The sequence below is a fragment of the Rhinolophus sinicus genome, chromosome 3, assembly GCF_057876585.1.
Source record: "Rhinolophus sinicus isolate RSI-liver-muscle chromosome 3, RSI-T2T, whole genome shotgun sequence".
Taxonomy (NCBI): Eukaryota; Metazoa; Chordata; class Mammalia; order Chiroptera; family Rhinolophidae; genus Rhinolophus; species Rhinolophus sinicus.
In genome coordinates, this window is record NC_142503.1 from 89,159,744 (window position 1) to 89,271,692 (window position 111,949).

Below are 111,949 nucleotides of genomic sequence, written 5' to 3' on the forward strand. Positions count from 1 at the left end.
TCTTTCTACCCCAGACTAAATGAACAAGATTTCTCTGTTCATCTCCATAAACTGGTGGATGATTTCCCCCCAAGATCTTTCCTCTACCAAGAGTGTAGCTCTTTGCTGGTCCTGGCCTTATCTAGGTGCTTCCGTCAGTTCCTCACCTTGCAGCCTCAACATTTGTTGCCTACACTCTGGTGACAGCTACAAACCTAAGCTCCTTCCACCTTGGTTTTCACCTTCTTTGTATTTCTTCCTGACTGCTCAGATAAGAATTTAAATGTTGTTACATTTTCCCATTAGGATGACTATTATTTTTTTTAAAAAAAATCATAAAGTAACAAGTGTTTGTGAGGATGGGGAGAAATTGGAGCCCCTGTCTGTTGCTGGTAGAAATATAAAATGGTGCAGCTAATATGGAAAGTATAGCAGTTCCTCAAAAAATCAAACATAAAACTACCATATGACTCAGCAATTCCACTTCTGAATATATGCCCAAAAGAAATGAAAGCAGGGACTTGATCAGGTGTTTGTACACCAATGTTCACAGCAGCCTTATTCACAATAGCCAAAAGGTGGAAGCAATCCAAGTGTCAATGTAAGGGCAAGAGAATAAATAAGATGTGCTATATATACACAGTGGAATACTATTAAGCCTTTTAAAAGGAAGAACATTCTAACACATACTACAACATGCATGAACTTTAAAAGCATTATGCTAAGTGAAATAAGCCAGTCACAAAAGAATAAATATTGAATGATTCTACTTGTATGTGCTACCTGGACTAGTCAAATTCATAGAACGTAGAATGGTGGTTGCCAAGGGGCTGGGAAAAGGGAAGAATGGGGACTTGTTGTTTAATGGGTACAGAGTTTCAGTTTTGGAAGATGCAGAAGTTCTGGCGATGGTGGTGATGGTTTAGCGACAATGTGAGTTAATTAATGCCACTGAACCGCACAGTAGTTAAATGGTTACAATAATAAATTTTGTGTATATAGTACTACAATAAAAAATGTTAATTTGTCACATTCTACCCAGTATTTCTACAGTTTCTATATCAGAAAGGTTGTAGGTAATTTGAATGACAATTTTTCCCCAGTCATTTCCGCAGTAATTATGTTACTCTTAGGGACTTTAAGCTTTTACTCTACTCCAACATATTGCTGAGACAAATAAGCAACAGAGCAGACAAAGTCAAACCCCAGACTTAATTATTAAATAGACAATTCTTGTTTTCTTTCATTTTATTTGATTGTTAGGATGGTTGTATCATATGAATGTAACAGGATCCCACATATGAAAAGCAAAGTATAACCTGACCTCACAAGAAATGGAACTTGTATCAGTGCAGTGATACCATCTCTCACTCACAGCTTCTCTTCTTCTTTCTCTTCTTCTAGCTTTTCTGTTCTTTCTCACAGTTATCCCATAACCTTCACTTTCTCGTGGTATCCAATTCAAAGCATTTATCTCATGGTATCCAATTCAATCCATTTAAATTGACCAGGTCCTCTTTACCTCATGAAAATTCTTGAAGTATTTTAACATCTGCCCTTCCTCATTACTGCTGCAGGCTCTTGGCTTCCTGATTCCAAATTTCTGATAGGAGTCTGATTTGATGATGATTTTGAGTTTAATAGTCTGAGCCAGATATGTTCATTCACTGATAAAATGCATGAGGAGTAAGGACCACTTCTGGCATGGCCATGTGAAGAGCTCCCTGGCCCCACTCCCCAGCAAAACTGGTGAAAATTATTTTTTGAAATTCCAACCATTTAAAGTTTCTGGAAATAGTTCTAAGGGCATACAGTAAGTAAAGAAATATTTATTCAAGAAAGTCTACTAATCTTTGGTAATAACAATGAAAATATGTGGCATTTGAACCACAATCTGCTCCCTCCATCCCAGCTCAGCGTGATGTAAACTGGACTCCAGATGGGTACAGCCAAGAACACAGGGCTTTCTCTTCTCCCAGCTCCTGTCAGAGGCTACAATGTCTTCCCAGAAGGAGCAGGATGTCAGCACTTCTCATTCTACTCCCAATTACATCTTGCAGAGGCTAAGTTACGGGCAAGTGCAGTTGAGAACTGGGGGCTGTCTTCTTCCGTCTAGCCTCCACTTATGGGACAGGAGCGCTACTTTGGATGCCGTGAATACTAGAGCCCTATTACCCTTGCCCTGCTCATAAGGCAGTGGTCCCACGTCACAATTGGCAGCTGAGACCTGAGCCTACTGTTCTGAACTCCTACCTCCCTACCATATGCTCCAGGTCCTAAAGCAGGGGTGTCACTCTCAGAGAAAAGTGGATCACTTTCCCACTCTGAGTTTCAAAGGCAATCTGAGATTTTGCCTATGGATAAAAGTAGGTCATAAAACAGAACAATTGAAGTACTTCCTAAAGGAACTGACTTCATTTGCAACAAAGTGTGGGGAAGTTCAAACCTAAGGGTACTCTCAAAAGTAATGGACTATTAAATTGTTTTGTACACCTGAAACTAATAATAATAATAGCAATAATAATAATAATAATATAACAGAGGTTGTGGTGAAAAACAATTAAGAGGAGACTTATACATTCATTAGAGAGATAAGCTAAACTATCAGCCAGCTAGTTTATCAGAGAAAAACAGTGAAATTGACAATTAGAAAGAGCCCTCCTAGGATCAAAACAAATATGAAACATTAACCTCAAAAACTATCCCTAACAAAGCATCCTGAATTTAATTAGATCAGTCTGTGGAGCACTTTATGCCCCAGAACATTATTGAAAACAATAATGCAGTCAGCTGGCGATTAGGTTGGCTTAACAGCTGGTTGTGGTCAGGGAGGAGATAGTCAAAGACAGACCTGCCAAAACCACTATCATCCCAGAGTGACTGTGCATCTCAAGGCTGCTCCTTTTAGGAGCAACATTAGAGGTTTCACACTGTGGAGAGAAAATAGACTTCACTAAACTAATCCAACCTATCACTAAACAAATAAACTAGCAAAACACAGTAGCAAACCCTAGAGTGGAGAGCTGGAGAACCAGTACCTAGATTTATTATAATATATTGCCTAAAACGTTCCATTTCCAACAAAAAATTGTGAGACATACAAAGAAAGGAAAACCTAAACATGGGGGAGCAAAGTAGGCACAGAAACTGCCTGTGAGAACAACCAGATGTCAGATTTAATAAGTAAAGACCTTAAAGTAGCCATTATAAATATATTCAAAGAACAACAACAAAAAAAAGATATCATGCTTAAAGGACTAAAGGAAGATAGGTTGACAGTGTTTCATCAAATAGAGAATATCAATAAAAAGACTGAAATTATGTTTTTTAAATGGAAATTCTAGTTTTTACTGAAAAGTACAATAACTGAAATGAAAAAATTCACTAGAGGGGGCTCATACTAGATTTGAACTGGCAGAATAAAGAATGAGTGAACTTGAATATAAATCATTAGACATTCTGCAGCCTGAATAACAGAGAGAAAAAATGGATAAAAATGAACAGAATGTCAGACAAATGTGGGACATCACAAAATGTACCAATATATGCAAAATGGGAGTACCAGAAGGAGAGGACAGAAAAGAGCAGAAGAAATAATGATCAAAACTCCTCAGATTCAATGAAAAACAGTAATCTACACATCCAAGAAGATCAATGAACTCTAATCACCTGGTCAAAGAGTGGGGGTCACATGAATACAGATCAAGGCCACTGCTCTCCAGCAGAGCAACTGTAGAAGAGAATGTCAAAGAGGCAAATAATTAATGTCATTAATAGAATTACTAAATAATCAACTGTTCATTTTTGTTAGATAATTCACATCAGCAAGGATTTCCATTAATGAGAATCCAGAGGTCCTGCAAAACCCTAAAGTAACTTCATAATCAAAGAAAGATTAAAAATAATCAGTGATTATTTAATGATTAAATATAATGTAATTTGTTTTAATTGCATCTTACTATCATAGATATCAACTTTATTGACTTAAATATTTGATAAGTGTAGAATATTAACTCATGTTATTTAATAGAGAACAGTTTTTAAACTAATCCTTCTACTCCTCTGGGAGAGAGTGAATCTTATGCTTAGGTAATGTTTTCATGGATCTTGAAGGCCCTCTTTCCCCAAATTTCCTTCTCCTAAGACTTATTCCTTCTAGTAAACCCCTCCTCAGATGCAGATTGAAAAAGGGTACCATTTAAAGCTGGATCAATCTTTTACATGAATTTGAATGAGCTAATGTTGTACTATTTTAAAACAAGGCAGAGAGACCACCAGAAAAACACAAGATACCTGAGAGTCACTAAGATTGAAAGTGCCTGGGGGTATGAGACTCAACTTTGACTATTTTTGGATCTTATTTATATGCTGCTAATGTAAGGGATTTTGCAAAGCGAATTACTTTTCCTTTTTGGTGAAATAATTCAAATTTGCTAAACTCATTTGTCTCTGCTTTAGTCTACAAATCTTTTGTAGACTACAAATCTTTTGAATGAATGCAATTTGAGGTAATGACAGAAAAAAAACATTTTTAAAAAATGGTGTTCAGTAGTGAGCCATATACGTGGAAGCTATGTCATAATGATAGAATATGTTCCAGTTCTGAGGCTTTTTGGTGTAGAAGAAAACAATAGGAGAGATGAATATTTACAGAGCGAACTAAGTGCTTAAATTCTGATGAGTTAAATCATCCACATTCTCTTGTGGATTATAAAATTGAGAAGGAAAGAATGCCAGATTATGGAGACCTGTACATTTTATAAACAAGTCTGACCTGTACATTTTATAAACAAGTCTGTAAGTCATGTGGCTTCAAGAATGATCTGGTGTGAGGCAGGCTATGAGATTTCATCCACTGCCTTGTCTTAATATAGTGCTGTGGCATCAGCAGCTTCACTTCTCTAAGTTAATCTCAGTGACCCTGGCTTCTGGAGTGAAAAAGTGTGGTTAAAGAAGAAATGCATGTTATCTTTCAGTAATTCATGAAGTCTGTTAGAAAATATATTTTCATCATAATAAAATAATAATACTGTGTTAGGGGTTTTTTTTAAACACTTTGATTTTGTTTGTTTTAATTTTTTTTAAAGATTTTATTGGGGAAGGGGAACAGGACTTTATTGGGGAACAGTGTGTACTTCCAGGATTTTTTCCAAGTTAAGTTGTTGTCCTTTCAATGGTAGTTGTGGAGGGCGGAATTCAGCTCCAGGTCCAGTTGCCTTTGTTAGTTGCAAGGGGCACAGCCCACCATCCCTTGCAGGAGTCAAACCAGCAACCTTATGGTTGAGAGCCCACTGGCCTATGTGGGAATCGAACCAGCAGCCTTAGGCATTAGGAGCACGGAGCTCCAACCACCTGACCCACCTGGCCAGCCCCAGGTTTAAATTTTCTATTGGCTAAAAGACCAGAGAGAAGGGGCATGCAACAGACTTGTGGTGGTAGAAAGGGTAAGGAAGGCTAATTACTAAGCTCAGCCTTGAAGGAAAACTAGAAGACAAGAAGTAGTTAGGGTAGATGGGGGAGAAGAGTCCAAACAAAAGAAGCAGATGCACAAAGTCCATGGGTAAAAGTGAGCATGACGTATGCTGGGCCCTGCCAGGATTTCAGCTTTGTTGAAGACAGTCGTGAAGAGGAGAAGGGAAAGGTCTATTAAGAGATGTGGCTAGAGGTGTCAGACAGAGGTTCTCCTATCATCTAGTGAGAGCTGACAGTGGCTCAAGTAAAGTAGAGCTAATGAGAATGATGAGAAGTGGAGGAATTCTAGAAATACTAACATGTGATAAGGACAGCAGAGCATAGCATCTTTATTAGATACAGAAGAAAAGATTGGACTTGAGCATTTTTATCCTGGTATTTGATTTAAGTAATAGGGAGCTGATATTACCATTTCCTGAGGTGGTGCTACAAATGGAGGAGTACGTTTGGTATGTGTGGTGCAGGGTGGATGATGGGTGGAGGCAGAGACCAATATACTGACAATTCTACAAATGTCAGTTTCATCTTTACAAAGCATAAACTTTGTGGATTATTTTCCCTTTCCTGTTCTCTTATGTACAGAATGGAACTCTTATCTCTAAATTTTAATTGAAAATATTGGTAAGAGAACATGAGAAACGCGTTTGCTGCTAGAAAGACAACCATTCCAGTTGATCAGGGAGTGTGCCTAGCAATTCAGGCCAAAACCAGGCTCTTCATCTGAACTGTTCAGATCATCAAAGATAAAATAGTGGGAAACATTTTTCTGTTGTCTGTGGGGTAATTTCCTCAAATTCTCCCTTTGTTTGATGTATGTAGTCACAGTGAAGCTTAAATGATTTTACTGGAGGGAAGGGGGAGAATGGATGTTTAAAATCAATCTCCTTTAACTTTAAATAAATAGAATTTGTTTTCCATAGTGACTATAGATAGAACATGTTTTAGATCTTCAGTCACGTCCAGGAACATCTAAGAACACTGACTAGGATCCAGAAAAAAATTTTTTTTTACATATCCTTGATGGTAAGTTAATTTGATCTTCATAAGAACTGTCTTGGCTGTTGTCAGAGTATGAGTTAAAATGTCTGAAGCTTGAGAGGAAACAGATCATCTTGGGAAATCACTTCAGATGACAAGGGAACTGTAACTTTAGCATTCAAACCACATCAATCATGGGGGTGGAGAACGACTACTAAGCACCATATGAAAATAGTTGGGTAGTTTCCAAAGGCAGGGAGAAAATCTATAGTAAGCATTGTAATGTTTAGTTTTAGGGGCGTGGGTCTTTCTTTTAAAACAGTTGAATAGCTTTAAACAGATACATTTCCTTGTATGTTGTACTGGCTGATTTCTTTTTTTAAAAAAATACCAGCTAAGAACAGTACCACTGAGAAAAAACCTTGGTTGTCTTTGATTGCTAGAAGACACATACACTGTTTGAATAAGAGATGTGTAATATTTCTTGCTCCAAAAATTATCATCTGGCAGTCTATTTTTATAAATGAAACTCCACTTTTAGAGAATTTTTTCTTAGAAGGGATAATTTGTAATATTTACAGGTCATTTTATAATATACCTCACACGCAATGGCAGGGGGAAGAAAGTGAAGGAAGCTCAAGACAAGAGAGATGGAGGAGGTAAAACTGGATATCTAGCGAACGACAGGATATCCTGATATGTCATGAGGAAAAGAACGAGAGTAGGGACAATGGTGTTTGAAAAGGAGAGTGGAAGAATATAGTAAAAAAAAATTAAAAGTTAGCAGACTTCACAGTTTTCGTGGCTGGGTCTGGAGTCAACAGGTAATAAAAGAAGAAAAGGGAGTTGAGTTATCAGTGCATTACTGATTTTCCAGTATACGAGCATACATGCACTTCCAACATATACATACATTTCCATATACATATATCTTTTATACAAAAAAGCTTGCAAATCTCTACAAATGTCAGTGAGAAAATAGTGTGTGGAGATCAGCAACTACTGATATAACCGTCTTTTTTGTATGCGGTGGCCAATGTGTTTGCCTGGTAAAGTTGTATTATTATTGTGGGCCCTTGAGCACAGGTCCTGACAGCAGCTCTGTCTGTTTGTTCTGAGAGCTTGAGATAACCGAGTCTGCTGTGTGGAGCCAGGGAGCAGGGAGCAGGTAATGCAAAAAGAAAGTGTTAATGGCACCATAATATTAAGTTATGGTCTATTTGATGCAAATTTATATAATACATTCATTTAATAAATATTTATTGCAGTAGGCATAGTATTTGGGCAAAATACATATGGAGCAAATATAGACATGGCCTTGACCTTGCAGAACTTCAAACATTAATAATAATCAAAAAACCTTAGAAGGAAGTGGCATTTAATTACAAGCCAAGCATAAAAAAAGCTCTTGATAAACAAATTCAAGCAATTTTCCATTGTAGTACCAGACATTCTATCTTTTCTGACTAAACAAATTCTCATATCTTTCTTTGGCAAGTCATAATTAAAAGCGTGTGACTAAACATGGTTGCTACCTATCAGGATTTCTTATATTTATAATATCCATGGCCTTATCATTCTCATCTATTTGTGTCAACTATTGTATGTGGTTTTTTTCCCTTGCTATCCATTGTCTGAGGAAATTATGTTCTTTTTTATGATGAGAAATATTGATGTTTAAAAATTGAGAAGAAATTATACATCGACATGATAGATATGTTGAAAATTTCTAACTAATAAAGAAAGAGTAGGATCATTCCCATTCACTGTTACTTGAACTATCTTCGAATTCCCATGACATTTGGCTAGGAACACTTTGGGATTACAGCAGCCTCTTATATTCCATTGAAGTGAGTGTGGAAGGGTAGTTTCTTTACATTTTTTTCCCACTACAGGTAAAAAATAATGAAGTTCTTCAAATCCCCCCCAAAAAATTTGAGAAGAAATGATCATATTTTTGTCAAAGAGACATTAGAATTACAATATGAAAGACTAGACTTTGCAGCAAAAGTCAGAGATGAATAGAACAACAGGAAAATGTTTCCATTTGTGAGAAAAAACCTAGGAGGCCATCTTTGAATACTAGTAGTGAGGAGTTTGGGTGAGGAAGCTTACTTCACTTATATCACAAAAAGAGTATAAATGTTTAATGTATTAAAACAGTAAAATTGATTATGATTACATGTGTAAAGAGAGATAGATAAGTGAAAAATATTTATAGAAAAATAGCAATGAGTCAAACAAATGTTATAGAATACCACACCCCTAGGCTTAATCCACTGTACTACAGCATGGAGGGGATGCAAGGGAAGAAAGCAGAGGTCAATAAGAAAGCATAGCGTTTAAAGACGTCATGATTTAGAGGGCGAAACGGGCATGCAGTTGTCTGCTATGCAAAGCAAATGTGATCTGCTGCAGTAGATGACAAGTAAAGCTCTTCAGGAAGAGAAAAGTTGTTGAGGTTAATTGTGGCTTAGAGAATGTGGGAGGAGACAACATTTGAACTAGACGTTGAAAAATGGGGAAGATCGCAGGTTGCTTTGGAAATGAAGAGTTCAAGATGTCCAAAAAGAGCGTTAGTGATGTCTAAGACATTAAAGATGGGGAAAAAACATATTCTGGAAATACAAAGTAGTAGAAATAGAAAATGAAGGAGAGTGTCAGACTGGAAAACAGTATAAGGAAATTGATTTTTCTACCTTGTGAAAAAAGAAAAATAATCTGATAATGATGGCATGAGGCTGTAATGTGAGCAAAGTAAATAAGTGACTAGAAACAATAATTCATCTTAGAAGTAAAGTGACCACATAAGTTATCCTCTAAACTGGGACACTTGAGAGTAAACCATGGGCACTAAAATCATTAAAATTTAGCTTTTAGAAATATTTATCGGCCATTAAATTGGTTTTATTTTTTTGATGGACTGATAAAATTGTTCTATTTAAAATTCATTTTCTTTTTTAATTAATGTTTATTGGAGGGGCAGTGGTTAGTAAAGTTACATAGGTTTCAAGTGAACAATTCTGTAATTAAAATTCATTTTCAAAAATAGAATATACCAATATACATTAAAGGAAAAATACTGATTAGCTGAAAATTAAAAATAACAAGCTAAATACTTGCTTTTGTTTTATATACATATATATTCACATATTTTAATCAGTTTCATAGCTATTTCTGCTTTTAATACATCATCATTAATATTTTCTAGAGAATATATTTTCAGTGTAATGTTATTATTTTTAATTTTTCATTAAACTGCCTGAAATCTTCTTGAAAGTTGTCTTTTATGATACTGAATTTGAAACAGACTTGCCTGTAGATTGTGATAGTTTTTCTTGATTAAATGTTCTCACTCACTATACATGCTGATGTGCTTAATAAGCTCAGAACAAGTTCTGCTAAATAAAAGACTTCCTCAATTTTAAATATTTTATTAAACTATGAAATTTTTAGCTTACTATTTCAGGGTTATTTATTTTTATTTTTTCGGTTTTTTTGGGGGGTTTTTGCCTCTGTTCAGTAAACTATCTTTGACAAATATTACTCCAAGACAAAATTTATCAAAAAATCCTCCTGTGTATGATTCTTTTCAATGTTTTGCCAAGCTTAAATGTTAGAAAACTGTAAGCCTGCTCAATTTCATTCCATCCCAGTATGGAATTTAATTTATTAAAAATAAGAGCTCTTAAAATTAAATATTCTTCCTGCAAGTTGAGATGTTTCAAATTTCAACTGTAGAACATCAAACTTAAATCTTATACAGTACATCCTTTGATTTCATATTATCTAATTTGTTCAGTTCCTCTTTAGCTTTTGTAAGGGTTATTTGATTGTCTTCTGTTTTGCAAGCAGTGCTCTCCGTTGGTACAATATGCAAATGCTTCAAAGATTTTTAATGCTCAATTTGTGAACACTTTGAAAGAAAATTCTTCTAAACTTTAAGGGACTAATTTAAAAAAAAGTTCAATGCCCTTGTAGAGCACAGGTTGATTTACAAGGTACTTCTTCAAAGACTTAAATACTAATCTTCAATTAATATTCAATTAGTAAAGGGCCTGCAGTTATGCTGAAGTGGTTTTTAAAATATTAAAAATTAGCTTTATCACAAAAATTTTAGACCACTTATTTAACTATGCATATGTAATGATATTTATAAATCATAAATTTGGACAGTTAACATATTCTGTTTCAATTAATGGAATCTTGAAGCTTGTTTGAACTCAGTTATGAATTATATGTTCACCACCACCAATTCCAAGTGGAATTTTTTAGGACTGTTGTTCTTAATCATAAAACTTTGTTTATTCTAAACTTGTCTCCATATTTTTACCACAAAATAAATCATTTTATCTCCAGTGTTGAACTTTTAAACAAATTTTACAAACTGTCAGCAGTTTGATTTTTGCAAAATGAACTAAACATTTCTCTTTGATTCCAAAAATTGGGTGAAAAACATTTGAGTGATTTTTGATATTAACTTAACTGATTTTCTGTTGGAACAACCTGGAGACATTGGTGAACAAACAGCATTAATTGACTGTTTGCCAAGTTTTCTTTTGCTAATAGAGGACGCATTAACAGCCACTGCTTCACTTTCATATGTGAACAAGAAATCTTGAAATTAAAAATGAACACATTTAATTTAGAAAATCAGTCCTTTGATGTAAATGAATGTCATGCTCCACAGTTTGATATGCAAACACATTTTCTGCAATGGCAGATACTAAATTATTTTCTTGAAGCACAGTCTTCCTAAAATAATTAATTTTGAGGTAGATGTTGATCTTCTTTAGCAAATTTGTGTCTTCTGGTTTTCATGAGTTAGTGATATAGTACAGATATCATGGTGGATGAGGAATGAAGAGCATTTTGTGCAAATCACTTTTTATCATTTTCTTTCTTGAGAATTGAAAATTCAGTATTTTATTTTCCTTAAACATACACTTTTATTTTTAGCTCATTGTTTCTGAATATTTGTTACAAATTTTTAAAATTTGAGAAACAATAAATTTACATGGTACAGTAATGATGATTTCACTACATCAAGAGTAAGACTATTCTCTATTCACTCAATAATAGGACAGCTCAGTTCTGTTTCTTATACTTAACCTGTAATTTCCCATGTTTCCCCCTAAAGCCCCTCACCCCCATCTATTATGAACAGTCTTTCATGCAGGATGGTGGCCTGGTAGATTTGTCTATCTGGGAGACCAAGGCAGGACCAAGGCACCACTGGCTGGTTTGCTAAGTGGCCAGCTAGAGCAGTAGTGTAGACTGTTCTCCCTCCAGCATTACCAGAGACCAGAAAGAAATGGCTGTCTCTTGTAGCTTATGTCCCAGGAACATGACCTTATCAGGAAGCACCCTACATATTGACCTTGAAAGAGAAATGTTAGTTTTCTTCAGTCTGAGGAAAGTAGAAAAGAGTTATGTTGGTTGTCGTTCAGTTTTAATTAGGTTTCAGGTCGAAACTAATTATTCCCCATAATTCTCACACTCTCCTAGATGAGACTATGACAGAAACTACCCAAACTGTCTTGGCTTATTTTAACACAATTATTAATAATACTTTGTGAAAAATAAAAAATCCGTAACAAATATAAATCATGACAGAATGCCTGGACAACTGACAGAAACTGGAATTGTCCTGGGCAAACCAGCATGTAGAATGTTCTTGTTATTAATTGCTATGTATGAAACTACCCCCAAAAGTAGTAGCTTATAACAACACTTGTATTATAGCTCATGATTTTGTGAGTCAGGAATTCAGTCAGAGTTGAACTGGATGATTTTGCTATTCCATGAGACATCCACTGGGGCACTTGGTGGTATTCAGCTGACAGCTGGTCTGGTTTGGAACGGTTCTAAGATGGATTCCTTCACATGCCTGTTGCCTTAGCAGAGACAGCTGGAAGAATAGGTTGTCACTCTTTCTCCCTTTCCACTGTAATCTCAGGGTTTTTCCATGTGTTCTGCCCCTCAGCATTCAGACTTCTTACAATGCAGCCTTGGAATCCTAGAAGCCAATGGGAAAGTTGTCAATCCTTTTTAGGCTAGACTTGGAACTACTGTAGTGTCATTTCTGCAATACTCCATCGGTCACAGCAGTCAAAGCCTAGCCTGGATTCAAAGGGAAGGGGTATCATGCCCAGTTTCAATGGAAGAAGTGTCAAAGAACTTATGGCTATCTTTAATAAGCCATATATGGTCACAGTAGGCTCAGGGTAACATTGGAATATATGTTCACAGCCGTTCATTTGCTGCTAAAGTAAATAGTATCATCTGTTTTTCCTTATTCAGAGCTGGTAACACCAATATATATAGTCAGTATCATCACAATACTCATCTCTTGTCTATCAGTCAGACAAATAACCATTAACACCATCTATGCATAAGACACTGGCATTCTGCTAATTTCTATGGAGTAAAAATATAAATAAAAACAGCAACCCTTTAAGAGCCAAGAATCTATTGATAAGATAGATAGTCATGCTCAAACAAGAACCAAAAAGAAAGGAAAGTATTTTCATAGAGAAGTTGACCCCCCCACACACCCTTCCGACAGTGCCCATTAAAGAGTATGTACAGTCACGCTTATGATCAAAACAAAACTTTATTAAAATAATTTAATCTTAATACATAAGTGTCAAACCCATTTAACATTTTATTTCCTGCATTCTTAGTATTCGAAGACATTCAACTGTTTTAATATGATTTAATAATTAATGACACACATTAGGATGAGTTAATGTCCTCATTTAAAAACATTTTATTTATCCTTAAAATTAAAACCTTTTATAATGTTAGAGGGGAAAAATATGTACTTGTAAAATGTGGCATTAATATAGGTGGACCTACAGATTTGAAAGAACAAATGTATTGTCTTAAGAGTTAGAGCTATTTGTGTGCCAGACACATGAAGTCCTAGAGACTGCTCACACACACACACACAGCAAATTGTATGTGTTTCCATGGTGACTTTGACTTATGATTATCCCTATGTGAAAAAAATGACAGACCTCAAAAATAAGTGGTGGCAAAAGCCAATGTTCTCTGCATTGAGAAACAACTGGTCTAACTCTATGTAGCTAATAGCTTCAGAGAAAGAGATGCACCCTCTACAAATAAGTGTTACCTTTAAACCTGTAAGGAATTAATAGATTTTTTTTTTTCTTAAGAAATGCAGCAAAAATTGGAAAGCAGTGTAGGATGAGACTATAAGGAAAAAGAAGAGAGACCCAACCAAGTGTTATACTTCAGGAGACTAAAAGTTAAAAGCTAGGATCTCAAATGTTAGCAAAAGGTGAACCAGCAATTCATTCTGGAATTCCTAATAATAATAATAATAGCATCAGAAATCCCCTCCTGATAAATTCTCAAAGGTCACTCATGCTGATTAACTTGAACAAGAGCAAGTGAATGTGATATAATGTGGTTGTCATTCCACACTTTTATTATGTTTATCATTTGCTTGATTTGAAGCAGATTACAGCAGAACATCAGTTAACAGAGATTGCAGAAATAGCTCTGTGGTTTTTTTCCGTTTTGAGTGTTGAAATATTCCCAGCCAGAGCTACAGAGTTTATCTCACTACTCTACTTGGAATGCAGAGGAAGACATAGACTAGAGATAATGTGTATGCTTATCAGTCACTACAAATGGGTTTGTTTTATAAATCCATCTGATTTATTTGGAATATTTGGTGTTCCTGGCTGGTAGTTACTGTTATCGTTATTATTAGATCTGACAGTTTTTTTCTTTATTAAAAATTTTTGTTACAAAAATAATAAATTTTCTTTTAGAAAAAAATCACTAAAAAGAGAGTAAAAGTTATCTACAATCTAGAGATAATTCTGTATCATTTTGTGGCTTTTGTTCAGTGTTTTAAAAATCCGCTTATATATATGTAGGATCATGTGTATTGTGTATAACTGTGTATTACATCTACATGGATAACGGGGGTTCAAATTCAGCATTAAATATACTTTATTTCAGACCCTTTGGGGTTCAGAAGACTGTAAATCACATAGGTCTTACCGGAGATGGGGTGGACACTGAAAGGTGCCTTACGTTCAGTTCCTTGAAAAAGCACTCAGAAATGAAATGATGTATGCAGGAGTCTAATTAGGGTGCTTGACAGGTTTCTCCTCTTCTTTCACCTGAAAGGAAGTAGGGAATCCAGGACTGAGCAGACAGGGATGATGCAACAGAAGGCTCAGCCAACCCAGGGTGAGTTTCGAGTGTGCAAGGTCCTTCAGAGTCATCCCGCAGCGGGGCAGGCTTCCAGTAGTAATAATTTGTCTTTAATTTGGAGACAATGTCTGGGCACACCCCATACTATTGAGCTTCTAAAATCTTAACTGATGTGATGTGCTCCTGAACTTTTGTAGGGTATATTTTCTACTTTATAGTGTGTCTAGAGTCCTCCAACATACAGCTACTTCTTGAAGTCGATTTTTTTTTTTTTTTTAATTAATATGTAGGACACTAGCTGTCTTTTACAAAGTTTCCTGGAAGAAGTCTCTCAGCACCTCTGTTTCCTCCTCATGGGTTGGAACTTAGAGAGTCATATCTAGAAGGCTGAGAAATGCAGTTTTCAGTCTGGGCAACCAAGGGTGCAGGTTAAAATTGAGGTTTGAGTTAGGAACAAGGGACAAGGTAGAGGATAGATACAGGAGGACCGCTAGCTGCTCTGCTGTTAGCATCGAATATATCTAAACATGGAACCAAGGTTAAACAAGTGTGGGAGTTATGCTGTGGAACCAAACGTAAATGCCATACATCTTGACAATATAAAAGCATATCTGTAGCGGAGGTGAGATAGGTCTGTGAGACCCACCCAGCCACCATCCCTTGTAAGATAAAAGTGATGGATCTGGGCTGGGTGCGAGCAGGGCCACAGCACACAGGCAAAGGTCAAACCTGTGACCCAGTATTACAGCAGAGTGACCTGTCACACACTTTTGCTCTCAAGGCAGATGAGGTCACAGTAACATATCATTGGTGATGTCTCATGTTCTTGAATTTTCCAGGTGACAGGGAGTTATTTTTTATGACACATTAATTCACCTCCTCGGGAAGCTCCCCCGTCGGGAAGCTCCCCCCTCCCCAGGAATCTTGTTCATCTGAGCACAGAGCTCATAAATACCCAGGCCGTCGTCAGTCTGTTCAAGTCCCTTACAGCTAAAAAATACCAAATTCATGGACGTGGGGAAAAATAAATATTATTCTTTTGTATATAATCTAGCATATGCAAAAAAGCAATTCATCAAAGATTGAAAGACCCGATCTGCTTCAGTGCAGAAAGGGGTTGTTTGGGGGAATTACAGAATAATGAAATTAATCTAAAAATGATGTATTGGGTATTGGGAAGAAACTTTATGTATGGTGAAATAATTTTACAATGCAATTCATTGTTTTTAGTCAAACTACTCAAGTCTCAGTTTTTACAAGTTTCACTTTGTAGTTGTTTTATTCAATGTCAACTTAATTCAAAAGTATTTCATCTCAAAGATCAGTTATAAAGCATGCTTTTGTTTCCCAGGAGACACATTTGGTCAACTAGGAGAACCTGTAGTAACATAGGTATAGTAAATGTAGTAATTTAATAAGATTTTTCTGTTGTGCCACAAGATGGCAGCACATGCAAGGGTGCCTATTTGCAGTAGTATTTGTGATTGTGTATAATTAATGTTTCCTTTGGTTTGGGGACATGTAAAGGATGACTCACAGGCTGACATACAGTTTCTAGACTGTAACCAGTTTACTTTATTGTTTGTTTTATTGTTGTTCATGTTCTTAAGTTCAAGAGCAACATATATTTTTCACCCCGTGGTTCTTTTATATATGAAGCTACCTGATGAAAAATCTATTTACATTTAGGCCAGTGGGAGGAAACATGTCTTATTTGGTCTGTCTTCTGATTTCCAGTCTTCGGGGGGAAATCATCTCAAATTGCTGTTCCTTCTGAAAAATTGTTCCCCCAAATTCTACATGGCTCCCTCTCATTCCATAGGTCATTGCTCAACTCACTTCAGTGACAATTTCCATGACTACCCCATAAAAAATAATAACACAGTTCGGTATCCCCTGCTGCCCCTTGGTATTCCTTTCTCCCCTTATACTAATTTATTGTTAAAATCTACGTTTATCATCAACCAGTCTACCATGCATCTGCTTGTTTATTCATTTGTGTTCTCCCCTAATGACATGTAAGCTCCTCAACAGATAGAATCTTGTCAGTTTTGTTCATTGTTGTATCCCCAGCCTCTAGAACAGTTCCCGCATATTGTGGGTGTTTAATAAACATGTGATGAACATATTATCACAGAGGCTGGAACAAATAATCTTAGCAAGATGGTAGATGGATTTAAACAGGGCAAGCGTTGCAAATGAAAGTGTCCTAATCTAATACTAAAAAAGTTGTTCTCATTCCTGCTCTGTCTAACTGGTGAGGGACCTTGTGCTGTTATTCAAACTTTGTGGGTCTCAGGTTTCTATTTAGTCAATATGGAGTAAAAATAAAACCATTTTAACCCATATCCTAACATAGGTGTAAAAGGTCATACCATGCTAATGACTCCCAGATGTATCTCTCTAGTCAGGACTTCCTGCCTCCACTGCAGACCTCATTGCCTACTCAATATCTCTATTTCAGGGTCTCACAGGCTTCTCAAACTTAATATGCCTGAAACTGAACTCCTCGCAATTCTGTCTTTTTGGTGAGTCAGGTCAAAAACCTTGGGTTTGTGCTTACCTCCTTCTTTCTCATACGTCCTAACCTCTAATTCATCAGAATACACTGTCAATTCCATTGTCGTTATATATTCAAACCCCGGCCACTTTTCTCCATCTTCACTATGTCAGCCGGATCCAAGATATTCTCATTCCTAGAGTGCTATCAAAATCTTGATGGAGGTACTGAAGATGTGTCTTGACCATATATCCAAGTCAGTTCCTGCTGGTATACATTGCCTGACATTGTAACAGATGAGAAATCAGTTGCTATTATATATTGTGTATTTCTTGGACTTATGTAACCAAGAGACCTGACATCCCTTTTGATTTTGCTAGATCAGTATACTTGAACTTGCTCTCTCAACATTCATTCATTCAGCATACAAAAAGGGTCTGATATAAGCAAAACACTTTGCTCGCTGAAAAACAGTTAAGGTTCATATACAGCAGGAACTATTATTTAAATACCTAATTACAGAAACCTGATTAAAGTTTCAAATAATTAACAAGATACATACATATATAATTAGATGCTAAAATAAGCAGATGAGAAAATAAGTACTACAAGAATTCAGATACAAGAGTGCTAAAGATATTGAGACATTTTTTAAAGAAATTGGGTTCGACCTACACAGTTGACAATTTGAGAAGGGCAAGTGGCATTTCCAACTTGAAGTTGGAAATGGGCAGTTTAGGGCAAAGAGCAGTATTACGAATTCATGGAAGACATGGTTGAATAGCTAGAGGGAGAGGTGTAGGTTAGAGAGTACTAGGAAGGGAAATTTGAGAGCTATCTTACAAGGTATGAGAATGACTAAGCATTTTTGAGAAAAAGAATGATCTGGAATTGATGTTTTAAAAACATAATATGACTGCAGAATTAGGAATAGATTGGAGCAGAGAGATGTTATATAGATATAGATATAGACATAGATATATAGATATATATAGATATGTATGTATGTATACACACACACATTTCCAAAAAAGGGATTGTTGCTAAAATCATCAAATGCCCTGTCTGACTCAACCAACCAAACCTCTACAACAAGGACTATGCATGTTTTGGCTGTGTCTCTGTCCAAGCAGACACAAGTGTTTCCTAGAGCTACATGAGATGTCTGTAGCACAGGTATTTTTTTTTTTTAAGTGTAGATTCTGACCATCCTCTGACTCTTGGGTTGATACAATAGCCGATTCTGTCTACTGCTTACCTTGATTATTAAAGAAAAAAATTTTAAAAAGGACTTATCTCTGTTCATTAACTTAATTTATTAAAAGAGCTCATAGTGATATACGTCCAATGAAATTGCTCATTTTTAATAATATTTTCTACAATCCTTAGATTCACGATTGCCTAGTATAAAATGTATTCATTAAACCAGATTATTTGTATAACTTGAGATTCATGATTCAATTAAAAATTATAGTTCTTGGTAAGAAATAAAAAAGAAAAGGATGTGAGGTACAGCAATGCTGATTAGAAAAACTGCCAGACAGCCGTTAAAATCATAGTGATTCTTGAGATTCTCAGACTTATTCTTATGTGCTTTGAAAAATATGATAACAATTATAACTAGACCTGGTCAGAAATTATATTCTTGTAGGTTTCCTTTGTTAAAGGAAAAATGAATTTCCAAATAACAGAGTGGTACAAGGATACTATCTGGATTAAATCCTTTTGTTCTTAGAGATTCTTTCAAACACTTGAAAGTTGGTGTTGAGAGACAGGTCTGGAGCCTGCCTGCCCATATGAGGTGCAGGAGTAATGGAGAGTATCTCTCAGAAGACCACTGAGACTGAATTATTAGACGTTCTTTAGAAAACAGGACATTATGATGTTAAAGCATCCTGGGTTCCATGTCTGCCTTTTAAAACCCTTGACTTAACCCAGTTCAGCTGTGGGCTCAAACAGACTCAAGAACAACTATATTGGGTTGCATGATGAGTAAGATAACTTTATAAACACATCATTGTATTGGATTGGTGCAAAAGTAATTATGGTTTAAAAGTGTAAAAATAATTGCAAAAACCGCAATTACTTTTGCACCAACCTAATACATGCAGAAAGACTGACAATCATAGGCTATGCTTTCAAAGTTGGTTTAATGGATATGGAAATATGAGGAACAGGAGAAGCACTGAAATTACTGGTATTAATAATTTATACTGACAATTCTGATTTACCTCATTTCTTTGGATAATTTAACCTGTTTGAGAAAGCTCTTTTTCCTAAAAGTGCACAGAAATGTTTCCCCTGGCCAGACTTAAACATGGTAGCTGAAATATAGCACTTCTTATATTCTGCAATTACAGGGTTAATGGAAATGTCTACAGTTTTTTTTCTAAGTACTTACTGGTCTAAAATTAGACCTCTTCTTTTTTTTTTTTTAACATAAGGCTTTTTGTATTTTGGCAAAGAGCAAACACGACTGCTGCCTGATTCCCCAATAGGGTGCCTCTATGACACTGCCAGTGACACCCAGCATCTCTGCTTGCATGAGGCTGCCGTCAACATCCTTGTGTGTGTCTGTTCATAACTCTGAGTGGATTGGGGGGAGGAAGGTGGGGGACTATGATCCTTGCCTACCCCACCAACCCCAACAGCCTGGCAGAATATTTCAGTCATGGGGCAAGCAATTTTCCCTAGGCAGTGTGGTGAAAAGCAAGAGCAGAATTTATAGCTTTCCTCCAAACTATCCTTTCGTTTCAGCCTCCAGCCACTCCTGCCCCCATAACAGCACTGCCTCACTCACTCCTCAAACCAACTCATGGCAGTCTTCAGTCTCCCCAGGTAGACTCTTGTTTCTGTAGTTTCTCTAGGCTCCATTTAGAGGAGGGTAATCAGGAGCCATTTACTAAAAACCAAATATAATTCTCTGGAAGTGGCATCCCTTTCTTACCATAACTCAACTTAGGAAGAAACTCAGCATATTCATAAAGTCTTGTCCCATCTTGCTCTTGAGATGGATAAGAACCACCATTACCCTTTCTATCTGCCCTTTGGATTCTAAGATCAATGGATGATAATTATCATTGTTGCTTGACACTTAACATGGTTTAAAATTTATTTCTTTAAACTTCATGCCATAGGAATTTCATAGTTTATCACTTTTACAACCAGATAAAGTAAAAATAACAATCATCTGAGCGTGGCATGGGGGTAACAAGCATTCTGGAAACAAGGGAAAGAATAATAGAAAATCTTAAGGTCCTCTTACCATATGATTCTATCATTCATGATAAAATTCTCTAGGGAAAACAGATGAACTTGGGGCACTGTCATAGTTTGGACTGTTATGACAAAAAAACCATAGACTGGGTAAACTTAAACAATAATTACTTATTTCTCATAAATGTTCCAGTTCTGGAGGCTGGAAGTCCAAGATCAGAGTGCCAGCAGTGCTGGATCCTTGGTAAAGGTCCACTTCCTGGTTTACAGGCAGCCACCTTCTAATCGTATACTTTCATGGCAGGGAGAGAGAGAGGAAGCAAGTCCTCCCATGCCTCTTTTTATAAGGGCACTGATTTCATTAACAAGGGCACCAACCTCATGATCTCATCACCTCCCAAAGGCCCCTCTTCCTAACACCGTCACATTGGGGTTAGGAGTTCATCTTATGATTTGGGGGGAGATACATTCAGTCCATAACAGGCATTTAGGGATATGTGCCAAACATTACAGAGTCTTAATAATTTGTTTAGTGGAAGCTACGTCATGAATATATTGATTATGAATATACATATATGTATACTACATGTGTATACACATAATCATGTGTGTACATATAATCATGTGCACATGTATATATCATACATGTGTGTACACAATCATATGTGTGTGCATATATGTATATATGTATAGAGCTATCTGTCTATCCATCTGTCTAGTTAGGAAAGTATATTTTATGGTTATGGAAAATTTCCTAGGGCTGCCATAATATTACCAAAAACTTGGTAGCTTAAAACTATAGAAATTTATTCTCTCACAGTTTTGGTGATGAGTCCCAGTCAAGGTTGGCAGGAGCTGACTCGCTACCGAGACTCCAGGGAGAATCTGTTCTATGCTTTTCCAGCTCCTGGTTAATGGTCACATCACTCCAGTCTCTGCCACTGTCTTCACGTGGCCTTCTCCTCTGCATGTCTTCTTTTCTGTGTGTCTCTTATAAAGACACTTGTCATTGGATTTAGGGTCTACCCAGATAATCCAGGATGATCGCTTCATCTCAAGATCCTTAATTTAGTTACATTGAAAGCCCCCTTTCCCCAAAAACACAACATTCACAGGTTCCAAGGACTAGGGCATGGAGACAACTTTTGGGGGCCACTGTTCAACCCACTTCAGAAAGGAAGATATTTTACTTTTAGTTTTGCTTTGTTTTTGCTTGCCTGTCATTAATCTCTTTACTATATTTTTTAGCTTTGTGTGATTGCCACAATAATACTGTAGTATTATGTCTTTCATCTCAGGCAGTCAACAATGGGGTACTGGAAAGAAAGCCATCTTATACTCAATTTGGTATAAATATACCATCTATGACCATCTCCAAATTGTTCATTCTTTTTTACATCAATATGAAGAAGGTGATAGAACTGTCAAACTAAATGAAGTAAAAACACCATTTGGTTCAATCGTGGTTATTTCACAAATACCGTAGGAAGTGTGAATCAAACTTGTATACTTCCAGAGGCAGGACTTAGCCTGCCTGTTTACACAAACGCATGGTGACATTTCCCTCAGAGAAGACACTATGATGTCCCACAGCCCCAGTGGTATTTGTGTAGATGAAGACAGAGATATATTTTCCTCCTTGGATCTCTAAATCTCAACGTTTTAACTGAACTAAATGTTCAAGAAGTTCCTTCCAAGTCTCAGGCCTTACTCCAGTTCCCAGTGCCAGGCCTACTTAGTGATCTCACTTTTCTTCTAAAAATGTAACATTTTTATGTGGCATGTACTCAAACGATGTTTTAGGAAAACAAAGAGTGGAAAAGAAATAATGAGGCCAAATACTAGATGCACGGTTCGTTTTTAGGGCTTCGTAAAAACTGTAAAATATGTTTCCATTTCAATCATTAGGTTATAAATGAAACTCACAGTATTGTGCTCACTTTCTTTACTGGCTTCCAGGTTCTTAAAATTAGAGGTACAATGATCCTGTTGCAGAAAATGGGTCTTCGTTTCTCAGAGTGAATTTGTACTTGGCCTGTGTGGGGCTATGATAAACAGAATACTCAGTTTCTTATTCATTGCTTTCCTGTGGTAACTTTGTCCCTTGGTGATAATGGAGCACAATTTGAGGATTGTCTCACACATTGTGACTTTTTATGTCCCAGAGTTCCTCTCAGATTTTGAAATGAGTATCTTAGAGGTAAGGTCAAAGGGCCTCAAGATAGACTGTGCCACTCTTCACTACTTCTTGGTGAAGTAATAATTGGTGGATAATTGACCAAATTTCCTCCTTACAATTAGTAAGGAAGCTGTATGAGTGATAATATGATATATTCAATGCATCCATTTGTAAAAAGCTTTTATTTAGAACAATTGTACAAACATCTAGTTGGTTGGTGAAAATGGAGGAATATAACACAATTCTAATTTTATGTCACACCAATTTTTTTAAAATGCCAGTTGTATAACAATGTGACTGTAGTGTTTCTTAGCTCCAAATGTACATGCCATGTGCTAGATGGAGCCCTTCACTCTCAGTGCCCCAGAAAATGGTATTTCTTTCTCTAGGTTGGTTTCCTAATTTGAGTTTTCATTTTAACCTTTAGAATTGTTCTCATATTTTGCTTGTCCTTCTCCTGCTTTTGCCTTTTCCCTGGCTTGTGATGGTTATTTGTCTTCCCATAATTAGATTTTGGTTCATAGTATAAATGAAAATATTTATGAGGTTTTAAAAAAGGTCAATTTTAAAATTTGCACAGCAAAAAAGTTATTGTGGGAAATGGCATTGAATGAATAAATGAATTTTACATTTGCTAGCATATATAATTAGGAATTGTTTGGGGTGTGTAGAAATAGGCACTAGTCAGAAAGGGCAATTAGGCACCTATAAGATATATTCATGTCCAACCTAAATAAAAAAGCACTAAATATCATTCATAAGGAAAATCTGAAATATTTTTTCTCACAGAAAAAGGATCATCTACTTTATTTAATCTATAAATGCCTAGCCAGTTCTGAAATATGAATAGAATGTTTCTCTTAAATCTTGAGCTAAATTTCTATTTGTCTTATAGCAAAACCAAGGCTATTTGATGAAGTAAATTGAAAAGTGTTGTGGACATACAGATATTAATTAATATTTAGGTGAGTCCCATTAATTTTTAGGTGATGCTCCATAAAAACAAAGACCAGGACGGCTTGACTTCATTTGAGCAATGTTTGAAACACCATGCATATTTCTGTTCTTAATGATTTTTGAATCACGTTAGCAGTATATTTTGGCCATTATACGATCTTCTTACTTACTAATACCCTATTTTTATGCCAAACTATAACCAAAAATTAACTTGCTTATAATTTATCTCAGCTCCATATCTCTTCCATGATGAACTTGCTCATTTCAAGAGACAAAATTCTAGAATCTCATTCTCCATCTCTACCAACGTTTAAGAAAAGTAAAAGAAAACCGTTTCTGGGCTAACCTAGGTCATGCTTAAATACAAATGAATATGTCACTCTCGTTAATCACATCAACAAAGCACTCACTGGCAATTCTTACGGATGATCCATAAAGCAGAGGTATTTCCATTTTTATGGGCACCTAAAATATGGTAAAGCCATAAACCACTGATGGGACTCATGAGGGAAATTGTGAGACCTGTGATGCGTAGAGCATTATCACATCTGAATCTGTAACTTGGTAGTTCGAGATAAAATGAAAATCTGTCCTAGGCAATGGATCATCTTATACTACAAATAATTTAGTTAAATGTCTAAAATTCTAAAAGCATATATCAAATTGAACACAGTTTTATGACTCTGGTAACACAGAAATTCATGAATCATTCAAGTCCATTTAGCAGAAAAAACTGGAGAAAAGTATTTGTCTTTCACATCTTAATGTGCACTCTTAGACTTTTAACTTAAAATAGTAAACTTATAATGGCAATGGTTTGGGGAGTACAGGCTATTCCCACATCCACTTAGATTGCAATTATATTCCTGTATTTATTTCCAGTTTTCTAAGTTGTGCTATCCAGAAGCATGTCAGTTAATTAGTTGTACAGTGTGCCATGTGCCAGCAGAGAAACAGTGCACTGTAATAAAACTACCAGTACTTTGGGAGTCAGTCTGGACTTGGGTCCATATCCAGGCCTGGTCACTTTCTATTTCTATAAACTTGGGCAAATTATTTAATTACTCTGAAAAACACCTATCTTGCATAAATAATGTAAGGGTGAGCTGAGGTAATGTACGAGGGTGCCAAAAAAATGTATACACATTTTAAGAAAGAAAAAGACTGTATTAATATTATACTGATGGTAACCACTTTGAGCACCTCTTGTAATTGCAGAAGTCAAGCGTGACTTGTATTCATCTTGTTATAGTTTATATTGAGTATTACAATTTTAACACAGTTTTTTTTTCCTTTCTTAAAATGTGTATACATTTTTTTGGCACCCTCTGTATATATTAAGTGCAGTCATTGCACCCAGCTTCCTTTGATTCTTGTTTTGCCTGTGTCTGATCCTCCAGCCTTTCTGGCAATATCCTTTATGTTTAAATCTGCATAGTGTAGGTTAGTTTCTCTTGTTTGCAATATATATTATATATGTGGTTAAAGAGAAAATGATTCAGTGTCAAAGCCCTAGCACGCTGCCTGCAATTTGGTAGGTAACAACCTTTACTGGTCAGAAGCAGAAATTTGGATAGAGCAGTTTCTTTTCTGTCACCATCAAAGTTTCTCAAAGCAGACTGTTAACGTTTTGAGCCAGATAATTCTTCGTTGTGGGAGATTGTCCTGTGCACTGTAGAATGTTTAGCATCATGCCTGACCTCTCTGTTAGACGCTGGTAGTGTGTCTTCCCTCAACTTCCCTTACCCCTCTCTGCCACTTGGAGCCTTGCTTGTAACAATCAAGAGTGTTGTGCAGACATTGCCCAATATGCCGTAGGGCAAAATCTCCCTGGTTTAGAACCACTGGTCTACATGAAGAGCAGGGTCCATTCCCCAGTAACCTGGACCCAACCCTGGGACCCTGTCCTTCAAATTCACCCTTGGCTGGTCACTAATTAATGCAGAATTCCCCCAATATATAGAAACATGGTCACTGCGTTTTTGGTAGTCATTCCAGACCTTACTGGAAGAAAACTTCTCAATCACACAAGTTGTTCCTAAATTAGCATAAAATGTCAGGAACATAGAGAAATGAGATGAGATATAGTATTGAATTACTTAGTGCTCAGCAAATTCCATATGAATTTGAAAAGAAATGACTACTTCAGATTATTCAATTATTCAGAAATATAAATAATTCATATTTAACAATTATCCTTGTTTAATGCAGAAAATCTCAAGACATTATTCCATTTGTAAAATTCAGAAATAATCAACATGAAGTGAAATATGTACTGGGGTAGCAAAGTATTCTGCCTTTTGCTAATAATTCTATTCTGTGGTCTTTATTAGACACTGTGTGGGAGAAATTAAAAAACCTGCTGTTCTATGACATACCTGCTTTCACAAATGGTTGCTTTGATTTTAATATCTTTGTTTTTGAGGAAATAAAACTTTTTAAATTACTATAAACAAACTGCTGACAGCTTTAAGCAATAAAATCTATTAAGCCTGTAAAATGAAAGTGTCTGACGAGACATTTCTTCAAAGAAGATATACAAATTCCAATAGGCACAAGCTCAATAACATTACTCATCATGAAAATACAAATCAAAACCACAAGGAGATACCACTTTACACCTATTATAATTAAAGAGACAGATAATAACAGTTGTTAGTGCGGATGTGGAGAAATTGGAGTTCTCATATACTGATTGTGGGAATGTGAAATTTGGAAAATACTTTGGGAAACAGTCTGGAATTTCCTCACAATTACCATATGATCCAGAAATTCCATTCCTAGGTATATCCCCAACAGAAATGAAAACATTTGTCCACACAAAAACATGTACGTGAATGTCCATAGCAGCAGCATCTGTAATAGCCAAAAAGTGGAAACAGCCCAAATAGTCATCAACTAACAAAACGCAGTATATCTATATTATGGGATACTATTCAGCAATAAAAGAAGTGAAGTACTCATACTTTTAATAACATGAACCTTGAAAACATTATGTTTAATGAAAGAAGCCAGCCAGATGTAAATGACCACATGTCGTATAACTGCATTTATCTGAAGGGTTGTGTTGGTATGTTTGGTTTGGTGGTAGTGGGGGTGTTGTGGTCAGAGCTGGAATGTCCCATCTGAGGAGAGATTTCCCTGACCACCAATCTAAAATAACTACCCAGTCCCTCTCTGAATATTACTAATTTTAATAGTCTGCATAAAACCAATCAAAGTCTGATATTTTTCCTTATTCATTTATATTTTATCATCCTAACACTGAAATGTAGTCCTGCAAGCATAGACCTGGTCTTGTTATTCATGGCTGCATATCTAGGACCAGGAATGGTGCTGAGCACAGAGTTAGCCACTTAATAAATATATGTTGTTTATACAAAACATTTTAGCATAAGGCTATGGGAGAATCAAAGATAAAAATATTAAACTAACAGTGACAATTTCTTGGAAGTCAGTACTTTAATCTTCACATAAGCCCTGGGAGGGCAATAGTATTATTTCCACTTTTAGAGAAGTTAATAGTTCACTTGAGATTTCAGTCTGTTCTGGAGCAGGATTACAGCTGATGTTTTTCATACTATAAATGCCATGTTTTTAAGGATTACACAGTACTATAGCTGACATCCAAGCAAGTGCCACTGAGATTTAGGGGTGTCAGGGAATGATTCAAGAAGGATGGATATTTATAACTGGGTTTTAAATGAGAGGAAGCTTCTTCTTCAGGTGGTGGGATTATATACCAACCATAAGCATGGAGAGAGTAGAGCACAGAACTTGTAGAAAGCAATGAGGGGTTCACTTTGCCAGGAGTCCAGAATGCACTATATTCCAAGAAGGAGTTTGGAGAGTGAGGTAAATATTGTGATTAATTTGCTCTTTTTTTTTTCAGAAGTATTAGGGTAGGCCTTCATAGAGTATGTGTTTCACTTCTCTCCCCACACTCTAGCTAACTAAAGATCTTCCTCAATTCCTAAAAATATTTTAGAATCTCTATAGGCTGTGTTCAATAATTCCATTACAGTTCTCTTTTTTCTTTTTTTGAGATTAAGAAATAAATCCAATTCATGTAACGCAGTGAAACTGTACAGATTTTCTTAAATGTACATAACATAAATAAACGTCCAGTTGGCTCCTATAGCTATTGGAAATGGATTGCAAAATAAAGGACATACACAACCCACACAAGTGACACACCTGGAGCACCCAGCTCTGGTGACCAGGGAGACTGCACCACTTGTCCCCAAAGACACCTACTACATAAGGCCACCCAGCCAAGACTGGGAGATTTAACATATCTACCTAATATGTAGAAACAAACACAGGGATGCAGCCAAAATGGGGAGACAAAGAAAAGTGTCTCAAATGAAAGAACAGAACAAAGCTCCAGAAAAAGAACTAAACAAAATGGAGACAAGCAATCTACCAGATACAGAGTGAGTTCGAAATACGGGTTATCAGGGCACTCAATGACCTCAGTGAGAACTTCAACAAAGAGCTGGGAAACAAAAATGGACATAGAAAACAAAAAAAGAACCAGTCAGAAATGAAGAATACAATAATTGAAATGAAGAATGCATTAGAGGGAATCAACAGTAAATGAGATGAAGCAGAGGAAGCTGATTCCAAATCAGCGGTTTGGAATATAAGATAGAAGAAAACACCCAATTACAAAATCAAAACAAAAAAGGAATCCATAAAAAATGTGGATAGTGTAAGGGGCCTCTGGGAAAACCTCAAGAGTACCAACATCTGCATCATAGAGGTGCCAGAAGGAGAAGAGAGAGGGCAAGGAATTGAAAACCTATTTGAAGAAATAATGATAGGAGACTTCCCGAACCTGGCAAAGGAAATAGACATGCAAGCTCAGGAAGCACAGAGAATCCCAAACAAGATGAACCCAAAGAGGCTGACACCAAGATACATCATAATTAAAATGGGAAAAGTTAAAAGCAGAGAATCTTAAAAGCAACAAGAGAAAAGCAGTTAGTTACCTACAACGGAGCTCATAGACTGTCAGCTGATTTCTCAACAGAAGTTTTGCAGGCCAGAAGGGAGTGGCACAAAATATTCAAAGTGATGAAAAGCAAGGACCTACAACTAACATTACTCTATCCAGCATTCTAAACTGTCATTTAGAATCAAAGATCAGATAAAGAGCTTCCCAGACAGGAAAGCCTAAAGGAGTTCATCACCACCAAACCCATATTACAAGGAATGTTAGAGGGACTTCTTTAAGACGAAAGAAAGAAGAGATAAAAAATATTAATAGTAAAGTGGCAATAACTGCATATCTATCAACAATTACTTCAAATGTTCCAATCAAAAGACATAAGGTGGCTAAATGGGTAAGAAAACAAGAGCCTTACATGCGCTGCCCAAAAGAGTCTCACTCCAGATCTAAAGGTATACACAGACTGAAAGTAAAGGGATGGAAAAAGATATTTCATGAAAATGGAAACAAACAAACAAAAGAGCTGGGATACCAATACTTATAACAGACAAAATAGACTTTAAAACAAAGGCTATAACAAGAGACAAAGAAGGATCCAGTAATCCTACTTCTGGGTATTTATCTGAAGAAACCCGAAACACTACTTTGAAAGGACATGTGCACCCATATGTTCATTGTAGCATTATTTACAATAGCTGAGCTATGGAGGCAACATAGGTGTCCATCAGTGAATGAATGGATAAAGAAGAGGGGATACATATACACAGTGAATATTACTCAGCCATAAAACAACAATCCCATCTGCCATCTCCAATAACATGGATGGACCTAGAGGGTATTGTGCTGAGTGGAGTAAGTCGGACAGAGAAAGACAAATGCCATATGATTTCACTTATATGTAGAATCTAAAGAACAATACAAACAAACAAAATAAAAACAAACTCACAGACACAGAGAACATTTTGAGGGTTGCCAGATGAGAGGGTGGTTGGGGGTTAGGGGAGCGGTGAAGAAGGGGAAGAGATTAAGAAATAATCTACAAATTGGTAGTTACAAAATAGTCATGAAGGTGTAAAGTACAACATAAGGAATATAGTCAGTAATAATGTAATAACTGTTTATGATGTCAGATGGGTACTAGACTTATTGGGGTGATCACTTCATCAGTTATATAAATGTCTAAACAATATAGTGTACACGAGAAACTAATATAATATTGTATGTCAACTGTAATTGAAAATTAAAAAAAACATTTAGGAGACATAGCAAAAAAAAGTCATTCAGTGGATTTGGTCTAGAATTAGGATTAGATTATAGTATAGATCAGAGTAATTTGTAATATATCACTCAAATTGTCTGGTATAGATATCATCTATAATGGCTTTAAAACAAATACTTTGGGTTCTGTGCTATGATTGAAAAAAAGAAAGCTAGGAGTTGGGGTATCTGATGAAAACATAGGATGAACTTCCTGCCTCCAGATTTATTTTACATAAGAACAAAATAAACTAATTTATGTAAGCCCCTATTATTTAGATATAGTCTTGTCTGTACAGCTGAAGCAGATCCTAAAACTACCAGCGCTAGAGAGTTTCACTCAAGGGAGGCAGAAGGAAATAGCAAAGGAAATAGCTCCTGTAGCAAAGGAACTAGCACTCTACTGGACTGCTTTCTAATTTTATTTCCATTCTCATTTGATAATTTCTACAAAGTTTTGGTAATATTTCTTGTGGTCTTCATTTCTTCCAACAATACTTCAACATCAGCAGAGGTAGTTTAGCGTTGTGGACTCTTGAGTCAAACTACATGGCTAGGATCGCAGCTTGGCCTCTCATGAGCTGTGTGACTTTGAGCAATTATTTAATCACTCTGTTTCCTCATTTGCAAAGTATAAACAGTGATGAACTGCAGTTTGTAGGTTTTTTGCGATTATTAATTAGGAAACACGTAACGGTAAATGTTGGAGAGAAACACCCCTCTCCCACTCAAGAATGACTTGTTGAGCGTCAGTTGTATATTGAGCTCTGTATTCAACCTGGGAGCACAGAGTTAATTAAGTCTCATTCCTTACTCCCTAGAAGTTGACAGTCTAATGCCCTGTGAGAGAAAATGTGTCTGCATTCTTGGAGGTGATTCTCTATATAGTTCCATGTCCTGTTAACCACATCACAACATGCAAGTCTGAGTTACAGAACAATGCTTAATCAGCAGATAAATTATGCAATTCAGTGCATCCTCCAGTCCCAGGAAGGGATGTCCTTGGCATGGTACACAGAAAGATCAACGTGAGTATCATGAGATTTTTTTAACCCCACCAAAAGGGAAAACAGACTGGCTCTCAATACCTTCAAGTTGAGGATAATTCAGTTTTAGGGAGACCTGACAAAGTATGACAACATGAAAAATGTCTAATATTACTGAAATTTGTGCAAATGCCAAATTAAACTTTATAAGCTTTAAAAAAATATATACTATGAAAGAACTGACAAAGCCATTTCTACATGGCTTCTACCGCCTGTTCATATGTTTATACTGAGAGATGCTTCCACTATTGCCAACATGACAGCCCCCACCCCTACTTAGAACTACTAGAGAAAGTTACTAAAGCTTGGAAAGTTGTATCAGTTCTTTAGAAATTGAACATATTTTCAATAGAAATAATGTTATACATGTAGCCTCCATAACTTAAGGTGTGTCTAAATATAGCAGTAACAACACTGCAGACTCTAGCAAGGTACTCCTCGCTCTCTCAGGGGAAGTTCATAATGGATTCCAACTTTGGATGTCAGGAGCCATGTTCCAGTGTTGTCGACCTTTCTGACACTCTCTCCTCAATCACTGGGAATCATTACTGGGACCTGATAAAGAGTTCCAGCCATCTGGGGCTCTGGTAAAGGATAATAGGAAGAGAGCAAGAAGTCCTGGGAGGTCCTTGGTTTTGCACCAGCTCCTGATTACATTTCTTATAGGGCCCTGAGAGTCATTCACGTCCCGTTACCCTGACCTGTCCCTTCTGCCTACAGTTTGTATCCTTTTCTAGACCACTGACATGACAAACTAAAGTTATTCTCTAGTCCCCAAGTTCCTGAGTGAAAGTGTACAGTCTTTTGGAGCAGTGGTTTTCAAAATTTTTAAACTATGACCCACAATGATAAAAGTGTTTAAGTCATAATTAAATAAATGCATACTTACATATATACATAACTGAAACAAAGATTTATGGAACAAAACATCACATTATGTGATATGCACATTGATAATTGTTATTCATTCTATTCTATTAAAAAATGTTAGTTACAACTCACTAAATTGATTTCACATCTGATTTACAGGTTACATCCCACAGTTTAAAGAACTCTTATTTGAAGGTTTAAAAAAATTAATAATAAAAGTAAAACAAATACAGCTTGAAACTAACAAATAAGGGAAAAATCACAAAATTCCAAGTCTTCTCAAAAATGTCACTCTACTGGAACTTTAGTTTTCTTTGTCTGTTTAGATGTTGAAGCTCCTTCCTATGTTTGCAAAATTCTCCACCTCATGATACTTGGGGCGGCAGGGCTCATCTCCTACTCCAAAATCTCCACTCTCTGAACACCCGCTTTCTCCAGCCCGTAGGAGTGAGGGATGAGTACAACTTTCCAGGCCCTGGGCATGGAACAAGAATTCATCTGGCAGCATAAATTACTATTGGCCACAGTCATCATGGCGGACCAGTGTACACTGTTTTGTGCCAAATGGACCTGGGTGCCAGATGCTGCACCCAATCGCCATGTCTGTGTCCACTTGGGGTTTGGTGGTGTGGTTTAGTCACAGTCATTGTACCCAGACTCCTTTGATTCTTGTTTTGTCCAGCCTTTCTGGCAATTCCCTTTTTGTTTAAATCTGCATCGTGTAAGTTACTGTCTCTTGTTTGCAATCAGTTGCAATCAATTTCCCTAAGGTTTAATTAAACATTACGGATTTTATATCTGCTTTATGCCAAAGAAGACTGTCTTGGCAATTCCTTGCAAAATCTGCTTCAGAAGTCCAGTGAAGGGAAGGATGGGTAACTCTGAGAGGTGAAGGTTTGATTGAGAGGTAGAGAATGTGGCTTGCTGGTGAGACAGTAAATAGAGGAAGAACCCATTTGGGGCTTTTTCCATTTTACTTTCTCAACTAGCTTCCCCATTATTTCCTTTCTTACAGTCTAAAACTCTGAAGTGGGGGGTTAGACACCAAAAGACCAAGATTCTGTGGGGAGAAAAGTAAGCTAGTCATCAGTAATGAAAGGGAAGGGAGCCCTGGTTGCAGCATTAGGGACTAAATAGCAAGGCATTATGGTCACTCCCTGAGATAGGCTTTCATGTGTAAGAGTCCAGTCCAGAGTATATATGAGTGGAGAACTACATGTGACACTAAAATACATCTATTACCCATGAGCAGTCATCTGAATATTATTATTATTATTATTATTATTATTATTATTATTATTATTTTGGTCAATAGATTGTGAGATCCAGTTTACTTTTTCCCAGTCAAGGGCTAGATGACCAGTATAAATTCTCCTGGTCGGTCCATCCAGATGGTACTTCAGTTTATGTACAGTTTCTAGACAATAGGATTGGAACAAGGAATACCCAAGTACAAAGACGTGGGTTTGTTGGAACAAACACGCATTAAATTCCATTGTTGCTTTCCTCTTTGGAACATTATGTTTTGATATTTCAACCATCCTCATTGCACAAGAAATTCAGACTAAATGTTTTGTGTATGAATCTAGTGCAGATATGTTGAAAACTTGAATTCACACCCAAAATGTCACCAGCCTACCAAATCTGCACTGGATTAACACCCATATGTAAATGTGACGACTCCTTATGCCTGCTTCTAGGAAACACAATGTATGGAGTGACAAGGAGGGATTTTCAAGTGAAGATACTTTGGGGGTGATGGATATGTTTATTATCTTGATTGTGGCAATGATTTCATCAGTATATACATATGTCAAACATCAAATCATACACTTTTAATATGTACAGTTATTATTTTATGTATATAATAATAATCCTCAATAACGTTTCAAAAACAAGACATTCACGAAAACTCATTCATATAAAGAACACTTAAATTTGACTAATAACGATATCTTATTATTAGATACTAGAAAGTAAAAGAATATGCATACATGCATACACACATATATACATGAGCTAATTCTGAGTTATTTTCCTTGTTGTGAAGCTAAAACAAACAAAAAGAACCCATATACTACTTTGAATGCCTCAGTAATAGGTGCTTCTGTATATTCGTGTTGGTGAACCTCTATTTTTAGTCCAGTGAACAAACATCGTGGTTTTTTTTCAAAACCAAGGCTACACAGAAGCCAAATATTTCATGAAAGCACATCAGAAAACAATCTACTAGCTTTGCTAAAAAAAGAAGAGTTGCTCAAGCACTGGATCGTAAATGGGGTGGGTAGCCTTAGCCTGGTGCTTTAAATAAATCATAATTCCTAGCAATAAAATATAAAGAAGTAATTTGTATATTCTCATACTTTTAGAATATCTTCTCTTGTCTGTTGAACCCATCTTATAACCCTTAAGTGAATTTTCAAATAATTAAAAGGCTTTGAGGGAAAAAAAAGTTCTCATTAAGATTTGTCACTCCCTCATTTTAGCTCCATAATAAATCTTTAGTAGTTTGTAGGTTTACTCCACCCTTCTCCTAATCCAGTGTGAGGAAATATACCAAGCATTGTGCTTGGGAAGAAGAATGTTGGCCTATTCAGAAAGTTTCCATTTTGCTAAATGAGGTCCCTGCCTTCTCCTACATCTCCTGTTCCACCATCTACATTTGCCCCTGCGTTGACCTTCCTGTTTTATATTCAAAGAAGGAATGGGAGTGATCTAGGCCCACCTCAAGTATACTGTAATTCCTTGGCTCCATTTAATCCGCAGAACACCAAGGGGCCCAACCTGTCCTCTTTTAGCAAAAAAGCAACAACTGAAAGATCGATGAGTAATCTTGCCTGATACTTGAAGGACCCTCAGCCCACGTGGAAGAGAAATATCACTGCTGGGATTGAAACTTTATAGATTGAAACTTCATAGACTGAAATCTCTCTGTTTGCAGCTTGATGTCACCCTGCTCCTGAAGTTGGGTCTGCCCCTTCTTGTCTCTAGGGGCAACACTGATTGTTTTACACACTTTCCCGTATTTGTCTGATGGCTTCTGGAAGCTACAAGGGCAAGCCTGAAGCATTAGTACCAATAGAGTGAGATGCTAAAGAAACAAACAACAACAAAATACCCTAAAATGTTAAAGAAATTCTTAATAGTCCAGCAAATTATCTTTTAAATGAATTAAATTCTGGTGAATTTGTCACTCTTCAAATTGATCATTGGTACATTGATAATGTAAGGATCACTCAAGCATGGGAGTCAGTGGGGGTTGGCCAGCTGCAGAAGTTGAAAGACAGGGATATGCCAACCTGCCAGTGTTAGAGCCTCAGCACTTCTAGTGGAGAAGCCCAAGAATGAATCCCAGCAGTGATATTTCTTGTACACGTGAGCTGAGGGTCCTTCAAGTATCAGGCAACATTACTTGTCGATTTTCTCGTAGGTGCTTTTTGCTAAGACAGCAGGCTGGGCCCCTTGGTGTTCTGTTGACTAAACAGAGCCAAGAAACTACAGTATGCTTGAGATGGGCCTACATCCCTCCCATTCCTCCTGATTCTACAAATGACCATTGTGGTTACATGGCTACAGGATTATCACGCCATCTATCCCAATCCCTACTCTTGGTACTGAGCCTGGTGAAGAGAGAGGTGCAACCAGGCAGATCCTATGCGCTGATATAATAATAGGAGGGAATGGTGGAAGCCAGGGTTCAAGTCTTAAAAGAAGGAAAAAGAAACTTCAGGCCGAGGTTTTCCTGGGGTATTAGCTTGTAACTTCTAACCTGGGGTATTACCTTGGAAACTCTAGCCTGAACATCAGCCAAGGAACCTCTTGTTTTCGAAAGTCCAAGGAGAATGATTATGGAGAGATGAGAGCTATAGCATATGCCTACCAAGGCTCCCTAATATGTACGGAACTAGAGAACGGAGGCCTTATTGGCTATGGTTTTCTATCTCTGGTTTACCTACTTTGAACCCTTTTATTTGTCATGCAGCTTCTCTGAATCCAAGCCTGCTATAGGAATAGCCACAGTGACAGTGGGAGGGATAAAAGCTGTTATAATGAAGGATGTGTACTAATTAAATGCCTGGAGAGAAATAAAGTATGCCAGTTTTGTCCCAAAGAAGTGGTGATACACTAGGTGATGCAGCACTGGAGGTGCACTCACCTTACAGTTTTCCCTGCATTTGTTATCGCCATGGAAATGGGTACCTGGCATTTTTTTAAAGGGCCCACCAAGAGAATATTAATTAGAATGTTTTAGTCTTATATCATGTGATCTTGGAAGCCAGAAGACATAAAGACTGAATGTGGAGATCTGAAGATGATTCATATAAAAAAGCTGAATTGGGCAACCTTTGCTAATAAGGGTGTGAAGACCAATATGCAGGTCCACTGAGACCAGACCCCAGAGCGCCTGAGCATCAAGAGCAGGTACAGAAAACTCTTTAGGGCGGCCCGTTTGCTCAGTGGTTAGAGCGCAGTGCTCATAACACCAAGGTCGCCAGTTTGATTCCCACATGGGCCAGTGAGCTGTGCACTCACAACTAGATTGAAAACTACTTGACATGGGCTGATGGGTCCTGGAAAAACACAGTGTTCCCCAATATTCCCCAATAAAAAAAATAATAATAATAGAGTAAAAATGAATAAAGATTTATTTTTTTTAAAAAAAGAAAACTTTGGATCATCTGGCGGATGAACATATTCTGTACAGTGTGGATCATTTATGTCAGGTGGGCATCAGCAGATGACCCAAAGCCCAGATTCTGTGTGTTTTATATTGCTGGTGGTCCGCCAGTATTGTGCCAGGGCACAGGTAGAGTGCCAGACATAAGCTTGTCTGGTGAGAGATGACTTAATTAATTAATTTAAATTCCTTTCAGGACCTTATCACATATCGTCCTGAGTGGCATGAGGTACTCCTGTGCCTACACTTTGACCAATTGTGTGCCCAAATGACAGCAGCCAGATCTAACCGTGTTTCTACCCTCCCTTAGGTAAGTCCTCTACCCCAAGGCTCTTGTAGCATGTGGTTGCTGGAAGTTGTGTCCCAAATACTCTGATCTTCAAAGAAGGGTGTCAGTCCCCATGTTTGTTCTGGTTCTCAGTTTGCTGGAACAGAGCCACCAACATTGAGAAAGGGGAAGTTATCATAAACAGAAGTATCTGTAAAAAGAAAGCTGTTTTTAAAAACCATGAATATATATATAAAATGTCTTCTCGGCAGGATCCTGATTGGCATAAATTTCTGGGCATAGTTTGTAGTCTGTGGCATAAATGATAGTTAAATATTTAATTTGTTTGAGAATTATTCCCCAAACTATTATTACAGGATCACTTATTTGGTGCCATAAACTTTTTATATTTTAAGAAGCGTTTGATGTGTCGAAGACATATAGTAATGTTAACACCTCCCAACCCTCTAACAGCAGTTCTCATCTTTAATGTTGAAGTTTGCTTCACGAGTCCTTGTGAGGAATGATATTCTGGACAATAACTGTTCATTAATACAGACAGATTGTAGGAAGAATAAGCTTCCCATCAAAAACCAAGCTCTGATCAGACACTAAAACAGTGATTAAAACCTGAGCAGAACCCTGTTCCTGGACAGAACTGTAAAGTAGGTGAGTCTTGCATTCAGCATTCTCACTCTGATTTTTAGAGCCATCCATCTCCCTCATGTATCCTGTCCACTCCTATCTGCAGTCTAGGTACTCAGAGAGTCTTGGTCCATTGCAAGCACCCACTATTGTGTTTTGATACCAACACAGCAACATTTGGGTCCTTTCTGAACCTTTTCCTTCTCACCCAAACCTCCCATAATCCAAAATGTGACTGGGGTCGAATTTCATTAGAATTTTTCTGGACCCAAGTAATTTGCACAAAGTCAGAATTCTGGAGTTGCAGTGGTAAAATCCTATGGGTGTAAGATTAGTGTCCATCATATGACGCTATTTGTTCAGTCTTTAATCTACTCACTAAACAATTCATCTTCAACAGAACTGAGGATGCAGAGGGGACTGGGAGAGGGTTCAAGAGGAAACTCAAATCAGAAATGGGAAAAGCGTAGAGGAGAGCATATTTAGATTGAAAATAAAAATTTTCTTTTTGCATTGATTTGCATTGTAACAATATTTATTTTCAAATGACATTAAATAAAAACATAACATTTCTATATTTCCTAAAGGGAAACCTGGGAAATATTGCGTTGTCCCTGATCAAAAGTAATGTTAACAAATGTCTACACTATTTGTATACGTTTATTCTGTTCATTTTAGTTAAATGATAAATTTACTCACAACTAGCTTATTGTCTTTCCCACCATTTGGCAATAATTAAAAATTACAATTAATAATTATCTATTTTACTCACCTGTCTTTGACACTATTTGAAAATGAATACAAAATTTCTGGAAAAAATAGGAACAGACACATGGCCTGATGTAGGCATGCACACAATGCATATAATTCCAAGATTTTCATCAACTCCTTCTTTCATTATGAGATTTCAGGCATGAAATTGGTCTTGGCCAATATAAATTTTGGCAACATATGCTGGTAGTACTCCTGGTAAGTAAAAGTGTCTCACATTTATGGTGCCAAAAATATTCTTGACTCATATCAGTAGTTGCTGAAAATTTATTTCCATGCCTTGGAATGGTGTTAGCAGATCCGTGATAAGAAAAATAAGTGTAACACAATGAGTTTTTCATAAAGTTAATTTTATTATTTTGAAATTTGGTCCTTTATTATAATGGTATTCCCTCCCTTCTTTTTAATGTTGAAATAAATCCTCCTTTTATGAAACAATGGTGACAGTAGATGGTAATAATTGTAATGTGCCCTTAAGGTTTCTAATTTAACAAAATAAAAGGATGGGAATCTTGTTTCTTTACTCATTTTCTTCCACTAGAGGAGGACAGATTTTACTTGTATTGGAAATCCAAAAGTCTGAGACCAACTGCTCCAGTTTCTATTTTCTGCTTCAAATATTGTTTTCTAGGAGGTGACTGAATCAGACTAGAGCTAGGAATGAAAAGGAGAGAATTTCAAACATACTTTTCATGTTGTAAACTGATACCCCCAGTTGTAAACTACTTGATACTAATACTTTTTCTTTTAACTGAAAAGATGTTTCTGAATTGAAAAGACCAGGGCTTCTGAGTAAATTCAGAAAGTGTTTCCTTCATCAACACAAAAGCGTTTTAAGAGCCTTTCTTACTTCTGGGCTCTTCACTGTGACTTTAAGTAATCATTTTCAGATTAATAAACCAGAGTCTGTCTTTGGGGTTATCAGTTTTTTCTGTATTAGGAAATCGGAGGTTAGCTAGACCTCAGCTGCGGAATATAAGACAGAAGAAGCAGAAGCCAGATAAAGTGAGGCTTTGTAATCATTTCAATACGTATAATTAAGCATTTATGCATACTTCTTAAAAGCAGAGAGCTGGAACGATAGTGTCTGCGGTGGTGGTGGGGGAATGTGTAATTAAATACCCCTCAGTTTTTTATCTTCAATAAAATTTTGTCTTTGTATAAAACGTTATTGTTATTCTTTGCAATTACCTATTTCCTCTCCACTCTCTCCCCCTTTTAGAATCCTTAGTTTGAAGTCTGGATAATTTTTTAAATAATATAACTAAAAACAATGTTTTGTTATTTTTAAGTACAGAGAATAGTCACTATTTTATACTTCTTTAAAAATATGATGTAGAGATGGAAAAGCTCCCAAATCAATCAATATTTTTGGACATTTTGTGAAAAACACTGTCTAGGCACTCTGGAATTCCAATATAAATGTCAATACCAATGTATTAATATGTTTTCAAAAATACTTTTTGTAGAACAAATCAATTTTGTGGTGTTTTATGAACAAAGAATTCAAATATATTCCTTGGCTGTCCAATTCCTCTCTCTCTCTCTCTCTCTCTCTCTCTCTCTCTCTCTCTCTCTCTCTCTCTCTCTCCCTCCCTCCCTCCCTCCCTCTCTCTCTTTCTCTCTTTTTGTTTTCTGTAATCGTTTAGTTCCCTTAATTCTTTATCGGTTTAATAAATGAAAAACCCTGACCCACTTCCAGCAGCCTGGTCCCCTCGACTTCATGCTATGCTTTCGGGCGTACGTGGCTTTCTGCCATGGGACTGTCCGCTTCTCCTCCAGAGGCCCTTGTCTCGGCTGTTGTCTCAGCACACCAGCCGAGCGGGGGTGGCGGGACGAGAGCCAAGGGAGGAGCCCGCGGGTGTGGGGGGCGAGCTGTTCCAGCGACCCAGCAGTCGGAGCTGCGGTTGGCCCGGGGCCTGGAGGCCGGAGGTAGGCGAACGACACCCCCGCTGCAGTTCGAAGGAGACCAGCCCCAAGGGTACGCGGAGGGGAGCTGGGGCCAGGATAGGAGGCAGCTCTATCCAGCGGGCTCAGTGGTCACCTGGGAGCGCTTCGCCGGGACAGGTGTGTCCGAGGGGAGCGCGGAGCGCAGCGAGGGCGGCGCTGCCGGTCGGAGATCCCACTGGCCTTGGGGACACACCGGGCGGAGGCGTGGCCCCGAGACCCTCCAGAGTCTAGCGAATCAAGACCGAAAGCCTCTGATTTCTCAGCCGCCGCCATCCCAGCTTTTCTTGGCTCCAATTCAGCCTCCAAGTCGCAGCGGCCGGAAAGACTACCCCGAGAAGGAGAGCATCTGCCCCAGGACCTACCTCTGCTGAGGGGCTTGGGCTCGTTTAGGGCCGCAGAGGCGCGGGGCACTGACCCAGCCCGCCCGCGGAAAGAGCTGGAAACTGCGGGAGATCCCGCCGTCGGGGCTCCCGAGGCGAGGGCGCCGCAGCTCCCTGCGTTGGTTTCGCGCCAGAACCGCACGCTATCTACTTAGCCGCCAGGTGTACAAAGCCTTATCCCCAGCATCCCTTCCTCTGAGCAACCTCTTGTTTGAAAACTTCTGATTCTGTTTCGCAAGATCCCCTTCTCTCCCGGGAAAGGCTAGTGAACTGCAGGTGCCAGCCCTGGGCTCTGAGGACCTGCGGAGACCTGCGCCTAGAGGACACTGACGGGGCTGGGATCAGAGCTGCCTCCTGGCCCGGGGGCCCCCATGTACCTATCATGGCTAACAGGACTAGGGGCTGGAATGGTCTTACTGCACTTCCTGCAGAAACTCCTGTTCCCTTACTTCTGGGACGACTTCTGGTACCTTGTGAAGGTGGTAAACTGTGGCATTCGGATGAAGCTGTACAGTCGGAAAGGGAAGCTGGTCACTGTCCTGGATAAATTCCTGAGCCACGCCAAGAAGCAGCCCCAGAAACCTTTCATCATCTACGAGGGAGATATCTACACCTATGAAGACGTGGACAAAAGAAGTAGCAGAGTGGCCCATGTCTTCCTGAACCATTCCGAGCTGAAAAGGGGGGATACCGTGGCTCTGCTGATGAGCAATGAGCCCGACTTCGTCCACGTGTGGTTCGGCCTGGCCAAGCTGGGCTGTGTGGTGGCCTTCCTCAACTCCAACATCCGCTCCAACTCGCTCCTGCATTGCATCCGCAGCTGTGAACCTAGGGCTCTGGTCGTGGGCGCAGGTAGAGTATGGAGTCTGGGCAGCTTCTGCAGAATGTCAGCCCTGCCGGTTCCCCACCTCCTTTTTTTGTTAGAACAGTGCACAACTAATACTTTGGGCCTGTGATAAAGGGTGCATGTTGCAAAATAATTTTACAAATTCTATAATTTTACAGTTCTGTGACTGGTGTTTTAATAACCCCTTTCCAATCACTCTGATGTAGATTAATAAATATCAAGACAGCTTCAGAAAATTTTTATGAACTCTCTGCTTCTAACTATTTTGGGAAGGGGCAATTTCACTGCTATGGACAGCTTCATTGAGTGCAAGAACAGAGAGGTAAAACTGTCAGTGCTAAGTTTTATCAGATCTGACAAAATTATTTGATGAGTAGGAAAGTTATCTTGATTTCATTGCAGAATATCGACCTGCTTCTAATAGTAACACTATCAGGGTTGACTCCATTTACAGAACAAATACAGAGGGTGCCAAAATAAAATGTATACACATCTTAAGAAAAGAAAATATATACTGATAACAAAAGATGAATACAAGTCATGTGTATACACTTTTTTTAATACCCCCGGTGTGTTTCATCTCAAGTACATGAATTCCTATCTACATGTCTGCTCTTATTTTGTACCTCCTGCAAGCTAGGATTTGCCTAGCAAGGTTGGGCTCCCACATACCAGCCAGTGGGCGGGTTCTTGGCAGATTCTATAGGCTTCTTTCTCTCTCTTCCCCTGCGGGATCTGTCCACCATTTCTTTCCTTCAGTAAGTTCTAACCTTCTGCCCCCAACCCCCACCCTTGGAGTTAGATTTTGGATACACATATTGACACTGAACTATGAAGAAAAGTCTTTTAGTTAGAGGCCTAATTAACAAAGTACTTAGGAAGATGGGTTGCAATTACAAAGCAAAATTGAAGTATGAAAAATGATAGTTATTCTCGGAACTATAGCCATAAGTAGGATAAGTGAATCACACAGAATTTGGATAACATGGTGAAGCAACGTTTACCACTTGTGCAGGGACAAGTGATCATGTGACCACAGTTCATCTCTGGATATACTCTGACATTTTATTCCACTTCCCATATTATTGCTCATTCTAATTTAGATTACAGGTTTGGGAGCAAATCTAAAACTCAAATTGTGCTAAAAATGGATAAAGCCATCAATTTCCTTTAGAAAAGCAAACTGAGAGGGCCATGGTATCCCTGAAAAGATTTCTGTGGCCAAGATGTTGAGGCCAACCTGAGAACCATCCATAGCCAGTCTCCTGAGGCTCTCTTAACATGCACAGGATGGTTACCTCTCAAAATAGAGTATTCAAAGTTTGCTGTTGACTGAGTTGTTGCTTAATTAGGACCAATTAATTTCGTAGATTTACTTGTGCCTGCTTTCCCATCGCTTGCCGATAACTAATTTCATTGTTTCCTTGTTTTTAACAATAACAGTCATTTTTTTATATATAAAAGCCAAAACAATGTAGTCAATTTGCTCAGTAAGTAGATAGCTGGAGAAATCAACCTTCAGTCTTACTAACAGTTCTTTTTAGCATACCTCCAAAGTATAGAAATTACATGTTTTTCAAAGATGGGACAATTCTATTTTGTTTAATTACTAGCTTTTTTAAAAATAAGATATAGCTTACATCAAAGTCACTTTTCTGTATTTGAGCCTCTTACCCTGAAATACTTATACTGTATTCTTGGTATCTTGAGTCTAATCAGTGAACAATATATACATATAGTTTTTACAACTTTAAATTTCATTGAATGTTTCTGATGGAGGTGTACAGTTAAATCATATCCCCAGGGTGAGTACATTGAGATGGCAAGACGAGTCAAGTGGTTTAGACAGAGATAAGCCTGACAGACCTGGATTTCATTTATAGTCTGCCATTTCTCAACTGTGTGGTGGAAGATAAGATCAGTTGCCCTGGGCTCACTTTACTTCATTGTAAAATGGTGATAATACCATCTACTTCACAGTGTTAACTCTGAAAATGAAATGGCATAGCTTTAGTACAGTGGCTGGCTGAGTGCCTGGTATGTACTAACTAGATCCTGAAATAACTGCTATTATTATTATGATAGAATCATCCGAGATTAATAAGGGATCTCCTTTGGATTTTGCTGCTACAACTTAATTTGATGTTAGGTATAAAAAAGACTAGTAAGGACTTTTGTTTGGAATAAGACTTTGAACACTTTACTTTGGCATGCTTTAGCAAAATTTTATTTTTCAGAAGTTGTATAGAACCAGTTTCAGAAAGGTTTAACAGAGGGGACACATAATGTCCATGGTGATAAGTGAAGTTTCAATCGTGGCAGGTGACTGCTAAGTGTCTCCAGGAACAAGCCAAAGGAAAAGTTATCAGCTAAGTCCCCAGCAAATGGTATTTCTGCTGTTATTGTCATTAACAAAAATATTAACAGTTGCCATTTACTCAAGACTGATTATGTAAAAGGCATTCTCAGTGATTCTGTGAGGCAGATACAGAGCTATATTTTGAAGACTGAGAGGGAAAGAAATTCATCTAGGGTGTCAAAGGTGACATAACCTAGTAGGTTTCAGAGCAAAGAGTCAAAACCTGGTCTCTGGTGTGAGACTATATATAGTCCAATTGTTTCTGAGAGTGTCAATCCCCTTATGATCAAACATGCATTCCAGTTATATAAAAATAGTAAAGTAAAAGTTGCCAATATTAAGACATCAGTCTTTTAATACACAAATAACTATAAAAATTAAAATATTTATAAAATTAGTATTCCTTTCTCTCATAGTCTGAAGACTCAAAAAGACTTGCAAAGAAGTTTTGTATCTGTGTAGTTTGGTTTTGATGGAATGTCGAGTGGCATCCAAAATTTCCCCGGAAAATTTCAGCACTTACTGAAAATTAAATAGTCTTAGATTAAACCTACTCCTTTCCCCGTGATATTTCAACTCTGATATTGCTAACACTGCCTGTGCCAAGATTGTCAACTGCCTGTGTGTTCGTTTCTCTTTACTTAGCACAAACAGAATATGTTGTGATGCGTGTATATCATTTTTAAAAGTCTATGTAATTATATCCTTTGACGTATTGAGCCATAATAATAACAACCCCCTCCATTTTAAAACTACTATATACATTACAAAGTGGTTTATACGTGTTATCTTATGTGAGCCACATCACAGCTGTAGCCTCCTGTAAAAGCTGAGGGCAGCCTGGTTAAAGTGGGCACAGACTCTCCTCTAGCTTATATGTCTAGGAGAGGCAGTGTGAGGATGTAGCCTGCATTTACTGATGCTAAAGCATAAAAGTGTGCTGGGTGAACGATTGTCTTTGTTCTCCTTTCTGTTCCTGTTCATTCCCTCTTTTACCTACCCTTCCCCTTTCCTTACCAACCCCCTCACCTGCTCCTTTTCCTTCCCTCTCTCTCACCTTCCATCTGTCCATCTACTTTCTTTCAGCACCTTTTACACTAAGACATCCTGCCTCAGGTGTACTATGGCTATTCACAGCACCCCAATGGAACGGTAAAGTTTTATTAGCCAATTCACAGACGTAGATATTTGTGTGGCTTTGAGAAATAGGACAAGAACTCGGATGTCAGCTGTTTGAGCTGAGGACGTTTGTTTTGTTCACTGATAAATTCTCAGAGTTTAGCACAAAGAAGATGCTCAATAAATATTTATTGCCTGGATGGATGGATGGATGAATGAATGAATGACCTAACAAAAAACTATGAGGTACGTGTGGGCGTTCGGTAACTTTATTTACTTACTAAGTTTTGCTAATAAATTGTCCCTCGATTGTCCATTTGGTAACTGATTTTGAGAGTAGATAGATCAACAGAACTTCTTTGTTGTATTATTTTATACCAATAAAATAAGTGCTAGAATCATGACACACTAGAACAGAGGTGTCCAAACTTTTTTCAACAGTTTTCACCAAGGGCCATATGCGGTAAAATACACAAACAGCCGGGCCACTCACTCGAGGTGAAGTACATATTGCCTCACCTAGTTTATTTAAGTAAACTAAATATATTTTTGGACTGTGCTGCGGGCCAATTAACAATGGATCACGGGCCACAGTTGGCCCGCGGGCCTCAGTTTGGACACCCCTGCCCTAGAAGTACAGTGTTTTAGACACACTGAGCATCCACAGAATTTCAGATTTACTTGCATGTACATATTTTGCTCTCTCTCCTCTGTCAATATACCACATATTAAATCGTTTTAATTATACATAAATAACTAAGAAAGATTATGTTCATATTATGCTGAACACTTTTACTTTAGATTCAATAATATTTTGTGTGTCAACATATTTACAAGGGTTTTGGATTTCTGTTCACAAGAAGTAAAAACCTTGTGTCAGTTCAATGTACTTAGAGTAATGCATGCAGCCTTGCTCTGTTAGTTTTTTCATGAACTGTTCATTCAGGCTGTGCAGAGCAAATGTTCCAGTTAACAAACGAGCCATTGTAATTCTCCAAATGACTTTCAGCCATAAAGGCATCTGCTTTTTAAAGACCAAGAAGAAGAGCTAGAGGAAAAATAAAGACCCTTTACATTTTATAGAATACAATATGTATTCAGATAGATAAAATACATGGCTTATGTGAATTTTGTTATTCAGTCATGTACTATGATATTCTGACATATATCGATTTTAATTTTTAGGGAATTCTATATTTTTACTTACGTTAGTAGAATGGATAGTTGTTTTGCCTTTTTTTCCATTTCAGACTCAGCTAGGTCAAGGATTACCTCCATTCCAAAAGAAAAACCTGATTTTGACAGGAAGTTTAAGTGGCTTCATGGTTTATTAGCCAGAAACGGCACTGTGCTAAGCACTGACAATGCATGGCTTATTCTTTACTGATTGTGGGGGCACTGACCTAGGGGTTCTTATTTTCAGTATTTGCTGAACGTGTGTTTGCTGTAAGAGAATGATGCTTCAATAATGGCAGGAGCAAAAACAAATTAAAGGAAGGTTGTGCCCCCTCAGGCAAGTCGTATGGCTGAATGGGAGAAATACACATCTTAGAGTCAGGTGAACATGGGCTTGAATCCTAACTGTGCCATTAACTGAGATTGCTAACACATAGCAGATAATCAGGAATATCATTGGGTTTTCTGTGACTTACACGTAAAGGACACAGATGCCTGGACCACAGTGTATATTCAATAAATGGTCACCATAATTATTTTTAATTGCATGGTGGCAGAGACATATATGCAAAGTATGACATCAGTCTTTGCCCGAGTCTCCTTATTTGGGATTTGCTGTGGGCAGAGGGCTGTACGGAGGGAGAGCCAGGCACATGTCACGTGACCTGAGAGACCTGGTTTTAAGCAGCCGTCCTGTCTTCCCCCAGTGACAGAACAGTCATATCTACTTCCCAACCCCAAAGGCCAGGGCTGACATGCTGTCAGGCACAAGTTAGGAGCTAGATGGTTAGCTCTTCTCTGGTCAAGAGGATTGTTCCATTTATAACCAAGAACACGTGGCAGAGAGCTCTGATGGGGTCTGAATCTTGCAGAAATGTCACCTTGGAATTGCCTTTTGAAAAATATATCATTCACTTACTGAAAAATAGTAAACCAAGTACATCATACCATCGTGGCCCTATTTGAGTAATAATTATTCATTGGCAATAGGAGATGTGTTGGAAATAATGTCAAATGAACTGTTACGCTTTTTATTTTCTTGCACAATTTTGCCTTTCTGTTCCCCAAAAGATGTGAGGACAGCTGAGAGTGAAAACACATAAACCCACTAACAAACCTGTGTGCATATATTCAGGGCAGTTAGTAAAATTGTTTCAGGGAAGAAAATGTAACCACAATTGAAAAACTAGTGCTCCTATGCACTTTCTAGGGTTCTAGTGATAATTAATAAAATAATATTTGTTTAAAAAAAGCTGATATTATTCATGAAATGAGTTTCTGGACTAATATGAAGTATTAGTATCTACATCACAATATGAATTGCTTTAGGACTTTTCTTATTTATGCGTCAGTTTTCTGCCCATGCATCCTATGAAAAACCTGTGGAGCTGCTCTAAGTAGCAGGGTGGATGGTAGTTACAAGTATGTGGTGAGATCTATCGTTTATTTCACTTTGGATTCTGTGTGAATATTGCTTTGCAGTATGGAAAACTCAAATTGACCATTTGTAATTGAGTATCATATTAGTTTTACTAATGCATAGAAGTTTAAATGTTTGCCAATGTATTAAGAACTACAAGCAATACCTTTGAAAACATTAGCTGGTTTTATGTACAGTATTAATAGGATATTTTAAAGAGTTTTTAATGCAGTATGATAACATAATTCACACTAATGGCATTTTAGAGGGATATAGTATATTCTTCCTCAGTAACTTTATAGTCTCAGAAATTTGAATAAGAGATACTATAATGATACAGAAAAAAATAAATTAATTTGTACAAAAAGTGCTAAAGGATTGTAAGGAGGGAGCATAATGTGTCTGTTTTTCTGCTTGCAAACACACCTAACACAGTGGCTTGCATATGCAAGAAACAATATATTTCTTGGAAGAACCTGTTGCTTTGAAAAGAGAGATTGAGGCTTCTCCTGTACTGTAGACTCTGTTAAAGGTTATAGAATATTCAGCTGTCTCATTTGCTTAAGGTACTTTACTGTCAAGACCTGCAACTATAGTGGATCCCATGGGCAGAGTCATTTCCACAGCCAGGTGTCTGTCCAGCCCCTACGGTGTGTGTGCCAGGTGCAGTCAGCCGAAGGATGGAGGACACACATCGTTCTTTTGAGGCACTTACAGTTCTACAGATTTCAATGGCAGTACATATCACTAACAAGTAAACCTTCGTGAAATACAGCCAAGTTTCCCTGAAGTATTTAAACAAATGCTAGTTTGTGTCAGGACTTAATATTCAGAATTTACTTTCAAAGTGACTGTAAAACTTTTCATCTTATTAGGAAAGATTGACAGTGATAAGTAAATAATGTCTCTTTATCCCCTACATGACTTTTCACTTTTTAAATTTCAACTTTCACTGTCCTCACCCACATTTCCTACCACTATTGAATAAATAATTTTGTTAGATAAAATTCTACTTGAAAATTCTAAATGTCTCAGCTAAGTCAATTTAAAATTAAATTGAAGGAAATTAAATTGTGTCTCCTCTCATTCTTAGGAATCCACTCACTTTTTTTTTTTCTTGTAAGAGTCATCACTTTTTGTAAATGCTGACTGTTTCTTTAGACTCCACAATTCCAACAAAGATTTTGGGCCAGAATTAATCATGCTGTAACTTTCTTTTGCCAATTCAGACATACATATCACTAAGAACATATAAAAGTTTATGGTGTTAAAAAAAAAAAGTTTATGGTGTTAATTCACAATTCCAGATGAGAAATTTGAAATTAAGGTAATGAAATGAGTCAGTTCAGAGACTTGTACTTTCGCATGCAAAGTGCCAGATAGAGTCATTAAAACAAAATCTAGTACTAAAAGTTAAAAGAAAATAGACAATTTAAATCATTTGCTTGTCTTGCTTTTTCATTTATTTATGACTTGTCCTTCCCTCAGCATTCCTTCTGCTTTTTCACTACTCCTTTTTACCAAAGCAATCTGTAGACAGCAGCTTGCTGCGTGTGCTCAGTAGAACTAGATATTTTCTCTGGACTCTTACCATTTGCATTATTTGGATTTCTCACAGAAATAAAAAATGAACTCGAAAAATTTCAAGTCCCAATCTGCCTTCTACCCCTGACATATCAACTCCTTACCATTTTCTGTTTCCTTCGTTTTCTTGCTTTATTTGTGGACTGCCTAGTCCCATGTGACGCATTTCTCTTGCTGCCTGTCTGTGGTCAATCTGGATTATAGATTTTGAGGAAGTAAATCATGATTTTTCTCCAATGTGTTGTTTTCTAGTGGAACTAAACAGTGACTAACAGATGGCTTTCTGAGATAACCAGATGCTGATTCACGTTCCCAGGAAAATGTTTGATGCAGCACCCTGGCGTCAGCTTCAAAGCAGACTATATCTTGTGGTTATTTTTTAAGTTTTGTTAAATAATTACAAAAAAATATCATTGTTTAGATGGAAAGGTCCATATTTACATGTAGTTGAGCATTCTGACCAGGGTAATTTTTACATTTAATAACTTTTTTTTTATCATTGATTTCTTTTATGAGGTAATGTATACATTTTACAGTTAGACTTCGGTTAGACTAAAACCAGTTTTACTGTCCACCAACTGTGACCTTGCTGTATTAGTCTCCTAGGGCTGCTGTAATAAAGGACCACCAATGAGGTAGCTTAAAACAACAGAAATTTATCCCCTCACAGTTCTGGGGGGCTAAAAGTCCAAAATAAAAGTGTCTATAGGGCTATGCTCCTCTCTCAATGATCTAAGAAAGAATCTTTCCTCACCTCTTCCGAGCTTCTGGTGGTTGCTGGCAATCTTTGGCATGTCTCACCAAAGACATGTAGCATTAACTCCAAAAGACCAGTAGCATCTCTCAATCTCCTCATTTCACTTTTGGCTCTGAAATTATCTCTAAGACATAATGACTTTGTGATTCCTGAGTTGTCAGGGGATTCTCCTGAATGTATTGCATTAAAGTAGAACTAAACAGTGTCAGGTAGATGGCTTTTTGGAATAATGAGCTACTGAGTTGTATTTCAAGGACAACGTTTAGTGCAGTATCCTGAACTTAGATTTAAAGCAGAATATAAAAATAGTTTCATGGGGCGGCTGGTTGGCTCAGTTGGTTAGAGCGCAGTGCTTATAACACCTAGGTCGCCGGTTCAATTCCCATGTGGGCCAGTGAGGTACGACCTCCACAGCTAGATTGAAAACAATGACTTGACTTGCAGCTGATGGATCCTGGAAAAATACACTGTTCCCCAATATTCTCCAACAAAAAATACTTTAAAAAATAGTTGTATTTAAAATTTGGGAAAAAACATAGTCTGGATAATGGAGTCTCCATAATTCAATTTGAATTGGCCTACTTGCATTGGTTAAATCAGGTGATAACCAGATTTCCCTTTCTGTGGTCCTGTTGAAACAGAGTCATAATATGGCTTTGATATTACTTATCCAACATGAAAAGGAAATCAGCATCGTATTTACATTTTATCCCTGTTCCAACACGCAAAAGAAAATACAGGGCGAATTGTTTGAGATTTATGTTTTGTTTACCTATTCCTAATCGTCTGGTTTTAGATTTGCTCGAAACTATAGAAGAAATCCTTCCCAGCCTCCCAGAAGATATCAGTGTTTGGGGGATGAAAGATTCTGTCCCACATGGTGTAATTTCACTTAAAGAAAAACTGAGCACAGCATCTGACAAGCCGGTGCCACGCAGCCATGATGTTGCCACAAACTTCAAGTCTTCTTATCTTTATATTTTTACCTCTGGAACAACAGGTATGATTCATTTCTTCTTAAAACTTAGAAAGCAAGAGTGTCAGGCAACTTGCTGCCATGAGTGGCAGCTTGGGCCTTAACTTGGTTTAGCTTGAACTTGGCAAGTCACCATGTTCACTCACACAGCCATTGTCTTCAAGTTTGGTAGGACCAGCAGCCCTGGTGCTTAGAGCATGACATTTGGCCAACTTCTTTGCGAAGGTCTTCGCTAGTTTACTACTCTGTTCCTTAGACTCCTGATTTATAAAATGAAGAGATTAGTTTAAATAGTGTCTAATCATCCTGCTGGATTAAAAAATTCATTAGTCTACTTTAAAAGTTTTCTATATTCTTGGGTAAAATGTTAAATCCTAAATGCTATCCAGTTGTAGCTTCAATTTAAGCACCTGTCGCTGGCTCTCCCGTTTTTCCTTAGGGGATTGGAACACGTGACAAACAGGAAATCTTGAAGGTATTACAGGTTTGGGAGAAAATACAAAATAGAATCAAGTAACTAAACTTTCCCTTTTTTAGTTAAATGATAACACACACACACACACACACACACACACACACACACACACACAACTGCCTAAGAAGTCAAAAGAAATGTTAAACTTAATTGAGTCTTAGAAAAAACTGAATGATATTTATAGTAGGCTGAATAAGCTTTTTTAACTAGTTTGAAGCTGACAGTTTGAATTGGACTTATTGAAAATATGCTGATACTGATTTCTTGTGCACAGGTAGTATTGTAAGCAGAACTACTATTGTATGAGTAAAATTGTCTTACTTTTTTCTTTTTCTCTTCTTTCCTTTTCTTCCTTCTTTTTTTATTTTTCTATTTGGAGTCTAACAATGCTCTCTTTTAAACTAGAGAGTAGACTATATTTTTACTATGTTTAGAAGAGCTTTGATAAATGAACAGGAAAATGCTAATACGTATCAAGTTGTTAGCATAAATTTAGTCAGGCTTTGAACTTGGAAAACAACAAATAAAATTTTACAAATGATAAGCTTTGAAAACTTCCAACAGAACGTACTTAACCAGTTTGTCTTTATGGCTGATTTCCCGTGAAAATTAGAAAGTGACTGGTCTTCAGAGCAATCTTCACCACTGCCCCTTCTCCCCACCCCAAAGAGAACAGCCTGGAGCAGACTGTTATCAGCTTTTGTTCTTCAAGATTAAAACCAGAGTGTTTTATACATTTGCACAGTAAGCTGAAATCAGAAGCATTACTATTTTTTCATTTCATATTTATTTATGTTAAAGTTATACGGCACAGAGGTAAAAAAAATTCTAATTTTAAAGAAAAACACCTTGCTTCTCCCCCGCCCCCATTTCTCCTTCCCAAAACCAACCACATTTAGTAATTTTAGATCTTTCTTTCTCTAATCATCCCCATATGTCTAAATAGAATCAGTATCTTACAGATACTTCATAAGTATATACTAAAAACTATCTACTGATTTTCCACAATGGAAGACGAGGATTTTGTCTTCTTTCATCACCATTCTCTCCCTCCACTCATTTCTTTCTCTTTCGTTCAGGCACTTTTTCTCCCCAGCATCACACTAATATTGTTCCATCATAAATTTTGGTTTGGTTGGTATTAGCACCATAACTTACTAAACACTGCTTCTAACTGAGCCCTATAGTATAACAAAAGTACATTTATTTCTTTTCACATAAAACTCCCTCCAACCTGGAATTAGCCATTGTTTTGTTTGTGCATTTGCTTGCTTAGTTTTCTATACACTTGTAACTGGTTCATATTCATCCCTTTGTCAAAAAGGTAACTCACCTTTGATGTTGAAAAGATGGCCTATACTTTGTCAAGCCCATGTTTTTGGTCACCTCTTTCCCTTCCTCCCTCCATTTCAGTCTTGACCAGTTGTTCTCTTGGGATCATTCTTCACCATCTTCCTGGGAATTCCCTTCAACTCTTCTTTTTTCTGGTCCCCTAATTCCTAGATCCTAAGTTTGTTTCCTCGGTTTACTTTTCATTTTATCATTGCCCTGCTTTCAGTAGCTGTCTGATAAAGAGTATTTAGGGGGTAAATTTAAGTCCTCACATGTTTGAAAATGTCTTTTTTTCTACCATTACACTTATTTGTATAGAATTATAAGTTAGAAATAATTTTTGTGCAGGGATTTAAAGACATTGCTCTATTATTTTATTTTTTTTAATTAAAGTTTATTGGGGCGACAATTGTTAGTAAAGTTACATAGATTTCAAAGTGTACAATTCTGTAACATGTCATCTTTATCTCACACTATGTGTTCACCACACAGAGTCAGTTCTCCTTCCATCACCACATATTTGATCCCGTTTACCCTCTTCTAGAGCCCCCTCACCCTTTACCCTTTAGTAACCCCTCAGCTATTGTCTGTGTCTATCAGTTTTAGTTCCTTCATTTGTTTGTGTTGTTCTTTTGTTGTTTTCAGTTTTATATACCACATATCAGTGAAATCATATGGTTCTCTGCTTTTTCTGTGCTTTACTACTTTCTGATTTTCGGTATATATATTGAAAAGTCTTTTTCTTTCTGATTTATTATCCTATGCAAACTGGTGTTGTTTTTCTTTCTCTTGGGGATTTTTAGAATTTTTTATGAGTTTTCAGTAATCTGTAACATCATGATGGCTTATACTGGGACTGGTCTTATTCATCCATTTTACTGAGAAATTTACAGGACTTTTTAGTTTAGAAACTCATGTCTTATGATTCCAGATACATGAAAAACTTTTTTTAATTTTGCATTCCTTTCTCTTTCATTTTTATTTCTATTCTTTCTCCCCATTCCCTCCTTTCTATTATACTTGATTAGTTGTTTATTCTTTTATCTTTTATCTTTTGAATTCAGCCCTCCTGGACTGAATTGTTAATTTTTTAATTTTTTTCTATCCCATTTTCCTTCTCTTACCTTTTGATTTACTTTTTTGAGACATTTATCTTCTAACCCTTGTATTCTCTGAATGTTCCTCTTCTTGTAGCATGTTATTTTTGTATTATTGATACTTTACAGTCTCATATCTCTCAGAATATTAATAGCAATAGTTTTTTTAAAATTTCCCCTCTCTATCTTGTCTTTATTTTCTGCAACATCCTTTTGTTTTTGGTTTGTATTGGTCTCTAGCCTCTATCCTGGAGAATTTCCTCAATCACCTGTTGACGTTTGGCTAGAAGCTAATATTTAAAATGCAGATACCAGAACACACACACACACAAAAACACACCAACTCTGGACTAGAAGCTCCGTGTGCCACCGTGGGACTTGTGCACTACTTGGCCTCACTGTCCAGCTCACTTCTTGGGGTGATTCAGAATGACTGTCAGTGTCTTTCAGTTTTTACTTGCGGGCTATTCAGATTCCTCAGACAAGAATCTTGAGGGGTAAAACTAGTAAAGTGTCGAAAGGGAGCTGGAGGAGTAGACAGACTTTCTCTTATTCCCCCTTTTTATTCAATCCTCCTCTTCCTGGTGTTTCCAGGGTCATCTTTTCCAGAGAATAAATCTCAGATCTCTTGCCAGTGTGGAGGAAGCAACCTGGGCTGTAATTTGGTTGTTTTCTTTTTTGCATTTTAAAACAAATATCAAAAGCATTTATTGACACTCCTCCAAAATTGGTCTGTGAATGATCTTATTATACAGGGAAAAGTTTATCAATGTATTCTTTTAGCTTCAAATCCTGAGCAACATGAGGTCTTGTGACGAGCAGAGCAGAGCAATGTACAGAATTAGACCATGTTGTGCTGTATGGCTCTGAAGCTATCACAGAGTGTAACAATATCACTTTGAGCCTCAACAAGGATTTAATTGACATTTTTTATAAAAGGCATCTCTCTCTTTCTCTCTCTCTACTATAAACTGGTGTTTTACAACTCAAAACCCGGAGCTGAATTAAGTGATTGGAATGGTAGTAATATGAGAATTAGTATTAGTATGCCACCTAATAGACAAATCACTTGATTCTCACACACACAAAAATCTCATGATGTTGATAATGAAGAAGGTGTTGGTGCAAGTTAGGAAGTGATATAAAGAAGTGAGGCTTTGAAAAGTTAAATGATGGGAGAACAGTCTGCTCATAGCCCCTTTTGGCAGGTTATAAGGGAGCCCTTTGGATAATATTGAATATTTCCTAACCACTCTTACTACCGCCAAGTCCTGTTTGCCCAAGTTCACCAAAATATTGTATTCCAGGATCCAAGAACAAACTCAGAGTGTCTCTGAGTAAGAAAAGGATTGCGGTCACTTTTTATACCATTCATGTCTCTCTGACCTAGGAGATTGTGTGATATCTTGATGAATAAGAAATGCGTTATGCAGATTCCCTTTTCTATGACCTTGATGTAGTTGCTTCTTAAACAGAACTTCTATAAGGCTCCCCATTTATAGTTCCATATTTATCTTCTACTCTGTGAGGTACCTGGTAATCAAATTTCTGAGCCTTTCTGGGGTTCGGTGGGGATAAATCAGCTTTCCTCAAGGCTTCACTTTAAATTTCAACTTCTTGAGTCTGCTGTGTCAGTCACCAAATCGTCCATCTGTTATTCTAAATGTTGTTGCTGTCATCTCCAATTCCATTTTTTTTTTTTGGCCTTGAGGGTCTGTGTATGTGTTCAATCTGCCAATCTGCCAACTTCTAATTCTGTCATTCTGAGTTAGGCGGCCTCAAGAATGTCTATGGAAGGTTGTTTAAGCCCAGACAGAGCAGCCATACATGCAAAAACTCCTAGAAGCAGTGGGAGGAGGAAAACAAGGTAACTGCCTGCGGCACTGCACCTGGGAACCAGTTGCTATCATCATCTAAATCTCTATTTCTGTTTGTCTCTCCTTCTCTTTAATCTTATGGATTCATTCTCTTTGTTAAAAATTACCCCAGAATTCCCCAAATTATTTATCCCCTCATCTGTTTTGGTTTTCTCTTAATATAATTTCTTCCTCCTTCGTCCTCCTAATGCCCAATTCACTGGACGTAGCCTCACTCCCACCTTCATGCCTAGACCACATCCCAACTATCTACTTATGTCTGGGGATATTTGAAGAGTTCTGATGTCAAGAATTCACAGAAGGTTAGAAGAGCAAAGGATTTTAGAGAACATTTAGGTGGCATTTCTCAAAGCATATTCCATACCATATCCCTTCATGACTTCAAAGAAATGAAATGAAAATTGAAAAGGGGCTTTATGACCACATAAGTTTGAGAAATGCCATTAACAAAAATGCCAAGGTTTCTGTACTGCTGGGCTTTTCAAGGGCTTTAATATATTAATGTGCTTTCTAAATCTTTTAAGAGGGAACTCTAAAATGTAATTTTAACAAACTTCATTTATTCCCCTGGTTCTTTCCTTCTTTCAAACTTTAAAGTCCATCAACCTTTGATCACTTTTGTTTGTTGGACAATATCATATCTGTTGTCTATTTTATCAAAAAATCTGAGTATCTTGGGTGGTTTATGATAAGTTAATGAGATCATTATTCACTTTAAGCTAACCAAATTCAGAAAAGAAACATGCTAATCAGTTTACTAAAGTGCTTTGAAGGAGTGACATAAGCACTCAGATGGAAAATAACTAGACAAAGCATCCTTCTTTTCTTGACATACCTCCAATTGAAAAGTTATTGTTTCTAAAGCTGGGTTGCCATGAGATCAGGAACAGTGTGGGAATAACACGGTGACTGAAAAGCATGGATAGGAATTTCTTGAAGAAGAAAATGCATAAATATTTGATCCTCTAGAATGAAGGAAAGCGATTGCACTATCAAGAATCAAATGGGAGCTAGTCATATCTTTTGATAAAGGAGACAACAGATAATAAGCTTGTTGAACAAACAAAAGTGATCAAAGGTTGATGGACTTTAAAGTTTGAAAGAAGGAAAGAACCAGGAGAATAAATGAAGCCTTGTTAAAATTGCATTTTAGAGTCCCCTCTTAAAAGATTTAGAAAGCATATTAATATACTAAATCTTTATACATGGCTTTAACAAGAAAAGTTGGAGAGGTTCTGTATGCATGTGGAGGACAATAAACTCTTTCAGGTTGTTGGATGCCAAGCTATCAGGAAAAGCCAGAGACTTCTTTTGAAAAAATGAATAAATAAATCTTAGTTAGGCTAATAGGCAAGATAATGCCAGCTTTGTGTATAAGATTGAGTCTCTCCTAGTTAGTGGAAATGGAGCACAAATCCTGTGGAAATGTCAAAGCAGGTGCAGCAACAAGGTTGGCTTGAGACTCACTCTGATAAGAGTGTGTAGAAGTCACTGTAGATTGTGGTTCATAGCTCTGTGTGCTGCCATGACCAAAAATCCAGTGAAAACTTTGAATCAGTAAATATGTTGAACCAGAGAACACATAGTGTGCTACTCTGGGTGAGATGGTATCCCAGTTGACTGTGGGATGTATAAGTAGTTCCGGTTGATACGGACCACAGGATATATTATGAAACCTGAGAAAGCCTACAAGAGAAAAAATTGGGATTTAGTTTGTATGGAATAGATGGAGCTGGTTGTCTGAGTAGCTATGCATTGGGAGCTACAAAGAGCAGCAAGTGTGGGTCAAATGTCAGTTGGAAGATACAGCATCATGTCAAGGAGGTTGAGCCAAGACAGGTAAAGGATCAGAGGCAGAGACCCAAGGAGAAACGGCAGTAACAGGACCCGGCATGGAGCCAGGGCACAGTAGTGTGTTTTAGACTCTAGCCTTAGACAAGCAGACAACAGCAAGGAAGTCCTTCATTGTGAATTTAGGACTCGGTTTCTAGAATTGGGAAATAAAGTCAAATCAGATGCAGTGTAAGTTTGCAAAGCCACTGAGGTTGGTAACCCCCCTTGACAAGTGGCTAAGACTGTATCAGTACGGGGTAAAGGACGACTCTTCCAGCTGCAGTGGCCGCTGCTCTTCACCTGATCCTGCCATTTGCTTGCTTCCTGGGATTTCTCTGCCATTGGTCTCTGCATGTCTCTGGAACATCTAATGATACTTGTCACCATTGTACTTTATGAATCAAAGTAACTTTATTGATGAGGTAGATTTAGGACGTGGCCCTCTCCATGAAGACTCTCTAAAAATATTAGACATCAACTCGCAGGCAGAATATGACTAAAATACTACCTAATCTAACAAATTAATTAAGTGATGATACTTATCTTTATAAAAACAAGTTGTGTTCCATGGTAAAGAAATATAGTTTAAATCATAAAATCACTGCTATTCAACCATTGACAGGGCAATTTCATATTATGTTATGTACAAACTGGATGAATTTATTATGCTGACGTTATATATAATACAGAGGGCTATAACAATATGAAAAATATTTAGGCTAAAAATGCAAAGTAACAAAAGCAAAACTTTTTATACACTAATTACAATTACAATTTTTTTAATTAGAAACCCATTGTACATAGAAGACTGGAAAGAAAAACTTTTAAAATTTTTTCATGAATGTATAAAAACAATGTCAACATATGTATCATGGAATCTGATATTCTATAATGATCATATTCTGGGACATATTAAACATTACAAAATTAATGGCTCATAATTGAGACAGAATCTTACTTGGAATGTTCACTAGAAATTTTCTACTTTAAAATAATTTAGATTTATATTGTGATTTGCCTCGTTTTGGATGTACATTTTCAGGTTTTTGTCATTTTTGTCACTTTTATAGCAGATATGGCTCTTATGGTATCTCAAATTCTATGTAATTTTGTAGTTTTAGTTCTTCTGGATAGATCTAAGTTTCTAGAAATTAATTACAGTAGTAGCTTACGTTTGCATGGACCCTTTTACAAAGCATATTTTGATGTGTTTGTCTCAAGCATGGTAGTAGTTGGTACCAGCTTAGACTTGATTTCTACTACATATGTATTCCTTTCTTTTCTTCCAGGTCTCCCTAAAGCAGCTGTGATTACTCAGCTGCAGGCTTTAAAGGGTTCTTTTGGACTGTGGGCTTTCGGTTGTACTACTGATGACATTATTTATATAACCCTTCCTCTGTATCATAGCTCAGGATCTCTCCTGGGAATTGGTGGATGTATTGAATTGGGTAAGTTTTCATTTTCTGTATGATAAGTTTTCACAACGCCTAATAATTAGAACTCTTGTTTTTAAAGTTTGAAACTCTACCAGTAGAATTCAGAGTGATTATGTGCACATTACAAAATCATAACACAGCATTTATTAAAAGGATACAATTTCATGACATACTCCGTGTATTCCTGAAATGGAAGGAGCAGTGCCCTGGGATGGCCATGTGGTTGGAGCTGGCTGTTGCCTGGGCTTCCTTCTCCATGGGGTCACTCATCCTTTAATAGTCTGCCCTTATCTCTTCAAATGGTGGGACGTGTCTTTCAAGAGAGTGAATGTGGAAACTGCATCGCTCTTAAGGTTTATCATTGGAAGTCACAGAGATCCTTTTACCTGCATTTGGTTGATCAGAGCAAGTCACAAGCCAATCCAGATTCAAGATGGGAAATACACCCCATCTCTTGAAGGGAGGAGTGGCAAATTCACATTGCAAAAGTAAGTGCATAATAAGAATTGTTGGGCCGGCCTGATGGCTCAGGCAGTTGGAGCTCCGTGCTCCTAACTCAGAAGGCTGCCGGTTGGATTCTCACATGGGCCAGTGGGCTCTCAACCACAAAGTTGCCAGTTCAATTTCTCGAGTCCTGCAAGGGATGGTGGGCTCCGCCCCCTGCAACTAAGATTGAACCCGGCACCTTGTGCTGAGCTGCCACTGAGCTCCTGGATGGCTCAGTTGGTTGGAGGGTGGGCTCTCAACCACAAGGTTGCCGGTTTGGCTCCTGCAAGGGATGGTGGGCTGCACCCCCTGCAGCTAACAAAGGCAACTGGACCTGGAGCTGAGCTGCGCCTTCCACAACTACCATTGAAAGGACAACAACTTAACTTGGAAAAAATCCTGGAAGTACACACTGTTCCCCAATAAAGTCCTGTTCCCCTTCCCCAATAAAATCTTAAAAAAGAATTGCTGAGGCTATCTTTGCAAACAATGTACCCCAGACACCCCATAAGTTGGCTTGTAGAGCTTGTGACATAGTAGTTTCCACTCATAAACATGCTGATATTATTTGTCCATTCCTAGCTAGTCCTGAAATAATATATAGAGGTCATTTACTACTACATGTATGTCTAAAATACTGTAAAGTAATTTTATAGAATAGCATATTTAGAATATGATCGATGTCCAGAGTAAGTAAAGATGAAAGTCAAGTCATTAGCATTTTCCTCAGAACATATTCATATGACTTACATTGTTGTTAAAGTTAGGTTCTGCAGTCATCAGTGAACTTTTTCGTTGATGCTATCTCACTACCTTACTCACTCTCAGCCTCAAGATATGGACTGTACGATTAATGTTTTCAAATGAGCTTGATATAAATGGCCACTGACGGATTATAAAAGCCTTGAAAGTGAGCAAAAGTGTTCTAGACAGAGCAACATTATGCATATTTTATGTTAATTCTGCCCTGGAATATTTTTCCCTAGTGCCTCTTTTTGCCTTTTCTCATAGGAGCTACTTGTGTGTTAAAGAAGAAATTCTCAGCAAGCCAATTTTGGAATGACTGCAAAAAGTATAATGTGACTGTGTTTCAATATATTGGAGAACTTTGTCGCTACCTTTGCAAACAACCTAAGGTAAGAGTAATCATTCTCACAGAGAAATAGTAATTTCAGAAAGAAAAGGTATTGAGAGAAAAAGTAATTTTGTGTGTGTTATACTCCACCTTCTTCCAGAACATAGTTTAGCTGACTTACAAAGATATATGCAATACCCCAAGATAAAATGAATATGAAGCAAGTCAGAGAAAATAAAAGGAGAGCTTTCCAGGAATGCACTAATGTGCTTTATATGGTGGCAGGAAAGGACAGACCTGCAATCCAGTCCACTTCGTGTTTAGACTGATTAAAATTTCTGCACACAGAGCCTGCATCCGATTGTGAAAGTAGATGCATGCTATGTTTACAGAAAGCAATTCTTCCAAGATTGAATTAAATAATCTTTTAAAATGCTGTTCTCCAAAAACTCACGACAGTGATTTAGCCTTGTTTTTCTACTTTTTTCTTTTGTATAAGTAGTTACATAAGAATATATTTTTGTTTGGTTTTGCTTTAAATGTAAAAAGAAATTTTGCTTTGATTTACACATGTCTCCCCACCTAAAGCAATCATTTACACATACTTTTGATAAATTGTCCCCTTCTGAAACTTGTTTAGCAGAGAGAATTGCAACAGCCTGAAGTTTGTCTTTATTGGTTTCTTTGTTTTTTGCCCTCAGAAGTTATTTTTCTTTTTCTGGTCTCATTTATATTTCGAGATGCTTATTTTTTTAACTCTCTGATTTTCTAAACATTCTTGAGACTACCAAGAAGTGACTCTAATCAAATCAATGCCAGCCCCTTGAAGAATGATGATAGAGAACGCTTCCCTGTGTGGGCTGGGGCAGCAGAACCCCATGGCCTGCCCTTGGCCTTGGAGGAACATCTCTCCTAGGCTAGGGCATCTCTCACTCAGGACCTTTGCCGTCATCACTCCAGCTTAAAGCATGGATGGTGGCTGGGGTATCTTCTCCGTTTGGCTAAAATAAGGACATGCAATCCTTCTTTTACCCACAGGGCAGCTTAGACTAGGCTGGAGGAATTTAAATAAAACTTTATTAAACATATGGGATTACACAGAGGAAATAAACACAGAAAAGAATGTGAAACTGGATAATCTTATTTACAAAATGCTTTTCTTCATTTTAAGCTTGGTGTTTGCCACGGAGAGACTTCCTGTCTAGCTCCTGACCCACCTCCTTGTGGCAGAAGCCATCCTTATTCTTTTTGTTTGGTCAGAAGTGCTTCAAATAGCTACCAATTTCCTAGATCCATAGCTAAGACAGGGAGTCCCAGAGAAATGTTATAATTGTTTCTTACCTTTATTCTCTTCGGAGAGACTTTGCCTATATCAGCATTGTGGTCTTACCTGAAGAGTCCCAGTAGAACAACTATAATGCCACATCCTGACATATTTTCTCTTCTAGTTTTTATTGTACTCTTTGGTAATGTAATATCTGGACTAAGTTAGTTTAAGGAATTAATGTCCTCCAGTAAGGTAAAAGTCACCTTCAGTAAAGGACATAGTAGGCACTACATAATGAACTTCTTCGTGGCCTTTCTAAACTGTGCCCCCAGCCATTCCTATTTCCTCTCATCCTGTAATAGAAACATTTGTTTTTACAGGGTCTTTTGCTCAGTAAGTATTTATTGAATGACTGAATACATGCATTTATTTTTTTTCCTAAAATTTTACCATCTTGAATAATGCTGAAATTATTATCTTCATGCAGTATAGCCAATGTAGGATCTCAGAAGTAAAGGTTGTCAAAGGGCATAGCTATTTTCAGTGATTCTCATGGCATATTTCCAGATTGCTTTTTCAAAGTCGTTGACATGAATTAGAATCTCAACAATATGGGAGTATGCCTGTTGCACAGTCTCCTTTCAGTACTGGATGCCATTAAAAATAGTGGTCTTCCAGTTGTGCTTCATGGAGAACTAACGCTCCCTCCAGCATCCTCAAAAGTCCCTGAAGGATGGAGAACAAGGAAAACGGGCCAAACTTCATGGCCCACCCTTTCAGATATGGTAGATGAAATCCAGTTTGCTTGAGCTTCTTAATATCATTTTGTTTTAACAAAGAATGTCTTGGTTTTTTTTCAAAGAATGGGGAAAAGATTATTTAATTTTACTTATAATTTTATAGACTAAAAACAAACACTTTTAATTTCTTCATTAAGATTACTGGCAAGGTGGGATAGTGTTCTAGCTGTATTCCCCCCTTTAAAATGTCTTTTCTTAGTCTTTAACTCATTTATCTCTTTGGCATATAATGTTTTATTTTAGCCATTTGAGCTATCATTTCGTATAATAAAGGTATTAATAATTTGTCATTCTTGCTGCAAATCTTTTTTCAAGGTGTTTTCCTTTTACATATTTATTTTTTATGAAATGAAATATTCTTTTCACCTATTTGTAATGCACCAATGTGGCGGAAATGAAAGAATTTCAAAGAACTGAGAATTGAAAAAGAATCCCTGATTGCTTTTAGTTAATTAAATATTTTAATTCTTGGGGCGGCTGGTTAGCTCAGTTGGTTAGAGCGTGGTGGTAATAACACCAAGGTTGTGGGTTCGATCCCCACATGGGCCACTGTGAGTTGCACCTTCCTTATATAAAATATATATAAATATATATAAATATATATAAATATATAATATTTAATATTTAAATATATATATAAATATATAAATATTTATATATAAAAATATATAAATAAATATATATATGTGTGTGTATATATATATATATATATTTTTTTTTTTTTTTTTTTAATTCTTAAAGTTCTTTGAAGGAAAGCTAGTGTTTGTGAAATAATCTCTCAGCACTTACCTGCAAGCAAATTGAGGAGGCGAGAGGGAAATAAATATAAAGCTTTGCCCAAAGGAAAACAATCATTTTTCTGAGCAGAGATGCATTGTGTTACCTAATCCCCCTTGTTGATTTCGATCCGAATGAGTACAAGCAGTTCCTGGCGTTAGAGATTAGGAAAAGGAGAGTCATTCTATGATGACGTCTTAGCCCTTGAAGGACAGCTTGCTTTTTGCTGTCCAATAGTCATTCCTAGCATCTGCTGTGCAGCCAGCACAGCAGTGGATTCAGGTCAGGCCAGAGAGTGAACAAATGACATGGTCCACACCCTCAAGGAATTAAAATTGAATGTCTCGTATGCCATGGTTGGAAGCCCCAGACATTTATTTAACATAAATCCTTACGTAAAAGAAAGAGAAACCACATATTCTCTAAGTATATCCAGATTTGTTGTCCATCTCAGGGTAAGTAGTATATTCCTAAAGAGATTTACCTGCAGGCAGAAGTCACAGTCTGAGTTGAATGTTTATATGTAGTTGCATAAAAACACCCTAGGATTGGGTTTTCCCTGGCAGAAAGCATTTATACACCCCCACCCAACCCTATCTTTTCTCAGAGTTCTATTTACAAAAGTTCCTTTTAACTTTGAGGCATAAACATTGGTTGTGCCTCAAACTGCTGGCAGCAGTGCTATCCTGTAAGAAAAAAAAAAAAAGCCAAGGTACTGGCTTCTCTAATTCATGGAACGATGGGGTAATTATTCTCTTCCCCTGAAACTGGGGGAGCAGCTCTTCCCCACTTTCCAATTTTCTAAGTTTTCTGCATTGTTGAAGTACCATTGCACAATATCTGGTTGGATCTGATTTTGTATTTCCTTAATGCTGTATTTAATATTGATAGCTGGGAGAAATTGTGGAACTTTAGACATCAGTGATTCTCTGGGGGAACTTCTACAGCGTATATCTTATTGAAATAAACCCGCCTAAGGCAGTCAACGCTTAGCCATACCTAGGGATATATCTAGGGATAGTGTCATATATGTCACTCCTTCATTCATTTAATTAATATTGTAGGTTTGGGTATACAGGGGGCACACAAGACAAACAAGACCCTTTCCTCATGGAACTGACACTCTAGTTTGGGGAGAGAGAAAATAAACCAGCAAACACATAAAGGAAAGTAATTGCAGACAATGATAAGTATGAAGAAATAAAACAAATTGAGGTGATGAAGAGTGATGGGTGGTGGGAGAGGGCATTGTTAATTAGATCAAGGGGTCAGGGAAGACTTCACTGAAATGGTGGCCTGTGAGCTGAGGAACTAATAGGACAAGTGGGATCCAGCCAAGGAAAAGCTGGGGGATTGCAGTCCTGACAGAAGAACCTGAAAATGAGGAAGCCCACAGAGGATGCAGCCTGAATCTCGGAAGAGAAGGAGAGTGTAGCTTGGCCATCTATGGACCAGATCTTGTAGGTTTGGTAGACCATAGAGGAGAAATTTGTGTTTTATTCCCAGCAGAGCATTTGGGAAAAGGTAAAGGCAAATTAGAAAAAAAAAAACTATACCAATTTGGGATCTATTTTGAAAGACATGTTAGTTCAGGGATAGGGAAAGAAGGAATTTATAAAATCAAGAATGAATCTGAGGATTTTGGTTCAAGCATCTAGGTAAATTTTGAACCATTTGCAAAGACAAGGGAAACTGAGATTTGAGGAATGACATTAAATTTCTCTTGGACCTGTTGAGTTTGGTATATTAATTAGGCATCTAGATGAAGAAGTAAAATAGGCAGTTGGATCTATGAATCTGGAGCCCAAAGAGTCCAGAGGATGGGGTCTAATTAACAAAGCAAAGACCTGTTATGACACATATGTATGATGCCTGCTTTTCAAGTTAATATTATAGCTTATCATTTAGGCTGTATATTTTGTCCATAGCTTTTAGGATGAAACACCTACATTTTGGCATTCTCAAGGCATAGCCTATACCTTTAAATATGTGTATTTTAGTATACATGTTTTTTCTATAAATTATATCCCTTTTCTTTATTCTGTTTTCTTAAAAGCTAAGAAATTCACTGGGAGCCAGAAAGTATCCTTATGATTCTGGAGACTTTCATTAAATTGTATTAAAACTTTTACAAAATGGATTATACTCTACTCCCATTATGAAAAGAGAGACATTATAAAGCATACAGATATTTGATAAATATTCATTAAATATCGTTCATTAAAAGCCATACAAATTGTATTAAATTTTCCACTAATAATGTTTAGTCAACCCTTAATTGAATTCCTGTTTGCTGGTGGGGTTTGGCAGTAGCAAAATGAAAGTGTTGAATAACAAAAATCAAATGATAGCACTGTGAGATTTTTTTAAGACTTCAGTTTGAAAGGAGACCTAGTTTATTTGCTCTAGTGAAAGCCCATCATTTCTTTCAAGATTTAAGAGTTTTCCTTGTCATATTTAGATAAGCTGTGGAGATGAGGAAGATGTTACGGTAGGAGACTAAATGATGTTGACTTGACCTAGATCTCTTGAACTTGTTTATGTTTTGAATGGGTCTAAAGATAGTTATAGGCTAAATGCATTGGCATTACCTTGTCCCTGGTTCAGTGCATTACTATTTATTATTTTTTTCTGTTAAAAATTGATATATTAAAAATATTTGTTCCTTTGTCATATTTTCATTTCCTTAGTTTCTACATAACTTCAAGTGTTTTATCATCATGGTTTCCCCATTCCACATCTTGTAAAAGATATAGTTTATCGAAGCATTAATCTTTGTAAGCTTTTCTCCTCATACTTAGTAATCACTAAAGAATGACATTTTTAAATTAATGTAAATGTTAATTGTTGTTAAGATATGTTGATAACTTTTCTATATGCCTTCATATCTGCTGTGAGAATATTAAATACATCTTTGATTTATTTAAGGAAAATAGATTTTAAAAGACAGGTGATTTTCTCAACCATGTAATAACATGCTTCAAATATTTGAGGGAAAGCAATAATAAAAAAGGTATAAATTTCTTAAAACAAGTAGGTCTTGGAGATGAATCAATTGTTTTGAATGTTGCATTCAAATGTTTTGAAACTAATTTCATTACCATTTTCTTCTCTGCAACACTCAAAATTTCAAACTCTTGTTGCATGACTTTCTGCTGGTCACTTTTCCTGTTTGAGCCATAGTTCCTATCTTTATATAAAATAGGTAACCATACCTACTTCTCCTAATTTGGCCCTTGATTCCCACAATCCAGTTATGAGATATATGTGCAAAAGCCCAATACAAATGGAAGGATTTTTGTTTTTAAACAGAATGTAGTAATGTTTTCCATGAATGTCATTATAAAATTAATTTTTGTGGGTGTTGAAAAATAATTGGTTTTTGACTAATAAAAATCACACATTGATTGCAAAAATCAATTTAAATGGAGCATAATTTAAAATAAAACTTTAATAATATTGAAATATTAAAAATTTAATGATATTATACTTGTCGCAAATAAGAACACTAGAAATAAGAATGTAAAATCAGAAACCCTGAAGCATTGCTTTCTTTCCACTTTCAGTTTTCCCAAGTGCTGCCAGGATAGAAAGCACCTATTCAGAATAAATAGTCTGTAAATGACAAGCCCTATTACTATTATTTTTCCCCCTTCTTCCGCCTCCCCCACCCCACCCCACCCCACTCCACTCCGGTTCAAGCTGTTGTTTCTCAGTCTAGTCGTGTAGGAGGAACACAGCTCCCTGGCCCATGCTGGTATTATGAGACTTGCGCTCCCCCCACCCGCCCTGCGGAGGCAGTCGGTCGCCAGTCATTGGTCATCCGCTCACAGCAACTCACAGCAGCCCAGCTCCAGGGAGAGCTGTTGTTCATAATCTTAGCTGTAAAGGGCATAGCTCACTGGCCTATGTAGGAATCGAACCAGTGTCCTCGGTGTTAGGAGCATGGGGCTCCAACCACCTGAGCCACTGGGCCGGCCCCCGCCCCATTACTCTTATGTCTTGAAAACGAGTTTGAAATTAGACCACAATGTGGTTGCTTTTTGCTGTAATACTTGAGATCATAAGGGTTTTTTCAGAGTATTATTTATGCCTTTAAATGGTTTGCTGAAAGGATGGCTGTCATCTCTGAAAACATGGTTTGCCCAAACCTGGACTGGAGAGGCAACATGACAAAGACTTTTAAGGGACAGCTGGAGCCCCCACTGTCTTAGCCTTATAGGCCTTTCATTTTACATACTCTCTGGTTCTCTCTACAAAGAGGTCTCTACCCTCTCCAGTTACTACATTCCTTTCCTGCTTCAGTATAAGAAAGTCTGTTATTTTATGCCTGTTTTTCTGCCCCAGGATTCTCTGATATCCTGTTTGCATTTAATGTTACTTTGTACCTGTTCTGTAATACCTCTTGGCTTGCTGTCTGTGTTTTTTTCAATGTATACAAATATTAAAATGTCTGTGAAAGAAGCAAACTGTTGGAATGTATAGTTACTATACATTCTATTCTATGGGGTATATTGGCATGACACTTGTGCATGTATAATTATCAGTACATTTTAGGGAAAGGGGGTCTTATATAGAATCAAAACAGAAAAATTATGGTTTTCCAGTCAAGGTGGCAGAGTAAGTAAATGTTGTGCTTGCCTCTTCTCACAACCACATCAAAATTACATCTAAACTACAGAACAACCATCATTGAGAATAGCCTGAAGTCTGGCTGAACAGAAATCCTGCAACTAAGGACATACAGAAGAAGCCATTTCAAGACTGGTAGGAAGGGCAGAGATGTGGAACAGTCTTCTCCAACATCCACTTGTGGTGATTAAGAATTGAGAAGGATATCTCAGCTGTGGAAGTACCCTCTGAAAGAGTGAGGGGTTCCAGCACCACACTAGGGTCCCCAGCCCAGGGTTCCAGTGCCAGGAAGAGAATTCCCCGTAATTTCTGACTGTGAAAACCAGCAGAGATTGTGGCTGGGTGAGATGAAAGGTGGCTACAGTCCTAAGTGTTCCTCTTAAAGAGCGCATGCACAGACTTACTCACTGATGGACTCACTCACTCTGAGCCACTCTGAGCTCCAGTGCGGTAACAGCAGCTCAAAAGGCACGAGGGCCATACAGGGAGGAACTTAATTATCTGGCTTCAGGGCAAGGGCCAGAGAGGCAGCTTTTTCCCAAACAGAAGTGCTGGCAGAAGCCATTGTCCATTTGCTGAGCCCTCCCCCAACCCAACGTACAGATGAAGGTGTCCACCACGTTGGAGTCTCCATCAGCCTGGTGCCCTGGTGATTCCCTGAGACCCCATATCACCTAACTTTCGGGCACACTCAAACCACTTCCAGTGGCTTTTCCATATAAGCACTCTGTCTTGGCTCATGCTACAGGCTTTCCTAAAATCTTTCAAAGGTACACAAAACCCAGACAAGCAGCATCTGGCCTCAGCATACCCGATACCTATTGCTGAGCAGCCCCAAGCCCAACAATAGCAACAGCCAGCCTCGGTTCTTGGCTTGGCCTCTCCCAAGCACCTCCCAGCCCAGCGTGGGTGGCGGCCATCTGCGAATTGCTTTTTGGCTCATTCCAGGTGGCACCAGACAGGGCACAGGCTACTTGGCCTGTGGCAGGGCCCATCACAGGACTCCCTGGGCCTGGCCTGCCCAGTGGCTGGCTTTTGGACAGGCAGAGCATCACCCAGCTGCCTCTGCAGACAACACAACCAAAAGGCAGACTGAGCGGACACCAAAGCCCTGCTAAAGTGAATCCTGCTACATGGGGTCAGCTCCTGCACCACAGCCCTTCCACTGTAGTCACGGCCAGGCCTCAAAACCAATGAGCCCAAGAGTCAGTCTCTCCCACTGATGTGCAAACAGCAACTGAGGATCAACTACAACAGGAGGGCACACACACCCACCCAAGGGACAGACCTGCAGCACCCAGCTCAGGTGAACAGAGAGACTGTGACACTGGGCCCCACAGCACACCTATTACATAAGGACACTCTACTAAGACTGGAAGACATACCAGCCTTCCTAATACATAGAAACAAACACAGGAGGCAGCCAAAATGGAGAGGCAAAGAAACGTGTCCAAAATGAACTAACAGAACAAAGCTCCAGAAAGACAACTCGACAAACTGAATACAAGCAATCTACCAGGTATAGAGTTCAAAACACTGATGCTCAGTGAACTTAGGGGAAGAGTAGATGAACTCAGTGAGAACTTTAGCAAGGAGATAGTAAACATAAAAATGGAGACAGAAAACATAGAAAAAGAACAGTTAAAAATGAAGAATACAATAATTGAAATGAAGTATACGTTAGAGGGAATCAACAATAGATTAAGTGAGGCAGAGGATAAAATCAGCGATTTAGGAGATATGGTAGCAGAAAACACCCAATCACGACAGCAGAAAGAAAAAGAATCAAAAAAATAAATGAGGACAGTTTAAGGAGCCTCTGGGAAAACATCAAGCACACCAACATTCACATCATTGAGATACCAGAAGGAGAAGAGAGAGAGCAAGGCATTGAAAACCTATCTGAAGAAATCATGACAGAAAACTTCCTAACCTGGGAAGGAAATACAAGCCCAGAAAGCACCAAGTCCCAAACAAGATGAACCCAAGACACATCATAATTAAAATGCCAAAATTTACAGCCAAAAAGAGAATCTTAAAAGCAGCAAGAGAAAAGCAGTGAGTTTAGTTACCTACAAGGGAGCTGTCATAAGACTGTCAACTGATTTCTCAACAGAAACTTTGCAGGCCATAAGGGAGTGGCAGGAAATATTCCAAGTGATGAAAAATAAGGACTCAAAACCAAGATTACTCTACCCACTCTCCCCAGCAAGACTATCATTTACAAGAAATGTTATTAAAGGGACTTCTTTAAGAAGAAAAAAATAAAAAATATGAACAATAAAATGGCAATAACTGCATATCTGTCAACAAAATTACTTTCAATGTAAATGGATTAAATGCTCCAGTCAAAAGACTAAGGTGGCTAAATGGATAAGAAAACAAGACTGCTTGCAATGCTGCTTACATGAGACTCACTACAGATCAAAAGACATACATAGACTGAAAGTCAAGGGATTGAAAAAGATATTTCATGAAAATGGAAACAAAAAGAAAAGAAATTGGGGTAGCAATATTTATACCACACAAAATAGACTTTAAAACAAAGGCATTGTTTTAAAGAGACAAAGACCCAGTAATCCCACTTCTGAGTATTTATCCGAAGGAAGCCAAAACACTGCTTCAAAGGGACATTTGCATCAATATGTGCATTGTAGCATTATTTACAATAGCCAAGATATGGAGGTAACCTGTGTGTCCATCAATGGATAAATGGATAAAGAGGTCATACTTATATATACAATAGAATATTACTCAGTCATAAGAAAGAATGAAATCTTCCCATCTGCAACAACATGGATGGACCTAGAGAGTATTGTGCTGAGTGGAGCAAGTCAGAAAGAGAAAAACAAATGTCACATGATTTCACTTATATGTGGAATCTAAAGAACAAAACAAAATAGAAACAAACTCGTAGATACAGAGAACATTTTGATGATTGCCAGCTGGGAGGGGATTTGGGGGGCTGGGTGAAAAAAGGAATGGGATTAAGAAGTACAAATTGGTAGTTACAAAATTTTCATGAGGATGTAGCGTATAGCAATAGGAATATAGTCAATCATATTGTAATAACTATGTATAGTATGAGACGGGTACCAGATTTATGAGGGTGATCACTTTGTAAGTTATATAATTGTCTAGTCACTATGTTGTACACCGAAAGCTAATATAATATTGTATATCAACTGTAATTGAAAAATAAAATAATTATTGATTATTTTAAAAGATCGAAGAATTATAATCACTAACATATATTGTTATATATTTTAGATGATCCTTTAGGAATTAGACCATACTTTCATTTTTGGTATTAAGCAGCTCGTTTTCCAGAGCTGAAGGCAGAAGTGATTTGCCCCTTTATTTTCACTATGAATTTATGTTTCCTTTCTGTCTTTCCATCTTTAATAAACAGTACAGTCTTTGTTTCCTGAAAAATGAAGATTGATACAAAATTACCCGTATTTAAACAGAACCTCCAAAGTTTCACTTTTCATAGGCATATAAAGAGGCAATTCAGCCTGGGTGTGTTATAGATTCTCTGAGTAGGATTAAGCACATGCTCTGGAAGAAAGAGACTTTGTTTCTAAGAGGGCATTGTTAGAGGCCTGCTATTTCAGCAACTGAATAAATAAATCTATGACCGGGTAGGAGGTAACTATAGTTCAGTCACTGCCTCACCTATAGCCGCTCAACAGACACTGCTGGAAAAACAGATCCCTAACATTTTGAAGAAACAGGAGCCTTTGTTCAAAATCCACGCGACTCCTTTACTGATATGGTCACATCAATTTAATGCATGGCACTGAAAGCCAGAGGAAAACTGATCTGCTGAAATCCAAGGTCTTGGGATCTCTATATTGAAAGCTCTGACTCATTCAACAAATTCTCTTTAAATTACTAATAGGATTTAAATGGCTGAAGATAAAATGAGTACTTTCTGTATATTGTAAAATGGCTTATGCTGTGTGTGTGCGTGAGTGTGTAAACATTTAAACACTAAGTACTAAGTTAAAATTTATGTTTTGATTGCTTCCTATTATTGAAATCATGGGGAAAGGCTTGGGAAAATGGAACATGGGCTTTTGAGGGTGTTTTAAGCTGGTTTTGTCCCTCTTCCCCTTTCTTTTCTTCCTTTTTCTCCCCTCCTTTCCTCCTTTCCTTCCTTCCTCTTTCTTTCCTTCCTACGTTCCTTCCTTCCTTCCTTCTTTTCTTCCTTCCTTCTTTCCTTCCTTTCTTCCTTTCTTTCCTCCCTCCCTCCCTCCCTCCATCCCTCCCTCCCTCCCTCCCTTTCTTTCTTGGACCTGCCTTCCCGCCCTTTCTTTCTACCTTCTACAAATGTGCTGTGAACACCTCTATGCATAAAGCACTGTCCTAGGAAATGGAGTACAGCAGAGGACAGAACAGGCAGCAGTACCTGCCCACATAATGCCTACCTTTTAATTCGTTCAAATTCTGTCTCATTATTTAGCATATGACCTTGGCCCTGAACTTTGTTATCCCTGTATGCAAAATAAGAATAATGCTTCTTATTTTATAGAGTTATCATGGTGACTAAAATGAGATAATGCAATAAACTGGACATATAGAGCTCAAACATATTCACTCCCTTTGCTTCTCCTGATTTGGCTGCAAACATGATTTTTGTTCCTGTCCCACACTTTGGATTTCTGTATTTGCCCTCTTTCTTGGTCTCTCTCTACCTCAGTTTCTGTTTGTATGTCTTTCTATTTGCATGTGTCTCAGTACCTGTGTCTCTCTGTGCAACTGTGTCTCCATATTTGTGTGTCTCTATGTATATGGCTCTCTCTCTTTCTTCAAGTATGTCTTCTTCAAGTATGTCTCTCCGTGTTTAATTTATCCTCTCTCTCTCTCTCTCTCTCTCTCTCTCTCTCTCTCTCTCTCTCTCTCTCTCTCTCTCTCTCCTTCTCGTCCTCTATGTGTCTCTCTTGTTTTCTTTCTCTGTGGGTCTCTATCATTTTTTCCCCTTTCACTCTCTTTCCTGCTTTCTGTCTGTCTCTGTCTCTCATGCACTCTCTGACTCTCTCCATCTCTTTGTCTCTCTCTGTCTCTCAGTCTCTGCCACTCTATGGCTTTCTCTGGTATATGTATGTATGTAGGTGTTCTGTATTCATTCGTTCATTTAATTGTATTTGTATTTATGTATATTCCCCTCATTCCATTCCCAGCACAGCTTAGATATCCAGTGATATTTAGGTAGTAGCCTCATAGCTCAGGAAGAATTAAAAGATATAGGAATTTGTTCTAAAGAAGCATTGAGGGAACTTATTGACAGAGTAGGGGATTTTTTTAAATTATAGATGGACGTTATGAAGATCTGGTTGTTTTTGAGACAATGCTAGTTTCACAGCAATTTCAAAATGGACAAATATAAAACCAAATATAATTAGCAACCCTCAGACCCTCCTCTCAATTTGCATATATTCCAGGGTCACCTTTTAATGGTCCCTTTGCCAATCCTAACGATTTTTTTCTTCCTCACATTTGTCATTCTGCTGACTCTCCTTTCCCATTTCTCTGACCATAATCTGGTTTCTTCCCCTTATCATCTTTTATCTGGGGCACTCCAGATGCTAACCGTGACCCCACCAACCTCCCAGCCCACTGTGCCAGTTAGAGCCAGGTTAATGCTGTTTTTATACAGGCTCCGCTTGATTCCCTGCCCCTGGCTTGCAGTCGTCTTCCAGGGTAACAAGAGATCTTCACAATATCACTTATAAAAAGGCTCAGCTAACCAATAATTATTTTGATACCAATATACTCACTGTGCATAAGAAGGTATTCGCCCACTTTACAAATAAAACCAACTCCCAGTTATTTTCAATGTGATAAAGAAACATAAAGTAAACATACATGGTAATCTAGATGAGAAAACTTAGTGAACCAATATTTGCAGCACTGATATATTATTATCCAATTAACCAGATGATACTTGACTTGTGTTAATATTAAGAAATTGTTGCTTTTTTAACTTTATTTATAATTTAGGACGGGGTCAGCAAGCTTTTTCTGTAAAGCACCAGATTAGTAAATATTTTAGGCTTTGTGGGTCATGACTTTGCTGGTCACAACTACTTAAATCTGCCTCTGTATTGCAAAAACAGCCATAGACAATCCATATAAATGGGTATGACTGTGTTCTAATAAAACTTTATTTATAAAGTTAGTTATAAATGAGGTAGTCTGAATTTGGATCCTGAAGTCTGTAGTTTGCTAACCCTTCATCTACAGTTTATGGTAACATCTTATTGTACATATCTTTTAGGTAATATTTCCATTCCTGTGTAAACTGGTTTTTTTAAACTTCTGGGTTTTTTACATGTATATACATGTAAGTTTGTGTGTATATGTATGCCAAAAATAACTATATCTTTTGGGTGTGCTATAAGGCTTCACATAATTTTTACATTATTACAAATAAAGGAATCATAGGTTTCAAGTGTACAATTCTGTAATACATCATCTATATATCACATTGTATGTTCACCATCCAAAGTCAGTTCTCCTTCCATCACCATATAGTTGACCCCATTTACCCGACCACCCCCCTACTAACCATTGTCATCCCAAAAAATTGTAATTTAAAAATAAAAAATAAAATAAATAATTCATATTATTTTCATTTATATATATTAAATGGATCATGATTTGACTCAAGCAAACAAAATCTGAATAATGTCATTGACAAATTTAGATAATTATCTCAATAAACTGTAAAATAACTAATTTAGCTCACATGTCAATTATGTCATTTATATTTTACTCCTTCAGGAGTGCTTATGTTTATATTCTCAATTATCTTTTAGAGGAAGATTTGAGAGAATTGTTTAAAAGTGTCCTGTGTACATATGTTTGTTGAATTAGCTTAAAGACGTTTGTAAAATTTTAGACTTTTGTTAATTGAGGACTTTTTATTTGAAAGTCAATGGATAAGTACAATTGAATTAATTTAAAACTAAACTTTTATGAAGTATAAATTGGTCATAAATGAAATAAATCATTATATGAAATTTTGAAAGTTACACCTTTCTCACAAGATTATTCTAGATGAATATAATAGTTAAATGTAAAGAAGAAAATAATCTATTGATTTTTTTTTACTATGGGATGGGAAAGATTTTTAATCACAAATTAAGTATAAATAATAACAAGAAAAAAGTATAATATATTTAATTATAAAAATAAACACACTAAACAAATATTAAAAGTAAAATTAAAAGAAAATAAATAATGCTCTTAAAATAAAACATTAATTTTATAAATTATTAATGACATTCAACTTGTCTAAAATCAAAGAAAAATAAATTAAATCTAAAAAAGGAATACACCACATTTTCTTAACAAATGTACAATGTTTTAAATTAAATGGAAATCCTTAATTCTAGTGCTTTTAAGGAGATATGATGTAAGTAGGAGGTCCTTTTTATACAACAATTTGGCAACAAAGTCATAAAAATATTTACAACTATTGGCTTCTTCCAGGAATTTATTCTAATAAGATACAAAGATTTATAGAAAAGATATTCATTCTGTGTAATTTATAAGGGTGAATATTTATAAACAGTGTGTCTTTAAAAAAATAGGTGATAGTAAATAAATTATGACATAATTATATGAAAATCATATAAACATGAAAAATCATATTTTTAAAGGACAAGAGCTAATCATTTAGAACAATGCTCAGCATATAACAGTATAATAACAAAGTAGAATAGTATATTGTTCTATATACAGTGTGTTTATAACTTTTCATGTGTATATATAAACATATAAAAATAATGTTGGCGTGGTAGAATTTAGATTATTTTTATTTCTTTTTTATTTTTCTATACTTTTGAAATTTTCTGTGGTGTGCATGCATTTCAACATCAGAAGAAATATACATTCTTTTTCTCCCCGCAACACTAAATAATGAATTCGTTAATCCTTTCTCACACCCTTCCTTCAAAGCATGATCTTCTGGCTTTTCTTTTAAAGGACAGGAAAATAGAATAAAAATATCTTGGGAGTTAAATAAATGAATTTTACATTTCTAGACAAAAGCCCTATCCTGATTTTGATAATTTGATTTTCTATATCAATTAAATGATTTTGAATGAGTGTTTATTTTTATTTAGTAAGCTTGTGTACCTATATCCCACACAGGTTAAAGTCTAAGGAATTTAGTTTATAAACCACCTTTTTTTTGGTTTCTGGAGTGTGCCAACACATTTTGTAAATAATGATACTTGCTAAAACCCATCTCTGACCTGAAAAGCATCCAAGAGTTAAGCCATATTAAAGAGTGTTCTCTGTTCAAGCAGGATTAATCCTTTGATTTGCAACACTAGTGTTTTATACAGGAAAATGGCAGTGGAAAATCCAAAAGCTAATTCTTGCCAGGTAGGCATTATCTAACATGCCCATAGGTGGGAACTGGTCAGGGTTTACTTAGTGGTAGAAAAGAATCCTCTGTCCTGGAAGGAGCCGTATCTGAGTTTTGTTTTGTTTTTCTCTATCTGCAGAATGTTTACCATAAACCCCATTGATATGGCCCTAAGGAAATCAGCAAACCAGACTATTATTTCCATTTTATCCACAGTCTTAGCTGTCTCTTTTTTTTTTTTTTTTTTAAGATTTTATTGGGGAAGGGGAACAGGACTTTATTGGGGAACAGTGTGTACTTCCAGGACTTTTTTCCAAGTCAAGTTGTTGTCCTTTCAGTCTTAGCTGTGGAGGGCGCAGCTCAGCTCCAGGTCCAGTTGCTGTTGCTAGTTGCAGGGGACACAGCCCACCATCCCTTACGGGACTTGAGGAAGCAAACTGGCAACCTTGTGGTTGAGAGGATGCACTCCAACCAACTGAGCCATCTGGGAGCTCAGCGGCAGCTCAGCTCAAGGTGCCATATTCAAACTTAGTTACAGGAGGCGCTGCCCACCATCCCTTGCGGTACTCCAGGAGTTGAACCAGCAACCTTGTGGTTGAGAGCCCACTGGCCCACGTGGGAATTGAACCGGCAGCCTTCGCAGTTAGGAGTACGGAGCTCCAACCGCCTGAGCCACCAGGCCGGCCCCCTGTCTCTCTTTTTTTATTTAATTTTTATTTTATCAAATTAGTTTTCACAGTTAAAAAAATCAAATAGTACTCCCAAGACAAAAAGTACCCCCAGTCCCTTCCCCCCCATCAATACTTTGTCTTTGTAGTGAACATAGGGTAGCAAATATCTTTTCAAATTTGTGTTTTTGTTTCTTCGGATAAACACCCAGGAGTGGAATTGCAGGATTGTTTGATAGTTCTATATTTAATTTTTTAAGGAATCTCCATACTGTTTTCCACAGTGGCTGCATCAATTTACATCCCCACCAACAGTGCCCAAGGGTTCCCTTTTTTCAGTGTTGTCTCCAACACTTGTTATTTCTTGTCTTTTTGATAAGAGTCATTCTAACAGGGATGGGGTTATAATTTTTGATCAGTGTACAATTCATGTTAATTAACATAGTGCTTATTGAATGTAGAATAAAATATAGTTCTATTTTTCTTTTAATTTCAAAATATGAACTAGCAGTAAAAATATGAGAATATTGCACATTCAAAAATAATAGTTACAAGTAATTGTCATAATATTTGCAAGCCAAATATTACAGTGATTAGATTACTTCAGTTTCTTGTTTACTATAAACTAAGCACTGGAATTAACTATATACTGCAGTATATAAGTGAGACAGGTATTATTATCAGTTTTTGCAGATGAATAAACTAAGAATCAGAATGGTATTCAACCTCTTGTTCAAAGTTACATAGGTAATAAATAATAGAGCTGAGAGTACAAACTCAAGTATATTTTATAATTTTTTGTGAAGTAATGCTTTTTTCCTGAAATATACTTTCTTCCTCATTTGATCTCTACCAAAATAAGGCTTCAGAATTCTGGATTTTAGGAATAGCGTTTTCCAGAGAGAGGGAAATAAAAGCTACCGTATTTTGCCGCGTATAATGTGCATTTTTTTGCCCAAATTTGTGAGGGAAAAATAAGGATGAGCATTATACATGGGTAGCACTAATTCCGTATCTATGTTTTAAATCTTGTATTTATGCTTATGAGTTAAATGTGTAACTCTAGAAATCAATAATGATATCCATATGCAAAATAATACCCTGGAATACAGTAATCGGTTTTGTTGACCTTGCAACGACAAAGAATTCTTGGCCTTCTATGATGCATAAATATCGTAGATTTGTTACTGGTACATAAAATTTCTTGTACCTTATATCTGTTCTTGTATTTTGTAATTATTTGTCACATAAAATTTCATGTTAAAAAATAGATGCTAAAATTCCTTTATAATACAAAAAACAAGTACCTAAATGTAAACAAATAAAAATTTGAATTAAAAAATTAGAACAAAAGAGTTTTTCCCCTTTGAAAGTTTGGGCCAAAAACATGGGTGAGCATTATACATGGGAGCGCATTATAAATGGTAAAATACGGCATATTACTCTGGGCCAGTATTAGTTTCATGAGCTATTGAACACAATTCTGCAGCAGAGACTTACATGATTTTTTTTTTTTTACTTCCCTTCCATTATTGCACATATGTAACTTACTTCTGGATATTTGCCATTTAAGCAATAGCAACAAAAGGAAGAATTGGAAACTAGAATTAATAAATTACAAGTAAAATCTTTTGTTCTAACAGAAAGAAGGAGAAAATGATCATCAGGTACGTTTGGCAGTTGGAAATGGTATACGGAGTGATGTATGGAGAGAATTTTTAGACAGATTTGGAAATATTAAGATGTGTGAGCTTTATGAAGCTACCGAAGGAAACATTTGTTTTATGAATCACACCGGGAAAATTGGAGCAGTTGGAAGAACAAATTTCTTTTACAAAGTGAGTACAATATTTTCTTTACAAAAGAAATATTTTGAAGTCCACTAACCTCTCTTCTAGGTTTGTGCTTGGAAAGTATGGTAAATATAATCACTTTTTTTTTAAGTTGAAAACTTCTATAAAAAAGTAGTGGCCTCTAAATAAACTACGGTGCTCTAAGTTACGAAAACCTCAGCTATCTCCTGTGTCTTCCTGCTGTCATATGAGGATGATGATACCTAATTATTTTGTTTGTTTTCAAATTTAATAAGTATAAACAGCAAGCATAGGTCTTGATATATATTAATTTGACTCCATTTCCCTTGAGTATTTTCAATCCACTATTTCTACTTACCTTTCATTTTTGTATCACTCAAAAAATCATGTATAAGCTTCTAATATATGGTTTCTTTAAAAACTATATCAAGATACCACTAAAATCTTAAAAGCAGCCAAAAAATCACCTTCCTAGGAGTAAAAGATTTACAGCTGATTTCTCAATAGCAGCCATGGAAGACAAAAGATAGTGGACAGATACCTTCAACTGTCTTGGAGGAAATAATTGTCAAAATAGAATTTGTACTCAATATTTTTTAAAGAATAAAATTGAAAAAAAGAAACCAGTCTCGAAATTATATAGCACAATTTATATAACCTCAAGGGAAAATAAAATTCAGGATCATAGTAGGATATTTTAGTTTAGCTCTTTCAGTATTTCACAAAACAAAAAAAAAAAAAGAAACTTTCAGTGATATAGAATATTTGAATAACACAATGAACAAACTACTTTAACTAATGAATGTATAGGACACGGCATCTAAAAACTGCAGAATATCCATTCTCTTCAAGCACTTATGAAAAATTCACAAACATTGCTGGACCACTTAGGGAATTCTAGCAAATTTCAAAGGATTGAATAAATATGGATTATGTTCTCTGACAACAGTCTAATTAAGGTAAAAAAAAATTATTAAATGGCAGCTAGATCATCTCCTATATATTTGGAAATAAAACATCCCTAAATTTCCATGAGTCAACAGAAAATGTAATTTGAGCTGACTCATAATGAAAATATTATATTTCAAAATTTGTGGACTCAGATAAGAGCCCCTGAAAATTAGTGGGCTAAATAACCATTTATATAAGTTAATTTTCAAAAAACAACTAAAATAAACTCAAAGAAAATAAAAAGAAGGAAATAATAAAGAGCATAATTTCTTAAATAGAAAGGAAACATTTAATGTCAAAAGAGATAAAAATGTAATTTTTTAAAAGTAAAGAAATAGATTCAAAGCTGGTGTAAATTGCCCTAATGTTTGGAACCTGCAGAAGGCACAGACGGGTTTTATAGCACATTCTTTGGGATTTTAAGTGTCTTGTCTCCATGTCAGATATGCATCTGCATTCTGAACAAAAGTAATTTGGGGAAAGTAAGTGCTGATACTACTGAGTTTTACATTCCTTATAGTTAATTTTCTTAATTCATTGCACTGATTCCATTAAAAATTGGCATTTATATTGAAAGCTTCTTAGTGAAGCTGAGTCATGCCAAGGCAATCATCCAACAGGAATACAATGAAAAAAATTTGTATTTTTATTACTGGCTTAGCTTCATTATAATTTTTTAATATCTCAAATTCCCTGTCAGACTATAATAATGTCAGTAATACAGGAAGTCATGATTGCCTCCAATTTACTTAGAAAACTTCTGATTTTTCAACTCATTTTAGGTTTTGTTTTCAGTTTGGAAATGAAAGAAGTATATACCTGCTATCATAATGAATTCTAGTCTGTCTTTTATCATTTCACTCATATATTGTTTTGTTACATAGCCAGCTGTCCAAACACTTTGGCCCAATAACTGTTTCATAATTATGTGGGAAGATTTGATAAGTGTGCCTCTCAAAAATTGAAACCTAATGGAAGTTTACACTTACTGTCTCAGAGAGGAATCAGCTCCTAAACGGACTTAGCATGTGAAGGAAAAAGATAAAGCGGCAATACAGAGTTCATGTGACCCAAAAGTCCTTCTTGTGTGCCATATGTACTATTTAAATGCATGACACTAAAGGGATATGTGTCCCATATATGCCTCCAAAGCAAACAATATAAAAACAATTTGGTGACAAAGAATTTGAGAGACAAACCCAAGTAAAAGTTATGGACTGCCTTCTTTTAAACACATAGGGATAATAATTGGGAAGGAACAAACGTGAAATCCCTAGAAGAAATAAAATTTGAAAAGCAGAGAAAATGAATCTAAATGAAACGCAGCTGAAAAAAATATGGATGCACATCAAAATAATAAGTCCTCCAAAGTGGCCAGGAAATGTTTAGAAAAACAATTTCCCATACGTAGGTATAAAAATTGCAATAATATGCTCTTTATAAATAGGAGCTCAAGAAAGAGGAAAGTGCAAGGAAAATATACATATAAATCAACAAAAGGGATTGGAAACTAAGCATGCTCAGCTCAGAAAATAAAACAATATATATTACAGAGATGAACACCACATTAAAGGACTTAAAAATAAACAGAATTGTAAATACTGTTAGGGAGCAAAATGGATGGAATTAAGGAGTCACATAACCAAAAAAAAAAAAAAAGAAAAAGAATACACATGTAATAATATAAAGTAAATTAACAAAATAGATTTTTAAAACATAGACAATGATCTGACATATGCTTAATTGGTGTTCCACGGGAGAAAAAAAATCAAAGACATGAAAAATTATTTGAAACCTAGTAGAAGAAAACTTTCTTAAGATAAAGATTTGAATCTTCAGCAAACGAGCACATTGTGTTCCATGAAAAAAAAATATATGGCACAGAATGATCATCAGAAAAATATATCCTGGTGAAATTACTGAATATAAGTTAAAGAACCATAAGGAGACACTAAGGCAGAAAAAGCAAAGGATGTATTAAGTATAGGGTAGAAATGGAAAACATCTCAGGCATCTCTCAAAACAGAAACGGGGCGGCCAGATGACTCAGTTGGTTAGAGTGCGGGGTCTTAACAACAAGGTTGCCTGTTTGATTCCCACATGGGCCAATGAGTTGCGCCCTCCACAACTAGATTGAAGGACAACGACTTGACTTGGAGCTGATGGACCCTGGAAAAACACACTGTTCCCCAATAAAAATTAAAAAAAAAAACACTGAATGCCAGAAAAAGAAAAAAGGAAAGCAATGTTTTCACCCAAGTTGTTCTTCAAGTATAAAGGCAGCAAAGAGGTGTTCTCAAAATTTTAAGAAGCCAGAGAATATAATACCCATGTATATATAGAAATGCAATATTTCTTCATAAAATTCACTGAAAGAGTTTCTGGTAAACCTGAAGATAAAGCAGAACTGAGCAATGAAGGAATGACCTTAAGTTAAAAGGTTTGATTGAATCCGTTTACATATAGAAGATTGAATGGCTCTGAGTTATGTTTACAGATAGAATGGAAGTATAAATCCTCACAATATAAAGATAATTAATGCACTAACAAATAGAAATTGGGTGGGAAGAGAGGAAGAAGCATAAATGCTAATTCTCTCATCTTTCATAGTAGTAAATCTGTAGATACAATGTAAAGATAAAATATGTCATTTAATAAAAAGGTTAATTCTCCTCACATTTTTATAAACTTTTTTATTGTCTTTGAAGTAGGCATCTTTTAGGGACTGGGAAATTTAGCCAACTGCAAAGTTAGGGAACAGTTCACACACAACCACCCTTACTTCTGACTTCAGTTGCAATTTGGGAGCCCCTAAGACCACCATTAGGTTTGATAATTCACCAGAAGGACTCACTGAAAGCTGTTATACTCATAGTTACAGCTCATTACATCTAAAGGACACAGATTAAAATCAGCCAGGGGAAAAAGCAATAGGACGGAATCCAGAAGAGCACCAAATGCAAGGCTCCCCATTCTCCTCTCGTATGGAGTCAGGACAGAATTACTTTCCAGTAACCGATGGGTGACAATATACATGGAGTATTGCCCACTAGGGAACCTAACCCAGACTTGGTATCCAGAGTCTTGATCATTTAGATCTAGTTGGCTGTGTCCTTAACTGGCCTCCATCTACAACCTCTCAGGAGGTCAAGCTGGGTGACTCAAGCCCTACAATGATCACATCATTGGTGTGGCTCTAACTCATGTTGTTTCCATCTGGTTGCCCAACGCCCTTAGGCAAACAAATACACTCCCATTGGTCACGACATTGCTAGGGCTTAGAGATTACTTCCCAGAAGCTGAGAGCAAAAGCCAGACCTCTGGTTAAATTCTGAGTTAAGGTTAAATTCTTTACCCCAGGGACTGATGTCTCTCATGATAAAGAAACACTTTAGTTTAACTTTCCAGTAAAATTCAATGAAAGAATTTTGTCAAATTCAAGAAATTTTAAATTGACTGCATGTATTAAAATGGTGTGGTTTCATTTTTCACAAATAATTTTATTAATCAACTTCCAACCTTTATATCAATTTCAACACAAGCTTGTAAGGGACATTCATCAAGTGCATTCCTTTATAGAGGGTGCCAAAAAAATGTATACGCATTTTAAGAAAGAAAAAACTGTATTAAAACTGTAATGCTCAATATACACCGATAACAAAAGATGAATACATGTCACATGTATACATTTTTTTGGCATCACCGGTATGTATTTATTAAAAATTTTCAATATGCCTGGCACTGTGAATACAGTCAATAAAAACAGACTGCCCATGTGCAGATTATATTCCATTGGGGAAGACAGAAAACAAGATAAAAAAGTAAAATAGAGTCTATATTACATACGCATAAGTGCCGAAGAGAAAATTCCATAGAAAAGGAAATTGTGTGTGTGTGTGTGTGTGTGTGTGTGTGTGTGTGTGTGTGTTGGGAGGGGTTTTTGCAATTTCTGACAGGGTGGAAAGGGAAGGCCACAGTGCAAAATTGACATTTAGGGAAAGCCTCGAGGAAATAAGGAAATGAGTCATGAGGCTATCTGGTGTTCAAAGTGGAATGAATAGCCAGTGCAAATGCCCTGAGGTCTCGATAGACCTGGCATGTTTGAGACCACAGTAGTGAAAGTGAAGTGAGCAAAGATTTTGAGCAGAAGATTGAGTGCATCTGTTTTAGCTCTAATGGGATCATTTTGGTGGTGTGGGGAATATATTACAGCATGTTTATTTTGGTTTACTTTTGGTTGAGATTTGGGGAGATTTTAAATTTTCTTATGTTTCTGTTTTGCTTGACTTTTTTAAAATGAGGATTTTTAACCACAATGAACTCTGCAGCCATTCGGAACTATGCTATTGCATAACAATGCATTCTAAAACTAAGTATTCAAAATAGCCCAGCTATATGTGATATTATATGTTATAATATATAAATATATATTTATAATAGCTACATAGATGGATAGGTTTGTGCTTTGTGTGTGTGTGTGTTTGTATTTTTTTAGGGTCGTCTGTTTGAGAAAACAGAGAAACTGCCCTTGACCTATGGTGCTAGGTAAATGAGCCTCTACTATACCGGCCAAGACAATGTAATATAATGTTGAAAGGAAAACCCCTGAATTGGAATCACTGTGCCAAAGGCCCTAGTCCCTGCTCTTTCCCTACTTGACTTTTTGACATTGACAAGTCACTTTCCTCTGTATTCAAAGTCTCCTCATGTATTAATGAAGGAAATAACTTTTGTGTTCTCTTTCTAAATTCTAGATTTACAAATCTGAATATGCAAAGGCATCCGGGTGTGTGTGGGAACTCCAAGGGCCAAGGTGTCCGGCCACGTAGGTGTGTGCTGTGCAGTTCAGGGGGATCCATTTACCTAGAATGTTACGGATGGGCTCCCTGCAGCTGTGCTCTGGACACATGTGCCCGTACTTGTACATAGGCATCCATTTAGGATACATGAAAGTGTGGTGCCTATTTTTTTATTTGGTTTTATAACACAGCCATTTTTGTGTTATAAAATGGGACCTTTCAAGGGCAGGGGAAAACAATAGAAATCCCTCTGGCAGAGATGTAATACTCTGATCCCCGCCGCTTCTAGAAGATGTCGTGATATTTGTCAATTTCATTTGTGTTATAAAATTACCCAATTGCTGACCATCAGGTCCTCCGTATCTGATAACAGTACACTGAACAGTGGTTTGGTGTGGAGTGAATCTCACCCACACATGTGGTTGCCAAATGAATATAAAAGAAATAATACTAAAGCTGATAACACCAGTTGCTGGGCAAATTTTTCAAAATATAAAGCATGTTAAAACAGGACGGAAGAGATTGTGTAATGAACAGGGCTCTATTCTTGTTTGGCCAAAATGATAATTGTAGTTCCGGAACTTCTGGAATCTTTCTTTTACCAGTTATTAGGCAAGTGGCCAGTATCCTGTTATCCCAATTACCGACAAAGACCAACAAGATGCAAGCTTGCATTTTAATAAAGAATCTATATGTCTAGAATAACAATGTGTTTAGCTTCGCAACTCTTTTATTGGACCTCATCTTAAAATAAGATAATACTAATTTCTACTTCACAGGGTATTTTGATGATTAAATTACATACTGCTCTTAAACTTTTCACAGTGTCTGCATACAGTAAGTGCTGAATCAATAATAGTTGCTCTTATTTGTATTTTAATTCAAATAGAGAATTGTGATTCTAGTTACATGCTGATTTCACTGAGTTTAAAAACCAGAGATATTTGTGCTTAGTCTTTGATAATAATATTATTAAATTTATCTCAGAAATCTTATCTTTTCTTACTTATTTGTTCTATATTTGTTCATTTCTCTCCTCCTCCGTCCTTCTCCTCTTTCTCTCTCTTCTATTTGTCCTTCCTTATTATTTTTCCTTACGTCATTTTATTACCTCCATTGTATTTACTGTTTTCTCATTCAGCTTACTAAGATTGCTTATTTAATTGATCAGGAAAATCTCAATTTTCTTATATATAAAATGAGGATGTTAGATTAAACCAATCTGTAATTCTCCCCCAGGATTACATTTTAGTGGATCTATGAATCTGCGTGACATGGTAATATGGACGTTTCGGGAGTAGGTCAGCTGCAAATATTTGGAAACAAGGAGAGATGTCCGATAAGCGTGGTTCCCAGTGGGATGTGGATGTTCCAACAAATTTGCCACCTCACACCACAATAGTGTACAGAGAAGTACTGAGAGTTAGTTGAGAGACGTTACAGTGAAAGGCCTGGGGAAACGGTCAAAGTAAGCGTCCAATAACAAGTACTTTTTTGGCATCTGGTGCCTTTTCAAAGGATTGTAAGTTAAAAATAGACAACAAAATCCTTGCATTCAAATAGTTTACATTTTAGTTCTATTAAAACTTTCCATTTCGAGGGATGTTTTGAATGACTGCAAAAAGAAGAAGGCAAGAAAGTGGTCCTCTTCCCTAGAATTCATAGAATATGTGACTGAGTACAGGGAATGCTGACGTTCACTCAGTCAGGATAGAAGTTATTCATGTTTGGCTTGGGTAGTGTGCAACATAAAAGAAATGAAAGTAATGCCAGTACATGAGTGCTCTTTACTAATACCTTCAATTTTGATGTTCAAATATTTATTAAAATTTTGCAACAGAAGGTTACGTGTTTTAATAAATCCACATTCTAATTCTTTATTTCAATTAAGCATAAAATCTGCTACCAGTAGATGTCACTGCACAAATAAATAACTAAATCTTGTTTTCATTTTATTTTGTTTTTGCAGCTTTTTTTTGCTTTCGATTTGATAAAGTATGATTTTCAGAAAGATGAACCTATTAGAAATGAACAGGGCTGGTGTAGCCATGTGAAAAAAGGTAAGATTCTTGTATCTGAAGATGTCACCTCAGGCGAAGTTTCTCAATTTCCTTTGAAATTACTGCTGATTTTAGAAAAGAAAGAACGGTTATTTCTAATATGTAATGTGACTTACTTGGAATTTCAATGCAGGTAGAATGGCTTAATTATTAATATTATTAGGTTGGTGCAAAAGTAATTGTGGTTTTTGCAATTATTTTTAACCTTTTAAACCGCCAGTACTTTTGCACCACCCTAATAGATGTTAGGGGCCCCAGGTAAGTTGATTAACGGTAAATTATTAAAATTTAAAAGTGATTACTATTGACTCATATTTTTCTTAATCCACCACTTCTGGTTTCTGATAGAGGCATATGTCCAATGTCCTGTATCACCAAAATATAACATAAAAATGAAGGACTTAATTTAACATTCTAGGTGTAGTGGAAAGTCAGGCAGGCTTGGATTTAAATCGGGGCTTTCACACTTAGAAACTCTACTACTTTTGGAAGGTCCCTCAACCTGTCTGAGTCACAGTTTGTTCATATGTAGAGGGGATGATATAGATTTTGTGAGGTTATTGTTGACATTTAAATGAGATGATGTATGCAAAGCCCTTTGGAGGGCCTGGCATGGGCTAGTTATGCCCTCCCTTCTCTGCTCCCTCTCATTTCCCTCCTCCACCAAAGTAGACTTTCTTATAATTTTTGGTTAGAAATTTTAGTGAAAGCAAGTGCCCCAATTGACTTGCTGCTGCATAAAATCAATCTAGAAAATTAAATGTAGAGAGGTGCACTTAGAATTGTTTAGCAATCCAGTCTGAATAAATCAAGCCAAAATTATTTTTACTGCCTCAGAATATGTTTAAAATACATTTCAGACATAATTTCCTTTAAATCTTCACTTCAAATGTGGAGATAAAGGTTCCAAACCTGTTTTTTGTTTTGTTTTGCTCTGTTTCTTTACTGGCAGCTGAAAGATTGGAAAATGTATAAGCTTTGTCTACTGAAAAACAGATTTCCCTATCCTCTGCATTTCAAGCCTAAGAAATTTATCAAATGTCTTTCCCTAATTCAACTCTATAGGTAGTGTCCAAGAGAAAAGTCATTTCAAAGAGATTACAAAGAACTTCATTTTCTTAAATATTTTTCTTTTTCAATTACAGTTGACATACAACATTATATTAGTTTCAGGTGTACAGCATAGTGGTTAGACATTTACGAGGTGTGATAGAAAATATGGTGAATGTTTAAATGAAAAAAGATTTATTACAGTAAAAATCACATTGCCATTAATCCCCTTCAAAATACTGCCCCTGGCTTCAAGCACTTATCCTATCATTTTTACCACTTTCTGAAGCAGTTCTGGAAGTCCTCTTTCAGGAGGGTCTTTATTTCATTCTCCTTCATGACAACACTCCATGTCACATATCACTTCTGGTATACGGCAATTTCTGTCAAATAAAAACATTGCAGTGTGTCCTCATCCACTTTATTCACTGGTTCTAGCACTGTGTGACTTCTGGCTCTTCCTCAAAGTCAAAATGATCATGAAAGGTAAATGTTTGGAATTGATTCAGGACATTAAGACAGCCATGACAGCGCAGGAAAGAGGACTTCCAGAATTGCTTCAGAAAGTGGCAAGAACGATGGAATAAGTGTGTTCGAAGCAAGGAGGAGTATTTTGAGGGGGATTAATGGCAATGTGTCTTTTATTGTAATTTTTTTTTAATTTAAACATTCACTGTATTTTTTTTAATCACACCTTGTGTATAATTTATGATGTGAACCCCCTGTCTAGTCTAGTACCTACCTGGCACTATACATAGATATTACAATATTATTGACTATATTTTCTATGCTGTACTTTGCATCCCCATGACTATTTTGTAACCACCAATTTGTACTTCTTAATCCCTTCGCCCTTTTCTATCTTACCCATCCTTCCAACTCCTCTCCCATCTGACAGCCATCAAAATGTTCTCTGTATCTATGAGTTTGTTTAACTGTTTTGTTTGTTTCTTTATTTGTTCTTTGGAGTCCACATATAAGTGAAATCATATGACATTTGTCTTTCTCTGTCTGACTTACTCCACTTAGCACAATACCCTCTAGGTCCATCCATGTTATTGCAGATGAAAAGATTTCATTTTTTTTATGGATGAGTGGTAGTCCATTGTATATGTGTACTTCTTCTTTATCCATTCACCCATTGATGGACACCCAGGCTGCCTCCATATCTTGGTTATTGTAAACAATAAACAATGAAACTATGGAGGTACATGTCCCTTTGAAGTAGTGTTTTGGGTTTCTTCCTATAAATACCCAGAAGTGGGATTACTGGATCATTATTTGTCTTTCGTTATAGCCTTTGTTTTAAAGTCTGTCTGGTCTGGTATAAATATTGCTATCCCAGCTTTTTCTTTTTCCATATCCATTGTCATGAAATATCTTTTTCCATCCCTGTACTTTCAGTTTGTGTACGTCTTTCTATCTGAAATGAGTCTCTTGCAGGCAGCTTATGTAAGGGTCTTGTTTTCTTACCCCTTTAGCCATCCTGTCTTTTGATTGGAGCGTTTAATCCATTTACATTTAAAGTAATTGTTGATAGGTAGGTATTGCCTTTTTTTTGCTTATATTTTTTATATTTTTTCTTCTTCTTCTTAAAGAAGTCCCTTTAACATTTCTTACAATATTGGTTTGGTGGTGATGAACTAACTCTTTTAGCTTTTTCTTGTCTAAATGAAGCTCTAAATGATAGCCTTGCTGGATAGAGTAATCTTGGTTGCAGGTCCTTGCTTTTCAATACAGTATTCCGTGCCAATACATTTTGGCCTGCAAAGCTTCTGTTGAGAAATCAGTTGACAGTCTTATGGGAGCTGCCTTAGCAGTAACTAACTGCTTTTTTCTTGCTCTTTTTAAGATTCTCTCTTTGCCTTTAACCCTTGGCATTTTAATTATGATGTGTCTTGGTGTTGGCCTCTTTGGGTTCACCTTGTTTGGGATCCTCTGCACTTCCTGGGCTTGTATTTCTATTTCCTTCACCAGGTTAGGGAAGTTTTTTGTCATTTCATCAAATGGGTTTTCAATTCCTTGCGCTCTCTCTCTTCTCCTTCTGGTACTCCTATGATGCAAATGTCAGTACACGTGATGTTGTCCCAGAGAGCCCTTAAACTATACTCATATTTTGGGATTCTTCTTCCTTTTTGCTGTTGTAATTGGGTATTTTATTGTACCTTATCTTCTGAATCACTGATTTGATCTTTTCCTCCATCTCTCCTACTATTGATTCCCTCTAATATATTCTTCATTTCAGTTATTGTATTCTTCACTTCTGACAGGTGCTTTTTTCATATTTTCTATCTCCATTTTTATATTTCCTATCTCTTTATTGAAGTTCTCCCTGAGATCACTAGGCATCCTTATAAACTGTGTTTTGAACTCTGCCTCTGGTAGATTGCTTGTCTCCATTTTGTTTAGTTCTTCTAGAGTTTTGTTCTGTTTGTTCATTTGAGACACCTTTCTTTGTGTCCTCATTTTGGCTTCCTCCTTGTGTTTGTTTCTACGTGTTGGGGAGAGCTGCTATGTCTCCCAGTCTTAGTAGAGTGAACTTATGTAGTAGGTGTCCTGTGATGCCCAGTAGCACAGTCTCCCTGGTCACCTGAGCCAGGTGCTGCAGGTGTGTCCCTTGTGTAGGTTGAGTGTGTCCTCCTGTTATAGTTTAATCTTGGTTGCTGTTTGCACATCAGTGGGAGGACTGGCTGTGACTACAGTGGAGGAGTTGTGGTGCAGGGGCTGACCCTGTGGAGCAGGATTCACTTTAGCAGGGCTCTGGTGCTGGCCCAGTCTGCCCTTTGTGTGTGTTGTTCATGGAGGCAGTGGAGTGGTCCTCCTGCGAGGGGCCCAGCCTCAGGCCAAGTTCAGCTGCAGCCTGTGGCCTGCCCAGAGCTCCTTGGGATTATCCACAAAGCAATCCGCAGATGGCTGCCACCTGTACTGGGCTTGGAAGTGCCTGGGAGAGGCCAAGTCTCAAACCGAAGTCAGCTGCAACCAATGCCCAGCTTCGGGCTGCTTAACAAGAGGTACAGGTCATGTGGAGGCCAGATGCTGCTTGTTTTGGGTTTTGAGAACCTTTGAGAGATTTTAGAAAAGTCTGCAGCAGGAGTCAAGACAGATCTTTTGGAGGGAATAAACACTGGAAGCAGCTTGGGAAGGCTGGCAAGTTGGGTGGTACAGGGTCTCAAGGAATCACCGGAGCAGGGCAAACAGTATTAGCCAGGTTGATGGAGACTCATATAAGGGGACCACCTTTGTCTGCACATTGGGAAGGGGGAGGTCTCAGCAAAGGAACAGTGGATTCTGTCAGCACTTCTGTCTGGGAGAAAGCAGCCCCTCCAGTCCTCACCCTGAAGCCGGATTGCTCAGCTCCTCCTTGTAAGTCCCTGGTGCCTTTTGAGCTGCTGCCCCAATGCTGCAGCTCAGAGCCAGTGAGTCCATCAGTGAGCAAATCTGTATGCAGGCCCTTTAAGAGCAGCACCTGGGAGTGCAGCTGCCCTTTGTCTCACTCAGCCACAATTTCCACTGGTTTTCATAGCCAGAAGTTGTGGGGACTTCTCTTCCTGACACTGGAACCCTGAGCTGGAGAGAGGCTGGGACCCCTTGCTCCTCCAGGGGGTACCTCTGCAGCCATGATAGCCCTCCCAATTTTTAACTGCCACACGTGGGTGTGGGACCATCCTGTTATGCATCTCCACCCCTCCTACCAGTTTTGACATGTCTTCTTCGGTATATCCTTAGTTGTTAAGACATTTGTTCAGCTATATTTGAGGCAATTTACAATGATGGTTGTTTAGTTGTAATTTTCATGCGGTCATGAGAGGAGGCAAGCACAGCATTTACCTACTCCACCATCTTGACTGGAAATCACAAGAACTTTATTTAAACGCACTTTATTAGTGTGTTTCATTTAGTATTACAATTACAATTACAATAATATCTGAAATTAGAATTTGAATCCAATGCTTACGTAACCTCGGAGTTTCTTAAAGAGTGGATTGTCCCCAAATATCTGCTTTACTATTTTGCAATTCTCATTATGGGTTACTAGATATTTTATGTTTCTATTAAAGCATCATGTTTTGCTTTAAATTATGCCTATAACGGATAGCAAAGAATGCACTACAGTCTTTTTAAGCATTTGCAATAATTGATTTCTCAGGGAAGAAACTGTCAGTTTGTGTGTTGAAGAAGAAAAACAAAATAAATTTTAAGAGAAATATGAGGCTTGGAAAAATTCTGAAATATAGGGAATGTAGACCGATGGAATATGCAATGCAGGAAAGGCTTTGTAGTGAGATGGACCTGATTTAAAAAAAAACTTCAACCCCAATTTTTGGCAGGTGTGTGACAGTGGGCTAGTTGTTTTTTATTCCTCCGTTTCTTCACCTGTAGATGAAGATCATAGGAGGGCCTGTCTTCCAGATTTGTGATGAGAATCAGATGGGATACATTTGTAAAGCTCTCAGAATAGTGACTGGTACCCAGAAAGTGCTCAATCCATATAGTAATGACAGTGATTACTATGATGATGTTAATGATGGTGCCAGTGATGATCACAGTGAGGGGCCTATGCTGTAGCAGAGCAGGCTTGTTCAGGCCAGCAGCATGTGTGCCCTTGGAAATCAGAATACCCAGAAGGACTGGGAGTGATGGGAGTTCAATAGAGACGGTTAAAATTACTGCAATTCAACCCCATCTAACTCTCACCTGGATGTTGTCTCTCTTCACAGGGGGCAAAGCAAGTCAACAATGGCCTTGGGATCTTCTGAGGCAGTGATTGCTGCTCCCTTTGTCTTCTCCCCTTCTCTTAGAAGTGTTTTTCCACCTTGCAGATTGCTGGGCGAAATCTGGATTCACTTGAATTAAACCTAATGAATTTCATGTCTTATCTCTTGCTCATCAAGGATTTGCAGACTAACATCCCAGAGGATTAAAACTTTTTCCTAAACTTCTAATAACATGTTAATTAGATCAGAGATGGTACTATACAAAAACCTTGAGGCAAAATCATTGAGACTTGAATTTGAGTGCTAGGTCCATTGCTTTCTATCTGTTGGACTTTGGTAACTTTACCCTTTTGGGCCCTGGTTCCTTCCCTGTGAAATAAGGATTATAATTATCAATTTCAAAGGCTATCTGTGAAGAATAAAAGGGCTCATGGGGCTTGCTACATACGTAGTAAATGCCCAATAAATAAATATTGCTATAGTACTATCATATCCTTATTAAAATTAGTATTATGGTTATTGTTTATAATATAGTTGTCATTATTTATTATCAGTGGCATAATCTAAAAGAAAACTAGCCATTGGTCTACCCACCCAGCATGTGAAATAATATACCTATTTTTACATTCAATTTCCTTTTTGTTAGTTTTTCCAAAGTGGAAGAATGTGTTAGTTGCCCTGTAAGCACCCAGAACAGATAATGTCAAATATAATAAAAATAGGTTCAAAGGAAAGTAAGATAGGTAACACTGGCTGTGTTGGTCAGATATAATTTACGTACATAATGCATGGTGTGTATAATAATAGTTTTGATCAGATTACTAAAGAATACCTTTTTCTTACAGGAGAGCCTGGACTTCTAATTTCTCAAGTGAATGAAAAGAATCCTTTCTTTGGTTATGCTGGGAATAAGAAGCACACGGAAAAGAAATTGCTTTGTGATGTTTTTAAGAAGGGAGATGTTTACTTTAACACAGGAGATTTAATGGTCCAAGATCAGGAGAATTTCCTTTATTTTTGGGACCGTATTGGAGACACTTTCAGGTCTGAAATATCATCAGTTGCACTAATTGTCCTGGAATTGTGAACCGAGCTCCGACCAAGGCTCTATGGGAACATGATAAATCACATGCCCTTTGTCTTCAGGGTAGACAGAGGCTTTTTACTCAGTCATGTTTCCCCATTTAAAAATGAAAAAATCAGCTATCTGTTTCCAGACTGAAACATAAGTTAAATTTTGATGTCAATTTTTATAATTATTTTAATGAATCCATTAATCCAAATCAGTGAGCTCCTTTCTTTAATATATCATACAGGTAGATGTGAAGTCTAAATGGTAGGGTTAAAACAGAAAACCAATTTGGTCAAATATGATATAATTCTTGACCTAATGATAAAAATAAATGAAATGGCAAAATTTCCCTTTCTATTATTTTCATTTTTAATTACTTAAAATTATTTTAGGCTTATGAAATTATTTTACTTTACTAATCAGTGACTATAGAACAATGAAAGACAGGCAGTAGACATGCCAAAAATGCTTGAACGAATTATACTTACTTCCTCACCTCCTTGTGCTATGTTAGGAGCTCACTTCATGTAAAATTATTTTAATTAAAATATACACTAAAAGATCCAAAGGGATTAATCCCTAGAAATTAAAGGAGGTCAGTACAATGAAAGACAACTATAGCTTTCCTTTTAATTTTGTTTTTTTCTTATCTCTATCATTAGAGATAGGAAATGTTTGTACTTAACTATTATTATATTACAAAAACACTGACAGTAAGCAATTTATACCAGTGAGACATAGGTAAAGTAATTTTAACTAAAAAGCATACTAATCTTGTTGACTTATCAACAAAGTGCTTCTTTAGAAAATGCCTTTCGTTTTGAAAGCTGCCATTATTTTTGGTTATTAGATGCTTGCACAGAGCCAAATGCAAGGCACTAAAACTGAGTACCTAGTACTTCAAATATAGGTACTCTAACTGGAACTTGCTTTTTATTTAGATGGAAAGGGGAAAACGTTGCAACCACAGAGGTTGCTGATGTTCTTGGAATGCTGGATTTCATACAGGAATCAAACGTCTATGGTGTGGCTGTGCCAGGTAGGAATATATTCTGGTTTTTGGAAGGATTCTCAAAAAGAGAATTTTTCTTTAGTTTTGCTACAAACTTACTAATTCAGCATTTTATTTTTTATATGTTAAATGATTATTATAGTCTCGTCTTGGCAAATAATGCCCTGGACCAAGGTAACAAAGTTCACGGGCACATCGGGGGAAAGGTATCCAATGAGTTTTAATGTTTGTGTGTGTTTTTCAGCAAAGCTTAAAAAACCCTGGTCAGTGAGTCACTGCTTGACAATAGGTTACAGCTTTTAAATAGTCTATTATTTTTCTCTTTATGACTAGAATTTATACATGCCACTAAACAGAAACATGTTCTAGTTTAAATGTTCAATAACACTAATTTGTAGTTAAGTTGCATCTTTTTAAAAAATTATTTTAAAATTTCGCCTCATTTATCTTTCTAAATAGGCATTTTAGGATTGTCTCATGATGGTACAAATGGTAAATAAAAATGATCAACTCGAAATCACAGGATTCCCCTTCACTGTCTATTTTTTTTTTTTTTTTTACAAATGACAGTATTTTTCAACTAATGTTTATATGGGGAGGACGGGGGACTGTGGATAGGGGAGCAAAGGAAGGAGATGCTTACTCTAATAGCCAACCACTAGGTGCTAGAGAAATGGTCCAGGAAATTCTGATCTCCTGGAAGGATCGATTGGTGGCATGATAAGCAGTAAGCAATCTGTGGAATTAGTTATGGAAATACTGTCTCTAGTTTCTTAACTTGAAAATATGTCCTTTATTTTTTTCATTGATACTTAACATGGACATTTCTCTGTAACATGTTTGCCTTTAAATAAATTTTGCCTCAATATTTTGTATTGATGTTGGTAGGATGCAAATTATGGGTCATTTATGATCTTTTCCATTCCATCTATTTCATTTTTGTAGCATAGACAGTTAGGGATAGACTCTGCCCTTCCCTGTTCCTAAATTCTTTCTAAGGAATAAATCATATGCTCAGGGAAGGACTCACTCATTCACGATACTGTTGCACTGTTCTTGTTGCAATAGAGTTAATGTCTCTGCTTACAACAATTAATATGCAATTTACAGGATTATTTTAAAAATTCACCTAGTACTTATAAAACTGACTCTGTTTCAAACTCTTTTTCAGAATGTGAAGGAAAAACAGGAATGGCTTCTATTATTTTAAAACCAAATAAGTCTTTAGACTTGGAAAAAGTTTATGAACAAGTTGTAACATTTCTACCAGTGTACGCCTGCCCACGATTTTTAAGAATTCAGGTAATTTTACTTACCCATCAAATGTAAGACCAGGAATCCAAGAGATGGTTTAATTACAAAATAATGTTTTATCCTTTCGATAATATGTGCATTTTATTTATATTAGAGAATTTTAAGAGCAATGAAAAAGCCTTGGGATGCTAATTTATGCCATATTTTAAGCCTAATTATAGAAGGGGTAATTTGATGAAATGCTAGGATGTCTTTCTCTTTGTCCTAATTTGGAATTGCTCTCTTCCTCTTCAATCAAGACCTCAAGAGCAAAAATGGTGGCCCCACAGATAGTGGCAAGCCAAAGCATATTTTATACTTGCCTTGTGAAAGTATCTGGTGCTCTGTGCCTAAAATTAGGTTCTGCCAAGCTGACATCAAGGTATCTGTAGGATGTGTGCAGAACTTAAAGGCAACTGCTTTAAGCAATTTTGCTTTTAATCTTTGTCCTCATTCTGTCTAACTTCCCTCTGGGATTTTATATTTTGGAGGAATTCTGAATTTATTTGTTTTCAGAGGTGGGCGCTCTCTTGTTAGGCTTCTAGAATAGAGCACAATAAAAAGAAAATAAATTTACTCAGCTACTGTGTAACTTTGCTTGCTCATTTTTTTCAGCCATTCATTTATTTAATACTGTGCTTCAAATATAATTTCCCAAAGCTAGTACTCATCACCTCTTAACACCCAAACACAGAATTTTTCCAGATACACTTGTCATATTGCTATCAAATCTCCAATAGAGCAACAGATGGTGTCTGTTTGTTCATTTTTAAAGAATTTGCTGAGCAATCCTCATGGTCAAGTCACTGTTTGACCAATGGGACACATTATCTGAACTGTCATAATACATATTTCATTTACATAATATTTTTTATTTTTAAGAACTTTTACACATTATCTCAGATTATTTTCATATCAGTAGTCTCAAATACTAAAGGTAAGTAAATATAAAGCAGAAGTGACACATTTTTAATTGAAAAAAGTTTTTGAGATAATTGTGGAGTCACATGGAGACTCCACATGAGAGTGAAAAAAAATAATAGAGATCCTGTGTATTCTTTACTTGGTTTCCTCCAATGGTAACATTTTTCAAAACTATTACAACCAGGATATTGACATTGATACAATCTATCCATCTTATTAAACTTTTCTCTGTACTCCAGTGTGTGTGTGTTCGTGTGTGTGTGTGTGTGTGTGTGTGTGTGTGTGTGTTTATGTGTGTGTGTGTATTGTGGGGGAGGAAGAAATTTTTCTCCAGCCAAGATTCTTCCAGCTGGTCTAATAATTAAATTGACATGAGACATATTAACAAGAGAAAATCACCAAATTTAATTATATACGTACATATGGGAACCCCACATACCTGAGAGAGTCAGAGACCCCACATACAAGAGAGGTTCAGAGACAGAAAGTTAAAATGAGACATATAAGGTATTCTGAGCTAAGGATGAGGTAGGCTGCTGAACTTCAGAGAGGAGGAAGGTCATTTGCAGGACAATAAGAAGAGCAGATGTTCAGTAATTAGAAGTTTTCCCTGCCATATGGATAGGTGATAAAAAGTTATTTCTGGTGATAACTCATTATGGGCAAGGCCCCTAATTTAAATTCTTTAAGGGAGAAGTAAAAGTGTCTTGTGAACCCGCAGGGTCTCAATTGCTTTCAGCTCAAAATAATTCACATGTCAAAGTGGTACATTTTGGGGAGGCCGGCTCTGAACCCCTCCAGTATTAAGTTCTCTTATCAGCTGTGTAGCTTTACACATCAATGAAGACAGTCAAGATATGAACAATTTCAACACCACAAGAATCCTTCATGCTGCCCTTTTATGATCACACCAGCTCCCTCCTGCTCTTCCCTACACCACCCCAGAAACAATGTGTTTTAATGGAATAGAAAGTTGACAAATCAAATAATATTTTAAACATTTTTTCCCCTAGGACAATTTATAATTCACTTTTATTAAGCAGAAGAAATATTTTGGCATAGGACTACTCTAGAAGACTAAATCAGTCTTGTACAAATTTAGAAAATATTTTAGCATCATTAAACAACTAAAAGCACTTGGGCTATGACTTTTATGTTTATTAGAGTATTTGCTATAGTTAACATAATACATGACACTTAGTTGGCAGTCAAAATATTTATTTAATAAATGAACTAATGATCTGATATAAACAAAAGAATAAGTTACTTCTGACAAAATGAATAAAACAATTATCTTATTAAAAATCTCTTCAGCACAAATTTTGAAAGGATTCTCTTGCCAACAAAATTACAAAAAATAAAAATTTTAATGTGATATTACTCCAGTATGGCTGCAAAGAAATTAAATTGGTCCTTTCATTCTGCCTGTGGAAACACAAATTGTTATAACCTCTCTAAGAAATAATTTGGTAAATATGTGATCAGAGTCTTAGAATTTGCATGTATTTTGACTTAGTAATTTTATTCCCAGAAATTTATCCTTAGGGAGTAATCAAAGATGTACAAATGTTATGTAGAAAGTTGTACTTCAAAGTGTTATTTATAGTAGTAAAAATTTTTTGATGTTCTCTCTAAGTTCAAGAATAAGAGTGAGGTTAACTAAAATATTGTAATTAGATGAGACCTTATGAAACCATTAAAAAGTGCTGTTTTAATGAAAATTACCTAACCTGGGGAAATGTGCCTGGTATGGTATATTTTTTTTAAAGCAGAACATAAAATTGTAGAAACAATGAGCTTCCAATTTTGTAAAAGAGAATATGTGTTTCTACACAGTCAAATCTAATTCTGTTGGGTAGGAAAGGGGAGAAAAGGGATGAGAGCAGAGAAGGATGTTTTAGAGAGCATTTTTTATTTCTAATGTTAAATTATTAGTAGTAAATAGAGATGGCCATTGGGTATGAAAATGTTATATGTAACTCAATATTATAATTTATATTGTTAAATATGTTCTTTATATATTATATATAATATTAAATTATTCCACTAATCCTGGTAATTGCTTTATAGGAAAAGATGGAAACTACAGGGACATTCAAACCAAAGAAGCTTCAGTTGGTGGAAGAAGGATTTAGTCCATTGAAAATTTCTGATCCACTTTACTTCATGGATAACTTGAAAAAATCTTATGTTCCATTGACCAAAGAACTTTATGATCAAATAATGTTAGGTGAGATCAAACTTTAAGATTTTTTTTATATAGATGGGGTTTTCATATGCTTTCTTAGGAGAGGTGAAAGGAAAGGGTGTGGTTCTTTAATATGAAATGGAAAAAAGGAACTGACATTAATTAAGCATGTGCTATATTTCCTTAATTAAAGCTTTTCTTTAATTAAGAACTTTAATTTGTTTTAATTCATATAAAAAACTTTAGTTGATGTTCTTTTTACCTATTTGGGGATTCAGTACTAAATATTTGCCTTAATCATAAAATTTTTAAGTAATAAATAAGTGGGTAATAGTTTAGATACTTACTACAAAATGTACTTTGTAATAGTTAAAGTTTCTAATTTTGAATAAATGGTTAAATTTTAATCAAATATTTTTATGTTCTCTGTCCTGTAATTCAATAAAATCATCTTCATTAATATGTATTTTGAGATTTTGTTCTGATTATAAATTTTTAGTCAAAGGAAACTGACTCAATGCAAACTCCTGTCTCCCTTATCTTTAACTCACATTAAGATGATAGAAGAAATATGAAAGTTTGAAACAACAGAGCAGGAAAACTGGTAAGCCTGAAGCATTTAGAAATTTTTTGAAGATATATAAATGGGATCAAATTCATGATAAAATCCAATAGAAACTAATAATTATACAGGAAAAGAATAGACAAGAATATAACTCCAGTTTTTTTGTGAGTAGTTAACTGGGAAATGTATTGCAAGGATAGTGTAATAAGCACAATTTTATTTATCTCAATCTGGAAGCACCAGACTCCAGTGTTTGCTTCAAGCTGGAAGCACATGAATGAGTCTCTTAACAGAGTGAGTTATCTTCCATAGGAGGGGTTATTTATTATACATTCATTGACAAATATGTATCACACATCTGAGAAGTATATGTAGAGGCCCTAGAAGAGGAAAGAATTTGGCATGTTGGATGCACAGAAAGGAAGCCAGTATTCCAAGTGGCTGGAGCAAAGTAAATGCAGAGGAGAAAACTCTGAGTGGACGATGGACCTGTAGGCAGTGTTTGTACTCTATTTCAAGGGCAATGAGAATCAATGGAAATCGTTTAATCATGGAAGAGACACTATGAAAAAGATTACACCAACTGCTGTGTGGAAATCAGAGTGGAAAATGAGGCAAAAGTGGAAATGAGAAACCAAATAGAACTATTTGTTTTGGTGAGTTTTATGCATCAACCTGGGTAGGCCATGGTGTGCAGTTGTTTGAGCAAACACTAGTCTGGATGTTGCTGTGAATTTATTTTATAGATGTGATTAAATTTATAATCAGTTGACATGAAATAAAGAGATGACCCTCCAAATTGTGGATGGCCCTCAACCAATCACTTGAAGGCCTTAAGAGCAAAAACAGGTTTCCTAGAGAAAGAATTCTGCCTTTAGACTGTAATGCAGAAATCTTGCCTAAGTTTTCAGCCTGCCAGCCTGCCCTAGAGATTTCTTGACTTGCCAGCCCTTACAATCACAGAAGCCAAATTCCTTTAACTCAGATAGATAGATTAGATAGACGATAGAGAGATAGGTAGGTAGATAGATAGATAGATAGATAGATAGATAGATAGATAGATAGATAGATAGATAGATAGATGATAGATAGATAGATAGATAGATAGATAGATAGATAGATAGATAGATAGATAGATGATAGATGGATAATAGATGATGTAGATAATAGATATAGATAACACACACACACAGCTCAAGTATAGATGGAAACACAGGAGTGATCAGAGAAGTAGGAGACAAATGAGCGCTAGAGTGTCACAGACCTATCAATAGTCAATGGTGTTGAATGATACTGATTGATCTAGAAAGACAAGGCTAGAAAGAAGTTACATGGGTTTGGCAAAATGGATGTCATTAAAGACCTCAGCAAGAGTAATTTTTGACTGATGGGGAGGCAGCAACCAGATCCAGATAGGCTGAAGAGTGAATGGTAGGTGAGGAAGTGGAGATAATTCTTTCATGAAATTTTGCATTAAACAGGGACAGAGAAATAAAAACCTTGGGGAGTATGTGGAGTCAAAAGAGAATTGAAATATTTTATTTATGTTTTGTTTTAACTCGACCATCTTGATTTAAATGAAACAAATAAAACAAGAGGGAAAGATACATGGATAAGTCTTGGTTCTATCCCGACTTTGTCTCCCACCCTTGGTAGATGAACACTTTTTATTTTACTCATTTCTTGGGAAAACTTTCAGTGTTTCTTTATGAAAATATAGTAAGTATGCATACATATTCTTATTTCTGTGCCCATTTTAAGCATATAAAATACTATTCTGTACATGAAATTTTTCATTTAATAATATACATGGGAGACTTTTCCAAATTAACATACAGAGAGCTTCCTCATTTTTTATAGTAGTTTTTGATGCATATATTACACTTTATTTAAACAGCTCCCCATCCATGCATTCCTGGATTGTTTCTAATGTTGTGCTACTACAATGCCCAAATTAATGACCTTGTAAATATTTCTTCCTGTAAACATCTAGGTGCATCTGTTGAATAAGTTCCCAGAAATTAGATTGCTGGACCATGTTTTTATAGTGTAGATAGGTATTGCTAAACTGAATTCTGTGGGGTTATATAATTTTATATTCCTATCAGCAATACATGAGGGCCTGCTTCCCTATTCCCTTGCCAACTGTTGTGAAACCTTTGAATTTCGCCAATCTGATAATTGAAAAATAGAAGCTAAATGTACTTTCAGTATGTGTTTCTCATATCATGAATAAAGTTGGACATTTTTATACTCTTAAAGAATTATATTCTCTTAACTGTGCTCATTACCTTTGTCTATTTTTTTTCACTGTGTTACTTACTTTTGCTAAGAGATCTTTATTTAAGAGATTATCCCTCATCTGTGATATGAGTTACAGATATTACCCCACTTTTTCATTTGTCTTTTGATTTTGTGGTGTTTTTTTCCCAAGCAGATTTTTTTCTTCTCTCTTCTCTTCCCTTTTCTTCCCCCCCCCAACTCTTCTTCTTCTCTTTCCCTCCTGTTCTCTGTCATCTTTCCCCCTCCCTCTCTCCATCTCCTTTCTCTGTCTCCTCTTTCTCTTCCTTCTTTCCTTTCCTTCCTGTTCCTTTCCTTTCCTTCCTTTTGTCCATTTATGTAGTCAAATATTTTATCTTTCCTTCTTGGTTTGTGAATTTTGAATTAAACTGGAAAGGTTTTAACCTCTCCGGTATTCAAAAGAAATGGTTTATATTTTCTTTCAGTGATTTTTATGAGTTTTTTTTATTATTATTATTATTTAAATATTTCATGTATCTAGAGGTTATCTTCATATGTAGTGTGTGGTATTAATTTAACTTTATCTTTTCCAGATTGTAATCTTATTGTCTCAAGACCATTCATTTAAATTTTTATCTTTGTCCTATTTATGTCACTGTTATTGTATACTAAATTTTTATCTTTGTTCCAATTTTTTGATCTCTTTCTATTGGTCTGTCTTTCTAGTCATGAACCAGTAACACACTGCTTTAATTGCTGAGCGTTTATAGTATGTTTTAATATTTGATGTGACTCATTACCCTTCATGGCTCTTCCTTTTTCACAGTTATCTTAGATGTTTCTCCTGTTTATTTTTCCACACAAACTTTAAAATCACCTTGTCTAGTTCTAGAAAAGGGAAGTATTTTTAAATATGGAACATGACAGAGAATATTTATATGCTAAGAAAAATAATGTGGTAGAGAGGAGAGATTAAATCAAAAGAGAAAGGGGAATAATCAGGGACAATTCTTAATAGGGGGAGAGAACATGACTTCTAGAACATGTATAATAAGAATGGCTTTTGATAATCAAAGGGACATTCATTTATTCCATGGCAAGAAAAATGAGGACAATTGGCATATGCATTATTTGAATGCTATGAAAATGACAGTGTTCCCATCTGATGACTTGTATATTTTCAAATAAATATGAGTAGAGCCAGCATCTGAATGGAGTGGCGTGGGTGAGGAATGAAAGATTGGCAAAGTATGATAGAGTGGGAAAAAAATAAAAACCCAATTGGAGATTGGAATTGACTGATGACATGAATCGGAAAGAGAAGAAAGCTGTAAGCCCTTTGAAGTCTTCAGAGGTTGAGGTAGAGGTACCAGGATATGAGAAAGTTAAAGCATGATCACAGAACCAGGAAGCATAATAGTCCAGAAGAGACCATGAAGTACAAGGAGCACATGTTGACCACAGTATTTAGGGTGTGTGAGAGTTTACTGCCTTCACTTCAGTGGACTAAAGGGAAAGTGGGTCCCTCCAGGGAGAGCCAAGTTTTTAATAAGGCATATCATGGAAGGATGGGTTTTATAAGACATTGAGGGTTTATAAGGAATTTGATGTGCACATATCTGAGTTCCATTGCGGCCCAGAGGAAAGTCTGGGCAGCAGGGACAGTTAGAGAATGAGAATTAAAAAACAGGATATAATACATAGCTGGAGTTCAGAATCCTGGGAGAGGTGTTAAAAATGCAAGTTCCCAGGGATTACATCCAGAGTTTCTGATTCAATAGAGCTGGGTAGCACCTGGGAATCTGCATATTAAAAGCTGCACAAATGATTGTTAAGCGCTCTGGCCTGGAGAACCTTTGTGTCTTATTGGAGGCTGGGGACTAAGGTAATAAAGGCTTCCGGCAGTAACTTGATGGGAGGAGGAGCCACACTGTTCACAAGGTCAGGTGTGTCCACTTTGAAACCCATTCACACTTGCAACCCTTTCACCTCACTGTTGAAATGTGACAGAGGAAGCAGACGGTAATCACACAGCTGTGCTCTTATCTCCAGAAAGATTTGAGTCAAAGGGGATACATAGTTGAAATGTCAGATTAAATCAAGAAACCAAAATTCTGAAAGCAAAAGACAATGTTTGGGAAAGGAAATAGGTAACTCATTCACTATCTTTTTCACCATGACTCTTTCTTGTGCTATTTCTTGAATGTACTATTCTCTCTACCTGGACATTGGAGTCAAAAAACTGCCATTTTCTGTTTTACAAATTGTCAATGACATAATGAAAAATTAAAGCAAATTCTCCATATATTAAGAGCTGCAATATTGAGACTATATATTATATTTTAATGCAAACAAGCTAAAAATATTGAAGGTGATACCTGAAAGCTTATGCCAAAAGGGCAATAATATAATGAACAAATTCTGTCAGACTGGGTTTAGCAAACAAAAAAGGCAATTCATTCTGATGTTGCCAAGAAAACCAATAAGGGGAAAAATATGAACTAATTGGTTTATATCAAAGATAATAATCAAACCTACTGTTGTAAATCGGGCATTAACCAAATATTTTGGTGATTGATAAGCAAGCTAAATTATTAAAAGAAAAGCTTATGAATGGTCCATTGTTTTTTATCTGCATCAAAATACCTTCATACCCTATTTAAATCCAAAAAGAGGACATTATTTGAAGTTTTTATGATCTAGTTGTTTGCTATATGAAAACATAGAAAGACATTTAGATCAAATGGAGTTTTGTAGTAAAATGAATCATTGTCTAGCAAAAACAAAAGTATTACATTACTAACAATATAAAAATATTGATTTAAGAAAAAGAGAATGAAAACTCCCTCTCGTACTATTTGGTAGCATCTGAGGTTTATTGATCTTCAGTTAGAAGGGGAGAGGATGAGGAAGATAAGTTCTCTGTATTTTTTTTTCTTTTTCCTGAGATAAAATTTTGCAAGTACCATGTGACCATGTGACAAAAAGAGAACATGCTGTAAAAATGTGAGTGAATTCGTTTCTTCCCCAGCACATTTCATTCCTCATAGCACTTTTAAAAATCTAAAATTTAACTTATATCAAGAAAAATTACAATAAACAAAATTACGTATATATTTTAAAAAACTGGTTAATTAACTAGCACTTTTTCACCTCTTACCTGAGCAGATAAATTTCTATTCCAGCCTGAATTTAACTCTCTAATCCTATTCCCTCTCAAGAAAAGCTATTTTCACCTCACAACTCATCTACTTTCAAGAATTCCACATAATTTAAGAGCTTCCTCTCCAAATATTCACTCATATTTGTCCTTTTCCTTGTCCTTATGCGTTTGAGACTAAGACTCTGCACTGTGTTAATGAAAAAACATACAGCCTAAGAAAAAAAAGCTTATAAGAATTTATTTGAGCCAAACTAATGACACTTGCCAGGAAGCAAAGTCTCAATGGATTGAGAAAATGTTCCAGAAAATGGCCGTTTTGCAACTTATTTTATACATTAGAATCAAAGGAGAAGGGTTACATGAAATCCATTGGCTGTAGATTAAGGGCATGGGAGAAAGCAAAGCAGGGAGATCGCTGGCATTGGATAAAAAGCAAAATGGAGAAACATATACTTCTTTTACATGGGTGGGTACAGGATAGTTAACAGTATTTTAAAGCACATAGAGGTAATATTTGGGGCACAAGATAACAATGAGGGATTTTGTGGTTTCCTGCTCTGAGGTGGTGAGTTGCACCCACTGGGGGGTCTGGAAAAAGAGAATACTCTGACATTCTAAGGCTCTGTTATCTTAGATGCAAAAAGATAACAGATAAGAAGAAGATTGACCTTTCTCAAGGAAGCTACAAGCCAAGGATGTGACTACTGGCCACAACTCACTTTTACTTAGGAATTTTTATGTTAAGACCCTCTTATGTGGTTATTTTCAGGCTCCTGAGCTTGTCAGGTTTAACCTGTGACCCTTTTTTCCATCCCAGGAACCACCTTTCACCCGTCTCCCTCCCTCTGTTACCCGAGAACAGGCCCTTCTTGGCACAGTGTCCCGGTTTGGTTCCTACATTGGGGGTCGAACATGGCGGTGTCCGGGCTGGGCTCCCACACCGGGGGTCGACCTGGCAGTCTGGACTAGATTCCCACACTGGGGGTTGAACCCAGGCCTTGGGAGGAAAACTGGGGATCCTAGCCTACGTTGCCAGGGGTAGGCCCTCCTCAGCGCGATGTCCAAGTTCTTGGCATGTCAAGCAAAGAATTGAATGAGACACAGAGGTAAAGTGGTGAAAGAGAAGTTGTTTAGAAGAGATAGTACACTCCAAAAAGTTTGGAGTGGGCATAGCACAAAGGAGTGGCCCAAAAGGCTCAAAGGGCTCATTATTAGAAGAAAAAGTACACTCCAAAGGGTTTGGAGCGGGCCCCCCGATCAAAAGCAAGGCTCAAAAGGCTCTGACTGGTGAGGTCTTGGAGTTTTTATTTCCTTTTCTTCTAGAATGGGCTACTCCTCTCTAGGTGTGGGGCCACTTGATTGGTACTTGTGATCAACAATGGCTAATGGTTATGGTAAACAAGGGCAAGTTTGGTCGGAGAGGGGAGGCTTTTGAGCGATTATTTCCCATAGACTATGTTGGACGTGCAGGAATGTTACCTGACCTATCCAGGCATCTCGGAGACCCAATTCCTGTCTCTAACTGTCTGCCTTATGTCCCCCTTGAGAAACATGATCCCCGTAAGTCTCTATGGGAAGTTGAGGGACAGAAGGTCTCTTCTTCTGTATCTGCTTCCTGCTGAATGTGGCCATTGTCCCTGCATATTGGGGATTCACGGGACTCTCACCCTATCTGATCTTAGATGCGGGGAAGGGGTCTCGAGATCCACCTGGAGGACCAGGTTGATCTCTGTGGTTGGGATATAGTGGAAGTCTTGTTGGGGCATCACTTGTATCCTAGTGGCCCCTAGATGAGGAGAGCTAGATTTTAGTTAATGGAGTTAAAAGTGTTGGCCCAAGATGCAGGATTCAAAGCCATTGACACAGGTGACTGCGTGATGAAAAATTGTTCCACTTCATGGTGCCTGGCCTTTCTTCTGTTTTAACTGGTCATTCAGTTATTGTTCACCTGTGAGCTAGGCCTGGAAAGAGCACTGTAATACAATGACCATAGTCAACAGACATTAGGGTAATTACCTAAAGCAGGAGGTAGGAGATGTCTATGATTCAGGTTAAAAACAATATATTATTTATGATTAAGAAACTGATTTGAAAAATGATTATAACCAGTGTTAGGCACGGATGGAACAATGAGTTGCGGGAGACCAAAATTGGTCTATTAGGATTTATTTGGCATGTTTGGGCTGTGGGAGGTCAGCCTAGAAAAGACGATAACCTCCCCGAGCAAAAAGGGGTATGGAGTGTTATAGGAGGCGGGTAAATGAGGCTGTTCCCCCTTCAACACTTCAGGGGGTTTTCATTGTGTTGTCTCTCAGCAACAAAGGGTTTCCAAGCATGACCAAGCCCTCCGGCTACACATCCTGGCCCCCAGGCCACCTTCTGGACCCACCACCCAGGCCCACTGATCATAAGCCCCTAGGAGACAAACACAAGCCAACAGGTACAAAGTACAAAGCAAGACAAGATGGCTTTTAGGCTAAGATGGTTTTTACATTCCAGGCGTTTCTCCAGGCCTAAGGCAAATACAAGCCAGCAGGTAGAAGGTACAAAGCAAGACAAAACTTAGAGCTTCTATAGTGAGAAGAAAACTTAGAGTTTCTATAGTGAGAGGCCCTTTTGTCTGGCCCATATCGCCTTCTCACTACCCTCTCAACCAGTTAAGGCAAGAGGCATCCATTACCTCAAAGTTGGCCTGTTAATTGTAGCAGAACACAGAACCATGAAGTCAGAACTTCATTTCTGAGTTTCAGAAGTCTAAGCTCCAGAGGCAGTCAGTTTCTTCTTTCTGGAGAGTATATTCAAGGAAGAGGGCGGGGCAGATACAAAAGGGTTAGATATTGGTGTGATTCCCAGAGAATGGGCTCTGTGTGCTGGCTGATGTCTGAGACCAAATACCAGGAAAGAAAAGAACAACAGAAACCCTAATTAGAGCACTGGTGGGGGGTCTGAACCCCAGTCCAAGTGAAACCCTGGGAGGCTGCAAGAGCTCAAGGGCCCCTTTATCCAACATGTGTGGTGTGGGTAGGAATTGCCTATTGCATGTCTAGGCAACAAGGGTGTGAGACAGCCTGAGAAAATTCTTCTTCTGCCAGCATGGTTTGGGAGCACAGCCAAGGATTTCTCCAAGCCTTTTAGAGGGGCACTGTAGTAATGAAAGAACTGAAGCAACAAGGTTTGACGTTGGGAAGAAGGAAGACTCAGCTGCCACTTAGGTGCCACTGATCTGCTGACCAGATGGGCTCATGGGATGATGGACAAGTCAGCAGATGCCAGCACGAAGTGATCAAAGTGACCAAAGACTGGTGTCATTTCCTGTACACCTGAGTTTGTGGCCTGATACATTCACCAGTCACTGCTCATGTTTTCCCTTCTTCTTCAATGTTTACTTTGCTGAAAAAGAGGTATGAATGGCTACTTTGTCAGAAAACTGGTAGCACAAATAGCATCTGCCTACTTCCGTATCAATTCAGGATTTTAATAATATGCGTGTATCTGAAATTTAGTAATGAGAATGGGATTTGAGTCTGTGGAAAAGGTTGAGACAATTTAGAGTATTATCTACATAATTATTTTTAAAATTTTATAACACCTTAACTACTCTTATTGAGGTTTAAATATATTAAAAGTTTAGTTAAAATATTAATAGAATGTAAATTCTACAAAAGATTATAGTTCATCATGAGAAATGTTCAGGAGAAACATAAATAAAATTAAAAGGAAAGAATAAACAATTTTCAAATGTTGCAGATGGCGATGTTTGAACATTTTGAAAAGCAGCTGGCTTAACACCTTAGTATGCATGACCTAGATGATAAGGAATTTTAAATACATTTTTTGCTAATACATGTATGTGATCAGATATAATAAGTCAGGAAAAAACTGTTGTACAGGATTTTACTCAGTTTAAAGGTTAGGCCTTTTCCTATAACTATAATGTCAGTTTTTCTCCAGGTTATATTAACCTATTTTTTTTAATGAGCCCATCGTAACAGCACACATTGGAGCATCTCTGTTGTCTAGCATAGTACCTGGCTCAGAGGTGCTTTAAAAACTATCTTTTTTGAGTGGATGAATGCTATCTCCTTTTCGAAATATTGTACCCCTGCTAATTCAGCTTACAACTGCATTATCTTAAAAATTCGTATTGAACATGGAGTCAACTGAAAAACCATAACACTTTATTTCTGACAATATTTCTGTGAAAGCATATCATTTTCACTGCTTTTAAGGCAAACTAATTTGTTCTTTTCCTATCTTTTTACAGTTGGTCTCAAAATATAGGATCATTTGACCATGTTTCCATAGTGTGCGAGTTTTACATGAGAGGACTGGAAGCAACATTATTATTGTATGGATATAAATATCTAATTTTACAAGGAGTGGCTATTAGAATCCACTAAATGTTAGAAGTAAGTTATGCATGCTTAACTGACATCCACAGTTATTATTCATTTTATCTGACTAATGCTGAAAGTAATGATAATTAACCAAGAGCTAGCGTGTGTTAGATGATAATTACTGCCTCAGCCAGGTAACGCAAGGCTCATAATACCAGCATGGGCCAGGGAGCTGTGTCCTACACAACTAGTCTTAGAAACAACGGCTTGAACCTGAGTGGGAGGGCAAGTGGAAGAAAGGGGGGGGGGGGGAAATGCTAACACAATCCTTTGGCTACATTTATGGCTACAAATAGCTACTTCTTTCTAGGGCACTGGCTCTTCTCCGAGGAACCACTGGAGACCATGAGAAAGTTTCCAGGGGTTATGAGCCTCTTAGGCATTTTTCCTAATTAGATTTTTACCATCAGGTCAATAGTTCAGCCTTAGCTAATTTCCTGTAGTCTGAACAGCTAAGCTTATAATTTCAAGCATATCAAGGTCAAATGAGATTAAAGCAAAATGTGTTGGCTGTGAGTGGCTTAGGGCCAGCACCAATGGACATAGCAATCCGGTTTTAAAATGTCTTAGCTCTCCTGATTTAACATATTCACTCAACTCCAGCATGACCTTTCTTTGTTTCAATGTCCAATCAGTGTGCCTAAATCTAGGATCACCATATGACCAACATTAAACAGGAAAGGATGCTGTGACAGCAGGTATAAACCAGGCAAACAAGGACCAGTGATCTCTATTTAAATCCTGAAGGCTAATATAAATAGAAGGTTACCAAATACCATGAATTGTAGTGAATGCTTCAAAGACCCTTTTCTCAGCTCTTAATTTGTATCATATTTTATGTATGGCCTCTTCATTGACTTCTGCCATCTCAAATATTCGCCTTATCCTGACCACTGGCATTTCCTTTGGTTGATGGACTGGATGTCCTTGAGGTCTAAAGGTAGCCTTACAGGTGAGAATAGCCCTTTTTGGAATTTCAGCAACTTCCTTTCAGCCCATAATCGTCATTCAAGGTCAATCTTGCATACAAGATTCTTGTATTAAATCTTTTTGTTGGATTTGTTTGCAATATAATTTCTTATTTAAAGTCTTCATTATGTGGATGACTATTACAAATTGTCTTATTTTTCTTAATTATAACATTTATATTAAAATCAACTTCAATTGAGTTTTCAGAATGCAGCTAATCAATGTGTAGCCTAGGGTCTGATCAGGCATCATCTGCACAGTAAACTTCTACAAACATACACACACCTGTATCTTTTTATTTTTATTTTTTTGTATTGGGGAATATTGGGAAGCAGTGTGTTTTTCCAGGACCCGTGACCTCCTTGTCAAGTCATTGTTTTTTTCAATCTAGTTGTGGAGGGCTCAGCTCACTGTCCCATGTGGGAATAGAACCGGCGACCCTGGTGTTATGAGCACTGTGCTCTGACCACTGGGTAAACCGGCCGCCCCACACATGTGTATCTTCATTAGGCAACTTTTGCCTGCCCTCAAATGTTAAAAATATCCTTTTTTATGGCCAACCACTTCCCATTGCTTTCCATCAAGACTCCTCTTTCTCACTTGGTATTCTCTTCATCACTTATGCACTTTTTCTCCTATATTTATCCTACCAGTCCCCTGGGTCTCTCACAGTTTCTAGGTTTACTCCTTAATAAAAAGAGAGAGAACGAGAGAGAAAGAGAGAGATAGAAACTCCCTCAACCTTGCATCCCTTTATAGCTACTATCCCATCTCATGACAGCCAAGATTCTTGAAAGTCTACTGTGCCCTTGTTATTTCTCCTTCCTTATTTGCGTCTTAACTCACTTAAGTCTTATTTTTAATGCCTTAATAACATCAAAACGGCTCTCCAAAAGTCCTTAGTGATCAACATATTATTAAATCCAATGGCTTTTCGGTATTTTCTGTTTCAACTCACAAGCTTTGTTTGACACCTTTGAGAACTTATTTTTTATTGAAACTCTCAAATTGCTTGATTTCTGGGGTATTACTTTCTCTGGGTTCTCTTCCATTTGTGGATGAAAAATGGGCCACATACTAAACCTGACAAGCTCAGGGGAGGCTTGCATGGCAGGCTCTACAAACTCAGAGACAGAAATTAACCACATAGGATGGTCTGAACACCAAGATTCCTAACTAAAAGCATGTCATGGCAGGTAGTCACATCCTTGGCCCATAGCTTCCTTGACAAAGGTCAATCTTTACCTTAAGTGAGCCTGTCTTTTTGCATCTAAGATAACATACCCTTGGAATATCAGAGTAACCCCTTTTTCAGACCCCCTCAGGGCACAACCCACCTCACCACAGCATAAGACTACAGAACCCCTCATTGTTATCGTGTTTCCCCAAATACTGACTTCTCTATGTGCTGTGAATGTTCATTGTTAACTATCCTGTGTCCACCAATGTAAAAGAAGTATGTGTCTCTCTGTTTTACCTTTTATCCAAGCCCAGAGATTTCCCCACTTTGCTTTCTCCCACCCCTTTAATCTACCAGCAATGGATTTCATGTAACCCGTCTTATGTCTCCTCTTTTGATTCTAATGTATAAAATAAACTGCAGAACTGCCAATCTCTGGAGCATTTTCTTAATCTGTTGAGATTTTGCTTCCCAGCAATTATTGTCAGTTAGGACCAAATAAACTCATTAAACTTCTCTACAGGTTTGGACATTCCTTACATCAACACATTTCATCTCAAAATCTTTTGCTCTCTTTTTTAACTAATTTCTTAACTATTGATGTATCTCAGGATTTCAACCTGCTATATTTCTGACCATAGTAAACTGCACCATTATTTATCCATTCAACTACTCAAATCAGAAACTTTTGTCTGATTAGAGGCAGAAATTACTCCTTAGATTCCCACATGATAAGATCTTAAAATACATCTCTTAAATATCTCCCTGCATTGATAACCCTTCCCTCATGCCCTTCTCTGCCTTGCTAATTCATACTCATTATTCAATAGTCATCAGAGACTTTGTCTTTCCCAGGAAATCTTCCCTACTCCATAAGCAATTTC

General features: G+C 36.9%; 1 protein-coding gene across 1 annotated transcript; it reads left to right on the forward strand.

Annotated features, from left to right (window-relative positions):
• Positions 1 to 39,880: 39,880 nt before the first annotated feature.
• On the forward strand, positions 39,881 to 99,010 carry SLC27A6 (solute carrier family 27 member 6). The gene is made up of 10 exons (XM_074328538.2): positions 39,881 to 41,148; positions 50,355 to 50,558; positions 58,438 to 58,596; positions 60,082 to 60,206; positions 78,316 to 78,510; positions 86,206 to 86,296; positions 92,907 to 93,105; positions 94,075 to 94,172; positions 95,317 to 95,447; positions 98,433 to 99,010. The coding sequence occupies exons 1-10, from the start codon at positions 40,668 to 40,670 to the stop codon at positions 98,607 to 98,609; spliced, it is 1,860 nt and encodes a 619-aa protein (XP_074184639.2). The 5' UTR covers positions 39,881 to 40,667; the 3' UTR covers positions 98,610 to 99,010.
• The last annotated feature ends 12,939 nt before the right edge of the window (positions 99,011 to 111,949 follow it).

What these genes read in the sequence shown, in the direction of transcription:
- SLC27A6 (XM_074328538.2), top strand. Translation starts at nt 40,668, where the DNA reads ATGTACCTATCATGGCTAACAGGACTAGGGGCTGGAATGGTCTTACTG. An exon ending in GGCTCTGGTCGTGGGCGCAG is followed by an intron (nt 41,149 to 50,354) that starts GTAGAGTATGGA and finishes GTCTGGTTTTAG; the next exon opens with ATTTGCTCGAAACTATAGAA. An exon ending in TGGTGGATGTATTGAATTGG is followed by an intron (nt 58,597 to 60,081) that starts GTAAGTTTTCAT and finishes CTTTTCTCATAG; the next exon opens with GAGCTACTTGTGTGTTAAAG.